Here is a 121,896-nt window from a genome sequence, read left to right on the forward strand (position 1 = left end):
ACCTACTAAGCTATACCCAGCCCTGTTGATAAGGTTTCTTCTTCCTTTTTTCCTTTCTCTTTATATTATTATTATTATCATTATTATTATTATAATATTTATTTGTTGTTTGTTTACTTTTCGAGACAGGGTTTCTTGGTACAGCCCTGGTTGTCCTAGAACTCAAAATGTAGACCAGGCTAGTCTCAAATTCAGAGACCCACCTGCCTCTGCCTCCTGGATGTTAAGATTAAAGGTGTGCACCACCTTTAATAATTTATTTTACTTGAGGTAAGATCTTACCATGTAGCTCAGGCTGGCTGGAACTCACTGTGTAGACTAAGCTGAGAGTGATAGAACCTAGTGGGGAAATCCCCACTCAATTCCCGATCTGGCGTGCACCCAAGAATCACGAACAGAACAGAACAGAACGCCTTGATGTAATTATATGAGGTCGTTTAATGATGGAGCTCCAGACCGACATGCATCCCACACAGGAGATAACAGATGTCGGCCACGAGGCTCGAAAGCTAGGGGTTTTTATGGGGTAAGGGGCTTAGGGGTATGGAATTCAGCATAGCAACACACTATTGGCTTATTCAAACATCAGCAGAAAAATTACATGTATGTGCAGGGTGTCAGAGTTCTGTGAGTTGTTGACTCAGTTCAGATAGCCCTGCTATGTCTTCACATTCCTGTTTATCTTTAAGGTTAAGCTGTTCCCAGGAATGTTTTAACTACGGGGCATACCCAGGTTTGTTTTTCTTTATTCTCAGCCCCAGGCAGCCTCTAGGCTCACAAACAACCAGCAATTTCTGAGTAGTTTATATGACTTACAGGTCTTGAAATTTCATCTTTCTTTCAAGAGGAATCAAAATGAGGGTGGTGCTGATCTGTCTTGCAGAGTCAGCCTGCCTCTTCCTCCAGCCTCTAGCCACTCCTGAACTCCTCTGCTCTCCCATCACCTCTGGCTTCCAGGCAGAGCCTCTGGCTCCAGTCATCGTTCTTTCGGACCTATGTCCTGTATCTCACAGAGATCTGCCTGCCTCTGCCTCCCCAGTGCTGAGATTAGAGGCATTTGTCACCATACCCAAAGGGTTTCTAAGAAACTATCTCTCTCCCTCCCTCCCTTCCTCTGTCCTTCCCTCTCCCATCTCTTGCCCTATCTCCCTCTCCCTCTCCCTCCCCCCTCCCTCTCTCCCTTCCTCCTTTTAGTAAATGAGATCCCAGGTGATTTCAGAGTTGTGCTGAACAGAAACACAAGCTGATAAAATCAAACCACAGGACATAAGAACTAAAGGACTGCTTAGTGCACTAGTTCCAAGGGAGTGAAGCTGTGTGTTTTGACTGTAAACAAAGTTCATAATTTCATTTGCAAAAGTCTCAGAAAGCTACAGGCTTGCAACTGAGAAAGGAGTGAAGTTATCTCAAAGATCAAACACGCTTTCACCTAAGTGTGGTTCACTGCCATTCAAGATACTTATTTGAAATATCTCTACATGGAGGGATATTGTTTCTCTGGGCAATTTTCATACCAAATTTTGTCAATGGTGATAAATTCTTGAGTCTCAGAGGGCAAGAGTCACAGGTGAAGAGCGCCTTTTCCTTCCATGTTCTCTTTGGTTTTTGTCTGGCTAGAGGTCTGTCTGCTTCCTCTGAGACTTCCTAGCCTTTGCCCTCTGGTGCTGGGTGTCACGCCTAAAAGGGAGCTCTGACACAGGACGGACAGGAGCTGGATGCTCTGCTTGGAAGCTGGAGGTGGTAGGAGAACTGAGGAATTCAGGAGTGGCTAGGGAATGGAGAAGGAGGCAGGGTTGAATCTTCGAGACAGATCAACATCACTTCTACCTTGACTTTCCAGAGAAACAACTTGGGCAGCATGTGCTGTGGTAAGCCACTGTGCTATTGCAAAAATCAGAGGAAGTCAGACGCCCTGAGTCAGCCTTGGCTGTGAGAGGAGAGCGTCATGAGCATGAAGTCAGAGCAAGAAAACTCACCCACCTTCCATTCCAGTAGAAGCCCGGCTAGCCAATGGGGAAGCAGGCTGCGATTCCAACAAGGTCAGAAGCGCTCCAGTCTCTAGACCAGATGGTGACCTGTGCAGAGGCCATGTTATGAGCTTTCGCCATCCAGATTGGCAAAAAATGGGATCTCTCTGCAGAGTCCATCCCAAGAACCACAAAAGACATCAGGGATAAGCCAGGGGCGGTGGGGTGGTGACAGAAAGGTTCAAACATGTCTTTATTGTGTGTATGCATGACAGGTGCATGAGTGTCATAGCGTGTATGTGGAGATCAGAGGACAATATTCAGGACAATATCAGAGGACAATCACCATGGGGTCTGTGGATGGAACTCAGGTTGTCAGGCTTATGCGGTAATAGCTTTTACTGCTGAGCCATCTTACCAGGCCTAAGGAGTGTGTGTGTGTGTGTGTGTGTGTGTGTGTGTGCGCGCGCGTGTGCGTGTGCGCGCGCACATTTGTGCGTGGATGTGCACTTTCATATATATACATGTTTGTACATGCAAGTATTCATGAGCATACATGTGGAGGCTGGAGCTCGAAGCCTGGTGTTTTTCTCAATGTCTCTCATCTTGCTTCTGAAGGAGGCTACATAACTACTTGTCTCACAGAGGCAATAAATTACCGATGAAATCAACGAGTCAAGGGTTGATTTTTGCTCAGTTCCAGGAGGTGCTATCCATCATGCCAGGGATGGTTTGGTGGCCGGAGCGGAGGGGGCTGATCACATGCCATCCACAGAGAGGAAGGAAGAACACAATGAATGCTAGGCTGGGTGTGTGCTCACTTTTCTGTTTCATTTGGTCCAGCAGTTAGGGTGGATTTCCCCATCTGCTGGAAGTTACATCTTGGGATCCAAGGACCCAGTCGATGCCACAATACATGGGCAAAGTGAGAGCAAGATGACAAGTTAGCTTTTAGGATTAACAGGGTGCACTGCTTTGTTCGGGTCTCAAGCACAAACAGGACATGTGCTAGATTTCTATCCTTGAGGATACTGTGTCTTTTCCCCACTGGCTGGGGTCTGACTTCACAGTGTTTGGAGGTTGAGTAATTTTTAAAAATTGGTGCTAAGAAAATGAGAGAACTGGGGAAAAGGGTCCCCTGTCCGGGCCTATCAAGTTTTTAGAATGCCACAAAACTTATGTGTAAACAAGGTTTTACAAGGAGGAGGAGTCACATTGCGAAGCTTCCATTCCTAAGATCAGTCCTTTGATAGAAAAGACTTGGATTCCTTCCAGTTATTTCCCTAACTACCTCAATAAACCCAACCTAGAAAATTCCTCATAGCAGCCTAGAGACTATCACAAAGGTTACTTGACATCCTGCCAAGTTGACAGTATTAGCTAGCTATCGAAACCTGAGCTCAAGAGTTCATTTAGACTGACCAGGCAGCAACTCCCAGGGTTCCTCCTGTCTCTGCCTCCTGTGCACTGGGTACAGGTGTGTGCCTCTTTGTCCAGTGTTTTTATGAGGGCTCTGGGGGTAGATTTCAGGTCCTCTTACTCTAGCAGTAAGCACTTTACTGACTGGGCCATCACACAGCCCAGAGACTTCTTAAGCCTGAACTATATATGTTCCAGGCTCTGTGTGAACTGTTGTGTATACAGCAGTAAAGCAAAAAGCAAACAAAAGACTAAAACTTACATCTCCCGAGGTCCACTTCTGGCAGACCAACATGAGGACCACTGTGGATCTAGAGAACCAGAGCCAACAAACACGCCTTTAAAGTTTTAGGGAACTATTATCATCATGAACAGAAAAATGAAGACCACATGACATTCCAACCAGATCAACTCATGGTATTTTTAAAATATCTTAAGAAAAGCATGGAACCCACCTAAATTACCTTAAACATTCACATTAGTGGACAGCTGGGCAGGATTCTCTAACTCACACCATCACTCTTTTGTAATGGGGTGATTCTGTTGAGATACAAACAACAAAGCACACTGTGTGGGGTGGACAGTCACCTTCCTGACTGTGGGCTGACTGGGAGCAGCTCCCAGAGGTCTTTGGACAGCAAGTCTCTTGCCCAGAAAGAACCCAAAGCCCAAACTCAAAGTGCAGTTTCTACTGGAAAGATGTCTTCATAGTGTAAAGTTGAAAAAGCCATGAAAATCATTCTAAGTCCAGAACTGTCTGCACTCGAGGGGCTGCGGATGTGCTCAACAATAGGGCTCTGGCCTAGCATGTATGGAGTGAGGAGAGGAAGGGGAGAGGGAGGAGGAGGAGCCAAGTATGGGCCTCAGGCACTCTTCCTTCAGAGAAGGCAGGTTTATCTGACTCATTTGTAGAGTAGCTTATGACTCAGAGAATTCTAGAAATGGCAGTTAGTGGGGGCTTAACAGCTGCATGTAGTCAGGGAAAGAGACAGGGAACCCTGCCAAAATCACCTCCATCCGGGGCCTCCGTGGGTCTACCCAAAGCTGTGCCTGCCGAGGAATGAATAATCCACTTAGTAAATAGATATGAAAACAATAATAATGAGTTCTGCAGGAGGCACAGTAAGCCTAGCATTCTTGTTCCTGACTAAAATGTTCTGAAGCACAAAACCCGAAACAACAGGAAAGCACAAGCCAAACACAGATGGCGGAAAGTGTCCATGATGTGGAGCTAATAATGCTGGGCTTTCCAGGGACAGAGCTTCAAGCAGCCACGGTCCTGTGCATGTCGCCAGAACGAAAGGGTTGTTTAACAAAGCATAAAGAAGTAGAGGTGCATTTGAAGATGGCATCATGTCACGTGGAGAACATCAGGAAATGGGAAATACTAAATAAAAGAACCAAGTAGAGATGAAAGAGAAAGTACAATTAAAATTTAAAAACTTGGCTTGGACGGGTTGTGAGTAGGCTTGGATGAGCAGAAGGGAGAGTGTGTGAGTCTAAGCACAGAGGGTCAGAAGCAGTGATGCAGACAGAGAGACAGACAGAGTCAGAGACCGACAGAGAGACACATTCAGAGAGAACACAAGCTAAGTAAAGAACAGACAGAACGAATGAGCAGAAATGCAAACAGCTTCAGCCAAACATGAGCACCCTTTAAGGTGTCACCTCTCATCCCATCCCTAATTAGCTTATCAGATGAAAGGGTGGAGAAAGAAGAAAGGGAAGTAATCAATAAGTAATGACAGCAAATGAACTGGAGAAACAGCAACCTCTATACCCAGGATGACAACAAAGTCTGAGACCAATGCAAACCACAAAGAGAGGTGGTGCCCAAAATGCTGAAAGTCAGAGGCTGTGAGGAAATCTTCAAGGCAGCAAGAGAGAGAAAGAGACCTTACGTACAGGGAGCCCAGTAAGACTCACCCCTGACTGTCAGCACAAATCCCAGAGGACAGAAAGATGGCACTTGTAAGTGCTCAGCGGGGTGGGGGACGGCTGAGAACCCTACATCTAGCACAACTGTCTTTCCAAAAAGAAGGTGAAATAAAGATGTTCCCAGATAAACAACAACCAAAACTGTGAACGTGTTGCTAGCACAGCTGCCCTGCGGGGAACTTTGGAGAAGCCAGTGGCACTGGACAGCAGCAAGCTTAACTCAGGTAGACAGACACAGAGAGAGTTAGAGGAACAGCTAAAAGACATTGGTACGGGTAATTATAAAAGGTGGTCGGTGTGGTGGTTTGAATGAGAATGGCCCTCATAGGCACATATATTTGTATGCTTGGTTCCCAGTTGATATTTGGGAAGGTGTGGCTTTATTGGAAGCGAGTCACTGCGGAGTGGGCTTTGAGGTTTCAAAAGACTAAAACTATTCCCAGTCTCCCCCCACCCCCGCCCCTCACCCCTCTCCAACTTGTGGATCAAAATATGAGCCTGCCACCATTACTTTGCTTGGCCATCATGGATTCTAACCCTCTAAAACCAGAAACCCAAATTAAATGCTTTCTTTTATAAGTTATCTTGGTTATGGTGTTTTATCACAGCAACAGAAAAATAACTAATACAGAAATAAATTTTTCTCCTGTCCTTTACTAAGTGACACACGGTAAATTAAACATTTGCCACATCACATATATGCACACATATATGGTAGGGCTTTAAACATATGGAAGCCTAATATATTTGTCAATCTCAGCACCAAGGAGGTAGGTAGGAGGAAGTCCACAAAGAGCTAAAGCAATACAGTGAGGTAAGCTACATAGCATTGTAGCTGTGGTTGTGACATTAGTAGAAATAACAATACACACAAAACCCACACAAAGGAAAGGGGGTGTTATTAAATACTAATATTTCTAGGCATCACTTGTTACAAAGAAACAAATCAGAAGGAGGAGATGTATCTCTGTGCGTTTGAGGCCAGCCTGGTCTACACAGTGAGTTCCAGAGCAACCATGGATGCAGAGTGAAACCTTGTTAAAAAAAAAAAATCTGAAAGGAGAGACCAGTGAGATGGCCCAACAGGTTAAGGTGCCTTGCTGCCAAGCCTGACAACATGAGACCCACGTGGTAAAAGGAGAAATTCAACTTGTCTTCTGAGGTGTGTGTGTGTGTGTGTATGTGTGTGTGACTTATGTATGTGTCTGTATGTGAATGTGTATGTGTGTGTGTCTGTATGAATTAAAATCTTATACTGTTTACACTAGTCAAAAGGAAGCCATAAAGAATAGTGGAGGGCTGGAGAGATGGCTCAGCTGTTAAAGGCTAGGCTCACAACCAAAAATATAAGAATAGTGGAGAGGCAAACCTTGAGCCATCTTGGAGACTGAATAAAGTTAGAGACACAGTTCAGCTATATCAAATGTCTGAGTGGTTGCCAGTGCAGGCTTGTCTGGAACACATGATCCTCCTGTGTTATAGCTCATACTATAGATAAACTTGAGGGAGGACTAGGCATAAATTAAGATGGGGAACTCCATAATGGGGAGGGTTTTCCCCCGTGGGGTTTACTCTCCACTTCTATTCTTACATGGGGTTTTCCAGGTGCTTCATGGGTAAGATGTGTGTTGGGAGTAGGGGTTTTTGGTTTCTTTATTCTGTGATCTTTTGGAGACAGGGTTTCAAATAGCCTAGGCTGACCTTGAACCTGCTGTATAGCTAAGATTGGCCTTGAACTTCTGGTCCCCATACAAGCCTGGGATTACAGGCTTGTACCATGACGCCTGTCTCTTTTGTTTAGTGTTTGTTGAGACACTCTGTAGTCTCAGGCAGCCCTTGAGCTCATAGCGATGATGATCCTCTTGCTTCAGCCTCCTGAGCGCTTACCACAGGGTGTGGTGAGGGTGGGCAAGAGATTTTGCAAGGGTAAAGGCAGGGAAGGTATTAAAACGAGGCAAAGGACAGTCAGCCGCCAGAGGCCATGTGCGCCTGAGCCAGCTCTGTGGTTACATCACCGTGTGCTCCCTTTCTGTCTGTGGACTTGTCTAGCCAAGCTCATGTGTCACGGGGGCTTTGTTTCATGGTTCCAGTAAGGAAGCTAGCTGGTAGCTCTGGCCCCATTCTTCTGCCTCTCCGTGGTGGTCATGGGGAGCAGGGTGGGTCAGGGGGAGGCTACTAGAAGGGAAGGAAATAATTGCTTTTTAAGTTGCCTGGCAAACAGAGGACAGTTTTAGGGCTCTCTTGTGCAGGTATACAGGTGTTTGGGGCCTCCTCATGGTCATGTGTCCTTTTAATATATTCTGGGAAGGGCATTTTGTGACATCACAGGGCCACTGACTAGACCAGCAGGCTTCTGCATATATTCATTCTCAATAAGCTGGTGCCAAACTGTCCTGATACTGGGGCATTTTCTGATGCCTAAGTTAAGCAGTTTGTCTTTAAGAGACTGACACACAGGCCCTAGTCAACTTCATGAGGACCCAGATCATCTCAGCTGTAGGAGACAAACTTAAACCTACTGTGTCATGAAAAGGTGGTAACCTGAGGTTTCAGGGCAAAAACCCTGGACTGCAGGCAGCCTCAACAAATCAGGCTTGGTTGCCTGGTCCTAACACAACAATGGGGAACCAGAGTGAAAAGTAGAGACTTCACTGTGGTCACATTTAAAGAGGAGATAAAGAGTCCAGTGGCCTTGTCTGGTTTCAGGAGGCTAAACAGAGGAAGCATCGGGGCAGGAAACAAAACCCGTGCTTACTCATGCAGTCCTGGCAAGGTGCACTTTGGCTGCTCATCAGCTCTGCCCTGGCTCTGCCAAGTAGTCCAAGAAGTCTTTATCGTTCAAAGGGATGGTGGGTAGCTGCCCTCCCCTTGGGTCCTACGGACTTATGATTGCTGGGGGCAGATTCATTCCGTAGTGTGAGGACACTCATTAACCAGTCCAGATGTTCAAGGAATCCAAGATGGCTGTGAGGAAGAGGCTCAGGAGGGATTGAGAGACGGCAGGCAACAGAGCTCAGGGATGATGAGTGGAGCTGGGCCTATAGCTACTTCTCATCCTTGCCAGCTCCTGATGGCCCATCCCCCTTCCTACGCTGTGCAAATCAAAGTGTTCTATGGTATCTCTGAGAGTTGAGCCGTGTTCACCCTCCCGTGAAGAGCCAATGCTCAGCCCACGAACTGCCTTAGCCAAGTGCAGTCGGCAGCCTGGGCTCCCCGCCTTCAACACCCAACTTCTGCTGGGGAAGCATTCTCCACATCAGATTGGGGTGGGTGGGTGCCAAGCCCCAGCTATTTTGTTCTGAGGCTAGAAAGCCTCGGCTGACAGTGAAGCAGAAAGAGGGAGCTTAACTTCCTGCCACCATGAGTCTGTGGCTGGTGGGCAAGGGCAGGGAGCAAAGGCAGTGGTCCTGAGGGGGCCTGGATGGGTCACTTGGGCCTCAAGAGCAGACCATCAGTCCATGCTGTCCCCCTTCTTTGATCTCCCCTCAACTGTTCTTTTTTTTTTTTTCTAATGTGCCTTGTGTGTGCACGTGCACGTGTGTGGTAGGTGGCTCACCAGTGCCCTCTGATCCCATTTGTGGCTTTCCAGTTGTCACCTACAGCTATGTTGTCAGACACAGAAATGTATACAGGGGCCATGTGAAAAATAGCCTGTTCAACAAGTGGCGCTGTCAAAACTAGATATCTACCTTCAGAACCAAATCAGATCCATATATTCCACCCCACACAAGAACAATTTAAACTGGATCAGAGACCTTGATTTAAAACCGGAAACACTGAAACGTCTGAGGAAAACTTCAAGGTCTACATATAAGTAAGAACTGGATGAGGGACAGGGCAGTATGACACAAACCTTTAATCCCAGCACTCGGGAGGCAGAGGCAGGCAGATTTCTGAGTTTGAGGCCAGCCTGGTCTACAGAGTGAGTTCCAGGACAGCCAGGGCTACACAGAAAAACCCTGTTTCAGAAAACAAACAAATGGACAAGTGCTGGCAAGGGTGACTCCTGCCAGGTGCAGGGGCCCATGGTGAGTAACTGCCTTCCTTTTCGAGGAGGTCTGCCCTAACTGGATTCTGGTTGCCAGGGGCAGTGGTGGGGTGGGGTAGTTCTCAGCCCTTGCCAAAAGGATGTTTGTTAGCCCGTTCTATCATACGAAGAACTGCAAAAATTAAACACTATAAAACTCCAAACTGACAATCAACAAATGGGCTCATGCGTTGAAGACATTCTCAAAAGGAGACACATAAGTAGCCAGTAAATATTTTTTAAAAATTAAATAAAGGCAGGTGGATCTCTGAGCTTGAGGCTAACCTGGTCTAGAGAGAGAGAGGGAAGGAGGGATGGATGGATGGAGGGAGAGAGAGAGAGAGAGAGAGAGAGAGAGAGAGAGAGAGAGAGTCAGAGTCCCAGGACATCCTGGGCTACACAAAGAAATCTTGTCTCAAAAAAGAACTAAAAAATAAAACAATAAATAAAATATTTTAGTCAGGCATATTAGCATACACCTCGAATCCCAGCACTTGGGAGACAGAGGCAAGGTGGATCTCTGTGAGTTGGAGACCAGCCTGGTCTGCAGAGTAAGTCCCAGGACAGCCAGGGCTACACAGAGAAGCCCCGTGTGTAGAAAAGAACAAATTAAAAAATTGTTCAACGCCCATGGCCATCAGAGAAATGGATCCAAAGACTTCTTTGCTGTCTTACTTCACCCCGTTCAGAGTGATCATCACCAAGAAACCTGACCGAAAATGCTGGCACCCATGTGGGGAGAGGGGACTCCTTATTCACTGCTGGTGGGGGTATGAACTGGTGCTGCCACCAAAGAAACCAGGATGGTGGTTTCAAAGCTGAGATTATTTCAAAGCTGCACCGTATGATGCAGCTACATCACTCCAGGGCACGTCCCAAAGGACTGTAGCCTACCACAGAGATATCATACAGCCATGCCCATTGCTGCTTTAACACAATGGCTGGGAAACAGAAATCAGTCTAGATGTCCATCAAAATGATGCCCAGGTCATGACCATGTGGTACATACGTACGTACGTACCTGGTGGAAGTCTGCTCATCTTCAAAGAAAACTGAAAATTTCAGGGAAACAGAAGGTGCTAGAAAGTATGACATTAAATGAGGTGTCCCAAGCTTGGAAAGAAAAGGCTTCATGTTTTTTCTCATATGTGGATTGTAGTTTGTAAAATATACATGTACCAAATGAGGGGAAATGTAGGCAAAGCCTAAAACACTAGAAAGGAAACCGAGAGAGAGTAAAAAGAGGTTCTGAGGAAGAGAGGGGGTGGATGAGTGCAAAGGTCACAATGACATGAATCAGGAAGGAGGGGTTGGAGGAGAGGGAGGGGTGGAAATAAAGGGGAGGAGAATTATTTATAATGCACTTCATTCAGCAATGTCACTCCGATATACCTAGCTGTTCATATTCTGATTTATAAAAATTAATTACATTTTAGACAGGAATGTTCTTTTAAAATATAAAAGCATGGCTAGGTAAAACGGAACATAGCTTTAATTCCAACACTCTGGAGGAGGCAGAAGCAGGTGGATGGATCTCTGTGAGACCAGCCTGGTCTATACAGTGAGTTCTAAGACAGTCAGGGACACAGAGAAATGCCTTTAAAAATCTCTCTCTCTCTCTCTCTCTCTCTCACACACACACACACACACACATACACACACACACGCGTGCGTGTATATATGCATGTACATATACACATATAGTTCTCTCTCTTGAGATTTGTTTGTGTTTATGAATGTTTTTTTAAAAGTCATTTTTTAAAAATTTTTTTGTTTTTGTTTTTTTCAAGACAGGGTTTCTCTGTATAGCTCTGGCTGTCCTGGAACTCACTCTGTAGACCAGGCTGGCCTCAAACTCAGAAATCCGCCTGTCTCTGCCTCCCAAGTGCTGGGATTAAAGGCGTGCGCCACCACCGCCTAGCCATTTATGAATGTTTTGACGGCATGTGCACATACATGTGTTTTTGGTGCTCACAGGAGCCAAAAGAGAGTGACAGAGCTTCTAGAGCTGGAGTTTACAGATGTCTGCGAGCCACTATGTAGGGGCTGGGAATCAAAGCCTCTGGAAGAGTAGCCTGTGCTCTTACCCACTGAGCCCCATCCTCTAGAAAACCACCGTCTTGAAAAAAAAAAAAAAATCTGCCAGGCAGTGGTGGCGCACACCTTTAATCCCAGCACTTGGGAGGCAGAGGCAGGAGGATTTTTGAGTTCGAGGCCAGCCTGGTCTACAAAGTGAGTTCCAGGACAGCCAGAGCTACACAGAGAAAACCCTGTCTCGAAAAACTAACTAACTAACTAAATAAATAATAAAAAATAATTTAGAAATAAAACTAAAAATAAGTAAATAAATGAAATAAAATAAAATAAAAATCTGGCTTCATCTGGATCCATCTGGTACCCATCCCACAGCCTGGGTTCTTTAGCTGTCCCTGTGTGTTTGGAGAATACTGGCTCTCTGTGGTTCCATGTGGTTGCAAATGTATAGCTGTGTTTCTCCGTGTTGTGCTTTACCCCCTAGTACTCACCAGACTGCTGTCTGCATCAGTGTCACAGCCTTCCCTTAACAATCGCAGAGCTGTAATGCCTTCAGACCACAAGCTACAGAAAGCTCAGGTGGTACTCGATGTTTAAAGCACAACAGGGGCCTTATTAGTGAGGTTTTCATAGGTGAATAGGAGCTTCCTGGGCAAGTAGGAAAAGGTGGTGTGCCCACCACAATGGCTCTCCAGCCTGGAGTTTGCTTGTAGTGGAATACCCAAAAGGGTACATGAGGGAGCTGTGTGGAGCAGGTGAGAGGAGACGGTTGGAAGTGTCTTGAACGTAGGCTGGAATTTGGGTTTGAGGTGGTGGGTGCTTAGGAATCTCGCTACAGGTATCAGCAGTTGTCCTGCTTAGTTGTTTTGTTTGTTTGTTTTTTTGTTTGTTTGGTTTTTTGTTGTTGTTGTTGTTTTCAACTTGACACAAGCCAGAGGCAGCTTGAGTTGAGAATTGGCTTGTGGACAAGTCTGTGGGGACGTTTTCCTGACTAATGACTGGTGTGGATGAGTCTGGTTCTCTGTGGGAAGTTCCACCCCTGGGCAGATGCTCTGGGTGTATAAGAAAGTTGGCTGAGCAAGCCATGGGAAGCAAGCCAGTAAGCAGTGTCCCTCCGTGGTCTCTGCTTCAGTTCCTGCCTCCAGGTTCTTGCCTTGGCTTTCCTGATAGACTATAATCTAAGCCAAATAAACCTTTTCCTCCCAAGTCACTTTTGGTTTTGGTGTTTTTCACAGCAATAGAAACTCCATTTAAAACAGATAAGAAATGTGAAGGCTGAGAGACAGAGGCCAAGCACGAGACAGCTCTGCATCGTCCTAATGGGGACTCCCCCACAGCCAAAGTGGGTTTATGAGCACACCCTCTCTGAGCTATGACAAGGGTGACATGTCTTTGCTTCCTGTTTCTCCCCCATCAAGGGCAGTTTCCGGCTGCAGCTTCAAAAGAACAAATACTCAAAACAAAGGAAGTGGTCCTCTCCTGCAGGAAGCAGGAAGCTGTAGCTGCTGGGTCCTCGGCTGAAGCCCAGGGACAGTGGGATGGAGTCCGTGGCCCTGTACAGCTTCCAGGCTACCGAGAGTGACGAGCTGGCCTTCAACAAGGGGGACACGCTTAAGGTACAGAAGGCTGGAGCTGGGCTGAGTGGGCCAACAGGGTTGGTAGGGTTAGAACCAGCACCTCAGAGAGTCCTGGGAGTCTGGGCTGTGAGGGACAGGCTCAGGTTAGCTGCCTCTACCCTCTTCAGTTTCCTCATTTAGGAAAGTGGAATAGTATTTATTACTGATCCTTCCTTTGGGGTCATTTGAGAGTCTGAGGCCACAGAGTCTGGTGGGAGTTGCCTAAATCCCACTGTTTTCTAGGGTTTTGTTTGTTTGTTTTTAAAGAAAAGTTTAATAGACAAATTTTGAGATCAGTAACACAGAGAGAAACAGAGAGACACAGAGGTAGAAATCGTGTGTGTGTGTAAGAGTGTGTGTATGTGTGTGTGTGTGTGTGTGAGAGAGAGAGAGAGAGAGAGAGAGAGACAGAGAGAGACAGAGAGACAGAGAGAGAGTCTAAAATAAGCAGACATTCTAACTTAATTGGGCTAAAATAGCTGAGATTAAGCTGTATTGATGGGAAAGGAGAAATAGAACGCTATACTTCATTTGTTCTCACCTGAGCCACTTTCACTCACAGTGGTTGTCTTCCAAGTCATTAGACACACGAGTGTGTGAAATCTCTACCGGGGATGCCCTTACTTAGAAGTTTGCATATGACAGGAGAGCTGAGGGGGCACAGGAGAGTGGCCATGCTGAACCATGGACACTGGAATGCTAGTGGCCCATCCTGTGCCCTCCACTGCCCCTATTGTGACCCCCTGGAGCAACAGACACAGGGCTAGATGGCTACCACCCTGAGCCCTGGCTCGAAGATTCAAGCACGGAGACAGACTCTTTAGAGCTATCCTGTACATGGGTCCCAGGCTCAGTGTGGATCTCCTGGCTGTGGAAGACCATGGCTTGGCTGCAGTGAGCGAGGCTCAGCAAGGTGTCTGTACGTGTGTAGTGTAGTGTAGTGTAGTGTAGTGTAGTGTAGTGTAGTGTAGTGTAGTGTAGTGTAGTGTAGTGTAGTGTGAGCCAATCTCCATTGCTTTAATTCTTGAGCCTTTCTTTGTTCGGTCCCCTGGGTGTCTAAAGCTCTAAGCTGGGGTCCTAAAGCAACCACATACCTTTGTGCACCCCCTTCTTCAAGCTAAGGTGCTGGTGTATCTACCTAAGTTGTTGGCTCTGGGTCCTATGCACACTCAACCAGTTTGGCCTCAGAAAGACCTGGGGTGGGAGACTGTCCAGATCCAAGTTCAGTTCAGAGGCCTCAGCTACTCTGGAAACCAGCATGGGCCATATCTTTCACACACACTTGAGGCTGGAGGGTAGCTGGCCTATTAAAAAGTAGGAATGCTGTGTAGAAGATTCTGGCCTGGGCTCAGAGGGACCAGTACAGTCCCTGGGGCACCTACTGTGCAGAGTGATAGCCTCCTCCTTCACAGCCTTCCAACAAGCCGGGCATCACTTTGCTAAGAGTCTACTGAGAAAGAGGAGGGGGTATGCATCATAAGTCATGAGAATTTGGGGGACCTGAAGGCACAAGGCGGGAGCAGTGTGCACAGTCGGCTTTCAGTGAGGGAGCGGAAGGAAAGCACAAGAGGCTATGGGTAGTTGGCAGGCCTTGGGGTGCAGCTTCCCCCTTCACTCATTTGACAAGCACCAGGCTTAGCCAAGCTTCATGCAAGGGCATGGGGAGTGAGGCTGGAGGCTAAGGGTTGGGAGGGCTGCCTGTAGGTGAAGAAATTGGAGCAAGAGAGTGAAGAATTGTCCTCAAAAGAGGTGTGGAAATCTGGAGACTGAAAGAGCTGCCTGTGCAAAGAGCCTTGGGAAAGACAGAGCACCCAACCCAGAGCCTGGGGGAGAGGGAGCACTCAGCCCAGAGCCTGGGGGAGAGGGAGCACCCAGCCCAGAGCCTGGGGGAGAGGGAGCACCCAGCCCAGAGCCTGGGGGAGAGGGGGTACCCAGCCCAGAGCCTGGGTGACAGGGGGTATCCAGCCCAGAGCTTGGGAAAGAGGGAGCAATCAGCCCAGAGCCTGGGAGAGAGGGAGCACCCAGTCCAGAGCCTGGGAAAGAGGGAGCACTGAGTCCAGAAACAGCTCTCCGGAAGGCTCCTCAAAGCAGGGCCTTGATCTGTTTGAAGAGTTTGACTGAAGTGTAAGAGGGAAGAGAGGACTCTGGGCCTGTTGGGCAAGCAGAAGAGACACAGAAGTAGCTCAGACTAAGAAAAACTTCCTAACCTAAATGACAATAATATATAAAGAACTCTTTTGTCTTGTTTGGTTTGGTCTGGTCTGATTTTTCTACATAGGTTTCCTCCATGTAGCCCTGGCTGTCCTGGAACTCACTCTGCAGCCCTGGCTGGCCTCTGCCTCTCCCTCCCCCTCCCCGCTCCTGCTGTAACCGACTGTGTTCACCACTATGTCCAGCACCACTTTGCTTTAAAAACAACTTGCTTTTGAAAACAACAGTGAAACCTCCAAGGTTGCAGAGAGCATGGAGAGGTCTGTGTCTTCCCGTTGGGGTGGCAGACAATGAAGTGACATAATGATCTAGGGCAGTGGTTCTCAACTTTCCCAGTACTGCGACCCTTTAATACAGTTCCTCATGTTGTGGTGACCTCCAACCATGGAATTATTTTTGTTGCTACTCCATACCTCCAATTTTGCTACTGTTGTGAATTGTAATGTAAATATCTGTGTTTTTCAATGGTCTTAGTTGACCCTGTAAAAGGGTTGTTTGACTCATAAATGGGCTGTAGCCTACAAGTTGAGAACCACTGATCTAGATGAATTTAAAAAGCTTAAAATTTTTGCACTAGGAGTCAGGTGGTAGTGGTGCATGCCTTTAATCCCAGCACTTGGGAGGCAGGGGCAGGCAGATCTCTGTGAGTTTGAGGTCAGCCTGATCTAAAAAACAATTTTTTTTTTTTTTTTTTTTGCGGTAGTCCAGATGGCACTCTTGATGTTGTTGAAGCGATTGCCTGGACAGAATTGGAAATCCTATCTCAAAATGAATAAATGAAAAATAATCTGTTGCATGGCCCAGAAACTCCCTTTATAGCCAGATAGGGCTCTGAAGCATCTAGCAGCAGGTCCTAGGTCTAGGTCTAGACTCCAGCTAATCATGAGAAAGCAAACAGCCAGGCAGACAGGATGGGCTCCTCCAGGCAGCTGTCCTTCTGGGGGGTGCACAGAGTATGAATTAGATACAGAAGTGAACCTGAATGGGCGTGGTGGAACAGCCACGATCTGAGCACTGGAGAGGCTGTAGCCCTACCCCTCCGAGGGAGGGCTGGGTGGAGGTGGGGCCGAAGCCCATGAGGACTTGCTAAGGCTGTCCAAGTGCAAAATCACATTCTCTTTGTTTATTTGCATGTTCTTTGTGTGTGTGTGTGTGTGTGTGTGTGTGTGTGTGTGTGTGTGTGTGTAAAATTAGACTTATTAGTGTGTGTGTGTGTCCCAGGGATCAAACCCAGGCCATCAAGTGCTTTTATCTACTGAGCCATCTCCCTGGCCCTCTTTCTTGTTTTTGAGACAAGGTCTCCTTGTGAAGTCCAGGCTGGCCTTGAATTCACTACGTAGCCCAGACCTGCAAACCTGCAGTGATCCTCCCGCCTCACCTCCTTGGTGCTAGAATAGAGGTGCATGCACTGAAGCCCTGCCCTTTTTTCTTGCAGTGTTAGGAATGAACTCAGGACCTTGTGCATCTTGGGCAAATACTTTCCCTCTAGGTCTCACTTCACGGTCCTTGCACTGGCTGCTCCTGTAAACCTTTCTGTGTTGACTGTAACTGGCTTTAGACCTGTTTCAGACTGGCAGAAAAACTGCACAGATAAAAGGGGACATCCTCACTGTTGCAGCCAGCAGCCAGCTGCTAGCCATGGTCCCGGTGAACTGGTTTGATATATTAGTACTGATCACCACCCATCCACACTTCCTATGCATTTCAATTTGTTAACATATTGTGTTAAATATTACTCAGTATCTTCATTCTGAGACTTTTTTTTTTTTTAGCATCGTTTTGAATTTGACCCCAGAGTGCTTCTCTACCTCACTACAGTCTCTCCCTGCTGTCGGTAGCTTAGAAACGTTAGAGCCCTGTGTATGGGCTCCTTCCTCTCTGGCCAGGGCTACACTGTGTGCTGGTGTCCAGTCCCTCCCCTGGTGGGCTCTGGTGGGTGTAACTATGTCACACCAAGTGATGCCAGTTTGCAGGTGGCACACAACTTCCTCTCTAGGTGCTGCTCAGAAAACATAGGTGGAAACCCCCTAGGCCATAGGCTTTCTCAGGACATGTGGCCCTGAGTGACTCTTAACAGGGATGAAGGCCCTCTTTGGCAGGCAGGTCCTTCTAGGTAGACAGAAGCCACTGTTAGCTAGAGAATAAGCATGCTCTCTCTCTCTCCCTCTCTCTCTCTCTCTCTCTCTCACACACACACACACACACACACACACGCATACACACAGCTCTCTCTCTCTCACACACACACACACACACACACACACACACGCATACACACACACACACAGCTCTCTCTCACACACACACACATGGCTCTCTCTCTCTCTCTCTCTCTCTCTCTCTCTCTCTCTCTCTCTCTCTCTCTCTCTCTCTCTCTCTCTCTCCATGATTAGCTTGCCCCGGGGACTCAGACTGATATCTCCCTGGGAAGCTGATGGTACCATGCACCCTAGCCGCCTGCCCCTGAAACCTTCCAGCTCTGGACTCCTGTCTGGAATCTGAGCATCTCTCCCTGCCCTGCCCTTCCCCTATGGCCATGTAGCTAGTGCACTTCTCCTCAGACCCGTGGCCTCTTTTCAAGGAGCCAAAGTTGGGCTTCTGCCCTGGCTGTCCCCCTATTCCCTCTACCTTGGAAACTGTCCCCCTATCTTTTCATCATTGAATTCCTTTTCTTTTCCTTTTGCCGGTGAAGGATGGAGAACCACAAACAAGTCTAACCATGTAGTCCAAACAGACCTGGAACTCAAAAATCCTCCTGCTCCAGCTTTCTAAGGGCTGGGGAGACAGGCATGGGCCACCAAACTAGCTGGTCCTTTCTTATAAATCGGGGCATCTCCCACATATGTGTGTGTGCGCGCACATGCTTTTCTTGAGCACTCTGTGTGCCCCTCTGGCAGCTCCTTGTCCAGGCAGTGGCTCCCTGACACTCTTTGCTGCATGAAGCTGCTGTTTGTCTCTCACCTTCTTTAAGGCATCCCTGGGGACAGGCTCCTAGCATTCATAGCACCTTCAGGACTCCTTTTGTTGTCTGTACCCAGTAGGTGCTCAAGCAAGCTGTCAGTGACTGCCTCTGGGGGCAGTAGAAAAGCCAGCAGCAGTCAGGGCCAGTGGTGGGACAGACAGGCTCTGAGCTTGACCTAGGATTCAGTACTAACCTGAAGGGTGTTCTCTGGGGAAGGAGGTCCCACAGCTCCAAAGGTCCAGGGCTCCATCAGCAATAAGAATTCAGCAAGGTAAGCATAGAAGCATCCTTGGTCTGCACAAAGAGATGGATGGATGCAGAACAGTACATGGCTGGAGTTAAGGGTACAGTGGCCACATAGGAATTATAGCATGAGAAACTGTGTGGTTGGTCACAGCTATGCCCATTAACAGATAAGCTAATGTCTGGAGCAAGTGCAGGGCTCCAGCTAGTGCTGGAGCCAAATCCCTAGAGACAACAGAAGTAGCCAGAGCTCAAAAGCACTGGCTAGAATTTCCTTCTCAAGCTGTGGCCACATTGGGGAAATTGTTTCATTTAGAGTGAAAGTGGTTCTGAGCCAGCTACCCGCTTCCATCTGTTCAACTACCCGCTTCTGTCTGCCCAGCACTGCTGACCTTCTTCAGGCCAGGAAGGAAGGAAGGGCTCAGCCAGGCTTCAGTTCCTCCCCCAGGGTGGGGGCTCAGGACTGGACTGAGGCACAAGCCTTTTAGCTGCTTTTCACTTGCAGATCAGACATGCAGATATATCAATTTCCCTGTTTCTATTGCCCTGGTGCAGAGGGGAGCCAGCTCTGCAGCCTGCTCCTAAGTAGAGAAGGGCCTCAGGCTTGGTGCCAGGGACAAGGCAGGAGTTCAGTGGGGTGAGAGCCAGTGGGCCATGGCCCCTAAGGCCAGCATTGCCAATGCTCTATACCAACTATAGGGGCTGTGTATGCTGTGCTGCCCTGGCCAGGTTCACTCCTTCTCTAAGCCTGGCTGGGAAACAGCACTTGGTGATGGCAGTTTCTTCAGCTTGTTTGAGAACTGAGGTGACACAGCGCAAACGTACCCATGACATGGAGGGTGCTGTCCCCTCCTGCTTTCCACCCTTCAGTGGTTCACCCAGTGACTCTCAACCTAGTTCCAGCTAGTTCACCTGGGGTGACAGGGCCACAGACTTGGAGGGTATCTGTGGGGCCTAAGTATCTGGGAACTGGGACTCTCAGAACTGGCCTCATCAGAACATAGGATCTTTTGTTTGTCCCCCTATTCTAATCCTCACTGTCATCCCAAACACCAAATATATGTGACCCATTGGAGCTCTCTGACTCATCTGGGGGCCTTCATGTCATATCTCAGTGGTCATTGATTGGCTACTCTGTGTTCCTGCAAACATAGCTCAGTCAGAAACCAAGGAACACAAGTCTACTTCCTTTCCCCGAGGCCCCTGGGGGTCTGGATGGAAGGTGTAGATGTCCACCTGCCAGTATGCAGGCTTGGCCTGTGAGATGCCATAGGTCCCCATCCAGGGCTCTGTCCTCTGGGACAGCGGCCTGGCAGCTTCTGCAGACAGCAGGGCCTCAGCAGGTGGCTGAGTAGACAAGACATATTGTTCCTTCCTACAGATCCTGAACATGGAAGATGACCAGAACTGGTACAAAGCTGAGCTCCGAGGAGCGGAGGGTTTTGTTCCCAAGAACTACATCCGTGTAAAGCCACACCCGTGAGTAGTCACCACTGCCACCATCCACCTGGAGGCGATGCGACCCCACCTTGCCTTGCCAGAGCCAAGCTGCTTGGGGTACAATACACCCCAAGAAGATGGGCACTGGCTGACTGGTCTGGGACTTGGATAGGCTAGAAGTCTAGTTTGGCCCAGATATCTTAGGTCTGGGACGTAGGTCAGGCTCTTTACAGATGGCATCCAGTATTGCTCTCAGAATGTCTGGACAGCTAAACGATCCTTGAACACCAACTGGATATTCTTTAAATGGCATCTGGGTCATTGATCTGGTTTCAGGGAGCCAGACACAGGGACAGGGGATCAGAATAGTGGGATACACAAGGCACAGAAAGTATATGTAGAAAGGCAGGCAGCATCAGGGTGCCTCTCAGAAAAGGTGGCAATGAGTGAGATGCTGAGGGATCCATGGGAGTTGGCTGTATAGACAAGGGCAATGACTTTTGGAATTTTCGGGGGAAAGTGGAAAAAGGGAGGAAGCCAGAACGAGGCAAGGAAAGCAATGACCCCTGGCCCTTTAGTACAGAGGACAGGCACTGAGACAAGGGAGCAGAAAGCCATGGGGGTGCTGGGCCAGGGTGGAGCTCAGTCAGCAGGTGGAAGTTGTGCTGTGTGGCTGGGTGAAAAGGAAGGAGGTACAGGGGGAGCCCAAAGGGTATTTCCTCTTTGGTTTTTTTTTTTTTTTTTTTTTTTTTTTTTTTTTTTTTTTCTGCTTGTTTCCAAAGCTGCTGCCACCTCCAGCTTCCTCTGTTGTGCTGGAGGTGGCAACACCTGTTCCGGGTCCCCATCCCTAACCACTCTGCTGGCTTTCCTGCCTGGCACACCCCCAACCAGAGACAGGAGGAAGACACAGGGGAAGAGAGAAAAGCATATCGTGATGCCTGGGTGCTAGCCAAGCGAGGGCTGGGGCATGCAGGAGCGAGGACTGAGGTCGCCTGGGTGGCCACAGGAAGGGCTTAAGGCAGAGGTTGGAAGGCTGTAGAGTCTGAACTGCTGAACAGACCTGACCTAGGGCCAGGAGAGGGATTGCAAGGGCTGCAGTCGTCAATCAGGCTGTCATGGAGGCCAGGGCAAAGGAGGGTTCATCAGGATACTCCAGAGTCAAGGACCCCAAGCCCCTGGTGCCTGGAAGGCACAACCACCTGCCTATGCTTGGATCAAGCAGGGTCATGATCAGGTTCTCAACAGATCCTAGGGGACATGCTGACTAGCTGGCCCAGCTTGAACATCTTAGGCCCTACCCTGGCCCAAAACAGCTGTGAGGGTCACCCTCTCTTAGGTGTGAAGGCTCTGAATGTGGTGGTGGGGAGAGAGAGGGGTGTAGCCCTAGAAGGCTTCTACCTATGGCAGCTCCACTCTTTCTCTGAGTCCCAGGATGATCTCTGTCCCTGGATCTGGAGATGCAGGTCCTCTATTCTCAGGGAAGTTGGAGGGCAGGGAGGTGATTGTAGGGGCAGGGAGGGCTCCTCAGCAACAGGAAAAGCCCCTGAGCCTGCAGGTTCAAACAGAAGTTTGCCAGGGATGTCAGAAACAGGCCCAGGGATGTGTGGGAGGTGGGGTATGCATCATGTTACGAAAGTGGGAGGTAGAAACACCTTCAGCTGTTACTATAGCTGCCCACTGCCTGCCTAGGTGGGAACTATTAACATCATCTTATAGGCTGGGCGGCGGTGGCACACACCTTTAATCCCAACCCTTGGTAGGTAGAGGCAGATGGATGTCTTGAGTTTGAGGCCAGCCCAGTTTACAGAGCAAATTCTAGGACAGCCAAGGCTACACAGAGAAATCCTGTCTCAGAAACAAACGAACGAACGAACAAACAAACAATGACAAACCCATCCATCACCTTATAGACCAGCAGAGACACAGAGAGACTGGGTGCCTTGTCCAGGATCACTTAGCCTGCAAGAAGTAGACTGGGATTGCAGCTGGTGGTGGAGGCCCTTCATGAGCCACCAGAGAGGGACAGAAAGTCCATGAGAGCAGCTGTGTGGGGGTGAACCTCAGACTCCCTAAGCAGCTTCTCGGGAGACCTCGGTCCTCCCTGGGTTTCAGTTTCCACCCCAGTACAAGAAGCAACATAGTAGAGTCAAAGATGGAGTGGTGAGAACTGAGATTTAGAACTTCCTTCAACTGCCCTTCAAGCAGGTGAACCCTTCCTCCGTAACTCACGGCCTATTAGACCAATCCCCCCATGACCCTGTCACCCAGTGTTCCCACTTCTCGCCTCTGCTGTAGAGACTGTATTAGGGTTCTCTCTCACACTCTCTCTCATTTCTCTCTCCTCTCTCGCTCTCCCTCTCCATCTCTTCCAGTTAATCTAACAATGGCTGGCTATGACCAGAAAGTCCAAGAATCCAGTAGTTGCTCAGTCCACAAAGCTGGATGTCTCAGCTGATTCAGGACACACTGGAATCCTGCAGAAGCAGGCTCTGATGCCAATCAATGAAGGAATGGACTTGCTAGCAAGTCAATGGCAAGCAGGCAGAGAGCCAAGCCATCTTCCTCCATATCTTTATATAGGCTTTCCGTAGGTGTGGCCCAGATTAGAGGTCGGGTTACCCTAGTTCCAAAGACCTGGATTAAAAGTCTTCCTGCCTCAGAGATTCAGATCAGAAGTAGATCTTTCCACTTTGGATTAAGCAAAGCTCTCTCACAAGTATGCCCTCTACTTGGGGGCTTTAGTTAATTCCAGATGTAGTCAAGTTGACAACCAAAAATAGCCACCACTGAGACCAAGTTCCAATGTAGATTTTGGAGCTATGTCCAGGCATGGCAGGCAGCCTCCCGTTCCTGGGGACCCCACCACCACCACCTCCCAAAGAATCCTTCTAGGCCCAGCGCTCTAGCCTAGGACTCAATACAATGCCCTGGGGTCAGTAAGCGAGCGGCTGGCTGGAAAGGGCCTTGAGGCCTCGCTGCAGAAGCTGGCTAGCCCAGCAGACAGGAAGGACCCCAGGAGAGGCTGCTCTGGCCTTGCAAGAGTCCCAAGACCTAGCGGGTGCAGTTCTGTTCCAAGTCTGCTCCTACTCGGGAGGGACACAAGGCAGGGAGGGAGGCCACTATTATTGATGTCACCCATACTTATTTGTGGTGCCGAGGACGAACGTGGAGTGTCGCACTCGCTAGGCTAGCACTCCACTGACTCACATCCTAGCACAATTTTACGCTTTTTTAACTTTTAAAAATCTGTACTGGGCTAGTGAGACGGCTCAGTGATTAAAGGCACTTCTCACCAAGCCCAGTGACTTGATTTCAGTGCCCAGGATGTGAATGGTGGAAGGGGAGAACTGACTGGTTATCCTCTGGTCTACATATATGTAGTATGTACATTCCTGAACATGTATGCGCCCACACAGAAATAAATAGTTTTGAGAGTGCATACTGCTCTTGCAGGGGATCCATGTCTGGTTCCTAGCACCTACATCTGGCAGCTCACAACCACCTGTAACTCCCTCTCTGGGAGACCTGACACCCTCTTCTGGACTCACATACACATACCCCACCCCTTATATATAATACATATAATTTAAAACAATAATGAAAATGAATATTAAAAAAGAAAGATAATCTCCATCTACAAGCCAGACAGGCGTGCCGGCTGGTGAAGCACCTGACTCTGGTTTTTCTGTCTTGGGTGTGGGTTTGCCTGGCCTGGTACGGACAGCAGGGACAGATTGCCTCAACTCTGATTTGCCTCTCCTATGTGACCTTGATTTTTTTTTCCCTATTTCTCAATTTCCTCGAGTGTAAAATGGTCACAGTGATACCTTTGAAGAGGGAATGAGGGCCAGCCCTGCCATCGACCTTACGGATACCTCCAGACACGGTCCCCCTCTCCCCACAGGTGGTACTCGGGCAGGATCTCTCGACAGCTGGCTGAAGAGACTCTGATGAAACGCAACCACCTAGGAGCCTTCCTGATCAGGGAGAGTGAGAGTTCCCCTGGCGAGTTCTCCGTCTCTGTGAAGTGAGCTCCAGGGCGGAGTGGGTGGGAGCAGGGGGGTGGGGCAGGCCTGGCAGAGCCACTGGCTGGGTAAAGGGCTCAGCAAGCAAGTGTGGAGGTTTCTTGGTTAGAGAGTAGGGGAGGATGCCCAATGAGGCCCTAGGCTGGTGACCAGAAAGTTCTGCCAACAGGGTCCCACTTGATGACAATGTTGTCTGTGTTGAGAGCACAGACTCTGAGGCCAGGTACTTCTAATTCTGATGTTGTCACTTTGTGGCTGTGTGGCACAGGACCAGTTACTTAACCCTGCTGAGCCTGTTTCCACACAGATAAAATAGGTCATTGGAAGAATGAGTCAGTCGACCTAAAGCAGAAGGCTGTATTAACTTCATAAGGAGAAACTCACACCTTATAAGATAGCGCCTGGCAACAAGAGCCAAAGCAGGGGTGCTGGACTGGGGACTGTGCGGTGGCTTACTAGGATGAACACGGTGGCTCCTCAGTCTGGCAAAGCAGAAGGGGCTGAGGGCAGCAGAGTCACACTCAGAGAGAGGGGGACCATAGGGCAGAGGACTGGTACACAGCTTGGGCTTTCTCTCAGAGCAGCAGGAAGTCACGAGGGGTATGAGGGGTACGGAAGGGGATGATGAAGTTCCATCCATAGCAGCCCCCCCCTGCTGGCTGTGAGGAGGAGGAGGGACTTTTGGGGGGAGGTAACACGAAGCAGGAGGAAGAGAGTGGGGTCAGGGCCTGGTGGCATGGCTTAGGACTCTGTCTCCTGATTGTGTCTGGAGTAGTGGAATTCGACATGCTACTGTGCTAAAGGGACAGAGGAAGGTGTGGCCTGCCTATGGCTCTTCAAGAATGCTTGCTCCCAGGCCACACTTGACCTTTGGTCAGTGGCTTTCCACAACAGCATACTGAGGATCAGGGCAATGTGTGAAGACCCTGCAGCTCCTGTGGACTGCCGTCCTTCCTCTCCGTTCTGATTGCCCGTGGAGCTATAAGACCCACACCAGGCTGGGGCTACTGCTCTAAGGCCACAGCCCGATGCATCATCATGTGTTCTGTCTCCTGCAGCTGCTTAGCAGCCACCGTAACCATGCAGCAGCCATTGGCTACTCCACGAGGGTCCCCCACACCTTCTCCAGCTTCCTTGCCTATCTGGTACCATATGTACAGGAAGGTTCTCTACCCGAGTCTGGCCTGGACATCCCTTAACTCCCTACAGGTCACAGCAGAAAGTGACTCCTAGGGATGACACCACCAGGAGGATAGCCCAGCCTTAGTAACTCCTGGAAGCTTCCCAAAGACCCAAGGTCACCTAGCCAAACAGGGGCACCCGGCACAGATCAGGCCCAGAGTAGGAGCAGAGAGGAACCTGTCCCGTCCCACTCCTCTTGAGCTCCCCACAGACCCAGGCTGCCTTGGCAGCCCTTAGAGGGTGGTCCTGGCTAGCCACCCTGGGACAGGGGCAGAAGGGCAGAAGTATGGGATACACATAGACCCAGAAGTTCCACCATGAGCAGGTGCGGAAGGAAGTCCACAGAGGACACACTCCGAGACGAGACGGGGCAGCAGAGTCCAGCCTTAAGCATGTGTGGGAGCTCTGCTGGGGTCTGAGGGGTGCCAGGCACGGGAAACAGTGTGCGTCAAGATCTGATCAGAGGTCGTACAGTGAGGTCTGTTTGGATGTTAACAAGCCTGACCAGAAGGGGAGATGGCAGTGTGCTGGAATAGGTTTTCAGTAGGCAAGCTCAGCCAACGCACGATGCGTAAAGAAACCCTGGCACACACCCACCAGTCCCTTCTCAAGAAGTCCTAGAGCACCCACCCACATTAGGCCTGGCTGGCCAGAGCTTCCCCAGCTCAGCCCTGCGATTGCACTTAGGGCCACCAGGTGGCCATCTCCACCCTTGCTTCCTCCTAGGCTGGGCCAGAGATCTTGAAACTGACTCCCAAAATGGGAGTCCCAGCTCCCACCCCCCCTAGCCTTGAAATCCAGGCACGTTATCCTGGGAACCTCAGCTTCTCTATCCATGAAGTAGGCATTGATACGAACTGAGCTGTGATCTGGATGCACACTGCGGCCCAAGGTGGACCTGAAGGGGAGCCCCCTGTTCAGAGGCCACTTCTGGCCCCATTGCTCTTGCCTAGGGCTCTCTGGAAGACATATTGGTTGGGGACATATTGGTAGTCTCCTCCTGTCTTTGCTTGGGACTAATGTATGACTTCAGTCAGGTTCTGGTCCTGTCTTGGTGGTCATCCCTCACCTGTGATGATGAGGTCAACCTGACAACCCTCCACCCTCCCTGGCATGAGTCTCCCACAAGTTCATGCCAAGAACCACAAAGTTGTCACAGGTAGTTTTATGCACCTTGGGTGCTGAACAGTGCCAGTAGCCACAGCCAGTTCATTGAGCAGCTTTCAGAGAGGTGACCCCCTTGAGCCCATTGGCTGGTACCTGTCTGCCTAACTTTCCCTTCATATTTCTATCCAGGCCCCTGAGACCCTTCTCTCATGGCTGATGGGAGATAGATCTCAATTAAAGTGTCTTGCTTCCTTTCTGGCCATGAGTGCCTTGGAGTTATAGCACACACTTGTCTATACCACCAAACTGGTACTTTGGAGCTAGCACACACTTGTCTATACCATCAGAACGGTGCCACACGGAGCACCCACTGTGACCCAGGTCCTGTCCCTGGGAGCACCACAGAATAGGACAAAGGTCCTTGTTCCCTGTGTGCTGCTCCAGTGATGAAAAGCACAGGTTTAGCAAATAATGGGGGCTGGGGAATATGAGCAGGGCTGGGCTGCCAGATCCCAGTGTGCAGGTAAGGAAACCAACACTCTGAGTGGCGAGAAATTTGCTAGTGAGCTCAAGTGTCCTAGTGAACCATTTTCTGAGAGGCAGAAACCTGGCAGGGAACTATCTCCCCATCGCCCAGGGCCTTCCGAGGTCATCCCTGTTCTCCCTGTGTGCTGCAGGGCCAACTTTGCTCTCCTTTTGTTCCCCAGTGGACAGAGCGGTGAGCGCCTAGATCTGGCCCATGTAAGCCTCAGCTGGGAAAATGGGAGCATGGGCTCCTGCCCACCCAACCTTGGCTCCCCTCTCAGATGCTGCTGCTGCCACTAGGCAGGAAAAACTTGCTGAGCGAGACTGGCCTGACTAAGACCTTGAGTTTTCTGATGCAGGGACCAGGCATAGCACAGTGGGGGTTGGGGTCGGGGTCACAAAGTACTGCCCAGCAAGGGATATTCGCCATAGAGATGGGAATAGGTAAAAAGACACATACTAGGACATACTGCAGACACCAGGAGTCCAGTCCATGCTGCCTCTTTTCCAGAATTCAGCTCTTGGGTTTAGGGACAGGGTGGAGTACTGATGAGCAGTGTGGGATGGTGACATAGAGGCCCCTTCCCAGACAGCCTAGCCTTCCTTAGCTGGGAAACAGGGGCAGCTATGGGCAAGTGGCAGAAAGGACAAGACAAGCCACATACAGCCATGACTATTACACTGCCCAGCCTGAAGATTTCCCAGCTGACAGGTTGGAAAGTTCTAGAACTCCTGGCCCCATGCCCTGTCCCCCAGTTCTCCCATGGGATCCAAGAACATTCCCCTGCAAAACTCTCCAAGCCCCAGGCTCTGAGCTGCTTATGGAGAAACAAGAATTTAGGAGTCCGGAGCCGGCCCTGCCCCACCCCATCCTGCCTTTCGCTGAACTCTTAGCCACACTCACCCTGCTGCTCATAATGACCCCTCCCCGCACAGCTACACCTGAGGGCAGAGAGGTGGACAGACTGTTCCTTGCCCACCCTCGGCACCTACAGCTTAGTCACTGCAAACACCATGCTGTCAGCTCATAAGCAGTTTTGTGACTCTCAGGGTTTGTGGCACCTCTGGCAGAACTTTCCTTTTGGGGGAAACAGGCTCTTCCAAAGGAGCATAGCAGGGCCGTAGCTGCTGGTAGGGCTGGCTCAAGGCCAGGTCACCTGGTGGTTACAACCCCCATGGAAAAGCCCTCAGCAAAGTCCGTGGTGAGGGACCCTCAGGGAGGCTCTGTGATAAAGGCTGAAGGCACAGAGAGCTGTTCGGACCCTGGGGGAAGCTCTGTCTCCTCATTCTGGTGCCTGTATGCAAAGCCTTTGTGAATTATGTGAGCAATAAGGCTAGATAAGGATGCAGGGACCCAAGTTGAACCCTGACCCCGACGAGGGTAGTAATATTGGCTCTCCAGAGGCGGGCAGTTTACCAGGGACTTGAACATGAGTAGGAACGCATGAATTCTTTCCGACTGGAAGGCCGAGTGAGATGCTTGCTTACGCAGTCCAGGCTAGCCTCAAAGTGGATTCTGGGGTTACAAACCCTGCTGGGGCTACAGGTGTGAGCTGACGCTCTCTCCAGACTTTAGACTGGGCTGGGCAGGGAGCGTCCTCAGATTCATCCTAAATCTCCACTCTGAACCATGGGAAGCAGCCCGGCCCTGGGGCTGGGGAGAGACTGAGCTGTGGAGGGCCTCCAGGTGGGGCTACAGAACTCAGGACGGGGTTGGTCTCTCTGGAGGGCGCAGCCCTGGGAGCAGGCCTCATTTGGCATATCTGGGACATATTGTCCCAAAGGGAGTGACAACTGCCATTGTCACTGTCAGTAATCAATTGGAAAGCTCCCCTGAGCATTTTTGACGAGAGGCAGCCCCACCCAGCCTTCCTGTGGATTTCTGAACAGGTTGCATCTGGACTCGGGCCTCAGTTTCCCTACTGTGCATTAGGCCAGGAGGCAGCACCTGTCACCCTGTGACAGAAAGGGGATCCCAGAACTTGTAGCTGCTGCCATTCTGCACACGCATGCTGGCAGGCTGTCCTGGTGTGCAACAGGTTGTCAGTGAGGCCCAGGTAGGTCCCTAACAGGATGGTCTGGATTACAGGGGCTGGGACTTGGTACAGTTTGGTGGCATTGGTTGGAAAGGTTGAGCAAAGAAGGGAAAAGGAAGGGACCATGGTGACAGAGAGGCCAGCAAAGACAAGAAGCCAGATCTTGAATCTGAAGAGCTGGGTTTTTCATGAAGGCAATGGCAGCCGTGGAAGTCTCCTGAGGACATGGAATGTTCGGAATATCTGAGTGTCTCTCATAGGTACAGAGTTTGATGGGAGTCAGGATGGTCTTGGGGCTCAGCCCCCAGAGTACTGTGAGGACTGAGGCGGGAGGGTGATGGGAGGCAGGGGAAGAGGGAGAATGTCAAAACTCCGAGGGGACACTGAAGAGGTGTGAGAGAGGGAGGGCTCAGAGGTGCCCAGGGACGATGCCGGCCAATGTTTTTCAGCTTTCTTATCTGAATGAATGTTATCTCTATAGGAAAGCAGAGGTTCGGAGAAGGTAAATAAGTTGTTGGAAGTCACACAGTGAGAAAGTGGCCTTGTCTAGCACCCATACCCTGAATCCCATATTCTGCTGCCAGGATGGCTCCCAGTCCTTCCAACTCCAGATTTCCCTCAGATCAGGGTCTGGCTCCAAAGGTGGGGGCAGGTCTGAGGTATTGGGTTTTTCCCCCCAGTTATGGTGACCAGGTGCAGCACTTCAAAGTGCTTCGAGAGGCCTCAGGGAAGTACTTCCTGTGGGAGGAGAAGTTCAACTCCCTCAACGAGCTGGTCGACTTCTACCGCACCACCACCATCGCCAAGAGGCGGCAGATCTTCCTGTGTGACGAGCAACCACTGATCAAGGTAAAGCCAGGACTGGAAGGCCTGAGTCTGAGGGGCACCTTGCATTCCCCTGCAGCCCAGGTCACCAAAGTGACATGAGTGTGGTTCCTACAGGAGTTAAGGACAGGACAGGGCAAGGGGGAAAAACAGCATAGAAGGTGGGGGCAGTTCAGAAACTCCACTTTGCCAACACAAAAATACTCTGGGGTATACAGTAGGTGCTCAATAAGTGCTTGTTAAAGAATGTATGTCTGGGTGCCTGCTGAGTCCCACACCTGAGCTGCTCTATACACTCTGACTTGGGTTTTGGTTTCAGTTTTGTTTTTAGGCAGGGTCTTTCTGTGTGTCTCTCCCTGGTCTGAAATGCACTGTGTAGTACAGATGGGCCTTGAAGTCTCACAGGGATCCCCTTACCTCAGCCTCCCAATGGCTGGGGTGAGCCCGCTACCCTGCAGTATGAGCACCTCGCTGTTCCCGTTATACAGATGAGGAAACTAAGGCTGAGAGCGAGCCAGTTCATGAGAACTCCTGGTCGCTGCTCCCCAGGGAGGCACTGAACCTGTATAGGTTGTGGGCAGTGTGACCCTCAGGGATAAGGCCGGGCTGGGCCCAGCATGCAGAGAGATCCATCCACCTCTACTCTTCACAATAACAGCAATTTGCCAGCAGCCTGCCCTTTCATCAGGGAGCCAGGGGCAGCTCTCACTCTCATTAGGATGACGACACCAGCCGACTGGGTTATTAGCGCAGCACGGTGTTTTGCTTAGAGGCTGGGACAAATCAAGATCTGGACATATTCGAACTTGAGTGCTGTGGAGAGGGAGGGAAGTGTGACTCCAGCCGAGGCTTGGGGAGGAGGTTCTCTGACTTCCCACAATCAGGCTTTGTGTTTTTCTCCTCTTTCTTGATAGTCTGCTATGTAGCCTGGGGGAGGGGTCATTTCAACCCTTAGCTGGGCCTCAGTTTCCCTTCCATTCAATGGGTTTGCTTAACCAGGAGAGATACTCTGTGGTTTCAGACCCCAAAAGTGCTCACCTGGCTCCAGTGCCCAGCCTGGTGAGCTAAGGTCAGCTGGAAGCTCCTGGTTTCTGAGACCCCATCTCCCAAACCCCTGTACTGGCTCTGCCAGAGCCCTGGGGTCACCCATTGGCAGGGGGGCAGGGTGAGAGCTTCTTCCTTCCTGAGCTGAGCCCAATAATCCTATCATGTTTTGAAGTTCTGCAGGCTCAGCAGAGGCCAAGAAGAGCCCTGTGCTGGGCACTGCAGATGCCTAGCAAGGGCTGTAGGGAAGACACTGGAACCAAAGAGGTAGAGATGAGCCGATGCCACGGCCAGACCCGAGAGCAGAGAGCAGGAGCAGGGTTTCCACTCTGGAAAGCCTGAGGGGGCTGTGGCAGAAACTTCTAAGCCATGAAGCACTTCCCTGCCTGGCATCAGTTACCGTGTGTATGTGGGCCCAGAGGGAGGGAATAGGTCTCAGAGAGAATCAGGCACCTAACCCAGGACTGAGGTTCCACACACTACCGGAGCAGCAGAGGGTCCTTGGCCCCCCTCCCCCTCCCCACCCCCACCCCCCGGCCCCGCAGGAGCTCACTTCTCCCACCGGGCTCCTGGGGACAGGGCTCCTGGGGACAGGCAGCTTGCTGCCTCCAAAGGCCACTGACTATTCTGCCCCCTATTTCTCCATAGCCATCCCGGGCTTGCTTTGCCCAGGCCCAGTTTGACTTCTCGGCACAGGATCCATCTCAGCTCAGCCTCCGCCGAGGTGACATCGTGGAAGTTGTGGAGCGTGAGGATCCACACTGGTGGCGGGGCCGGGCAGGCGGGCGCCTGGGCTTCTTCCCACGGAGCTACGTGCAACCGGTACACTTGTGACCACACAAGACCAGAGGAGCGATGCTCTGGGCTCAGCTTCTTCACACTAACCAGGACCAATATCGGTCACCACCAGGCTGGGAGCGGAAGCCCCCGCCCGCAGGCCTGACTGCTTTCCATTGGTCTCTATGTGTGACATCACCCGCCATTGACCAGGCCCATCCTCTCCAGACTTGAGGACCAACTGCTAATGGCTGGGGCCCAGCTCAGAAAGCGCTTCCCTTGAGCAGTTTATCTTCCAAACGCCTTTCAGGTTGTGCAAGTTACCGGGAACTGGCTTAGCCCTGGGCAACCTCAACGTCCATAAGAGTGCAAAGTTCCTCCCACTCCAACAGCTTGGGGCCTCCTGGCTTTACCCCACCAGCACTGGAATGAGGTTATATAGAGGTGAATCCCGTTGGAAGAGGCCTGATAGGGACAGAGGCAATGTAGTGGGTCCCGTCCTGTTAGCTACAGGCAGAGCCCAGCTTGGAGGCCTTGGCTATGCAGGTTCAGGAGGAACAGCCAGGCTATGGCCAGCACTGAGTGAATGTACAGTGCATGGGGGTGGTGCCTGGCTATGGGGGAATCCTGAGCTGCTGCTACCCAGAGTCAGAGCATCTGCAGATTGGGGAAACTGAGTCAGACTTGGCAAGGCCTGGCATGGTAATGGGCTTTGATGTGGGGGTGGGAGAGAGAGAGAGAGAGAGAGAGAGAGAGAGAGAGAGAGAGAGAAGCAGAGACCAAGAGATAACAGAGACAGAGAGACAGAGAGAGAACCTCTGTGGCTGTCTTTAAGTCCCTCGAAGAGCCCAGGTTGCAGGAACTCGGGGTTCTCCCTGAGCCCAGGGCTGTCCCAAGACCCTCTAAGCTGTGAGCCTGGCATACCCTATGCTCCTAACCTGTACCTGCGTATTCAAAATAAAACATTAACCAGTGGACGTCAATCTTTCTCCCCATATCTGACTTTGTTTAAAGTGCTATTTTTGAAATGATTCTCCACTATATTTTCAGAGCACCGTGTCTGCTGGCTCAGCCAGACACTTGGTATTGACCACTGTTTATCTGTGGGCACATTCTATTCCTTAGGCCTTCATGTCCAACCCAGGAAGGAAGGTGGTCCTGAGAACTTGAAGCGCCTGTCTTCCCACTGGTGTGGTGGCAGCATCAGGCAAAATAGGCATAGAAGAAAATGTTGACACACATGAGGAAGATGGCGTTGACATTACACACGCGGGCCCAGAAAGCACGTTTCTGGGGTGTTTGGCCATCACCTAGAGGAGGGTGAAATAGGCCAGTGAGGGATGAAGGCTATACTTTCAGTCCCCATACCTCCAGCCCCAGCCTGAGGAAGGATGAGGAGCGATTGCTGGGTTACCCACTTACCTGTTTTAGTTCCTAAGGACCAGTTTGGAGCCAGAGTCCACCAGGTGAGGTTTTCAATCTGCAGAGAAAGGGCGTGAGAGGTGTAGAGAGCAGCCCCGGAGAAGATGCGGGTCAGTTAAAGAAGGAAGCTTAGTTCAAACAAAGATGAAGGTCTGGGCCAGCAAGGTTTAGGAGTCAACCGTGGGGGTACCTGGCATCATAAAGGGGCAGAGATCTGGATGTGAACAGAGTCAGGAATCCGTCAGAGACAGGTCAGGAATGGGGCCTGTGGTAACTGGGGTCAGGAGATGTGACTGCCTCACCTGTCTTTGCTGAGGGGGCGGGCTCAGTAGGCTCCCAGCGGCCATCACAGCACAGGTGAGGAGGAAGAGGGCAATGGCAAAGTGCAAGTAATGTAGGCTGCGGAGGGGGGCTGGCCGGGTATCGATTTGGCCGCACGGGGGCTCCGGGTACAGGAATTCCAGGACCAGCCTCAGAGCACCCACCACCAGCCCAGCCATCAGGCCCCAGAAGGCCCCCTGGGGAAAGGAGAGACAGAGGAAGATCTCAAAGGACTTGCGGAGTACCCTTAAGGGAATCCCATCGGATCTGTCTGTGCCACCCACCTGTTCATTGGCCCTCCTCCAGAAGATGCCCAGGATGAAGATGGCGGTGACAGGGGGCGCCAGCGAGCTGGTCACTGACTGCATGTAGATGAAAAGCTGACCACTGTTAGAGCCCTGCAGGACCGGGATCCAGGCTACACTCACACCGATGAGCACCACGATGACCAGCCTGCAGGTGGCAGAGGCCAGCCCTGCCTCAGTTCTTCACTGCCCCCCCCCCCAAAAAAAAACTGCCTCTGGACCCCTTTGCACATTTCAGCACAGGCCACTAAGAACCACGAGCTCTTGCTCCTTTTCCTAACATGATTCCCTGCCAGCCATTCAGCTTTGTTCAGGCTTGCGCATGCTTGGGTCCGGCAGTGTTTTCCTGAGCTGGCCAGGCATTTGGGGACGGTGAATGACACAGTGGCCCTCATATCTGAGCCAGCCTGGTGGGACTTAGAACACTCACGGACCTTCTGACTTCTTGGCAGAAACCGCACCATCCCAGCTAGCATATCCTTGGCTCTCTGCCCTCAGTCCTTCCTTGGTGGGTGACCCCAATCTACCCAATAGGGGCCCTGCGCGGGCCCTTCCCTCCTCCAAAGGCCTTGTGGGAGGCTCCTGGAGTTGACTTTGCAAACAGCAACCTACCCCTCCTGCCGGTCCCATGCCTGAGGAAACCCGGGGTTGGGGGTGGGGGGGGGAGTGTGGGTCTGGAGGCCTTGAATGAACCCTAAGGCCTTGAAGGTTGCACCACCCTGCTAGTGCTGGAATCCCACCTAGCTGAATTCTCTCCCCCTTCACCCATAAGTACGGTGGTGGTGGGCGAAGCCCGTGGCCCGGCACCGTGCAGGACTGAGGAATTGTGTGCTGGTAGGCGGGTGGGGTTCCCCCCCAACACACACACCCTCTGCCTTCCCACTTTGCATCTGGCTAGGCTGGGGGGCAGAGAGTGGCAGAAGGAGGAGGTGCTGCTTTGATTGAGGCTAATTAACCCTTAGACCGGCGCACAGCTGGGCGCGGCATCTTCAAAGCCAGGCGGCCCCCACTGACACTCCCTCCACCCTCCAGCCCGAGGGCTGCGCAGTTCCTGGGCCTTGTGTTGTCACTGCAGTCCATCCTTCAAACCAAGCCCCTGGATGAGGAGGCGGCTGCCACTTCCTAAAGCAGCCTCCAGGGGCGCGTTCACATCCAATCTCTCCTAGGTGGCTGGCGCAATGTGTGTTGGAGAGGGGTGGGGGGAGGGGCTCTGAGTCTTCCATATTGTCCAGCTGGACATAGAACTAAGAAAAGAGACAGGATGGAGCAGCAGGGAGGGAAGGAAAGAAGAGGGGCACCACTGTCCGTTCACAACACCTCAACTCGGTTACCCCTGACAGCTCTCCTACTTATAGTAAGAGCTATGAAGAGCCAGCCTCTGAGAGACCAGGGAGACAGGAGGCATGAGGGCCACAGGCCAGGTTGTAAGGACTACTACAGTCCCAGGCCAGAGAATGGAGGACCCACTGTGGGACAGGACAGGGAGATTTTCAGATTCAAGGCCTAAGAGATGGGAATCTCAAGGGATTTCTTTCAAGGAAAAAGTTGTCTCAGAAGGACTAGCCTCTGGACACACAGCAGCTGCAGAGAAGCCGGAGCAAACAGGTGGTCAGAAGTCATGGGACCAGATCTGGTAGATAAGAACCTGAACGGCTATAAAAGCCAGAGGCTCCCTGCCTGCAGATGAGCTCATGACACCCTGGCTCCCAGGCATGCCCCAACAGGGCTCTTCTCACTGAAGCTGGCTGCTTTGCATCACAGGGCAACTACTGGGAGAGCCCCTGCCCCAGGCCTGGCAGCCAGGCTTCAGGAGGAAGTCTTCATTAGTGGGAAAGGAGCTGGCACACTAGGTGCCCACTCTCCATTGCCCTGGCCTGTCCTACCACACATGGGCCAAGCACAGGGGTAGGGCGGAAGTGTCTTGCAGGAGTCCATTTGGACATATTGGAGGGATTTATCTGGTGGTGGTGGAGCACAGTGGGACAGGACTCGTAGCAGAGGCCATAGGTGGGCTGAGTAAATTAAAACTGAGTGGCAGGAGGAAATGGCAGGTCCTCAGAGCCTGAGACAGGGACACCCTTGTGGCCTGGGTGTGACCAGTTTGAGGATTAGCTCTGGGTTCCATATAAGGTACTTGAGCAAACCAGAAGGCTCAGAAAGATCCCTGGTGTAGTTGGGGGAAGCTGACTCCTATGCATCCTTCAAAACCCAAGTCTGGTGAGGACCCCCACAGGCAGATAGTGGTCCTGGGGGAGCCCCTTCCTGCCTCACCCATACCGTCCCACCAGCAGCAACTCTCGCTCCCCCGCGCTGGGCCGAAGCTGCCTCCAGATGTCCATGGTGAAAAGCGTGCTGCTGCTGTTGAAGATGGAGGTCAGGGATGACAGGAGAGCAGCCATCATTACTGCGATCATCAGCCCTCGAAGACCTGAGGGCAGAACAGAGCCCCCCAATGTGACCCTGCGCTGCAGGGAGAGAGGCAAGCTGAGGAGACTGGAAGTGATCAGGACTCAAGGGGCAGCCAGTGGCAGGGCTGTGGGAGACTTCTGAAAGGGCGGTGGAGCCGGGAGCCTGGAAGTAATTACCCAGTGCTTGGGCTGCTCTCAGTTCTGGTGTCTACCTCCTGCAGATCCTGAGCTGACAAACCACTTTTCTTGCCCCAGCTTCCCTGGAGGGAGCATCCAACCTGCCTGAGAGTGGGGAGCCTAAGGGACAGCTTCAGGGTCAGGGAAAGCAAGCATGGGGCCCTATGCTAGAGGCCACACCTGAACAGACAGTTACCACTTCCTGTACACAGCAAGTTCCAGCAGGCATGGCGGATTACTTCTTGTCTCTGGGAAAGAGCCTTGGTTGAGGGAAGGCATAAGAAACCCACCCTACTATTTCCTGTGAGTGAGAGGTCCCTAGCCAGGCAAGACAGCATTTTGGGATTTACGGGCTCCAAAGGGCTCAGAACACTCAGTGCTGTGGTGCTCAGTCTGGTCACCTCCTATGTGTTCCCTCCTTTTTAGCAGACAGACTCTTTGCCTCTACCTTCCACTCCTAGAAAGGGGTGGTAACCCAGCTTGAGTTCAGTTCTGCAGTGTGGCTTCCAGGCATCCTCAGGCTGACTAGGATGGGGCCCAAAGGAAAGTAAGTTAAGCCATGGTTCCCCCAACATTTTCCTATCCTGACTCCTTAGTGTATAGGGACTGGTTTGACTTGGTGTTTATTACACCCATTTCTCAGACAGGCCTAGAAAGGGTTTAGAGACCCAACAAGTGTATGTCAGTGCTAGGCTCAGTCCTTGGCTCAGTATGGAAGGGGAAGCAGGAAGCCTGAGTTGGGATGGTTGGGCCCCATGCCAGGCAGTTTCCTTGTGTCATTAGGCTTAATCCTGGCAATAACCCTTAAGGTGGGTAGACTCATTATCCCCAATTTATACATGAGGACGTCAGGCTGCAAGCAGAGAAGTGGCCTGCTCTACATAACTCCACTGGCACACAGCAAGAACCAAGGTCTATTCCCTGGTGTGTGTATCCACATCTGGGGTTGGCCCTGTGGAAAGGAAGGAGGGAGGAAGGGAGTGAAGGAGGGAGGGAGGGAGGGAGGGAAGGAGGGAGGGAGGGAGGGAGGGAGGGAGGGAGGGAGGGAGGAATCTTAGCATCCAGATGAGTCAAGACTGCAGGGCTCAAAGATCTGCGCTTAGGGTGAGACTTCCCCCAGCCCTAGACTGTTGCTTCTGCTTGCACATCTCCTTGGCTGGGGAACTCACTACCCAAAACGTGATTAGCATGGTTACCACAAGGAACCATGGGGAAAAGCCAAAACCTGCCCATGGCTCTTCTTACTAGCAACTGTAATCTTTGGGGAGCTCACTCTTGTAAATATGGGTGCTGAGGGTCCTGGACTCCTGATCTCAAAGGAGTAAGCAGTGGACTTCACTTTGTATGTCATCCTGGGCCTCAGCTTCCTCATGAGGAGTTCATAAAGAGATCACGACAAGGCAGTAGGTAGCCTTTCTGCAGAGGTGACACACATGCCTGTGACCTTGGTAGGTCACTTCACATCTCTAGCCCTTCCTGTTCTCAGATTAGTTTCTGGGCTGGTGAGATGGCTCAGCGGTGAAGAGCACTGACTGCTCTTCTGGAGGTTATGAGTTCAAATCCCAGCAACCACATGGTGCCAATCAACCATCCATAATGACAAACAAACAAACAAACAAAACTATGAGCTGGAGCAAGCGGGGCAGAGGCGAGGAGCAGGGCCAGAGCAAGAGGGAGAAGGGAAGAAGGGTAAAAAACAAAGATTGGTTTCTTTTATGTGTATGTATACTTTCTTGCATGGGTTTATGTGTTATCTGCATGTGCAGGAGCTCCTGGAGGCCAGCAGAGAAGGTCTGGTCCACTGGAGCTGGAGCTACAGAGAAGTCTCCATATGAATGTTGGAAACCAAACCTGATCCTAATGCACGAGAATCTTCTCAACCACCAAGCCATCCCTCCATCCCCAAGTTCCCCATCTTTAAATGAAGAAGAGCCCAGCCAAGCAGTCTGAGGAAGGAGAAAGAGCTGACGTGGGAAGTCTGGGCCTTTACTTCTGGGCACTTCTGTCTGTGCCGAGTGGATGGCACAGGGACTCGTGCAGGATGCAGGGTGGACCCCACAGCTCCAACCCTTACTCACCAGGACCTTTCATCTGTCCATGAGATAGTCACTCACCTATGGGCATCAGCTCCATGACCAGCTTCGGGTAGGCAATGTTGGAGCAGCCAATCTCAGCCCCACAGGCTCGCAGACACTCGGATGGTACCACACAGCCCACATCGTCTGTGAGAAATAATACTTGTGTGTCACGCGCACACATGCGCGCGCGCATACGCACACACACATGCACACACGCACACCAGGCTAGCCTGAGCTGGCTTAGTGGCCCTCAGTCTCTGCCTCAGTTTCCCAGAGCTAGTCCCTGGGGCTCGGACCCCTGGATATCCTCCATTGCTGGCCCTCTTCTTGCTTCCTCTTCCCAGCCCCAAACCAGGGGTTCCTGGTGCTGTGCCTTAGCTGTGACCCTGTGCTGGTGCTTGGTGCCTCTACACCCTCCTTAAAGTGGAAGCAGAGGCAGGAGAGGGAACACCTGCACATCATGGGGCAGCACATCACCCATTGCCTCTGTCTAGCACCCCAGCTCCCAGGACCATCTTACCTGCTTGTGCTTTTTAGTACACACCCTGTACTTGAATGCCTTCGTATCTCTGCAGTCACAGGCTTTCCCCCCTGCATGCCACTGACCCATTAACGCCCATGGCCACCTTTGTTTATCTCCTGCTCCTCCTCTGACTGCTCCCACCTGTCCACTTGCCTAGAGCTCCTGAGGCCCAAGATCAGTTCCTCTTGTTTGTTTACTACGCCTCCTTCCTCACCAGTGCTGGGGCACCCCAGGGCAGACACCAGTTTTGAATCATCTCAAGTTCCAGGCATCGCCCAGCCCAGGGCTGGGCCCAGAGGAGATAGTCTGAACTTTTGCTGAATGAAAGCATGAGCAAGTGAGAGGAGGGAGGGGGAGGAGGGAGAAGAGAGGAGGGAGGAGGGACGATGGAGGAGGGAGGAGGGAGGACAGACTAAGGAGGAAAAGGGAGAAAGGTTCTCAGGATAAGCCCCACACAGTTCAGGTACTCTCACCCACCTCCTCACTGGGGTGCTTTATAACACTGAAGAAGAAACAGTTGCCTGAGACACACAGATGGTCCCAGAAGAGAGCTTGGGACCCTGTGGAAGGCTCCTGAGGCCTCATGGGCCTGGGACTCATAGATTTGCATACTGGCCCAGCCCTGCTGGTTCTGCCACTGGAGAACCCAACCCTCCTGGGAGGAAGAAACAGCATCCCAGCACATAATGACTCTTAAAGCCAGGTAAGGGGATCCCCCAAGTTCCCTGTGCCTGATTCAGACTCCTCCCTCAGAGTTCTTCCTATGGATGCCTGGGCTGGACAGCAGCAGAGGCTGATAGATTCCCAGAGTGCCACCTCTAGGGCAGTTGGAGCCAGCAAGGGTTCTGGCTTCTGCAGCCAGGGGATTCTTGCAAACTTTACCAGGTCATCTGTCCATCCTGCAGGGGGCCATACCAGAGCTGGGAACCCCCTCCCCGTATCCTCCTTCCCTGTGGCCAGTGTCAAGTCCAGCTTGGTTCCTGGGGACAGGATGTCATCTCTTCACTGCTCCATCTACCTACCAGTCTGCCCAAAACTTGTTCTGAGCATCATCTTGGGAGGTTTCCCTGTAAGCTTTAATTTTTCTCAACCCTAATTTTAATAATGGTTCATAAACATTTTAACCTCCCCAACACCCACCAGAGGTAGTGGGAAAGAAAGGTTATTAGGATACAGGGGAAGTGGACCTGTTTAGAAATTGTTCTTTGGAGCAAATCCCATCTGCATTGCCAGGAAATCGGCAGTTCAGTTCCCTGGAGTCAGCAGTGGCAGCTCGATCCACTCGCAAACGCTATACAAATACACCAGCAGTCCAGATTGGTAGTGTCGGGACAGCAAACACCAATTAGCAGTGGCAGCACAACCTAGCAGAGACAGCCAGGCCTCAGCAGAATCAGCAGGAGACAGTGAGGAACCAGGACCACCAGGGATACCAGAAGTTCTTTACTGTGTCTCTCTCTCAATGAAGCGCAGATCAGCGAAGAATGGAGACCAAGAAGTGTTGCAAAGCTAGCTATGCGAGCAAGCCAAGGCCCTCGTCATTGTCCGTTGGGTCCTATTTATACTCCCTCCAAACACTGCGTATCTAACCTCCATGGGTTTTGCCTCAGCATGTAAGTCTGTCTTAGCAAATCCGTGAGTCTTTATCAGCTTACATTACTCTGCCAATCGGCCCGAGTCCTCAGAAGCAGCAAGAAGCGACCAGCACACCACTGGAAGTGTTTTGGTGTGTTTCTCTCTATGAAGTCCCAACAAACAATGACCAATAAGCAATAGTAAGGCATACCAATACCATCCAGTGTCATCCACTGTCTCTTGTGTACCTTCCCATCAGACATCATGTGTCCTTTCATATGTTTGCTTTAACAAAAACATCCTTTCACCTGTGTCCTCTTCACAAAAACACCCTTTCACATGTCTGCCCCAGCAAAACACCACCCAACACAACTGACTTTCCAAAGAAACCACAAGTTCCCACTTCGTTTCCCCATACTCCACAGAGGGTCACAAGGGTGGGATTGTGCCAAACCCTTGACTACCTTCATTCCTCAACAGCAGGCAGCACCCAAGCTCTTAGGGACATCTCTGAGCCTCTGCATCTGCTGTTCCCATTCCTTGGATCACCCTTCCCTCCTCATAAGCCTAAAGAATTTAAGCTCATTCCTCTGAACTCACAGATGTTTGGTTTCTCCAGGTCTAGTAGCAATATCAGCACCAATAACCATAAAACTTCTGTCAGCCTTGTTTCCCATCACACTAAGGCTATGAGGTCCCTGAGAGAATCCTGGGTTTCACACAGGCCTAGCATAGCCAACACATGGCAAATGCTGCCCAAGTGTGTTGACCAGCTAGCTGAATGACCCTCTCAAGGTAATCAAGATGCTCGCTACATTCCACCTAGTACAGCCTGGCCCATCTCGAGGAGCCTGCCCAGATGCTGTTTGGCTCGTAGGTTCTGGGAAAAGGCACATGGGTTCCACCAGGACACTGGTTTTCCCAGACCCTTGCTGTACAGTACTGAGTAATTCTTTAATGTCTTCAAGGCCGTTTCTTCCTGGATATGACAAAAACCTAACCTCAAAGATCAAACTTTCTGTAAACTCAGCTCAAAATGTATCACAGATTGGAATACTAACAACAGATCAAACTCTTGGGGCTAGATCAAAAGTTCTTTGACACTACACCAAAAACATGATGTGTGACAGGTAACACGGGTGAAGTGACACCCTTTGTTCAGTGCCATGAGAGGTGCTGCAGACTGGGAGAGACCATACTCCCCCCCCCCCCCCACACACACACCAAACAAAGACTCTGTATCTACAATACACAAAGAGTGCTAGAGGCTCAGGAAAGGAAGCCATCAAGAAACGAGCCAAGCTACAAACAGACCCTCAATGAAGAGGACATTCGGAAGGCAGGCAGACACCTGAGATGCTAGCTAGAGTCAGGCGAGAGAGAAAGGAGGGAACCTTAACTGAGAAAATGTCTCCATAAGATCAAGCTGTAGATAAGCCTGCAGGACATTTTTTAAAATAGTGATTGATGGGGGGGGGGGGCGCCCAGCCCATTGCGGGTGGGGCCACCCCTGGGCTGGTGGTCTTGGGTTCTCTAAGTGAGTAGACCGAGAAAGCCATGTGAAGTAAGCCAGTAAGTAGAACCCCCATGGCCTCTGCTTCAATTCCAGCTTCTGGGTTCTTGCCTTGAGTTCCTACCTTGCCTTTCCTAGAGGAGGGACTGTTACCTGGAAGTATAAGGAAAATAAACCCTTTCATTTTCAAGTTGCTATTGGCCATGGTGTTTCATCACAATAGAAACCCTAACAAGGACAACAAAAGCCATCAGGATTCATAGCACAATAAGACTACTGGAGCATAGAGTGCTTATTTACCATATGAAAGGCTAGGCCTCATCCCTCGAACTGCAAAATAAATAAGTAACCACAATAATATCCTATACAAATATGCAAATGGATAATGAGCATGTGTTGGCCACATGAAAGACATTCACATTGTTGGTGGGGCTAGAAGACAGCCCAGAATTCTAGACCGCACTCTGGAAATTTGCTAATGATGCTGCCATTTCCACGGGATTAGGAGATAGAAAATGGCTGTCAAGGTTGGGGTGGGGACCTGGCTGCTTAGTTCTAATAAGTAAGGGCTCTGCAGTGTCACAATCCTGCTAGCTTTGGTTGGCCTCCAGCCTGCAATTCTGTAATCCTGCCACGCATTCCAAGTCCTGGGATTAGAGGTGTGCATATCTTGATGGTAATGGTTGTTAAACCTATACATAATGACAAGGCTGTATACCCCACTCCCCAGCGCTCACGCGCACGCACACACACACACACACACACACACACACACACACACAAGATCTGATGCAGCTCTGTGGATGGCCCAAAGGATTTTCTGGCCAAGACAGTCATATCAGATGAAACTGGAGAAAATGAATAGCCTCTCCATTCACTCTTTACAGCTTCTTGTGACTTGAGTGGAGCAGATGAGCCTTCCAGCCAGAGGGCCAGGTTCCTTAATGAAGCCGGGAACTCCACAGTGGTAAGAACAAGAGAATAAACTGAGGGTCAGCACATCTTTGTTGAGGGTACAAGACTCACACTCATCACTGCCCCTCTCTGCTCCTTGGGAATGGGAGGTAAGGAGGTGACTCAGGTGCCCGAGGTGGGCAAGAGTGCCAAGCAAGAGCAGGTATGAACCACAGTGTTCACCCAGTGTAAGGCCTGATGAGGACTTTGAGGCTAGAGGTGAAGGGTTTGAGTCTGGGGATCAGTGGTGAGGACTCCAAGGATGCTAACTAGGCTTTGAAGCTTTGAAAGCAGTGAATGCAGGGCAAGGAGGCCTTACTGGAAAATGAACAGTGAGGACATGTCTGGAGGGTACAATGTTGCCATTAGCTTGTCCTCATTAGGTTAAGGCCAGGGTCCACTGGGACTCAAACCAGCTCTATCCTGACCCAGAGATGGTAAGTAGGCTAGAAAGACAGGGCAGTATTGGCCTGGTGTCCTGAAACAAGAAGCTTCAGGAAGGAGCCCTTTGCCAAACTGCACCTGACATCCTGCCCTCAGATAAGGACCTAATGGTCTCCATCACTGGGGAACAGCCAAGAGCTGCGTTTGAGCACAGCTTGGTTCTCTCTACCCTTTTCTGGCGCAGGGTTCAGGCATGTGAGGTGCACCAGGTTCTGCTAGGTGGGATCCCAGCAAGCAGTTGGGCTCAGGACTAATCTGTATCTGGTCTGTGCACATGGAGAGCAAGAGTGTGGAAGCAGTTGGAGCTGGAGCTGGGCCTCGGCCCACGACCCAACCTTCAGTCTACAACTGGACAGCTGAGCATCCCACCCGCAAGACAGAACCGGGCCAGAGATGGACCAGGATCGCCAGCGGGACTGGGGGGCAGAGGAAGACTTCCACGAGGCTTAGAGGCAGCAAATTGTCCAGCCTTGCGCCGTCTGAGGAGATGAATCAGCTTCCGGCTCCGCCCCCGGGGCCGCACGTGACCCCAGGTGAGGGTGGCAGGGTGGGCGGGACCGCCCTTAGTCACCGGCGGTCCAGCCCGGTGCCACCACCAACGCCTGTGGTTCCTCGGGTCGTCCGGTCTGCACGGCGCCACCTGCTTGGTAAGCAAGTCCCTCCTCCGGGTTTGCGAGCCTCACTTGGGCTGGCGTCCCGGCTCTTACTCCGGACTGGGGCGAGGGTCCCCGTCAGCCCCAGCTTATTCCCAGGATTCCGAGAACCTCAGGCGGATCCCAAGACAGAGGCAGAGGACAACCGCGGCCCTGGACGGCTCTGGCTAACCTCGCCACGCCTCGCTCCGCCCACACACTACCCGCCACGCCCCTTCCTTCGCCACGCCCCCGCCCGCCCTCTGACCCCGACCGCGGTCTTTTGCTGATTCCCTCAGGTGCGGTTCTCAGAGGCGCCGAGGCCCCGGAGCCTGAGAGCGCGGTGCCCGTCGGGCCGCGTTCCCACAGCGAGGGCCACCATGGCCTTCTCCCAGGTGCAGTGTCTGGACGACAACCACGTGAACTGGCGATCCAGCGAGTCGAAGCCCGAGTTCTTCTACAGCGAGGAGCAGAGGCTGGCCCTGGAGGCCCTGGTGGCCCGGGGTCGCGACGCCTTCTACGAGGTGCTGAAGCGCGAGAACATCCGCGACTTTCTTTCGGAGCTGGAGCTTTCGCGTATCGTGGAGGCCATCGAGGTGTACGACCCGGGCTCTGAGGACCCGCGGGTCTCGGGCCGCCGCCCCGAACCCCAGGACAACGGAGGCGCGGATGCCAGCGAGGAGACCAGTGCGGCGGGCGGGCCCCCAGCCACGGAGACGCTGCCCTCGCTGGAGTATTGGCCCCAGAAGTCGGACCGCTCCATCCCGCAGCTGGACCTGGGCTGGCCTGACACCATTGCCTACCGAGGTGTGACCCGGGCCAGCGTCTACATGCAGCCACCCATCGACGGGCAGCCGCACATCAAGGAAGTGGTGCGCAAGATGGTCAGCCAGGCGCAGAAGGTGAGGCGCCACGGCGAGACCCCCATTCACCCAGCACGCATGGGCACCGAGACAGCCCCTGGACCTCTGACTGGCCTCTCGGTTGCCTCCTCCGGTGATCAGAAGCTGAATGTCCACTCCCTCTAGCAGGTGGCACTGGGCTTCCAGGCTGAGTGGGCTTCTGTGCCCTCCTGGAGTGTTTCTGAGTTCCCCAAATGCAAACCATGAGCTGTGTGGGAGGAATGCGGCCTTTCTCTCACCCACTCTCCCTTATCTCGTCTCAGACCCAGGAGCAGATAGAAGCTTGCACACATACATGAGCTTGCTGGCAGGGGTCTCGGGAGAGACGTGGAGGCTGGTCTGGAGCCCTGAGGAAATCTGCCTGCTTCCTAGCTGTGCTGTGTGGCTGGTGGTGGTTCTCCAAGCTTTTCTCTGAGTGCTACAGTAGCAGCAGCTGTCCAGGCCAGAGCAGGTGGTACCTATTGAAGGTTTTCACCAGTGGAAGAGGTGAGGGTATTTACTTAGGTTGTGGTTTGCCATCAAGAGGCTCTTCAGGCCTTGTGTGGATTCCCTTAGCTGACAGCCGTTGACTGGGCTGCACAGTGCCCGGCTTTGGGTGACTGCTCCATACTGACACACACACATCTTGAGAAGCTGTGTACAATGCTTGTACAGACAGTCAAACCATAGCTGGGTGGCCATGAATGAGCAGAGGTGTGCCTGATTTGACAGGCAAGGTAGCCCAGCAAGTTGCGATATATCTAGAGCAGGTCTGTCTTCAGGTGGTAGTGAGAGTGTTCCTACCTGGGTCTGACCCCTTCACTGTCCGGGTCCAGAATGAGGCAGTCAGTGTACAAGGCCAGGTGTCTACCCTGGGGACTGATCTGGCTGACAGGGCCTGGGGAGCTCTTGGGCAGAGACCAAAAGTGGGTCAGTAGCTGAGGTGGCTCAGCTTTCCCCCAGAGTCGAGGCTCTGTCCATGGGGCCACTAACTGAGGGTTTCTAGTCTGTAGGTACACTTTGCATCTCTAGCCATTGTGATGGTAGGGTATTGGGTGGCAGGAAGGAGGAAGGACTGAATAATACTCTGGACACCTGAGAATAGTTGGGAGTCTGTTGCCCCTAAAAAGGGCCAGGGGTGACTCCCACTGTGGCAGAGCCCAGTCCCTTGAGAGGAGGGAGAAAGACTGAATGGGGCCCAACCTGCTGTGCCAGTGCTCTTACAGCAGGAAGGAGGCCACGTCCACTTTCCAGCTTGGCCTGGGAACAGCTACAGGCTCTAATCTTCTGCAGACAGAATGACATAGGGCCAGTCAATGATAAGGACAGATAGGGGTGCCTGGGGCCAAGTTGTACCCTTAGGGCTTCCTGTCTACATCATTGTGCCCACAGCTGTGATGTAGCCACTCCTTGCAGACCCATAGCTTCGTTTGCACCCAATTCCACTCCCCCAGGTTTGTTATTGATGGCACCTGTCTACAGTGACAGAAAGACATTGATCTTAGTGTGAGCCCCATCTGTGTGTGTGGCACCAGAGTGGGTGACTTCTGACTGCCTATCGTGTAGAGGCATTGCCCTCTGCTACCTACACCTGGCGCCTGTACCCCACAGCAGGGAGTCCCATAGGAACCTCAATTGACAGAGGGCATGTCCATTTACAGAGATCAAGAGTTTGTTTACACCCCCACCATGCTGTCTTGGGCCAAGCCCCTCCCCTGTGGACCTGTGTGAGTCCCTGTTCCCCGATCTTTGTCTTATGGCCCACACAGTACGTGGGAAGGCTGTAATAATAGCTTTGGTGGAGTATGAACACTTTATAATCTCAGGTAGTGTTATCTGCCTCTTTTTTTCACATGGAGAAACTGAGACCAGACTCATTAGTTGTCCCTGCCCAAGGTCACTTAGACCTGTTGCACTCTGGGATCTACCCAGGCGTTGTGGTACCTGGTAGCAGTGACAAGCAGGACCTGGGAGGAGCAGCTGACCTAGGTGGCTTGAGTCTTTACTCCTCGCTACTGCTTCCCAGCCTCCTGGGGCAGGCCCAGACGCCGGTGGATGCTGACAGAGCGATTTGCCCGCCCTCTCCTTGCTCCTCCCTGTAGGAGCTCTTCTGTCTTCTCTCTCACCATGAGTCACCTCTTGCCCTTCTCGCCCACCTCCCCTTTTTACCCCATGTCAGTGTTAGGGGAACCCCAGCCTCCAAGGGTTGGGGTGGGGGTTTTGCTGACTAGCCCTTTTCCATGGGGGCTTCTGCAGCATGTCTGCTGGCATTGAGTCACTCTCCCAGTAGTCAGCACAACTGACAGACCCTGGGGCAAGGAAATGACACAGCACACACTCAGCTCACGCCACCTCAGCCACCCCTGGTGGCCGTGTTCCTGTCAGGATTATTCTGCTGCGTCCTCCCTTCCCAGAAGACTGGAAGGGTCTGACTAGAAAGAGACAGGAGTGTGAGAATAGGCCCTGGTGCTGCCTCCACTGTAGGATTGGATCGGACCTGGCTCTTCCCTAGACCCTGGCCGTTCTGTCTGTGAAATGGGTACAGGCGTTGAAGTCTGGGAAGGGTCCCCTGGGTCCTGCCCCCTGCTGTCTAGATCCTAGATTCACCTGGACAGGGAACAGTGGGGTCCCATCATACTCTCTTGGTTGTGTGATGCTGAGCTTATGCTCCCTGTACTGCTGGCCAATCTTAGCTCCCCTCTGAGGCAGCCCCTGTCTGCCCTCTCCCAACCCTCCCCCAACCTTAGGCTGGGAGGAGCCTCCCCTGGGCTCCAGCTGCATACCAGAGGCCTGTAGCATCACGCCTGGGAGGGATGAGAGCAAGTGTGGCCTCCAGAGGGTGAGGCTGGGTGGGGTTGGGCCTCAGTCAGAGGATCTTCCAGCAGATCCTCGTGCCCACCCTGACAAGGACTAACCCCTGACAAGTCCCAGGGGCATCATGTATCATACCTTCCCAAGTTACTATTGGAGGACACAGAGGAAGCTGAGGTGTCAGGTGCTGGCCCTGAACTAGGTCTACATTTATGTCTTCCAGCCAGGGCTTACAAATGGAGACCCAGAGAAGTTATGTTTCTTGCCCAGGGCCACACAGCAAGAAGAAAGAGGAGCCAAGTTTCATGATGCCCGATTGACCCCACATCTTTCTTGTCAGATCCCTGCCTTCACACTCTGGAGTCCGGGCCTACCACTTGGCTCCTGGAGAATAAAGGCAGCTTAATGAGGCATTTATTAAATACCAACTATATGCCAAGCGCTGAACAGGCACTTTACCTGCTCTGTGTAATCCTTGCTACAGCTCCATAAAGTAGGTGTGGCCTCCATTGTCCGCAGAAGGAATCCAAGGTTTGGTGGGGCTCGGAGAGGGTGAGCAACTTGCCCAAAGCCTCGGAACCGAGAACTAGAGGATCTGGGCTGCAGGCTCTAACTGCATCCCATAGTGGACCCACTAGGTCTCGCTCCCTGCTTGCTTCGCTCAGGCAGTGAAAGCATGCTCACAGGCTTCTGGACCCCTAGATATTGGGCTGCCAGAGTTGAGTGAGGGAAAGCTGGTCATGCGGGGGGGGGGGGGTCTGGAATGGGACAGCTATACCCGGTCCCTCTGGGGACCATGTCCCTCACACTGCAGGCTAGCCACAGTGTGAAGGTTCAGTCATTACTAGCCCGCATGCCTTCTACAGTATCGTAAAGGCGTGTATGCTATCTAGTGGTGGTGTTGTGTCCAAGTCCATGAGCACAATGACGTCTGCAGACAACAGTTAGCAGTATATGCCTCAGCGTGTGTCCTTTTTATTTGGAGGCACATGACTACACCAAAATAGCCCCCAACACAAGCTCCTGTGGGCCAGGAGCTGCCTTCTGCCTGCTGGGGCAGCTCCTGCCTTGGGCCAGGCCGCACCTGTTGGGGTGGGAGCCATCAGATAGCATAATCCCAGGTGTTGGCTCCAGACTTCTCCAAGGCTCCCCACCCCATGGCAAGTGCCTGCATCTTAATGGCCATGTGCCCTGCCTGGAAGGAGCTCTTTTGCTATTCCGGGAGAGGACCCTGCCATCTGCTCATATCATAGATGAGACCAAAGTATAGATTAGGATGGAGCTTTGGGTCTTTGGTGTGGCAGGGCCTGGACTACATTCTGTGGAGCTGTTGGTCATGGTAGTTTGGAAAGTTACCCTGAAGCCAAAGGTCATCCTTTGGGCTGAGAGAAGTCCTACATTGCCAGCCACTTGACTGCTACTAGGGTTCGTGGCTGACACCCACTGGACAGGCCCCCAGACAGGCTGGTAACTTCCAGGGTATACTCCATGTGGGCTGTGGGAAGGACCAGCTTTAGTGTCAGGCAGACTCAGGTCCAAACCCAGTTCTGACTTATCTCTGGCAACCTGAGAATTCCTCACTACTATACTGGGCTGTTCTCAGTAAGATACAACATGCTTGTCAAAGTCCAGGTGAGGTTTAAATGACCATAAGAGAGCATGAGTTATCCCTCAGCGTGTTATGTGGTCTTGTGGTATGTGGTGCCAAGCTGCGTCCAGTGAATGCCAGGTCTCTTCCCTCACTCTCTCCATCTTTATAGTCACCAAGAGCCACACAGGGCAGTCCTGTCACTGTCACCAACACTCTCCATGACTACACTATTTTTAGCTTCACTAAGCCCTAGGGAGGGAGAGAAGGCTTGTCCTCCAGGGGTGCGGGGAGTCTCAGAACAGCACTCACACCCCTGGGCTCTGTTCTGGGTCTGTGGAGTGACCAGCATGGCTTCTTGTCTGTGACTTGCTGACTGAAGCCATCCTCTAATTGGCTTTAATGAGGCTTCCTTCTTATAGGTAGCATGGTCCCAAGCAGTAGCTGGGTTTCAGGCTGGAAAAAGAAGTACCTATCTTCATACCACCATAGCAAGTAGAGAAACTGAGTCTTGGAGTGAGAAAGTGACCCAGGAAGGCAGGGCAGGGTTGGACAGGCTAAGGCCAGTCTGTTTCAGGATAAAGTGGGCTCTGGAAGATGGTGGCATGGAGTCAGTGGTAGGACGGATACATGATCCTGACAATGGGAGAAGTGTGTTGCCCTGGACTGTGACTATGTCTTTGGGAAGTGTGACTCTCTGGTTTCCTATGTGTGAATGCTGGTGGCCTGCTATTCTTTCTGTGGTTCAGATCAGACCCCTTCATCCCAAGAAGTAAGATTCCCTGCCCTACTACGAGATTACAAGATAGGCAGGACAGTCATTCGGTCTCCATTTTATACCTTGGCTGAGAGAGGGAAGCATTGGGCCCCCACCATGGAGTTGCCTAGCCTCAGCTTCTTCACATACACAAGGGGTGACTGACTGCTGCTGCGCACAGCCTGTCAGGAATGGATTCTTTCATCTTTGGTTTTGAAAGTTATTTTCCCTCACCACCTACTTCTAGGTGAACAGTTTGTTTTCCCGTAGTGCTTGAAAGATATTGCTCACTGTCTCTTCTCTCACTGACTGTGGTGAGATGTCAGTTTGACTCCGTTCCTCCATATGCAGTTTTTTTCTTTCCAGCTATTCTTGTTTTGTTTTGTTTTTTTGAGACAGGGTTTCTCTGTGTAGCCCTGGCTGTCCTGGAACTCAAATCTGCCAGCCTCTGCCTCCCAAGTCCTGGGATTAAAGGCGTGCAGATCCTCATGCCCACCACCGCCCGGCTTCCAGCTATTCGTAGAGTCTGATTTGCTGGGTTTTGAGTGATTTGGTTCTAAGTGCTTTACCTTCCCATCTCTTCTGTGTGTGTCATTGAGTCTGTGGATTTCCGTTCTTATCAAGTGAAGAAGTAAAATTTAGTTGTTAATTTAGTCACGTATGTTTCTAATCTCTCTCTCTGAGACAACAGCTTCCCTCTGTTAGACTTCTTGAAGCTTACCTGGGGTGCTTATGGCTTGCTGTGTTTCTTCAGTCTCCTTCTATGTGACGTTTGGATACTTGGTACTGCCGGGACTTCAATTCACTATTCTTCCTTGTTATCTAACCTACTATTAATGCATCCAGGATATATTTTCATTTCATGTTAGATTTTTTTCTTCCATACTTTTACTTACTTCTTTAAGCAGGGTCACGCTGTAGACCAGGCTGTCCTCAGACTCATAGAGTGCTGCCTGCCTCTGCCTCTTGAGTGCTTAAATTGAAGGTATGCGCCACCTTGCCCTGCCCCTTCAGTGAGTCTCATTTTCCCATTTCTTTGTACAGTAATTCTCAATTAAGTATAGAAATGGTGGCTTTGTGTTGTAGGCTGCTGCTGTATATTTGTTCTTTTAAATATTTTAGAGCTCTGTTGTAGAATGCAGTGAAATTTCTTGGAAACAAACATTTTTGGGAGGTGGGTATAGGCTGTGCATGGAACCCAGGTCCTCAGCATGCCAGACAAGCCCCCTCTCTGTCACTGCTGTACCAAGCCCAGCTGAACACAGTAAGTCTTGCTCTTAACCCTTGTTGGGAAGGAGCAGAATAGGCTGTAGGGTAGGAGCCACACTGGCCACACCAACCCTCCACCCCCAGCTTCACCACTTCTGGAATACAGACACATTCCCTGCCATCATGCCACTGCCTGCCACACGGACAGATCCAAGCATTTGGGATATGGAGCCTAGGCTATTGCAGAAGTTTGCCTAAACTCGGTTCAGGCTTCCTTACCCAGTACCTAGGCAGTGTCCTTCTGCAGATTGTCTACAGGCCTCATGTGTCAGGATGGCTTCTGTCCTAGCTAAGAACACATGAGCCTCCCATAGAGAACCACATATAGCTTTAGCTGTCCCTTTGGGGGCTTGTCCCAGCCTTACATGTTTCTTTCCATTAGTGAGCTATGCAGTGACAGCTGATTGCTGGAGGGGCCCTGAACAGCTCTCCGAAGATGGGCAGAATCAGCAGTGACCTTGGAGACAGCCTGGATGGAAGGCTTAAGGCAGGATGTTGTGAGAGAAAGGAACCATTGGGGTCAGAATTCTCAGGAGAGGTGCGTCAGAGGCTGGGCCACTACCCCAGTAGTTTTCAACTCTCTTCAGATCAGTTGGCTGTCTCACCCATCCCTCCTCTCTGCACTTGTGGGTAAACCTGTCCATCCACTGTCCCATGAGGACGCTTTGCCCTAAGTGAAGTTTGGAGGCACAAGGGGCCTAGAAGAAGCTACTGTGGGTGTTGGAAACTGTGGGCTGGTATCAGTACCTGGCAAGGCTGAAGACTACAGCCTCTTGAGGAACAGCTACCAAATTGTCCTTTCATAGACTCTATAGACATAGCAGGATGCTCCAGCCAGCTTATACAGGCTCCACTGGACTGTGAGCAGAGCTCTAGGGTGCATAATAGCAGGTGCTTCAGCAAGGGCATCAGAAAGGACAGGTTTTGATAACTTATCCACCACCCCATTTCATAGATGTGGAAAGTGAGGGGCCTAAGATGGGAGGTGGCTAGTACCAGGCCTTGAACACTGCAGGAGTTTCAGGGCCACAGCTCCTGTCTCCCAGGTAGATGAAATTCCCTGAGAATTGTGAAATCACAACACTCCTTGTTGAGCTCTCAGGGTCACAGATGAACCAGGCCATCCAAACGGAATTAATTAGTTGGTTGTGAGGCATGGTGCTTCTGGGTCCTCTCTTGTGCTGATTGCAGCATTTGTGAGGATATAGGGGTAATGGCACTGATGTTAGGAATTGTGAACCGTAGACATCCCAGGCCGGGGAGAGTCTGTTTCAGCCTCTGTCAACTGACTGCCTCTACATTCCTGTCTACAAAGCCAATATAACCTAAGGTCTCAGGAGCTCTCAAGGAACCTTTGTGACCTGACCATGGATAGGCCGAGATGTGAGGTGCTGGGCAATGGTGGGAAATCTCCCAGCATTACCGCACATACCAAAGCACTGTGCACACCACCATTTCCAATGTCATCTCAGACTCTAGGAGCACCAGGCGGCTCTCCTCTCCAATATTAGCTGATAGCTGTTTAGTCTTTCTTTCACCATCCTAGGGACAGCATCCAACGCCAGAGTCAGCCATGGGACCCTGTCAGGGATCCACCTTGGGGCATGGGCCCTAACAAGTCCACCTTGGCAGCCTGTGACTTCTGGGCCAGGTCCCTGTCCTGCTGGGGCACATCTCAATCTGCCATGGTGCCCACAGCTTGGAACCAGCCGTGACGGATCTGGGGTGCAATGGGCTGGAGAGCCTCCAGGGATCCGTGTGCCAGCCAGGTCAGGCTTCTTTCCAGCACAGTGCATGAAGCTGTTTGCCTGCCTAGGAGTGGCCTAACCAAGGGGATGTTATGGGATCCCAGGCAAGGAGATCCCTGGAACACCCCCCCCCCCCAGTTTTCCTCCCCCACACTACCACCCAGAGTCTGTCAGTCCGCCAAGGTCATCAGGAGCCCACCTGCCCGCACACAGTCTTTGCCAGCAGTCTCTGGCTTGCTGAGCATATGCAGTGTAGGACACTCTTAGGTCCTCCTCCACTGCGCCTCCCCTCTCCCCCTCTGCTGCAGTGAACAGCACTTCCTCATCTAGTGCTGACACTGCTCTGATACCCCTGCCGATGTCAGTCCCGCCCAGTCTACCATCCTAGCCCCCAAGAGATGGTAAGTAGCTGTCCTCTGAAGACGAGGATCCCTAGGGCTCAGCCTCCTTATCCCCTTAATTCTGAACAGATTAGCACTACCAAGCCTTGAAGACCATAGGGCCAAAGGAGGGCCAAACAACAGCCCCACACAGCTGAGAGTAGGGAGTATTCACTGTGCTTCAACTCATGACTTCATTGGCCTCAGTTTGTCCAGCTATGCCGGGATCTCACCTTGTTGTTTGTGAGAGGTCAGAGTCAGGCATCCAAGGCAAGACTGCCTGGGAAGAAGGTAGCACGTGGGGATCCCTGAGGACCCCCTTGGATTAGGTCCTTGATGTGCATTACCCCGAGTATGCTTGTCCTCATGAATGGAGTCTTGTTTTACCAATGAGAAAACAAGAGCCTAGAGTTATTTAAGAGTTTAACTTAGGTTCACACAGCAAGTTCACTGCAGCACAGGCCTAGAGCCTCCTGCTTAGGAGTTTGGACTTTTGTGCCAGATGAGCAGCAGGCATCAGCAGGGGCCAGAAGCTTGGGAAGAGCCCAGATGGGCCTGTAGGGGCTAGCCTAGTGAGCTCACCGCGGGCGTGTAGACATGTCCCCAGAAGGCTCTTGGGTAGCAGGTCTCACTGAAGGAAGATGCTGAGCTACACTTATGAGCTCAGCTCTGTGGCAGGCCACTGTCACAGCTCTGCAGGGACTTGTGGAACCTCTCTATAAAGCTCCTTAACACTGTCTGCTAGTGAGGGAAGGGGTAGTGTAGAGACTGTCCCCTGAGTTGGGAACATCCCTGGTCTGTGGCTATGTTCTATTGGGGGCCAGGTCCACACTGTGAGTCCTACCCCGTCCTCTGGTTGGTGGGGAACTAAGACAGTTGGTTCTCTGGGCTAGGTGTGGATAGATATACTTTGACCTCTGGAGCCCCATCCTTAGGTTCAGAAGAGTGGAAGTTACCTGTAGTGGGCATAGGTGTTGGCAAGTGACAAGCAGGGCACATGCTGATGTGGGTGCTGTCTGGTCCAGAATGGAATCCTGCTGTAGTCTACAGCAGCCCAGGACTAACATAAGGTATCAAGTTGGTGGCCATGCCATCTGCTGGCCTCTTCCTACTGTGGTCACATCTGGTTTGTCTCAACATCTCCAGGAGTCAGGAAGGGCCACATGTGTAGCTGTTCTTGAATCTGACCCAGGAGGGTACCAATGCAGGTCCCTGGGCTGAGCCCCTGGTTGTGCTCAGGGCCACACTGGACCTTCCTGGTGGTAGTACCGGTCTGTGATTCTTAACCTGGTTGAGGAAGGAGGCCCTGAGGACCAGCTGGACATGTGGAACTGTGACATAGACCTTGCCCCTGATCTTGGATCACCTTCTGCACCCTCCTGGCACGTCTGCATTCCTCCCCACACCTTCTGCCTTGAGGACGACTGGAGCTAGGTTTTTCATAGGCTTGTGGCTTGGGAGGAGCAAGGGTGCTGTCCTCATTGCTGTGCTGGTAAACCACCCAGTCTTTTCCTGTTCCCAGGTGATAGCTGTGGTCATGGACATGTTCACTGACGTGGACATCTTCAAGGACCTGCTGGATGCTGGCTTCAAGAGGAAGGTGGCTGTGTACATCATTGTGGATGAGAGTAATGTCAAGTATTTCCTGCACATGTGTGAGCGGGCCCGCATGCACCTGGGGCACCTCAAGGTGAGCTGTCGTCCCCTGCTTGGGCAGCTGCAGGGCAGGTAGTCATTTAGTCAGTCAACAAACATTGCCTTGCAGACAGTGCCTTATACCAAACAGAGTTAAATCATCCTGGAGCTCTCTGCCAGGTGGTCACACAACTTGGATGCCCTGAGGGATAAGATATTTACTACCTTCAACCGGCAGATAAGATAAACACGGTTCTAATGCCTTCAACCAGGTCCCTGAGCGCCTGCCAGGTACTGTGTTACCCATGCCACATAGGTTTCCTGTCTGCCTGCATACCTCTGGTGACAGGTGTGCGCTCACTGCCTCCACAAGCAGCTTATACCGTGTCACCTGCAGAGCTCTGACTCTCAGGGAGTCTTTCTTTGGCTGGGCTTAGCCCCAGTTTATCTCATCAGTTCTGCTGGCTGGCTCTAGGATCTGGCTCAGACGCAGGAAACACCCTCATGCCAAGGTCAGTGTCGAGATGGACTTGAGATCCCTCGGCAGAGGAAGGGAGATCTTCAGAGCAAGAAGGCACAGTGGAGCTGAGGTGGAGGAGAGAGCCAATGCCTGCTTCCTCTGCTTGGCTTTGCTGTGGCTGAAATCTTGTTGCCTACCACTCTGGGCTCCAAGATTTCATTGGTCCGATGGCTAGGTAAATCCACCGGTGTGGCTAGGCTCTTCCACTAAGTTCCCCTAGCAGCTATGTACAGCACATGTCCCTGAGTATAGAGGAGTCTGCAGAACCAGCTGGTGTCTCACAGCATGTGACTACTCAAGCCATTTTCCAGAGTTTAAACTCCTGACAACCAGAATGGCACGGATCTGTCATTCCCATTTTGCAGATGAAACAGTAGAAGCAGGTGCCAGTGTCACTGCCAATAAACCAGAGATGAGGGCCAAGTGCCCCAGGCTGGAGGCCTGTGATTGGAACACAGATTTCCTGATGGTCAGCACACAGGGCTGGTGACAGTGGCAGGGCTTAGAACCTATAATTTGTCAGCATTTGTCAAGGCCCCCTGCGGAGCCTTTCAAGTGGGTGTGCGATCTCTGCTGTGCTACCAGTCTCTAATTTCAGGGACTTCTTCATGTGGTCTCCAGGTAGGTTGACCCTAAGCCTCACACCTGCCTGGCATGTAATTAGCACCTGGAAATGGCTCTGGGGTGGCAGACAGCTCATGCCAGAAAGAGCCATTGTGTACAAGTTCAAAAAAGATGACTTGGACTTGGCTGCTCCAGGGACCAGTGGCATCTCTGGGAGCTCCAGTAAGGTCCCCGCTCCATACATTTGCCACGCACTGGTGGGGCTTAATGCGTATGTCACTCGACACTCTTAAGAGAGGCCAAGGGTTATCCTCACCCAGGTTGGCTGCTTGGAGGCCCTGGTCCCAGAGTGTCTGAGGGCCCTTTTCAGTAGAAACTTCTTAGTCTCCTCAGTCTTGGGCTGTCTGAACCTTAGGACGTAGGAAGCAGTGGGACTTGGCTCTGTGATTATAAGTCTCTCTGCCCGTGGCTTATGGGGGTATCCGAGCCAAGACACTTGTAGCTGTTCAGACCAGGCTCTCACAGAAAGATGTGTAAGAAATTGGCGTGATAAGGAGGGCACAGACCTATCTTTCAGAATTCTCTGGTGCTGCCCACATGGGCTCACTGCCCACTGCCCACTGTGGGACTTGGCTTCTAGAGTTGCTTGTGGGTGAAAATTCAGGCTAGCAAGGCTGAGGAGGTGTGCAGCTGACAGCCTGGTGTTAAGACAGGAGCTATGGGAGGCTTGCCCCACTCCACTATTAGCCTTCAACTGTCTCAGGACCATGGGACAGGAGGGCAGCTCGCTGGATTCAGTAGCCTGTTCAGTCCCACCTTGTGGCCTTCCTTTCTGGGAAGGTGACCATGTCTAAAAGATATGATACTAGGAACTAGATACCTTCATGGTCAAGAAGTGACCCCAGCTTCTTAATTCTCAGCCTCACCATAGTCCTAGGCAAGTGGTCAGAGGCTCTTGTGAGCACAGCCTTGCCAGGTGTCACTGTGGAGAGCCTGTCCTGGCCAGCTTCCCTGCCGTGGGCTGGCTGGGTCTGGACCTGTTTCAGTGTTTCAGGATTACTTCCTGTGCTGGTAAACCATGGGCTGCTCTCAGCCACCCACTGCCCTGTCCCAACCCTGTTCCAACCTGCCCCAGAGCCTGTAGGCCCAAGATACGGATAGCTGTGGCAGGGTCACATTTGTGACAATGGGGTATCAGGCACCAGACATCAAGTGCCCTGTCATCACACCACAGGTAGTTATTGGCTCTGGGCTCCATTGTTCATGTGGGAAATGGGCCCATCTCCATGCCTTCCCTCTGGCAGGGCTATTTTTTTTTTAATCTACTTATTTTTATTTTATGCACATTGGTGTTTTGCCAGTGAGTGTATCTGTGTGAGGGTATTAGGTCCCCTGGAACTGGAGTTACAGATAGTATGAGCCACCGTGTGGTTGCTGGGAATTGAACTCAGGACCTCTGGAAGAGCAGTCAATGCTCTTAACTGCTGAGCCATCTCTCCAGCCCCTGGCAGGGCTATGTGCAGAACATAGGAGACTGCGGTGGGCATGAGGGATTCAGAGGCTCCTTTGACCCTATGTGGTTAGAGACAATGCTTCTAACACACCCCGGCTCTCATCTGAGTGCCAGGTGGCTTCCGGATTTTTCAAAACAGTGGTCTGGTAGAAGCCATCCCTTCTTGCCAGCAGTTATGTTAGTACCAGGACTGACCCTGCTCCCTGTCCCCACATGAAGGGGACTGACATACATTGCCTCTTCCAATATGTGGGCCCCAGCTGCTTTGGGGACCACCGTCTACTGGCCTTGAAGGCAGTAAGGACATGAATCCCCCACATTACAAATGGGCAATAGTCCTTGAAAAGAGTAGCTATCCTTTTGACCTTATCCCTTCTCAGGGTCATAGGGCCAGGGCAGTGACAAGGTCTTATATTGGGGTGATCCTAACACTAAGAGGTACCCATGAAGCCAGTCGTGGGGACTCATGCCTTTAATCCCAGCACTCAGGAGGCAGAGGCAGGCGGATTTCTGAGTTCGAGGCCAGCCTGGTCTACAAAGTGAGTTCCAGGACAGCCAGGGCTACACAGAGAAACCCTGTCTCGAAAAACCAAAAAAAAAAAAAAAAAAAAAAAAAAAAAGAGGTACCCATGAGCCAGTGGGAGCCGGGCCACAACTGTGAAAGACCTATCAATGTGAAAAGCTCCTTGGCCCATGTAAGCAAACTGGAAAAACCAGCAGCCACCTGAGCTGACTACATGGCCAGCAAGCAAGGAGACACCAGCCATCCGACAGCCGTGGGAAGACACACAGTGGGGATACCTTACTGGGCCCAAAGACCAAAGCTGTGTTCTGCCAGGCTGTAGCTGGGGTTGTTGGGGGAGGGGCGCTAGACCCCAAGCCCATGTCCATTCCTGAGTAAACTCATGTCCTACCTTCTATGGTTAGGCTAGGGCCACTGATGGGTAAGGATATATGCCAGGGTCTTATATCTGGAGGCAAAGAGGCTCACCTCATTGGGCCGTCATGAATCAGGGTACTATTGGCATCGAGTAGGTAGAGACAGGGCTGTTATTAAGCATCATAGTGTCAGTACAGCCTGACCTAGCCCACCATGTCAGTCATCCTAGGGAAAGGGCCTGGAGTACTAACACCAAGGCTTAGAGCTGGGTAAGTCCCAGCTCACAAGGGACTTCCCACTGGCTATCATGTCTGTTCATGAGTCAGGGTGACAGGGTGACAGGTGCAGGGTGAGCTACTGCTCTGCCTCCCACCTCAGCTCATCTCCTTGCACTTCCTGTGGTTCAGGCATGGCTGACTGATACTTTTACCCTGCTAAGGTCAGGAGTGTCCTCTGCTACATCACATTGAGAGACAAAAACTCAGCACCTCCTTTGCTGGCCACCAGGTGTGGCTAGCAGTTCTGCTTTCCCTGAACAGTCCAGGCTACAAAGTTTGTATCCTGGTGTGTCCCCAGTGAGAACTAACCCCTTCTAGGTGTCCCAGGTAGACTGGTACATGCTGCAGTGAGGAAGCTGAGGTGTGGAGAGGCTCAGCCAGTATATGGTACCATGTCTGATTCGCCAGGATGCCCAGGTTAGCCTGATGGAGACCAGCACCGAGTACCCCAGCCCTGTGTCCACCACAAGCACTTTGGGCCAGAGCAGCCTGACTCACTTCCACTTTCTGCCTTGCCCTACCCAACTCCACTGTGCCTTACGGAGGTCTGAAAGAGTCTAAGGACCCTCCACCCGCCTGCCCATCCCTAACTAGGGGCACCCCAGGACCTGAGACAATGCAGCTTTGTGGGATCCTCCACCTCTGCTCACGCGAGCCCAGACACCTGAGACATTACCTCATCTGGGCCAGGCCCATGGGGCGAGGCTACCAGGAACTAGGAGGCAGAGGGTGGGGGGCCTGATGCAAGCCCCTGCCTGCTGCCCAGCCCCAGTGGTGGATGAGCTGATGGGTTCAGTGCCAATCCCTATTTTGCAGACAGGGTAACTAAAGCCTAGAGGGGGCTAGGGTCTTGTTTAGTATCACACAGTAGGTCACAGGCCTGCCTCTCACACGGCTGAGTTACTCTGAGATGAAAGTTAGGGCTTTCTGAGCCCTCATAACAACACAAGTTTAGGGTAAGTAGACAGCAGTGAAAGAAGTGTCCAGGCTGGTTGCCTAGTTGCAGTGCATACATGGCCCCAGTACACAGTATTGGATGGTGAGACCACAGGACACCACAGAACTGGGCTGTGGTTGGCACAGGTGACAGGGAAAGCCTCTAAGATCTTTGTTCCAACCTCTGGTCCCTGAGCATACAGCGTGTTAGGTACAAAGTCACGAGTGCTAATTGTCCTGGGTCCTGGCCAGCTTCCTGCTGAGCTGGCTGTGGGCAGGCCTGTGGACAGGCGGAGCCAGAGTGAGCTTGGCCCTGGAAACAGCTTATCTGCCTTCTAGGATGGGCCCAACAACAAGACAATTAATTGTTCACCCCACAGCTGGGTGGACATCGTGTGGGGACCCACCCAGAGCCACCCCTGTCAGCTTCTGTGGATAGTACTCGGGGCCACCAGTGGAGTCTGGATAGGAGACTGCAGTGGGTGGTATACTCACTCGGGCCACCTCTCTGTATGCACCACTTCCCTGTTTTCTGCCCCCCCCCCCCCGGATGCCCATTCATGTATGCAGCCTCCCCACATGTGGGCACTGCTTTTGACATACAGGTCTAGCGTGTACTCTCTCGAGCCCCCCATGGCTTCTGCTGCCCACAGACAAAGAAGTGGGGCCTCTTTCATTAGTCAGGCCCAGCAGTGCAGACAGCCTGCTCTTCCGCTGCCCGGCTTCTGCATCCCTCCCTTGAGGCGCTTGCCCTCCTACCTTGCCCCATGTCATCCTTTCCTGGGAGCCTCCCAGCCTCTACCTTCATTCACTCCTCTGCTTCTGGGCATTCCAGGCTGTTGTTTTGACTCACTGCCACCTCCACAGTAGCACCTTGTCACTGCCATCTTTGTCTGCCTCTGGGGGCCTCAGTAGGGGTCAGTGAACAAACAAGCATGTGGGCAGTTAGTAACCTGGAACCACTGAGTGGGAGAGAGAGCAGACGGGCAAGTCACGGCTCAGTCTGACAAAGACTTTGTCACCAACCTGTGTTTGAATCCAGAGCTCCCACCATGTGAGCTTCATGTAAGTAGACCAGTCAGGAAGCTCTGCTGAGCCTTAAGCCAGATGGACCCTAGGTCCCTACCTACTGTTCTTTGGGAGCCTCAGCAGTCCCTTTCTGCTTAGATTCACTCAGACTCCCTTTGCCCCTGCGTTCCCTGTGCTCAGCAATGGGTCCTCAAGCACCCAGGCTCTGGATGGTTCTAGAGGCACTGCACTGAAGAGAAAGGCCAGCAGTTTGTGGCCCCACTTTCTCTCTAAACCTCTGCAAGCTCTTCTGGGCTCTGAGGGCTTTCCCCTGCTGGCTCTAAGTCAGGCTGTGTGGTAGAAGCTGAAGTTGACTATGAGATTGTCCCAGACCATGCCCCATCTCCAGAGGAAGAGTTTTCTGAGTACTTTCAAGGGAGCCTGCTTAGCAGTTCAGTGACATGGGATGCAAGACTGGGGTGAGGCCTGTGATCAGTCATCCTGGAAGACCCTGGATGTGTTAAAGTGTAAGACCCAGGTTCCATCCTCCTTGCATGGCCCCACAGTCCAGATACACTACCACTACCCTTCTCCACCTTGCACCTCACTCCCGGTCCTCAATGCCTACACACTGCCTGTGGGCTCTGGACAGTCTGATGTCCCTGCCTGTGAAGTCAGTGTCTGTAGTTGTCTAATTCTGCCTCCCTGTCTCCCAACACAGAATCTCAGGGTACGCAGCAGCGGGGGAACCGAGTTCTTCACACGATCAGCCACCAAGTTCAAGGGTGTCCTGGCCCAGAAGTTCATGTTTGTGGATGGAGATCGGGCCGTGTGTGGCTCCTACAGGTGATTCTCCTCTGCAGCTTGGGGAGGAGTTGCCTCTGGTTTGCAGCTGGTTTCTGCCCTTAATCCCTGCATGTGACACGCTGGTTATTCCAGTTCATTGCTCCCAAAACTGCTGAGCTGTGTGCAGGACTGGGTCCACCCACCATCTGTGGAGGCAGGCAGGGAAGCCTTTTGTCCAATCAGGCTGTTGTTCTATCCCACACAATCACTGGCCCAGGGGTAGGGTGGGCTAGGTCACGGTGAATTTGCTCAAGACCTCTACAAAGTCACTCTAAGAGCCGTCTCCAGGGCCAGAGCCAGCTTTGCACCATTGCAAGGCAGGGCAGGTTTGCCACAGTCACTCTTGGATTGAAGACAGCAAAGACACCAGTGACAGCCACTGTGTTGGGTGGTTCCTGGTGCCCAAGGCTACAGTGGGCATTCCCATGCTGCCTTCATGAGTCCAGAAGATCCCCAGGGGTTTGCTGGGAAAAAGCTAGACATGGGCTTCCAGACTCAGGTTTGACCCCTGTCCCACCCCATGCCACCTAGTCTGATAAACCCCAGGTAGTGCACTGTTGATGCCCCCTATCTCAGGCCAGGGGGAGTATGCACTGTTGATGCCCACTGCCTCGGGCCAGGGGCACTCACTGAATCAGGGAGCCACATGTGCCCTGTACCTGACCACCTATCCTGCCTTTATATTGTAGCTTCACATGGTCAGCTGCAAGGACCGATCGGAATGTGATCTCTGTGCTGTCTGGTCAGGTAGTAGAGATGTTTGATCGACAGTTCCAGGAGCTGTACCTTATGTCTCAGAGTGTCAGCCTCAAGGACATCCCCATGGAGAAGGAGCCAGAGCCAGAGCCCATTGTGCTACCATCTGTGGTACCCCTGGTACCCACAGGCACCATGGCCAAGAAGCTTGTCAACCCCAAGTATGCACTTGTCAAGGCCAAGAGTGTGGATGAGATTGCCAAGAGTTCCTCTGACAAACAGGAGGTTACGAGACCCCCTGGGCTGCGGGGCCCTGCAGTGGCTGAGCGCCCCGGGGATCTTTCTGAGCTGCTACCACCTGTCCACCCAGGGCTGCTCAACCTGGAGAGGGCCAATATGTTTGAGTACTTGCCCACATGGGTGGAGCCAGATCCAGAGCCTGGCAGTGACATCCTGGGCTACATCAACATCATTGATCCCAACATCTGGAACCCCCAGCCCAACCAGATGAACCGCATCAAGATCCGTGACACAGCCCATGCCAGTGCCCAGCACCAGCTGTGGAAGCAGAGCCAGGGGGCCCGACCCTGCCCAGCACCCTGCCCTCCCCCAGCACCCAGGGACTCCCAGGGTGTGGTCCCAGCTGAGAATGGCTTCCCCCAGGGGAACCCTGAACCACAGGCTCCTGTACCTAAGCCCCGGACAGTCCCTGTGGCAAGTGTACTTGCCCGGGATGGTAGTGATATTGGCTGGGCCCTGGATACCCCAGAAAAGGAGACACCCCAAAATGGGATAGACCCCAGGCTACCAAGCACAGCCAGCGAAAGCGAGGTCCCACAACAGCAGCACTCATCTATGACGCAGGATGACCCTGATGGCCTGGAGAGAGGACTCCCCAATGGGCTGGATGAGGATGAGGATGACGACGATGACTACGTGACCCTCAGTGACCAGGACAGCCTCTCAGGCAGTTCTGGCCCTGGCCCTGGCCACCGGCGACCCTCAGTGGCTTCATCCATGTCAGACGAGTACTTTGAGGTGAGGGAACGATCAGTACCTCTCCAGAGGCGCCACTCAGAGCAGATGGCCAATGGGCCAGGCCACCCACCCCGACGACAGCTCAGTGCCCCTCATGTAACCAGAGGAACCTTTGGTGGCCCCCTGAGTAGCCCCCTGTGGGCCCAGGGTCGGAGCAGAGAAGATGTAGATGCATCAAGGATACAGGGACAACGCCCCATGGACAGGCAGGCTCAGGTGGGTCTGCTCCCTTCATCCCAAAGTGTTCTACAGTTACCCCAAGAGCCCAAATGCCCATGTCCTGGGACATTGTGTCCTTGGCTCCAGTGACACCTTTTGTAACAGACAGAGGTGATGAATGGAGAAGAGTGTCACTACACAGGGCCATGTGGCTGGCCATTAGTAGGCTGGGGACTCACAGTCCTAAAGTCTCCAAAACGACCTTAAAAACACACATTTCCACATATTCCCAGCTCCCACATACCCAGAGTTACAGGGCCTGATACATCCCATCAGGTAGAGGGTACAGACCCTAGTTTGCAGACAAGGCTTACTGGCTGATCACAGAGATGGGAGTCTTCCTTGTCTGACTTTATGCTAAGCTACCTCCCTGTAGATTTCTTTGTGTTCCTAAGGGACACAAAGAATACCTTTCTCTACCATGTTGGGCAAGAGCAAATCCCTCCTTTGTCATGGTGGCTTTTGCAGACTAAATCCTTAAAGCCTTGGGTGTCCTGCCACTGCAGGCATGGCCACAGAGCCCATCTTACCTGGGAACAGTACTCGGCTGATCATGCCTGGCATGATCATCAGGCCCATGGGAAGCATCTTCAGGTAGCTGGCTAGAATGGAGCCTGCCTTGGCATGGTTCAAGTTCCGGGCAGACAGGGACCGCTGCACAATAACCTGGGCACAGGAGAAAAGAGATGAAGACTGTCGGCTTGGGGATACCAGTATCAACCTCCTTCATGGGCCTCATGAAGTGACACAAGGTAGATGGAGTGTTGTTATCCCTATACCACCTAAGATGACCAGCACGCACAGCTGACATCCCATGGCGCTCTCCCTTCTGCTACACTTACCCCAAGGAAGCAGTCTCCTACTCCATGCATCAGACAAGCATGGATTCCCTGGGGTGTGTCAGAGCCAAGGGGGGCCTGGGTGTTGTTAGACTCCCCACCCCCCACCTCCTGAACCCTCCTAAACACAGACATTCCCATAAATCCTGTGAGCAGAAGTTATGCTGATTGTATGATTGGCAGAACCCTAAACCCTAGGCTTCTGATACTTCAGTAGTAGTGAGGGTTGCTACTGAGAGCGCTGTCTCCTCTGAGGACCTTAGATTGTAGATCCTGATGGCCTCCGTTTCCAGATCTGCAGGATAGGAATGGGTACATGAATAGGACATTTGAGTCCCCCTTTCAGATCTGATATTTGATTCTGCTGCTAGTTTGAACTTTCCTCCTGTTTTTGAGACAGGGTCTTACTCTGTAAAGTCTGGGATCGCTTGGAGCTTAACTCTATGGTCTATGCTGGCCTTGAACTCACAACAATCCCTCTGCCTCAGTCTCTCAAATGGGATTTAAGGTATAGGTCACATTTGGATTTGATTCTGGAGAAAGTGGGAGGTTGGGGTGTATCTGTGATATACCTTGCTTCACAGAGGCTCCTAGTAGCCCTGTGGGGCCAGCACTTGCAGACTCTCTGGGACACTGGTTAGAGCAGATGCTCTGGTGGCATAGCTTCTTCACTGGGTTATACAAGTGTAACTCTGAAATGTGTTTTTCCTGCGCTGTTCTGTTCACTGTCAACACCTGACTCACAGGTAGGAAGTAACTGTTCTGTCTACTTCCTTCACATGTGGCTGTTAACACTGACCCTGAGCAGCTGGCCCTGTGACAGATGCTGTTGTCCCAGGTGTCTCAGAGTGAAATGAGAACAGTACAGGGCAACCCCCACTCCCCAGCTTGCTCATCCCATGTATTCTCCCAACCCTGGCTTGGCCATTTCACCTTTCAGGCCTGCATCCCCTGATCTGAACGTGGGTCACCATCACCCAACCAAGTATGGCTAGCAGCTTTGGTGTGGGAGCTGCTGGGCCTGGCTCCTCAGGGCCCTGGGTTGCCATGTACTTGTCAAAGTTCTTAGCTGTTTTTGTAGTCATGGCTGTGTTGGAAGATGCTGCTGGCCAAGAGGAAGACAGTTCATCTCTTGTCATACATATCAGCTGGGCACAGAAATCAGGAGCCTCCCATGCTTCCGGGATCCCAGGAGGCCTACTATGTGTCTTTCTATGCTTCCAGGATCCCAGGAGGCCTACTGTGTGCCCTTCTGCCCCTTCTGCTTTATACCCAGGGGCAGTGAGGCCTGGGAGAGGTGACAGAGCCCCACCAAGGCTTCATTTCCTATTATCCTCTCCCCCCTCCCCCGCTTTCTTTTTCTTTTTTAAAGACAGGTTCTCACTATGTTACCCTGGTTGACCTGGAACTCTGTGTAGACCAGACTAGCCTTGAACACACAGAGATCTACCTGCCTCAGTCTCCCAAGTGTTGGGGATTAAAGGTGTGTCCCACCATGCCCAGCCTGCTATTGGCTTTCTGATGACAAAATGGTCAGCACTGTGGGTTAACCTGTAGCTAGGGAAAGGCATGTAGTTCAGCGTGCAGGGGAGAGTTCAGTCAGACCCTCTGGTGCCAGTGAGTCATCTGGAGCCCAGGGTCTGTGTTTTAATACCAAGACCTGGCATCCTGTAGTAAACTCTGCCCAAGGTGAGGCTAGGGAGTCATGGCTGGTGCTGTAGCCATCTAGGGTCAGCGGGGACCATCCTCTGTATTCCTAGTTGACCTCTTCTAACCTCTTTCCTCCTTATCTGCACTCATTCAGCCAAGAGGGCAGGATAGATGCTGACTCATTGGCTTTCACGGGAAATGCTTCCGAATGGCATTCTACCCAGAGATGTGGGGCTAGGCCAGACCTGCCCGGTGGGAGGAAGCAAGAGGAGGCAGGGATTAGGGGCTCATTTAATCTAGCAGGCCCTCCAGACTGCCTTTCACCCTCCTGGGTTGGCCCACAGTCCTCAAAGGAAAAGGGTTGAGCCTGCTACAAGGTACCTGAAAGGCCTGGGCAGGGAGGGGGTAAAGGCCAGATGGGAGCCTCAGGCATCTGGGGTCCCAAAGGAGAGCAGCAAGTTACTAACTGGGAATGAAGGTTCAGCCTCCCGGTGCCTCTGTCACCTCCCAGCCCGTATAGATTCCTACTTTTGGAAATCCATGTGAAATGTTTTTCCATTTGGTACCCATCAGGTCTGTTTCTGGACTTTGATGTTCAGCCTGTGAGTGCAGCTGACTCTGCTAGATTCACAGGGAGGCAGGTGTGTGTGTGCACAAGGCGCTCTATAAACTGTCACAGTCCTCACTAGCTGCTGGCCATCACCTGGTGGGCTCAATGTGACTAGGGCTCTAGTCACCAGTGATCAGCAGTGAACCTATGCCCACCACAGGGCCCGTCCCTGCTCCACTTCTCCAGGGCTGCCCACCGGCTGGGCAGGCATTGATCCCTTGTGCCCAGAGAAGGGAAGTGGGTGTCTGAGGTCAGCTGGAGGTTCATGAGGAGAGGTCAGAATGACCTCAGTGCTCATTGGACATCCAGGCTCAGATGGAGACACTGCCACCAACAACCAGCTCTGGTCCCCCATTCATGTCTAACCCTGTTTGCAGAGGGATGGAATGGGGCACAAACCACACAGGGAAGAACCAGTCCATATTACAGATGAGGAGACTGAGGCACTGACTGAGTGGTTAAACCTTCTGTCTGGTTATGCAGCAGGAGTCCTGTTAGCCCTCCCACTACACCATCCAGGAACTCACTCTCCTTTTTCTCTCCAGGGCCAGCATTTCCACCGACATGGAAGTACTACCTCAAGGACCCCAGGGCCTCCCCGTTTCCGGCCTGCTGCTGATGGTACCCAGAGCTCTTCCAAGAAAGCAAGCCCAGCCGCAGCAGGCCCCCACCACTGGCAGCCCAAGGGGAGCCCAACACCCAGAATGCTACCAGATCCTGGGAGCCCAAGGCCAACCCGAAACACTCGCCTCCGAGCAGAGCTCAGGGCCACTGAGGAACATGCCAGTCCCTTCGGAATCCCATACTCCAAATTGTCTCAATCGAAGCACCTAAAGGCCAGGGCAGGTGGCAGCCAGTGGGCCCCTTCGGACTCTAAGCGCAGGGCCCGAGACCACAAGGAACCCTAGCAGCCTAGATGGACCCAACCCCGCCCCAGAGGGCAGCAGGTGGGGGTGGGCAATGTTGGCGCTCACCTGGTCAGTGCACCAGTACCAGGTGGCCATGATGGTCAGACCAAAGGTCATCCCAGTCCACGGGAGGTCTCCTGTGGAAGGGTCCCGGAACATATGCATGGCGTCTGCTCGCGGCAGGTGGCAGGTGGTGTTGGGGATGGTCCTGGAGGGGATGGCCTGGGCATACGCCGCCTCCAGCTGCTCATAACCACCGATCTGGTTGAAAGCTGGAGGGTGGGGCAGAGTGGGTTGGTTCTGGGTGGTCCTGACTCCCAGGATCCTCCTACCCTCATCTCACAGATAACTTCATGCATCAAACTGGAACCCCTACCTCATATTTCCTGCTCCAGGAAGGTTGAGGTTGAAAAAAAAGAAAAAGAGTGAAATAGAGTATTTTATTTGTATTTAAAATAACTATTAAATGAGCATTTTGCACATGGGCCCACAGTGTCCTGTTGGCCAGCGGGGTTCACGGCTAGTGTCTGGAAGCCTGCTGGCCTCGGGTATGGGCTTCTCTGCCAGTCTCTGGACTGGCCCTTCAAGGAGGTGGAAGTGGTTTTCTCTGTGTTTGAGTCATTGAGTATTGAAGCCATGACCTGGACTTCTGAAGGCTGTGACTTCACTAGAGCTAAGACACTGCTGGCATTGTGGCCCCATCCTTCCAAGACACAGGGAAGGAAGGCAGAGGCTCCTCAGGGCCTTATGGTAGGCCTAGCAGGTAGAGCTCAGGCCAGGGGTCTTTCCTCTGAGTCGGGAACATGTCCATTCTACCTCAGGGTTGGGTGGTGCGAGGCCAAGCCAGGCCTGGCTGTGTCTGTAGTCATTTGCCCTCTCATTCGGCCTATATCTGACCATTAGGTCCCTCCCCTTCAGTAGGTCCTGGAGACATAGGGGCTGCTACCAGGGGAGGAACACACCTGGGTGTGGGGCAGCTTCTGGCATCTTCCCAGGCCCCCTTTCCCAGCCGGGTGTGGAGCTAGGTAGGCTAGGGTCTGTTTCACCAGGAATCTCTCCTGAGGCCCAGTGGCAGCCTCTGTCACAGGGTCCCAGAGCCTGAGCTGAGGCGTCACCCTTAAAGCCACCCACCTTGAGACCTATCCTTGCTCCCTCCTTCCCTCCTGTTTCCCTCCCAGGGCATGAGTAGAACTCCCTTGTCTGTTTCTAAACTCGTGTTACCAGTCCAGTGTACCTCCCTCCCTGCAGGCTTTTGTCTGGCAGGAGACAGCAACACCTCCTAGGACTCTGTACTTGATTTTAAGCACTGGAGGAAACACCTCAGCAGTTTTGTGGTCTGCTAATTGTGTGCTGCACACACAGCTGCCTGCTCTAGGGCCTGCCCAGCCCTGAGGGAGGCTAGTCAGCGCCTCCCTACTGCGCCCCTGTAGGCAGGAGGAAGCAGCCCATCAGCCTAGGAAGCCAACAGCAGGGCAGGTCAACTGTAGCTTAACCTTTAGAGCTCTTCAAGGTGCAGGGACTGCCTGCCCAGGCCCCAGCCCCAGACCTCACCTTTGACTGCCAAAATGACAGCACCCACCACCATGATGATTGTCTGCAGGGCATCTGTGTATATCACAGTGGCCAGGCCCCCTGCAAGAAACAAGGCTGCTGGAGTAAGTGTCCCAGGAGAGTCTGACCTCATCACCAGAGCTGCTGGTGGGGCCTCATTCCTTGCAGCAGATGGGTGAGCTGCACCAAAGTACCTGAGCAGTTAGGCCCCAGGTCCCCACCTGACCACCTGTGAACTGGCCATCATCAGGCTCCCAGTTTCTCCTGTACAAATCCCTGGCTCCTCGTGGGTCCTCGGGACCCGTACCATACCTGCAATGGTGTACAGGGCCGTAATGGCGAGCGTGAGGATGGTGGACAGGTAGAAGTTCCAGCCCAGGCAGATGTGGACAAACAGGGCTCCTGCGTACAGGTCAATCTAGGGAAAGCAGAGTTGGGCAGAAGTCAGACATTACGGTGAGATTCAGGGCTCAGAGTGGGGGTGCTGTACTCACTGGCTTTGTGACCTGGCCTGGGGGGGGTTCCAGGTAAGAGAAACAGAGACCCCTACCCCAGCTGTTTACTACCTGGTGGGCTGGTTGAGGATGGGAGAGAGTTGGCTGTGTGCCATGTTCAGATGTATGGTGGATGTTACTGTCACAATAAAGTTCAAAGTGGCCAGTGCCCATCAGAGAGCAGTGTTGTCATTGAACTTGGCCTCTACCTGGGGGTATATGAAAGAGCTCTGTGCCCTCAGTTTCATTAGGCACCATGACAAGGACTCATCCAAGAGAAACTCCAGAGACTCAGAGAGACTCCATGCCCATCTCCCCTCACACCTCTCCCTGCTGGCTCCTTCCTTCGTGTAAGAGACCTAACCAACTGGGAATTCTAACCTGGTCGTTGGCTTTCATTTGGGCCCCTGACTTTGTGTGTGTGTGTGTGTGTGTGTGTAGTAGGGAGCAGAGTGGTATGGGTAAAGGTGGGAGAGGTCAGCCTTCAGCTTGAGCGGAAATGTTGAGGAGCAAGGACTCGTCAAGACCCTATGTAGTATGACTGAAGAGTTTGAGGTTCTTGGAAGTCAAAACCAGGTATCTACACTTGGCCAGGAGAAAGGGTGGATATAGCAGACCGCTGGAGAGCCAGCTATTCCAAAAGTCCCCTTCCTGACCATTTCCCAGCCACTCACTTCCAGTGCTGTGCCACCTCTAGCCCTCAGCTCCTAGTCCCCTGGTCCTCAAGCTGTCTGCTCTCTGCTACTCATATCCCGTGCTCCCTGTTGTGACCCACAACATCATGTGCCATCCTCCCTGCCTTCCATGGGAACAGCTAAAAGGGATTCACACAGAAGCATGGAGTAGGGCTCCTCATCCAGGAAAAACTCTACTTTCCCAAGGGAGACCCAGGGCACTGGTAAGGCCTGCCTGAACACCCACTGCCTACTAAATTCAACCTTGTACTAATAGTTATGGGGACCTAGGTCTGTCCTATGTGGCCCCTTCTTGTATCTTTAAAGTAGGTCACCTCCCTCCTGGGCCATCATGGTGCTTATCTGTTAAGCAGTGGATATAAGCTAGGATAAGTGGAACAAACTTGCTTCCAGCAGCCAGCCAGAAGCACTCAGCCTTTCATCCCTGCAGCCCCCACCCCCAACCTGTCACCCATTAGCTTGGCATTAAAGGTCCAGAAGATGAGGGCCTTCCCTGGGACTTACTGTCTTTTGTGCCAACTTTCCTTAGTTGTCTGGGGGAAGCCACAAAGTCTAACCTAATTCCCTAAAATATAGGTAGAGAGATGGAGGCTAAGAGAGTGATGGAACTTGCCCATCACAGCAAAACTCAGAGACACAGCCCAAAGGATAGATAGTACTGGACAGTCTGTGTCCTGAAGAAAGGGCCATTCTCAGGGCTGAGGTAAGTCAGACTTCTGCTTCTGCTGCAGTGGGTTCTGACTGGCCCACACTCACCCAATCACAACCCTCTTTTCCAGCAACACTGCTGTGCCCTGCCAAACTCAGTCTTGTACCCACCTGGTTCTCAAAGCCCAGTTGTCCCCAGGAAGCTCTTCCCATATTGCCTGCCTTGATAGTGGAGATGTGTTTGTGTGCCAGGCACCGTCCTGAGTATTGCATACTCAGGGGCTCCTCTAATGCTCACAGCCTCTAGCAGATGATTGTCAACATGGGACAGCAATTGCCTTGCTTAAGGTCCCATGGTCCCAGGAGGCAGATGAGGCCGTCTTTTCCTGCTGTGGGACCCTGGACCTTCAAGCTGCTGGGGGAGGAACCCAGTGGCTGGAGTGACCCCAAAGAGCTCAGTGTTGAAATCAGCCCCACTCTGCACTCACTGGACAGGAGTGGTGTGAAAGAGGAAGGGGGCCCCCATGTGTGTGTGTTGGGGGGGGTAGCTCCACGTCTCAGAGCTCTGAGCTGAAACACTAATGCTGCCACAGGAAACACCGCATCTCCACCTGATGGAAATGGCCCTTCATGCTGTGTCACAGGAGGTGAAGGAGGCTGGGGCATCTCAGGCCCAGGCCCTGGTCTGTACCCTCTTCTTGCCATCCTATTCCTTTTCTCTCTTGTGCTCCTCTGTGGAACTGCACAGAGTTTCTGTGACTCCTCCAGTGGTCACCCGTGTTCCCTATCCAAGCCTTTGTCCATTTTACGGGTGCCATCCCAGGCGGAAGTATGGCAGTGCAGAGGAGGACCTGCTCGTCTTTGCCATACTCTGCCTCTCACCAGCTCCTGCCACTGAGGACTCTTTCCAAATACCCATCTGGTTTTCCCTTCCTGTCCCCTGCAATCCCTGCACCCCTGCCTGTGCAAGGAAAAAAAGAGGGTGCCTGCACCTACTGTGCAGAAGGCTAGGGTTCCATCCAGGCCCAGGCTGATGGGCGCTTCTGTTTCTATTGCTCCCTCTATGCTTGCTTCCTCACTGGGATCCTGTCTGTGTGCAGGGTCTGTCTGGAAAGTGCATTCAGGGCTGGCCTGGTCACCCACACCCAAGCACATGGTAGGCACACGGCAAGTGGCATGTTTCCCTAGATTAGAGAATGGAGATGAAGCCTGTAGGCCATCCCATCCCATCCCATCCCATCCCATCCCATCCCATCCCATCCCATCCCACCCCATCCCATGGCACTACTGGCTGTGGTTGGCAGGACTGAGTCAGGACAGAGGCTGTGGTACTCAGTGCTGAAGTAATTTACTCTCTAGACCTCCACAGGGGAAAACAAAGGAGGGCTTGAAGGTGGGAGCCCATGCCTGGCTGTTATCTCCTTCCATCTTAAGGGCAGGATAGGTGCACAGTAGCACTGGGAATATAAACAGAGAGAATATAAATAGGATGGGCAGACAGTGTATCCTTTCTGCTTGACTTATTGAGATAGGGTCTTAGTCTGTAACCCAGGCTGGCCTTGAACTCATAGCAATCCTCCTGCCTCAGTCTCTCAGATGCTGGGATTGTAGAGATGAGTCACTAAACTCACCTATGACTTTCTAAGCCAACTTTCATAGTCCCAGGAAATGTCAATGGAAAGAAGGAAGAGGGAGAGAAAGTAAGGGGGTAAATAAGTAAGTAAGACCTGTGGAGAAAGGGGCAGCAGGAGAGATTTGAGAATCCAGAGAGGCGGAGGTAGAGCATGCATCCCCAGAGAAGAGCGACTGAAGGAGCCAAATGCAGAGTCCTGAGATGCTGGTGTTTATGGAAGTGCATGGAGGCCAAGTTGGCTGATGTGCAGTGTGCAACTCTAGGGGAGAGGGAGAGATGAGGCCAGTGAGGTAGCAGGAGCAGTGTGATGGATCACCTTGTGGGCTGCAGCTCGCCTATACTAAGGGGCAGGTAGTGTCATGCCTCACTTCCCTACTTTCCAGAGGTTAAATGACTGGCCCAGAGCCCCACGGTGATGGAGCCGCATTCAGACTCTTGGCTTTGAGCTGGGACTGTGATTTTCCACACCTGCCGTGTAAATCTGCATGCTGGTGCTCCAGTTTGAATAACAGCAGCAGGAGGGCCCTGTGACCTCTGCCTGGACAGGCTGTACAGACAGGCAGGGCGTTCCTGGGCTCTGTGTCTGGGCCTAGTGTGGCCCACGCACTTCAAATAGCTCCACTCCGAAGCCAAGACCCAGGGCGGGCCCAGCCTCTCCCAAACCAAGCGCAGCAATTAGTGTGCCTCCTCCCGCTTCCCCTCAGTCTCAGCAGGCAGCCGCCTGGTGCTGAGGCAGGACCTTGACTGACTGCTCCCCATTTACAGCTGCTAACTCGGAGTCACCCATAAGGCAGAGTCTGAAGCCACATCCTGGTTATTGTGGTTCTGACAGAGATCTTAGCTGACCTTGGCCTGGCCACCATAACCTTGGTGAAGGACTCAGCAGTTGGCAGATGAGCTGCCTCAAGGCCCCTCCTATGCACTGAGCGTCCCTCTGCCCTCTGAAGTCCTGCCCAGTGGCCCACTTGAAGCCTCCCAGTGTAAGGTCGTAGATGGGAAAGGAACCACCCACTCGGCCCATGTCCTTGTTCCTTCATCCCCAGCTCAGCTGAGAGATTCTGCAAAGTTGGCCCTGGCTACCCCCAGCTGATAACCCGACAGTTCTGGGGCTCTCTGACCTCTCATAGCCTAAGGCTGCAGTCTCCTGTCCCACCACTGCCCTGCAGAGCAGTTTCTCTGTCCCAGAGGCAGATGTGGCTGATTTTGTGAATGGCAGAACATGTTTACAAGTGTGCCCCAGTCCCCACCACTTCTTGTGGCTGACCTCAGAGATTACCGTCCTGAAAATGTCCTTAGCAATGGTCCCCAGACACCTCTTATGAGGCCCACTCTCTCTCCTTGGCACTCCCCTGACCATCACATCCTTTTCTCTACTGAAGCCCAGTCCCATCTCTTCCTCATTCAAGACCTGGCTCGCCTGTGTTGTGTATCCATCCACCTCCCACTGGAGAATGGGTCCTAGACAGGCCAGAAGCAGGCGTTTTCCACTCTGCCTGGCTTCCGGGAGGTAGGATTGGTGGGAAGGGGGTGTGGGTAAAAGGATGAACAGGAGAGGGACAGTCAACTCAAGTCCAGGCCCCTCCAGACTAGAGAGGAATCCCTACAGAAGGGAAACTATCATGCTCTCTGGGAACATCTAGGAAAGGCTGTGGTATGCTGTTGCTGATGCTGTAGGAAACAGGCAGCGTCCACCTCCCCAGGTCCTGACCTCCACAGGAAGCAGAGGACCAGGCTGGGCAGCCTCCCTCAGTGTGTGTCTGACTCAGGCTCCAGCTCCTCTCAGGAGCCTGCTGCTGATGGAGGTTAGGCATCCCCTACTGGGCCTGCTACAACTATGGGGCCTCCCCCAAAGCCCACTGACCTTCCCCCACAGCCCCAGGTTCCCTATCTGTAAAACCAGGTGCTTGGACCAGACAGGCCCTGAGCTCCTACTTTAAGATTGGAAGTGAGCTTCCTGCTTCTGACACTTCAGGGTCAGGTCCTAAGAGAAAGCTGTAGGCAGGTAGAAGGCCCAGTTAGACTTAGAGCGCAGGACTGGCAGGCATCATGAGGCCTTTGGCTCCCTCTAGTGGTAAGATGTGGCTCACTTTGAATAGCTCAGATCTCCTCCCCCTACCTTCCCTGCATCAGCATCAGGAGATTCTGCCCAGGTTACTATCTCTCCCTGGTTTCTCTAGCTGGTGCACTCACAAGTTGCCAGATGAGCTAGTCTCTAAGGCCCCTCCCATGCTGTGCTCCCGCAGCTCCCGACAGTTTCCACGCAGGCGCAGGCTGGGGGGCAACTCACCGATATCTTGGTGAAGACAGACAGCATCAGGGACAGGACAGATAAGTACGTGCGGATGCGCTGGCCACCAAAGCGCTTCTGAATGTATTCAGGCAAGGTGACGATCTGGGGAGGCAAAAGAGAAGAGGAACAAGGTGAGTATCGGGAGGGCCAGCCCCATCCAGAGGTCCTGTCCCTCCGGACTTGGTGAGGGTCAAGCCTCTGCCATGGCCCCAGGAAGAGACTCACCTCTGAAGATATGTAGATGGGTACAAACACCCATGCCAGAGCCAAAAGCACATATGTGGCCTGTGAGGACAGAGGCATGGGAGGGTTGTGGGCTCAGCACTCAATAGCCCTGCCCTGGCACACAGCCAGATGTGGCAGAGAGGAGTAGTGCTGAGGCTACCCCCCCCCCACACACACACGCCCCTCCTGCTTTGCTGTGAGAAGCTAGGAGCTTCTTACGGATGTCTCTGGACTGCCGGGCTGCCCAGCCTTCTGTATCTACAGACCAGCTGTCTGTGGCATACTGCGTGCCACAGTCTGGCAGGCCCTGACTGATACACACTGCTGGGAGCCCCCTCATCCAGGGACCAGTGAGTGTGGCTTCACCCTCTACCTCAGCCCTCCCACGGGCTGTGCCCATTCTCCAAGGCTCACATTCCACTCAAAGCCAGCCACAGCCAGGCCTCCGGCAGCACCCGAGCCGGCCAATCCTACGAAGAGGCCAGAGCCCTCGCTGCTTGCAAAGAGTGAGGCTCCGATCTGCAGGGGGGAAGAAAAAGTGATCACTGTGAGCCCATTACATCAGCTCCACCTAGACCAGAAACACCTCCTCCAACCTGGCAGGTCTAAAAGGAGAACATACCCTGTTCACATATAAGGATCCCAGGCTCAGGTGTACAAGTTGGGGTACCCATAGGTAAGCCACAAGGCCAAAATAAAAACCAAAAACGCACAAACAAACAAAAAACAAACAAACAAAAAACCCCAGAGTTTTTCAGACTCCAAAGCCCTTTACAGAACTTATAGCAGTTTGTCCCTACACAGGCAACTTGGGGGTCTCTTCCAGCCCAGGCTTATCCCATTGGGCTGGTGGTATTAGACAGGGACCTTGATTGAAGCACATAAAGAGACCTTGGGGGGACATAAAGAGTCCTCAGGGATACAGATCCTGATGAAGTCAGCCTGTGGACAAAGGAGAGGCTAGAAGGTGGGTGAACTCACCGGCCACCAAGCCATGTCCCGGCCCGCCAGGAAGTAGCCGCTCACTGTGTTCTTGTTGGCTCGACAAGCCGACTGCAGAAAAAGAAAAAGGCAGGAAGTGCATTGAATGGAAGATGCTTCTGCCTCTGGCAAATGCCTGACAGTCCCTGTGTACTCTGAGCATTGCAATGCATGTGACCCGCAAAGAGAAAACATGAACACACACACACACACACACACACACACACACACACACACACACACAGAGAGAGAGAGAGAGAGAGAGAATATTCACAAATAGCATTTTCCAAAATAGCCCAAAGTAGTAACAACTCAAAGTCCAGCAACTGATGAAGAAACAAAACAGGCATATCCACACAATGGAATATTATTCAGCCAGGAAAATATACAGTTAACCTGCCTCCAGTTTATTTCCTGTTTCAGAGTTGGGCTGTATTGCTTTCCTAAGGCAGAATTCCTATTGGTCAAGCAAGAGGGGTTGGTTTTACAGATGGCTAAAAACAAAAACAAACAACAACAACAACAACAACAGCAACAAAAAAGGCAACAAAACCTCTAAGTTGTCAACTCCAGGGTGACTGTCCTTTCAAGGCAGGGCAGGAGCAGGAACCTTGGGATCCTTTACGTTTTTGGTGCAAGGGACAAAGCAGGGGAAACTGTATCTACCATTCAGATGGAAACTGGCCTATTTCACAGGCAGCAGAGCCTCTTCCTTCTGATACTTTGGAGCGTCATGGAAGAAGCTGTTTTCACACTGGGGAAGTGGAACGTCAGTGTGACTGTCTCCACTTTGCTTTTTAGAATTGCTATTGTTATTTTATGTGTGTAGGTGTTTTTTGCCTGTATGTGTGTCTTGCACCATGTTCCTGTCTGGGGCCATCAGAACCCAGAAGATGGTGTCAGGTCCTCTGGAACTGGAGCTGTAGACGGTTGTCATCCACCATGTGGCTGGGAGTTGAACCCAGGTCTCATGGAAGAGCAGCCAGTGCTCTTACCCACTGGGCCTTCTTTCTAGCCCTATGATTGACACCATTTTGACTCAGCCTGGCCTGATAGGACCGAGTGTACTCTAAAACAGTCCTCTTTGTCCCTTGTTTCTTTAACAGGTCCACCTTGCATCAATCCTTCAGCATCAGAATCCCGTACAGTTATCATTACTTGGAACATGTAGTCCAAACTCACCATTCAGATCTGCTGCTGCATCTTCCTGGTCACATGCCTCTCATTTTTTTAATGTGTGTGTGTGTGTGTGTGTGTGTGTGTGTGTGTGTGTGTGTGTGCATGTGCGTGTGTGTAGGTCAGAGGACAAGGCCTGGTGTCAGTTCTCATCTCCCACTTTGTCTGAGACAGGATCTCTTGCTGTTCAGCATTGCACACACCAGTAACTGGCAGGCCTGTGGACTTCTGGAATTCTCCTACTTGCCTCCCATTTCCTTGCCATGGAAGCACTGGTCTCATGGGTACATGGGTTGAACAGGTTCTGTTTTTTGTTGTTTGTTTGTTTTGTTTTGTTTTTGACTCAGAGTTTCTCTGGGTAGCCCTGGATGTCCTGGAACTCACTCTGTAGACCAAGCTGGCCTTGAACTCAAGAGATCTGCCTGCCTCTGTTTCCAGAGTGCTGATCTCAAAGGTGTGCACCACCACTGCCAGGCCGGGTTCTGGGTGTTTGAACCCAGGTCCTCATGTTCTTTACCTACCAAGCTATCTTCCAGCCTGTCCCTAGAAGGCTGCTGAGGGCAACTGCTAGGGGCTGCAGGAGGCTCTGCAGGAGGTGGGCTTTGCTGGCTCAAGGCAAGGCTGGATGAGTTTGATCTCGCCAGAAAGAGACTGCTTTCCCTGCATGCCTCAGCTCACTAGAGTCACATCGACTCTCAGTCAGGAGCAGTTCCTTGTGTCTATAGTTTTCCCCACGGAGCTTAATCATTTCTAGCCTTTGATTCGGAGCAAGAAATTGGCAGCTCTTGTGTTCTCTGGAACACTAACAGGCCATGGTGGGCTACTAATCAGCCTCATTTCAGCCCTGTGTCTCAGGAAATAGGGAGGCCTGACAGGAGGAGAGGCACCAGGAACGTCCCTGCAGTGGACAGAGGGAACACAAGCTCCCTGTCATATATGGACATGGCCTGTCCATATAATTTAGTATATTGATAATATAGAAGGTTACAGATAGTATATTATTGATAAGAAAATTAGAAGTATTATGAGAATTAGTAAAATGTGACAGAGGGTTATAGCATGTGGTTGGTAAATGCCATCAAAGACAGGGCTGTTAAATATCACTTTGTAAAATACACACACACACACACACACAAACACACACACACACACACACACACACACACAGCACTCCACATATACCACATACTACACCACACACACCACTCCACACATACCACACACAAACACACTCATGTACCACACACACTGCACGCACATGCATTCACACCACACACACACACGCGCACACGCACACACCATGGGGTTCAGTGGTTAAGAGCATTGACTGCTCGATCCAAAGATCTGGATTCAATCCCTAGCATCTATGTATTGGCTCACGAGCATCTATAACACCAGTTCCGGAGGATCTGACACTCTTCTGGCCTCTTTGGACATCAAGCAGGTATGCACATGGTGCACAGACATACACGCAGACGCAAGCAACATCCACTCATATGAAAATTAAAATAAAACCAAACCAAAAAAAAAAAAAAAAAGGAGCAGAGCTGGGGTAAGAGGAGAACCTAGCTCTGATGATGGCCATAAGTCGTTTATCTGCCACCACCACCACCACCACTACCACCACCAGCAGCAGCAACAGCAGCAGCATCAACACTATGTCCATATCACTAGCCACTACAGTCCTACTGGTACGACCATTTCTATAGATCCAACGGTGGCAGCAGGGTCCTGTCTTCACCAGGTCTCTTTGGTAGACCTCACCCTGTGAAGTAGGTGCCGTCCCTACCCTACAATACTGAGTGAACATGTCTGCTCTCCCATTCCCCAGGCTCTTGTCTTGGAACAGGACTTATAGGAGGAAAGAAAGGGATAGCGGGTCTCCTACGGAGAACGTCAGGCTTCCAAGGCCGAGGCAGGGAACTGTCCTAAACATGGCCCCGTGAGGTGGATGAGGCTGGATTGCTGCACTGCCTCCCACTTAGGAGCACCCAAAAGATTGGCATTGAAATGACAGCAAGGGGGGCACATTTCCAGTCTGTGGACCCCTGGGTAAGTCCCCTTGGTAATGCAAGCCTGGCCTTCCCAGAGGTTGGGTGTGGGGTAGATGGGACACAGGGGAGGGCCTGACAACTACACAGCAGGTGTCTGCTGTCAGTGGATCTTCTGCTGGCTCGAATAGCCCGTCTGTGTTCTCCAGAGAGAAGCTGAGTTCAGCAGTTACTGAGCAGGGCAGGACGATCAGCAGCTTCCAAGCCCTGAACACCCCCCTCCCCCTTTCTGGATTCTGGGCACAGCTAGGGAATCACCATAATTCTAGTGTTCAGGCAGCAGACCACCAAATAAGACCCATACAGATACCCAGGAATGTGCTGGCCCCAGTTATGCCCGAGAGCCCAGTGGGCCACTGCAGGTTCTTACCCATATGCCCACGGCCACATTCAAGGCAAAATAGACAGAGATGACAATAATGTCCGTGACACTCAGCTGGGATCCTGGAACATGGGCATCCCCAGTGGAATTGCCAGCCATCCTGCAGCAAGCGCCGTGCCGAGCCCAGGGACTGAGGAGAAGTGAGGTGATGAAGGGCTTTCTGAACGGAATTAATTGATCATTAAACCAAGTGAGAAATGACATCTGCAGCCCACAGTGTGGCCTCGTGCCTGGGGAATGCTTCAAAGCACAGATAGGTCTCCTTTTGCTCTGCAGGGGTAGGTGAATCCCAGAGGGCAGGGACTCGGGTACTCTGGGAGGAGTGCAGGCAGAGGAAAGGAACCTTCTTAAACTCTGAGTGGGTTGGAAAAGGAAGGGCACAGCTCTGAGTGAGATGCCAATGCCCCATTTAGCGTCACCTAGACTTCGTTTACTTGAGCGTGGAGCAGTAGAATGGCTGCCTTACCTCTAAAGACATCTCCCTGAGGGACAGGCTTGCTTCTGGAGTCAGCAGGCTGATCTAAACTCAAGATGGTGGCTCCTGGCAATGCCAGGAGAGTCCCTATGCCAGGCCCTAAGTCCTGTCGCCATTATCTCTACTGTTCTAGAAAGCAAGACAGACCTGACCCTACCACTCGGCCATCCATTTACCCAGCCTGGGTCAGTACCTGTCAAATACCAAGGACTTCTTCCCATCCTGTAGCTACTCCTATGTCACAAGCAAACTCACCACACAGTGTAGGTGATATCTTAGTCTAGTCAAGGAACAGAGGCTGAAGGCTAAGTTGTCTGTCCCCACCCATTCAAGGGTAGAGCTAAGTCCTCTGTAGATGTAGACCTGGCTCTCAGTATGATGGCAGTGGTGGCTCTGGTTTCACTGAAATTCCACCAAGGCCTGCCACCCAGGCACCAGGGACATTAGTGCTCAGCAGCTGCATCATGCTCTGCTCAGTAGCTTGGCTCGTGCTCTGTGGAGTGTTTGGAGTTTAACTTTACACGAAACCCTTCCAAAAGTGTTAATGAGTGAGCATCTGCTCACACGGCATTCAGTCTCACCTAGCCTGCTACTTAGCAACTAAACTACTGAGCAGAGACTAAAGGTCAACTCTTCTGTGTAGGACAAGATCAAGACAGGAAATCTGAGTTTCCACTGAACACAGGATTCAGCAGGCTTAAATGGCTCTGTCTCCACTCTACTGCAAGCTGACCTCAGTGCAAGCGATTGCCTGCAGTATCTGTGACCCAAATACCTACTTTCCCCAATCTGAAAGATCCATAGGGTAACATACAGATTTATTGAGTGTGGTGGTTTGAATAAGAATGCCCCCCCATAGGCTCATATATCCGAATGTTCAGTCACTAAGGAATGGAATTATTTGAAAAGATTAAAAGGATTAGGTGTGGTCTTATCAGGGGAAATATATCGCTGAGATTTCAAAAGCCCATGCTAGGCCCAGTCTCTTCTCCTTCTCCTTTTGGATCAGGATGTAGCTCTCAATTGCTGCTCCAGTGCCATGCTTGCTGCCTTATTCCCTGACATGATGATAATGGTTCTGACCCTCTGAAACTGTAGCAAGCCCCGGTTAAATGTCTTCCTGTAGAAGAGTTGCTTTGGTCAAACAGGGACTAAATCACTGAGTCTGTCTCATCACTATGAGTGGCTGAACCAATAACCATTGGCACCCCTCCTCGGCAGGATGGAAGGTACTGGCAGACAGCCTTGCCTGTCTCTAATCAAAGACAATTTTCAAAAGAAAATGGATTTGCTTGTTCTTCACTGAAGAATTCAAGCACAGGAGAAATGACACCTCTGCCCCTGTGCCCAGCCATACCCACATTTACACACATGAAAAAGGACACAGCCCTTCTGGTCAACTCAGCCCAAGAAAGATGAGGACTTCCCTTCCTTGTTGAGGAGCTATCTGCCTCTCAGTCCATTTTCTGTCACGATAACTGAATACCACAGATGAGGAAGTTTGTGAAGAATAAAGATGCTGCATTGCTCTGGGAACTGGTCAGAGGGACACATATAGAGTGGGCAACCCTAAGACTCCAGAAGCAGGGAAGAGAGGCACGCATCCAAGAGATTATAGCCAGCCTTTGAAAACAGACCCCCCCCTTGAGCTATACAAGCTGTTGACCAGGTAATCTTACCCTAATCACTTCTTAACGTCTCCACCTGACTCTGTAGTTTTAGTTCCCAATAAATGAGGTTTGGGGATGTGTTCAAACTATAGAACCATCCATCCATCCATCCATCCATCCATCCATCCATCCATCCATCCAAAGAGAAATTCCCCTTACTCATGAGAACCACTTTCTGGATGAGTCAGTCATCTGTGTGGGGGTTGGGACCCGAGCAAGACAAATGTGTAACTGGCACAGAGGACTGGTACCCACCAAGCGTGAAATTGACAAACATAACCAGGTCAAAGGCTGTGGCAGGCCAGGAGTGACTTCTGGAACGCACCGCAGAGGGGAGCATATTCACGTGGGAGGGAGGTGACAAGGAAGAGCAGCTCCATTAGAGAGTCCAGACCAGAGAGCAGCTTCTTCTGAGTCATCTCAGAGAGGGGCTGGGAATTTTGACCTTGTTAACCAGGCTCCTTCTCAACAGGGCCTCACCTAACGTGAATGAGGAGGGTGTCCTAGTCAGTTTCCTCCAAGCTGGAAGCAGCTACAGCTTTTGTTAGGGAGACCTCTGAAGGATTTTTCTCTCTTAAGTGTCCTGGGTCTGTGGCACGGGTCTAACTAGTACATGGTGTAGATGAACAAGAAAGAGCTGGATGCCTGGTACTCATGAGTCTCATATGCTCTGAGCGGGGGTAAGCTAAGCACAAGGCCAGACTGTGCTTCATCTGTGGATGTGTTGTTTGTTCCTGCTACTGTTGACTGCCTCTCTGTACCTACAGGGAACAGTCACAGAGCTGAGCAAGACAGAGTGGAGCAGGACTCTAGAAATACCCTCCACGGCCTTCTAGGCAAGGGGATGTGGGCATAATGAGGCCTCCAGGCTGGGGATGTCACATCCAGGGAAAAGGGCAGGTGGCTTCATGCAGTGGAATGGAAGACAGTGGCTGCAGGCTAAAAAGTGAATGGCAGAGCTAGTTAATAAAGGGCAGACAGACAGACAGACAGATAGACAATAGATAGAGGCTTAGGTTAAAGGGGGACACTGAGGTGGACTATCTTTTTGAGTAAGAGATTTTTGTTGTTGTTGTTGTTTTTGTTTTATGAGGCAAGGTTACTCTGTATAGCCCTGGCTGTCCTGGAACTCACTCTGTAGACCAGGCTGGCCTCGAACTCAGAAATCTGCCTGCCTCTGCCTCCCGAGTGCTGGGACTAAAGGCTTGCGCCACCATGCCCGGCTTGAATAAGAGATTTATCAGAAGCATTGCTAATAGCACATTAACACAGGCCAATGGCAGGTGCATGGCAGGAGCTCTGAGGACAGTTCAGACTCACAAGACAGAGCACAGGCTGCTCCTTGGAGGTCTCAGAGGAAGAGGGAGGTTTCATGGAGTCAGGGTGTTTCTGATTCTCTTGTGGGTGGCAGAGGAGAGGAGAGAGGTAGGTATCGAATTGCCAAGAGGGAATGTGTAACTGTGCAGAAACTGAGGAAGAGGGGCACATCTAGTTGAGGTGTGCCCATTGTAGTGAGAGGGATGTGCTGCCTCGTGTAGCTCTTGATGTCCCAAAGCCTGGCAAGCTGAGGTCCGTACACTTCCTTAGGGAAGTGAGACCGGCGGCACCTGTTCTCCTGACATCGCAGCACCTGAGGTATCTGTTAGGGAGTTAGAGCCACAAACAGGCTCTGAAGATAGAGATTGACATTTCCAGAGCAAAAAGGCTGCTGCAGGTGAGCTTGGCCCCAGCAGAAGTCTGGTATGGATTCTAACAGACAGACAAACAAGTGATGTTAGATGGCTAGATAGATGATACATAGACAGATAGATGATGGGTTGTTGATGATAGATAGATAGATAGATAGATAGATAGATAGATAGATAGATAGATGATATATGGGTAGATTAGTAATTAATAGGTTATAGATAGGGAGATGATAGATAATGGATGGAGGGATGACAGACAGACAGATGATAGATGATGGATAGATAGTGGATGGTAGATGGAGAGATTAATAACAGATCATTTATAGATATGTAGATGATAGATGATAGAAGACAACAGATGGTAGAAAGATCCTCTCATTACACACAAACCACATATCTGAACTGCTGGAATGTTTAGGACTCAAAGCAGGCTTGCACAGAGGGGAGAGGACGAAGGGTAAGACAACCATCACCTTTCGTGCTCCGACATGGCGTGAGCGTTCTGTAAGACTGCAGCCTTTGCCTTGGCTCAGATGAGCAGCCCTCAATCATGCTGGAGCTCCTCTGGGCTGATTCAGGCTGGATCTAACTTCTGCTTAAAAAAGCCCAGGGAGAATCTTGTGGGGACTTGATGGACACTTCCTAAGTCACTGCCCACCTGTGTGCAGCACCTGCATTTGCTGGGCAGTGACCTCCTGGTGGCCCTTCCTGCCTGGCTTCCCTTCTGATTGCTGATCCAGTGGCTGAGGTTTTGGGTGCTGAAGCCCAGGTGGCCACAATCCAGCCCTTATCATCTCTGCCTCTTCTCCAAAGCTTCAAGGACTCAGCAGGAACCCTGGAGGCCAGCTCAGGTCCCCAGTCATCCCGATCACCATCACTAATACTTACTGAGTGTTCACTGTGCATCCAGGCACTGTCTACCCAACACTCCCAACTCTCTGGTTAAGGTCATTGTAACCAAATACCTGACGAGAAGCAACATAGAGAAAGAGTTTATTTCAGTTTAGACTGAAATACAGGAGGCATGGTGCCTGTATCTTTGGCATGGCAGCTTGAGGCTGATCTCATTATAGTGCTAGATGTAAAGTTAGATGGAGTGCCCTCTAAGCCTCCCACTTTGTCCACCAGCCAGGTTTCAGCTTTTCTGCAACCTCCCAAGATGGCACAACCAGCTAACACATGAGCCCTATGAGGCAGATTTCACATTCAAACCATAGCATTAATTACCCAAGGCATAGAGACACTAAGAAACGCAATGAGGGTCACACAGTAACTGAGAGAAGGATCCAACTGTCTACCCACCCAGGTTTCCCCTACTGTCTGCTGTGGACCATCACAGGCTTTCAGTGAAGGTGTGAACAAAGGGTCCTGTTGTAATGTTAGGTCCTGGACTGTCCCAAGGAGTCTCATGCTGAGTGAAGGAAAGGCTGAAGCCTGGTACCAAATAGAAGATGGGAGACACCACACCATTCTGACAACTCATCGTAGCCCAGTCAATGGGTCAGCAGTGGACATGACCACACCTTGGGCAGGATTATTTAGTTACACATATCACTTGGTTTCTCTTTAAACCTAAACCTGTCAGGCCCTCTGGAAGATGGACTTGGGCCAGGAAGTATCACAGGTCCTTTTGTTTTTCCTCCCAGTGTGGCCACAGCAAGTACATTTTCTCTACTTTGTCTTAATAGGCCCACTGAAGATAAGCGTCCAAGCCTAGCTTGCTAGGTCTGTCCAGATTCAAAAGTGTCAACACAGCTCACATCATGTACCCATGGTGGTGCCTGCCTTGAATCTCAGCCCTTGTGAGTTGGGAGGAGGAGGCAGGAGGGTCTGTGTGAATTCGAGGCTAGCTGGTCTACAAAGCGAGCTCCAGGCCAGCAAGGGAACCCTGTGAGGATGGCCTGGTGACAACACTCCCTTTTATTCATGGAGATGTTTCAAATTAAGAATGCAACAACCTCGTTAAGTGCCATGTGGACTGCACACAGCGCTAAGTGAATTTCCCAGGAAAGCAGAAAAAGGCAGACTCGTGTTTATTAGGATCCATTGGTCTGGCTGAGGGGCTGTGTGCTGGAGAGGAGCTGAAGTAAGTCATCTATAGCAGCTGAGGGGCTGTTAGTCATCTCTCGGGCCGTTTGTGTGGGGCCTATGGCTGAGTGGATAAGCCAGTCTTGTTAGTTAGAATTTTGTTGTGCATATATGATGGGAGGGGTGGGCATGTTACAGTACACACATGGAGATCAGAGGACAACTTGTGGAGTTGATTCTGTTTTGCCAGCTTCACATAAGTTCTGCAGATCAAGTTCAGGTGTTGGGCTTGCATGACAAGTGTCTTATCCACTGAGCCATCTCACCAGCCCTCACTGCTTCTGTTAATGCTTTCTTTTAGATTATTGAGTTACTAGCGTCTACTGATGTGGGTTTTGTTGTTGTTGTTTCATACAAGTTGCCTCAGTTTTGTACTGCCCTGAAAACACCCGTGACACACATCCTCCAACAAGGCCATTCCTAAAAAGTTCCACTAACTGGGGACTAAGCATTTAGACCCATGAATCTATGGGGTCGTTTTCATTCACAGGACCACGCATGTATGGCAGTTAGTCATTTCCATCTCCATTGCCCTCTTCCCCTGAAGCTCTTCCCGAGAAACCTCCCTCCAACGTTCAAGTCTTTCTCGTGTGCCCCACTAAACTTAGCTAGGACGCTGGCAGGAGTGTGGGTGGGCAGGTTATTCACTGACGCATGGGTAACTCAGTGGGAACATCACTGAGAATGACACACCTGACACACCTCCCGGAACATTCCCTCATCTTCCTCAGCGGCACCTTCTGGTACTAAAGCAAGCTGGCAGGGAAGGAGCTTGGTTCCAACTTGATTTCTGTGTTCTGTAACCATGGGCTTGGTGACTTCAGCAGCAGTATCTTCCTATCACATCCAGGTGGGCAACCAAGAGCTTGTATTGTTTGGGAGCCTCTGGGATTTCCCTGACCAATATGGCACCCCATTACCTATCAGACTATTGAGACAATGAGCCCCAAGAAACTGGAATTTCCCCCAAGGATCTCATCCTGGAGTTGTCCTCCAAAGAGATGTACCATTTGTGAGATCTCCTTGGGGGAAAGACTAGCACTGAGACAAAGTGAGACCCTTGATCATGACTGCTGAGCTAAGCATGCTCACTAACTCTAAACCTCCAATGTTGGACCCTGAAGATGGACTGGGGTGTGTGGTGGGAGCTCTTCCCAAAGCAGCCATGTTGAATACATCTTCTTTTGCTTTTCTAATTGTCCTACTGCAGGTGGGGGTACAGACTAAATTGCTGGGGCTGCCAGAATCCTGCTCTGGCCCTAAGGGCCTCAGTACCACTTTCATGCACATGCAGGCACCATGGATGTTTGGTTAATACTTGCTGTCAAAGTCCTTCACTTCTCTGAGCTAGCTTCCTTGTACTTCACACACAGAGCAGTGGTAAAGCTGCTTCACCACTGTTGGGACAACCCTTGGCGTACAGTGCGCTCAATTAAGGGCAGTAATTTTCATTACAGTTGTCACAGAACTTGCCAATCTTTTTTTTTTAACTTTTAAATGTAAATATTAATTACCACCCAAAGGTTAGATAGGCAGCCAGCCACTCAACAAAGTTCAGATTCAGATCAAAGCAGACAAGCAGGTAAAATGAGGCTATGAGGGACTGCTGGGTTATGCCCCAGCTCTGTTGACTGCATGGTCAAAGCAGGCAGATCCGTGGTGTGCTCATCTTGGGGACCTAGAGTGTTAGATAATTAACATTCAGAGCCGGTGGCATTTTACAGATGCCAGATAGAGACTGAGGTCCTTTAGAAGAAACTTATATTCGCTCATGTATTTATGTATGTAGTGTATATGCATGCTCATGCACCTTCCATGTGTGTGCCATGGCACGTATGCAGAGCTTAAAGGAAATTAGTTCTGTCATGTGGGGGCCAGGGATCAAACTCAGGTCATTAGCACCTGCACCCACCAGCCATCTTGCTGCCCAGGACTGGTCATCTTTAAGCACACAGTGGACCAACCCAGTAAGGAAACCACTTGCCTGTGTAAGGCTCTCTTAGGCCAGCGTAGTCCATTCAAGGGTGGGTTCCATTTGTCTGTCAACCACCATGAGACCCACCCTTAGTGCCTAAGGACAGCTTAACTACTACCTCATTTCTCCTCCAGACTCCTTAACTGCCATTAGGGCAGCAGGGATGGCTGGGGGTGATAGAAAGGCAGCTGGGAAGACCCGCTAGGCCCTAGAGACTAGGGGATTACACTTGGGGTCCACATAGAATTTGGGATGTATTACCAGTGAGTTCCTTTTATAAAACAATCTGGAGCAAATTTGTTCAAACTGAGAAAGTTAAAGTGAACTGTCAGGTTGCTCAGTGTGAAACAGGAGTAATAGAACAGTAGTCAGCCAGAACCTAGGAGAGGGAGGAGCCTAGGAGAGGGAGGAGCTGTGAGAAATCCAGCCAGAGGCTTTTTCCTGGTCAAACTTGGGCCTGTAGCTGTAACTACTGAACGAAGAGTTGACAGGAAGTCATTATCCTATTTTTAGGAAAGGAGAAGTCTCAGTACTGGAAGGAGCCGGAAGGAGCCAGCAGGTCACAGAAGACAGAGTGAGCCAACTAGAAAATCCACAGGCTAAAAATCAACCTCAAACCACATGTCAAAACCCCAGGCTGAAGAGGTAAAGTCTGAGATAAAGCAGATAAATAAGCAGGTTGGGAACCAAAGTCACAACTGCACACCCTACTCAGGCCACACCATTATCCACCCCAACAGCTAGCTGTATAGCTCCATGAGCGTTCTAGAGGGCCCAGGGAGAGAGCAGGGCACCACTGGCAGACAGGCACGCTGGGAAGAGGCTGCAGCCACCTCTCTCTTGACAGGGCTGAGAGAGTCCGTGAGGCTCTTTAAGAATGATGAATTGGAGAGCTAAGGTGTTGATGACCAATGGTCACTAAAGCCACCTGAGACAGTGGCTGGGTCTTATACCCAAAAGTAAGGGAATTCAGATGTGTAAGCAGATTAAATGTAAGAAAGCCAGAGTGGGAGATGCTTCGGGGATGGAGCCCAGAGGCCTTGCTGGGTCTAATGGTGGGACCTGGATGAACATTAAAATCTACACGGAAATTGGAAGCTAGTGAGAAGTCAACATACATTATGCTCTTGCCTGGCCCAAACAGCCCAGCACCTCCCCTCCCCTCTCCCCTCACTCTCTTCTTGGATCACAAAGGTAAAGATGTATTTTCAAACTGGGTTTGAAAAATCAGGATTGAATACCTGTTTTTTCCTTAGTAAAATGAGGTTATTAAGAGTGTAGGCCATGTTGGCACGAATACTCTGGGTTTAGGCCTGCTCCATTATACAAGGATGGACAGAATTGTAGACTTCTGGGGCTGGAAAGATGGCTCAGTGATTAAATGCACCCACTGCTCTTGCAGAGAACCTGGGTTCAGTTCCTAGCACTTACATGGTGGCTCACAAACAGCTGTAACTCCAGTTTTGGAAGATCCAATGCCCTCTTCTGAACTCTGCTTAAAAACGGAAATCTAAACTTGAAACTTTAAGTCAGACAAGTTTTAGTATTACTGATCCTCTATGATGCCGCTGAGCCACCCACTCCACAGTCTCCCATGCCTACCCCCACCCCAACCTCCTCACTCAGCAAGACTTACTGCATCTTGGCCTGAGCATTGGCTGTACTTTGAAGAGAACAGAAGGAACTGCTGAGCCTCTGAGGCCGTGAACCTTACTTCTATTTCAACTAAGTAACTCTGCATCAAGAACTTGCAGGGCTTCTGAGGACCTATAAGAACAACAACTGCCTCACCAGATGAAGCACTGCACACACAGGTCAGATGCTGAAACGAAAAAGCAGCCAAGTAACTCAGGTTTTCAGTGGCTGTCTAGTCTAGCTACAGAACAACTATCCACATACAGAGGTTTAAAAAACAAACACAAGGTTTTATTCTTTTTTTAGTTGCAGAAAATAAATACAGCCACATACTCTATATGCCCATTTATAAAAGCGTTCCTAAAAAGGTCATGTGTTGGAACCAACAGTAGCTTTTTGATTCTAGGTAGTAGACAGCAGATCATTTTATTTAATTCTTTTGAACAGTTGGATCAAGCAACTTTAAAAAAAGGCTGAGCTTAAAAATCTCACAAGTGTATTATTTAAAATGGTTACACTAAAAACAATCAGGTTTTAACTTCTTTCATTTCAGAGGAGGTCTTTCTGTTATAAAAATTACCCCTAAAACTCACAAAAACCTAAACCAACATTAAAAAGCTGGTCCTTGTACCTTCACAGGAATGAATGAGGAAGATGTGGGAAAGGGAGGGTCACGTGTGTCTGGCCGGGCATGGGCCCTCCCAGCGTACACGCTGGGCTCCCACTTGACCTGTGGGAGTTCTACCATAGGAGAACTGTTCAGTCATCTAAGCCTATGTTTCTGAAAAGGTAGGACATGGACTCCCCGTTGTGAATTCGGCGGATGGCTTCTGAGAGGATCATGCTGATGTCCACAGTCTTGATCTTGGGGCACTGCAGCTTCTGGATCTCGTGTGGGATCGTGTTAGTGACCACCACCTGTGCAGCACAAGAAATGAAAGCGTCAGGTCCCGAGCAGCCTCAGGACTGGGGTAGGACTCATGGCAGAGTGTACGGCTGGTGTGTGAATGTCTAGGTTTAGGGCCAGTACTACAAACAAAGCAAATAGAATAGAACAGAGCAAAGCCAAATCTGGAAAACAGAAAGAAAAAAAAAAAAAAAAAAAAGCTAGCCAGTGTCATGGCTTTGTTTGAAAAACGTACTGCAGCCTTGAGTCTCTGAGGCTCACCCTATGGGAGGCCTGCTGTCTCTCACAGCTTCTGTTTCCATTAGGAAAAGCTGCTCTAGCTTTAAGATCTGATAACCTCACTCATTAGAGCAGTTACAGCTGAAAAGACACTACAAATGCTGGGGAAGCCCTGGAGAAACTGCAACCCGTTACTGCTGGTGGGGCTGGAGTTGGGTCTCTTCTTCATAGCTTCAGAGAAACCTAACTCCTGAAAATTGTCCTCTGACCTCTATACGAGAACTTATATTCATATATACACATAACACACACAAAATAATAGATAAAAATAAGTTTTAAAATATGTGAACACCTCAAGTTTCCATCAACTTAGGAAGAGTCAACATGTTGAAGCACATTTCATTACAGACCACATATTATATGTGACATGAGCACATGAACAAATCCAAAGAGAAAGCAAGCAAGGAGGGACTAGAAGGGAGTGTGTAGTTACAGCTCACAGAGGATGTGTCCTCTTAAATCAGCTGGGTGCCCAGCATACAACTGGAGCATTCTAACCATCACTGTACCACACACTGGAGGTGGGAGACAAATACGGTATACAAGCCAGAACTGAATCCAGCCATACCTCACTCAAATGGGAAAGCTACAGTGAATTAAAATCAAACACAAGCATTTTTCATCCATTCCTTTTGTTTGTTTGTTTTAATTTTTTGAGACATGGTCTTACTCCATAGCCCAGACTAATGTTGAACTAATGACAAGATTCCTGTCTCAGCCTTTTCAGTGCTGAGACTAAAGTCATGGGCTACCCTATTGGCTTGCATCTTTATTCTTAACTAAAATGGCTTATACTCATTCCTGCTCTGCTGTTAAGGACTCAGAAAGCCCACCCTGACCGCCAGCCCTACTACCTCATCAATGGCAGACTCTTCAATCAGCCGGGGAGCATCAGAGGATAACAAGCCGTGAGTGGCCATCACAAAGATCTTGTATGCACCTCTTTCCTTCAGGGTCTCTGCTGCAGCAAGAAAGCTATCCACATCATCAATAATGTCATCCTGTCAAATCAAAGACCATACAAAAGGACATCAACACTTGTCTTATGTTGTTCAGGGTGTCCTGAATACCTGAGCAAGTGATTCCCCCCTCCTTAGTCTCCTGAGTAGCTGGGAATACACACCACCCCATACCACTCTGCTTAAGAAATGTCTTTGGAGGGGCTGGAGAGATGGCTCAGTGGTTAAGAGCACTGACTGCCCTTCCGAAGGTCCTGAGTTCAATTCCCAGCAACCACATGGTGGCTCATAACCATCTGTAATGGGGATCTAATGCCCTCTTCTGCTGGGTCTGAAGAGAGTGACAGTGTACTCACATACATTAAATAAATAAAATTTAAAAAATATAATGAAAGCTGAGCATGATGGTGCACACCTTTAATCCCAGAACTCAGAGGAAGAGGCAGGCAGATCAAAACTCTATGTTCAAGGTCAGCCTGCTTTACAGTGTTGCAGGCTAGCCAGGACTATGTAGAGAGACCCTGTCTTTAGATTAAAAAAAAAAAAGTATAATGGACATCAGTCAGTTTGGCAATTCTTTTCTATTGCATTTTTTTTGTTTATTTTTTATTATGTGTGTACTGTTTGTGTGTGGGTGGGTATGCCATAGCATGCATGTATTACTACTATACCAAAGTTTTAGCAAAAGTTCTTAGTGAAGGTTTCTATGACACTGGTGAAACACCATGACCAAAAGCAACTTGGAAAGGAAAGGGTTTACTTCAGTTTCCAGTTCTACAACAAAGTCCATCACTGAGGGACTCGGGCAGAAACCTGCAAGCAGGAGCTGAGGCAGAGGTCACAGAGAAGAGCTGCTTACCAGCTTGCTCCTTACGGCATGCTCAGCCTGCTTTATTATAGAACCCAGGACCACCTGCCCCAGGATGGCACCACTAACAATGGACTGGGCCCTCTCACATGAAGTCACTAATTAAGAAAATGCACCACAGGCTTGCACATAGGATGTGGTTTCCTCTTCCAAAATGCTGCCAGCCTGTGTCAAGCTAACATAAAAACGAGGCAGCATGCAGTGGAACCATGGTCAAGAGCCTGCAGGACCTCCTGCACAGTATCTCATACTTCTTGTAAACCTAAACTACTCCAAAATAAAATGTTGGTTTTTACACTTTGGGTTTGTGTATATGTGCGTGTGTCTGAGTACAGGTGGCCTCTGTGCAGTGACAAGCTCGGGTATCATTCCTCATGGTCCACCTTGTATGAGTCAGGGTCTCTAAATGTCTGATGCTGCATGTGCTGACTCATGGCTTCTGGGACTCTGCTCTGCCGGCTATCTCATCACAGGGGAACTGAGATTACAGCTGCACTACCCAACTTTATGAGGGATTCAAGTTCAGGTGCTCATGTTGTGAAATAAGCACTTTGAGCCATCTCTCTAGCCCCTTAAAACCGTATTTACTGCTAGTGTGCACATGTGCACGTGTGCAAGCGTGGGCACATATGCCCTAAGTGTATGTGGAGGTCAGGTCTCTTCTTCGATTGTTCCAGAGATGCAGGTGATCAGGCTTGGTGACAAGCACCTTTACTTGCTGAACCATCTCGGTGATCTTTGTTTTTTAAGAATATCTAAGCAGATTCTAACACTACAGATGTGTAATCTCAGCTACTGAAGAGGCAGGAGCAGGAAGATTGTGAGCTGAAGTTCTGACTGACGTGAAGAAATAGTTTAAGACCAGCCTCAGAAACTGTCTCAAAATAAAGAGGGCTGGAGATGTGGCTCAATGATAGATACTTGCCTAGCACACACAGAGTTCATGGGTTCAACCCTTAGTATTAGAGGAAAAGAAAGCACAGCTCCACATGGAGAAGAAAGCCTGCAGTCACTGTGCTGAATCTGCACCTCCTGCCACTACCCTGTGTCCATGGAATAAACTAGCATGCAGCTTAACGCTGTGGGATGACACGGGAGATCCCTGAAAAGGATACAAACAAAATCACCAGACAAGTTAAAAACACAAGGTACCTATGATGGGGTGTGGGAGCCTGTTACAACACTTTCAAACCCAGTGACTCCAGCTATCCTTTAGAAACTCTGGTGCATGTGACACACCAGAAAACAGTTATAAGGATGGTCAAAGCAGTGTTATTGGGAATTAAGAAAAATCAGAAATGGTCCAATATGAAGAACAGATGCATCAGCTGTACGGTATCCTAACATACTACCTCGTAGTGAAGACCAAAGCACAGCCTCCACTGCACTCCAAGAACACATGGCACCACTAGGCGGATCAGCCACAACATGGACCAAAAGTCACTGTGTGCACAGACACACTCTTCATACAAACATTCAAGTCTTTATTTTTTATAGATGTGTATGAGTGTTTTGCCTGTGTAAAATGGATTCCTTAGAAGTAGAGTTACAGGGCTGGAGAGATGGCTCAGCGGGTAAGAGCACTGACTGCTCTTCCAAAGGTCCTGAGTTCAAATCCCAGCAACCACATGATGGCTCACAAGCATCTGTAATGAGATCACATGCCCTTTTCTGGAGTGTCTGAAGACAGCTACAGTGCATTTACATATGATAAATAAATAAATCTTTAAAAAGAAGAAGGGGCTGGTGAGATGGCTCAGCGGATAAGAGCACCCGACTGCTCTTCCGAAGGTCAGGAGTTCAAATCCCAGCAACCACATGGTGGCTCACAACCTCCCTCTTCTGGAGTGTCTGAAGACAGCTACAGTGTACTTACATATAAAAAGAAGAAGAAGAAGAAGAAGAAGAGGAAGAAGAGGAGGAGGAGGAGGAGAAGGGGTTGTTGTTGTTGTTGTTGTTGTTACAGGCAGTTTTAAAACTATGTGGGTGTTGGGAACCAAATTTGGGTCCTCTGCAGGAATAGCAAATGCTTTTAATCACTGAGCAACCTCTCCAACCCCAAAGGCCAAATGTCTTTTACATTTAAAAGCAGCACTCTTGGTAGACAGTAAAGTTCAGTAATGTCATGAATGGAAGACTCTTAGGCTAAGACAGTCTCTGGTGGGCTTGGCCCTGGCTCTCTCCCCAGGGGAGCAGTGAGCTGCAGCTGCCTGATCCATTCTTCAGTGTTTCATTTAGTATACATGTATGAAATGATGTGAGTTTTGGGTTTTGTGGTGTTAGGGACCAAATCCAAGGCCTTATTGAACTACAACCTTAACTGTCAATTTGTTTAAAACTATAATCAACTTTGTCCTTCACTTTAACCATAAAAAACAACTTCCCAGAATATGAAAACCAACAGTTGTACCATATTCTTGTAATTATATAGAAATGACTTTTTTTCTTAAACCATTAATTTTTCTGTTTAGGGCCAAAGTTAACATCTAGCATAAGGCACCAACCAACTGCCATGATACTTAGCCCGGCCACACGACCCCCGTAGTCTTCATGCACACAGTTACAGGAAAGTCAACAGAGCAACAGTGGTAACAATAAAGAACTACATACCACAATGATGGCGATTCTTCCTCCAACATCACCAACAACTGTGATTGGGGGCTTCTCTTTAGGAATCAGCACTGGTCAGAATGAAACACACACCTCAGTGCCTATGCTCACAGGTGGAACAAAGACTTACAAGGCTTAAGTAATTAATGTGTCCAGTCATGGTGGCACGTGCCTTTAATTCCAGCGCTCAGGAGGCAGACACAAATGTTATCTCTGGGTTTGAGGTCAGACTGGTCTAGGTAGTGAGTTCCAGGACAGCCAGGGCTACACAGAGAAACCCTGTTTCAAAACAAATACAAACAAAACACCCCCAAAACAAACAAACAAACAAAACCTAAAAAGAACCCAAAACAACAACAAGAATTTAATGTTTTATTAAAAACAAAACAAAATAAAACAAAACCTCCCAGTACTTAAAAGAGGAAGGAACTTCCTTAATTATGATGGATAACTATAAAATTATCAGGTGACATGATGCCCCACAGTGTTGCCTAGAAAGAGGAACCAGTCAAGGACATCCCATGGACCACTCTGCCCCAATGGCACTGGGTAATATGAGTCAAGAAAAGAACAGAAGGCATCAGGATCAGAAGGGGAGCCAAGCAGACCACTTTGCAGGACAGAAAGACAGACAGGTGTGTATTCTGACTTTATTTATTGGCATTCTACGTTTTCTTTTTTGTTTTATTTTGTTTTGTTTTCAAGACAGGGTTTCTCTGTATAGCCCTGGGTGTCCTGGAACTCACTCTGTTTTGTTTTGTTTTTTTTATTTTATTTTGTTTTGTTTTTCAAGACAGGGTTTCTCTGTGTAGCCCTGGCTATCCTGGAACTCACTCTGTAGACAAGGCTGGCCTCGAACTCAGAAATCCGCCTGCCTCTGCCTCCCTCCCAAGTGCTGGGATTAAAGGCGTGCGCCACCACTGCCCGGCCACGTTTTCTTTTGTTGTAAGCAGTTTTGAGTATTTAGAGAGCAACAGTTAGCCATGCAGAAATGCACCTAAAAGAATAAAATACTTAGAAATACATTTAACATTGGTTAGGCCTTACCCTATGCTAAATACATAAAACCTGTCCAGCACTTTGCATTCCATATAACATAACGCTGACCAGCTTTGTGCATAAATAAACTTCCTGCTTATGCCAGCAAGCTCTGGGATACATGCACTGAACAGATGCATGCAGCTTCCAGAGGTATTGCAACTGAATCCAAATAGATGACCATTTTCCTAGTCTTTGGGCCCTATGACTCAAAGGCTAACAGCTATTTTAATTCAACCAGGAAGGGAATTATCAGTGTTTGCCAACTCAAAAAGTTAAGAAAGGATAGATAGGAAGATGGTTACACATGGGTAAAATAGCAAATGAGGACCAAGTTTGGGTTCTCAGTACCTAGGTTAAAAAAAAACAAAACAAAACAAAACAAAACAACCTGGGTGTAGTTCTGTGTGTTTATAACCCCAGGCTAGAGAGATTCCCAGTACTTGCTGCACATCCAGTCTGGATAACAGATGAGCTGCAGGCCAGTGAGAGACCATGTCTCAAAACAAAGGAAAAGACAAAAAGACTGAGAAAAATACCTAACACGGACCTTGGACCTCTGACATGCATGTGCGTCTGAAAACATGCATGGTGTGTATGTGAACACACACACACCAAAGAGAATCCATGGGCTGCAGAGGTGGCTCTGTGGTTAAGAGCACTTGCTACTCTTCCAAAGGACCTGAGTTTGGTTCCTAGTACCAATATCAGATGGCTCACAATATCCCGGGATTCCAGCTCTAGGGGATCTGACATCATCTTCTGTCATCTGTGAGTATTTGCACACATGTGGCATACACATAAAAACAAAATATAATTAATTCAAGCAGCTCAGAGAACAGTGGCAAAGAGGTACTTGTGGCTACTTACTCGGGATCTCCAGGCTGGGATGGATGGCAGCTACACTCCTGACCATTGGTGGGGAGTGCCGGCCATCCACCAAGTCAGACTCAGCATCCTGTGCTTCTCCATGGATCACTGCGATTCCCAGACGTAGACGCTCTGCAAAAGATTGTGCCCTGAAAAGAACATTAGAAACAAATCAAAACCGGGAGGCAGCCTGCCAATGTTTGGGCAAGATACGAAAGAACAAAAGCAAGATGTTTCTCCCAAAGGAGTAATTACAAAAGACAATGACCACCTAGTGGTGGTGGTACGCACCTTTAATCACAGCACTTCAGAGGCAGGTGGATCTTGAGGCCAGCCTGGTCTACAGATTGAGTTCTAGGATAGCCAGGGTTACACAGAAAAACAAACCAACAAAAAAACCTTAAACTACCAAATAACCAAACTAACAAACTAAAACCCCAAACAAAGCAAAAAACCAACAAAACCAAGAACAAAAGAGAATGCCCACTTCAGATTCAGGAAGACTGAGTATGGAGCCCACAGATGAGCATCTACCTCTCTTCAGCCAATCAGAACCCAAGTTCTGATTAAGGAATCTTCTTGCAGCCTCAAGTTCCCTTTTTTGCAGTTGCTAATACTATCTTTGAGACTTCTCTGGGAATCAACCATGTGAAACAACGACCATTAAAGACTCATTAAAGTATTATATATTAACTTTTTAAAGCTTTATGAAGGCATAATGGGACTCCAAGCACACAACTTCACAACCTGAGAGATCTTTATACATTCATCAGATTCATGCTCTCCAAATAATTTCTTCTAATGTGGCAAATACATGTCCATACTGGCATCAAATCACTGATGACAATAAACTGTTCTACTAGCATCAAGTAAAATCTTTGGCCCTTTACAACTTCTCCTTTTGGCTCTGGCAGCTGCCCATCACCTTTCTGGCAAGATTAATGTCCTCCATGCATGCTGATTACAGTATGCCTTTAGTGTCCCCTTTTTTTTTTTTTCACTCAATGTGTTGTGGCGATTCAGCCAAGTTATAGTCTACCAGTATATGAATATATTGCTGTTTATCTCTTTACTTATTGATGAGAAACCAAATTATTTCCATTTCTTCCTTTTTAATTACTAAGAATTTTATTTTTAATTATATGTTCAGATGTATCTGTTGTGGGTATATGAACATTTGTGCAGTTGCCCAAGAGGGAGTCAGATCCTGGAACTGTCCTCTGTGAGTATCTGGTTGTGACAACTAACATTGGTGCTGGATGTGAGACAGGGACTCGCTATGTAGACTAGGCTGTCCTGAAACTCATAGAAATCCTTCTGCTTCCCAAGTGCTGAGATTAGAGGTGTCCATCCAGCATGTATGGATCTTTTATTTACAAGGTTACTGAAGTGAATACACCCTATATAAGTGATCAAGCCGTCCTTGCATCACACCCACTCTTAGCAGTTCTTAGCTGAGCCATCTAGAACCTCAGTGCTGTCTGGATCCGAGGAAAAGGTCAGATGCTGCCATCTTGTTCTAGAGCTGGGGGACAGCATCAGTTTTCACCACTGGGAAGTCAGATCTGTTGTTTACAGATCTTCGTCTGATTAAAAAGTTCCCTTCTATTCCTGGTTTTACTTAAGCTAGATTGTTAAATCTCTGAGTCACATAATCATGTGGCTTCTCTTTCTTGTTCCTCAACATGGTGATTGACATTCATAGACCTTTAAAGCTGCTGCACCAACCTCAGGTTCCAGTGATAAGCCCGAAGGGCACTGTGGTCATCTTTTATGCACCGTTCATTCAGTTTGCTAACAAGTTCCTTTAGAACTTTACAATTGTTCACTGGGATATCAGCTATCGGGTAAAGAAGGCCTCAGGAAAGGGGAATGTATCTGCTGATGCTTTATAAGGCTAGCATTTGCTCTCTCATGGTGTGACAGGATTCACCATTACAATCTAGACCTAGCTGGATGTGGTAGCTCATGTACACCATCGCAGTACTGGGAGGCTGAAGCAAGAGGAATGTTTTAAGTTCAAGGACAGTGTAGGATACAGAGAAGGGCCCTGCCCCTCACCCCCAATAAAGAATGGATACAGTTTATATGACTTAAACCATTAACACAGTTTTCCTTTTGCCTGCATGTATGTCTATGCACCTCCAGTGCAGTCAGACATCAGATTCCCTGGAATTGCAGTTAGGGATGATTCTTACACACCTCTTCTGTACTTTATTTTATTTAATATTTACTTATTTAATTTTATGTGCAGGACGAGTGTTTTGTCTACAGTATGTATGTGCTTGCTGCTCACAGAGGCCAGCAGAGGATTTTTATGAGCTGACATGTGGGTGCTGGGAATAAAACCCAGGTCTTCTAGAAAAGCAGCCAGTGGCTGCTTAATTGCTCTTAATTGCTGAGCCACCTTTCCAGGTCCAACTTACATCATTTTAAACTCAAGACTTGCTTTACAGCACAGAATGTCCATTGTACAGCCTGGAGGCCGGCTGACCTGGTGCTTAGTGGCCTTCCTGATGCTGTCTGTTTTGCTGACAGAGGAGGAATGAGACTACTGACCATCCCTGAGGCTAGCCTTTCTCCTTACAGCTACTAGTTCATAATGATTATAGTCACTGCACACTCTGAAGAAGTGATCTTTTCTCATCATGAAAAAAACCTTCTTTATTCTTTGGAATGTTCACTGAACCAGTTTGTCAGATATAAACCCAGCCCCTTCAGTTTTCTTTTAAAGAATCAGTTTCTCATGCTATGTTACTGTCCTAATTTGCTTTCTGTTGTTACGATAAAGACCAAGACCAAAACCAAGTTGGGGAGGAAAAGCTTTATGTAGCTTACATTTCCTGACAACAGACCAGCAGTAGGAGAAGCCAAGACAGGAACTCAAGCAGAGACATCAGAGGAATGCTGCTTATGGGTCTGCTCCCCATACCTTTCTCATGCTGATACATACGTGTGTGTGTGTGTGTGTGTGTGTGTGTGTATTTATTTATTTATTTACTTATTTACTGCTTACTGGTCTGCTCCCCATACCCTGCTCATGCTGATATATACATATGTATGTGTGTGTGTATTTATTTATATATATTTATTGGTTTTTAGAGACAGGGTTTCTCTGTGTAGCCCTGGCTGTCCTGGAACTCACTCTGTAGACCAGGCTGGCCTCGAACTCAGAAATCTGCCTGTCTCTGCCTCCCAAGTGCTGGGATTAAAGGCGTGCACCACCACTGCCTGGCTTACCTTTACTGTCCGGCATGGTAGCACACACCCTTACTCTTAACACTCCAGAGGCAGAGGCAGGTGGGGCTCTGTGAGTTTGAGGCCAGGCAAGTCTACAAATTGAGTTCCAGAACAGCCAGGGCCACACACAAAGAAACCCCGTCTTAGAAAACAACAACAAAACCCAAAACTACTTATTTATTTAACATAGGGTGGAGGAGTATGGAGGTCAGGGAACAACTAATGGGAGTTGGTTCTCTTTCTATCATATGGGTCTCAGGGATTAAACTCAGGTCAAGCTTGGCAGCAAATGCCTTTACTCTCAGAGATACCTTTCTTTAAGTAGGACTTTACTGACAGGTCTGGACTAACAGTGGATACACTAGGTCAGTCTTCCTTGGATGGGATGACTCTGGTTGGTTAAGAAACATGACTGGGGCTGGACAGCACAGCAGTTAAGAGTACACTGACTGGGGGCTGGAGAGATGGCTCAGTGGTTAAAAGCACTTCCAGAGGCCCTGAGTTTAATTCCCAGCAACCACTTGGTGGCTTACAACCAGGGATCTGATGCCCTCTTCTGGCATGCAGGTGTATATGCAGACTGAGCACTTATGCATAACATAAAGAAAAGAAGAAAGAAATATGACTGGCATTGGAGAAACTGAGATTGGAGAAAAATGAACAAACTAAAATATCTTTCTAACATTAGAGGTGACAGGATAATACTAAGTTAGTCCACGGAAGAAAAGTGAGGGGCATCAGGGGAACCATTGCAGCCCAATCTATACATTCGGGACACAGTCCCACCTACCTCTTGGCTGAGGCTGGAGACTTGGCCACGATGACTGCATTCCTATAATCTGGGATCTGTGACAAACAAAAGGCCTGGGATTACTACTTTATCTCTAAGAGACTATTTCATCAACCAACACACATGAATGTTCTAACACATTAAAAATTATCATTTGACTTAAAGTTTCAGCAAAAAAAAAGTTAAGGTCTGGAGAGACGGCTCAGCAGTTAAGAGCACTGACTGCTCTTCCAGAGGTCCTGCGATCAATTCCCAGCAACCACATGGTGGCTCACAACCATCTGTAATGGGATCTGATGCCCTCTTCTGGTATGTCTGAAGACAGTGACAGTGTACTTATATAAATCAATCAATCAATCAATCAATCAATCAATCTTGTAAAAAAAGTTCAAAGCAAAATCTTCCTTTGGAAAATAAAGATGAAAATGTTCTCAACATGAATATTTTTACCTATATAGAAAAACCCAGTAATGTAGAACAAGTGCTCTTCTAAAAAGTTAGCAGAGAGAATGGAGATGTGGCTCAGTCACTAAGCTGATGGCTGGAGAAGTGTGATGAGCTGAGCATGCTCACCCCTCACCCACATAAAAGCTGAGTATGGCAGCCTGTGTTTGTAACCCCAACACTGGGAGTGGCGCTGGGGGGTGGGGGTGGGGGTGGGGGTGGGGGGTGATTATAAAAGGTAGAGTCAGGCAGATCCCTAAAGCACACTGGCCAGGCAATCTAGCGAATCAATGAACTCCATGTTCAGTGAGAGACCTCAAAAAGCAAGGAACAAAAAAATTAACAGAAGCAAACCAGGTGTGATGTGTATGCCTTGTAATCCCAATTGTCTAGGAGGCTAGTGTGACTTTGTTTCAATAAATAAAGACTTTTCATGAATCCCACATCAAATGTAATTTCACAATAGAAAGATATCCATTGAGTCTGAATCCAAGTTAATGTCATATTCTAAAATTCTGTGGTTCAAACATGTGACAAATACACTGCAGTTACTCCATGCTGAGGAAAGCCATTTGTGAAAGGAAAGTTAGCTTACTGCTCTTAATAAAAGGGCTTAAGAGCCCTTTAAACAAACAAAGTGACAGCTGTGTTTTTCCTACATGTATGTCTATGTACCAGCTTATGCCTGGTACTGCAGAGGTCAGAAGGCACCAGGTCCCCAGAACTGGAGTTACAGACTGTTGTGAGCCACCCTGTGGATGCTGGGAAGACGATGCAGTGCTCTTACCTGTGAACTCTCTCTAGTCCCAACACTGAATCTTAACACAGTGGTTGTAAGCATCCAAAGGCCCGCTGGGTAACAAGTGCTCAGTAAAGGAACAAAATGATCACCATCCCTTCTCTCTCTAAGTAGAAGGGGAGGGAGTAATGTCAGGTGGGATTTGTAATGGGAAGACTGGGAAGAGAGCAGGGCGGGCTGATTGGGATGTAAGGTGAATTTTAAAAAATTACACACAGCTGGGCGTGGTGGCACACACCATTAATCCCAGCACTTGGGAGGCAGAAGCAGGTGAATTCCTGAGTTCAAGGCCAGCCTGGTCTACAGAGTGAGTTCCAGGACAGCCAGGGCTATACAGAGAAACCCTGTCTCGGAAAACCAAACAAACAAATAAAAATTACACACACAGATATGCTGATTGGACTTTCAGGTAGAGAAAAGACACACCTGCCCAGTGTTCTCAGGCAAAAGAGAGAGAAGAGAGAGAAGAGAGAGAGGAGAGAGAGAAAACACGAAATCATTTAGGCACCTTGTTTTAGCCAGAAGTTTTTCTGAACTATTTCATGCACTTCTTTCTTTGCCTCATCAAATAACATCACACCCTGCCAAGAGACAGCATAGCAGCCAACAAAGCCCTTAATAAAACCAAAGGACTCTAGTAAAAACAGGCTCATTGTGTCTTCAGAGGATAAAACAGGAAATCTTATAAACAGATCAAGGTTTGATGTGAAAGAACCACATAACTAGGAGGAAGCTATCAGTCCAAACAAGCAGCTCAGTCGCTGGTCAACAGGAGAAATGAGCTCCTGAGAAGTCTGGGAGGAGAGAGCCAATTTGCCCAGGACACCATTATGCAAGGAGCCAAGTGCTTAGACCAAGACAAGAGCCAAGTGCAGTAACTCCAAACTGGCCTGCACAGTAAGTGCCAATCTCACAAAAATAAGAAGTTACAGCCAGGTACAATGTGAACACTCAGGAGGTTGAGGCAGGAGGATTACTTGATTCCCAGAGTTCAGCCTGGGTAACAAACAGAAGGTCATCTCAAAATAAATCAGTAAATAAAAATTGAATGAATATCTATCAATCTATCTATCTTCTATAGTTTTGTTTTCTTGTTTGTTTGTTTGTTTTGCAACAAGGTTTCTCTGTGTAGCCTTGGCTGTCCTAGAACTTGCTCTGTATACCAGGCTGTCCTCAAAATCACAGATGTCAACCTGCTTCTGTCTCCCAAGTGCTGGGATAAAAGATATGCATCATCACAGCCCAGCATATTATTTTTAATTACTGGTTTTAATGTGTCTTATAAAACATGCAGATATTCTATACACCTTTTTTTTCTTTTCTTCCTCCCCCCCCCCACCCCCTTTTGTTTTTTCCAAGTCAGGGTTTCTCTGTGTAGCCCTGGCTGTCCTAGAACTCACTCTGTAGACCAGGCTGGCCTCGAACTCAAAAACCCACCTGCCTCTGCTTCCCAAGTGCTAGAATTAAAGGTGTGCGCCATCACTGCTCAGCTTCTATACATCTTTCTTTTCAAATATACTTCTAAATCACTTCACTATGGATGGTTGTCCTGGCTATCTTGACTGTAAACCTAAGTGGATTTAGACTAAGTGGATTTAGAACCATCAGACCTTTGTGTCTTATCTCCAAGAGTGTTTTCAGAAAGGTTTGCCTAAGGAGGGAAGAGGAGAAGACGGCTGGGCAGCAGCACTCACATCTGGGCTTCCTGACTGGGTGCTGTGTAAGCAGCTGCCTCATGCTGCAGTCAAGCCTGCCTTCCCCACTCTGACAGCGCTCTGACCCTGCTGGTCAGCAGAGACCCTTCCTGTCAGCTGCTTTTGTCAGACCCTTCTGTACTAGTGCTCAACAAGAAAAGCAGCTAATGTCATGCCTGCCAAACCCTGCCAAAGAAAGATGACAGCCAACCAGACAGAACCACCGCAGACAAAGAACCAAAGACCAGGCCTATGAGGAAGGCCTGGACTGTCAACCAGGAAACACGCTTTAGAAATGTAGAAAGTGCTGCCCTTAAATACACCACCAAGAAATGACGCTCTCTGGAAAAGTTACTACAGAGAAACACTCCATGTGCTAACAACAGCTCCTAAAAGCAAAACACCAAAGTGTGGCACAAACCAAACATGCAAAAGACTTCTAAATCAGCAGACCACAAATACTCATAAAACTAACAAATTCTGGAAACTTTTGAGTAAGATCATGGAATAGAATCTGCCTCTGCATGGTCCAACAAAGGGTCAGCTTAAGTAAAAACAGATCTTATTTTACAGAGACAGTCTTCCTTCAGAAATTAACAAAAGAGGGCTGATGAAATGAGACACCAGGGGGAAAGGCCAGCAAAATGGATGAAAAAGTCAGCGATGAGGAACTCATATAAGGCAATAAATATAAGGAGAGAGGTGAAGAGGCAAGGGCTCAGCAACTAGCATCCTTCCAGGGACATGGATGCAATTCCCAGCACCACCTGGAGGGGCTCACAACTCCATTTCTAGGGGAACTGATGTACACGTCTGGCCTCTAAGGGCACCAGGCACACACATGGTGCACATACCTACATGCAAACAAAACAACTACACACATAAGCAAAATTTGGGGAAAAAAGAGCTGAGTGAAAAAAAACCTACAGATACGAAATTTTAGAGACTTGTACTTATGAAGTATAACAGAATACATAAAGTTTTGGCCTTTTAGGAAAAACTAAAAGAAACAGAAACTATATCATCCCAGAATATTAACATAAAAAGTTAGAGCTAGCTTACCTCTTCTTGAATATATTGTAACAGGAATGGGGAGGCTCTTAAATTATCCACTGGAATATTGAAGAAGCCCTGGATTTCCTTCTGGTGTAAATCCATAGTGATGAGATGAGTCAGACCTTCAAACATAAGCAAGTTAAACATGTCACGGTACCACAGGACTCTAAGACACCTAGATAACAATGACCAAGCACATACTGTCCTATCATGAAAACCTGGCACCTCTGCTTATAATTTTGGTAATATTAGACGTATGATTTTCACTTCCATTTGAAGATCAGAAGTAGGGGCAGAAAGATAGCTCAGCAAATAACTTGCAGAGGATTAAGTCTGGTTACATGTTAGGAGGCTTACAACCACCTGTAATTCCAGTTCCAAAGGCCAAGACCCTCTTTTGTCCTCTAGAAACCAACATACATGTGCACATACCCATGCACACACACATACACATAAATAAAAATAAGACCTTTGGCCAGGTAGTGGTGGCACACGCCTTTAATCCCAGTACTCAGGAAGACAGAGGCAGGTGAATCTCTGAGTTAGAGGCCAGCCTGATCTACAGAGTGAATTCCAGGAGAGCCAGGGCTACACAGAGAAACCCTGTCTTGAAAAAAACAAACAAACGAATAAGCAAATCAACAACAAGCCCTTAAAGTACAGAAACAGCAGAAAATCTTAACAAAGAAATATTTCTACAAGTGTTTTTACAGCTGATTGTCTCTCCTACAATTTTCCTTAGCAGGGATGACAAAACCCAACATAAGATACCAAGACCTCTTCACCCACACTGTGACATCTGAAATGATTAACAGAAAAAGGTACGAGAACATTTTAGAAGTAGTGTTGTCCAAAAGAGTAAGGAGCTGAACCTGTGTGGTCCATCCAAGCCTATAAGAGAAAGGAGAAAGCGTCCAGAAGACTCAGTGAGCTAGCCTGTTTCCTCTGTCAAAGCTTGTTAGTGTTTCAAAGGGGTTCAGTGGTTAATAAGTCAACTAGATAGGATTTACAGTCACCTAGAGGTGAGTCTGGGAGACACATGTGAGTGATCAGTGTCTGGCATGACTATGAGGGTTATTTTGATTACACTGAAGCAAGAAGATTCATTGGGCCGGGCGTGGTGGTGCACGCCTTTAACCCCAGCACTCGGGAGGCGGAGGCAGAGGCAGGCGGACTTCTGAGTTCGAGGCCAGCCTGGTCTACAAAGTGAGTTCCAGGACGTCAGAGCTATACAGAGAAATCCTTGTCTCGAAAAACCAAAAAAAAAAAAAAAAAAAAAAGATGATTCATTGGGTGACATCACACCTGGGCTGATGTCTGTGTGAATAAGGAGGAAACTAGCTGAGCCCAGTATCTGTCCTTCCTCCCTTCCTGACTGAAAGTGCAGTATGGAAGGCCCAGCTACCTTACCTTCTACGTGATGGATTGTACCTCAAACTGGGAGTCAGAATAAACGTTCTCTCCCTCCAGGTGTGTTTGTCAGGTGTTCTGTCACATCAATAACATAAATAACTACTATGGTTCCCCAGGACTGAAGTTGCTAGGGTTTATATTTTTTAAAGCCGTGTTTTGTTTCTGCCTTCTTTTTAAAGCTACTTTGGAAATGTATTTTCTATAGTGAGTATCTGTAAGAAGTGGTGACCTGGGGAAGTTTCAGTCCTTTGTCTGCACAAACTTCTGTGATGTATGCCTCCCTTAATCATGTACACTCACATACAAGCACACACAACACAGACATCTGTTAAAGTATGTACAAACACATATAAAATTCTTAGGCTGTGGAATGAACATCCAGCCTACAGAACAGGAGAAAACCTTTGCTAGCTACATGTTAGATAGGGAAGGTGTTATTTAGAATATAAAGAAATGCACAAATTAAACAGCAGAAAAATGAAAAAAACAAAAAAACAAAAAAACCAACCCCCCCAGAAAACAAGACCCTCAAATTGCCAAGCATTCCACAGGTGAGCAGACTGAACAGACAGTTCTCAAAAGAAGTCATACAAATGAGCAACAACTATACCCGTGTGTTTGACATCTTGAGCCATCAGGGAAACATTAAAACTACTTTGAGCCGAATGTGGTGAGATGCATTCCTTTAAGCTTTTCAACTGCTGTTTAAGGCTGACATGGTCACTTAGTGAGACCCTGTCTTAGAAAAAGTAAACAAACAGAAGACTGCCAGCCTTTGAGATTTCACCTCCCCCTAGCTAGAACAGCAACCACCAAGAAAACAAATAACAAGAATTGCTGTCAAAGACACGGCTAAAGAGAAACACTGTTGCTAGTGAGGTATAAACTTATGTAGTCACCATGAAAATCAATGTGCAGGCTTCTCACAAAATTAAAGAGAGAGAGAGCTACCAGGGGCTGAAGGGACTTAGGGGTTAAAGGCAATAGTTGCTCCTCCACAGGACTTGGGCTCAGTTCCAGCACCCATCGGGCAACTGACAGCTGGAACTCTAGTTCCAGAGGATCTAATGCCCTCTTCTGGCCTGAGGGTACTACAAACATGTGGTACACAGAAATAATTCAGCCAAAATAGAGATATACAATAAAAAAAGAACTACCACCTATCCCAGTTGAACCACTGCTTGGCAGACATGAAGAGGTCTCTACGCTCTGCCACACAAACACTTGCATATCCACATATACTGCTGCTGTACTCACAAACACAAGAAAACGGAATCAACCTGATGTCCATCAACAGATGAACAGATAATGATATTGTAGCACATGTACACAATGGAATTTTATCCAGCTATAAAGAAAAATTACGTTTGTAAAAAAATTAATCTTAAAATTATATTGAACAATAATTTAGGCTCAGAAAGACAAATATGCACGTCTTCTTTCATATGTGGATCCTACCCTTTAATACTTGCATGTATTAATATGGAGGTATGGGCTGTGAGACTAGAAACGGTACCAGGGAAAAGGAAAGAGGTACTGAGAAACAGGAAGCAGAAGTAAAGCTGCCTTGCCCACACGGAGAGCTCCAGGCCAATGAGAGATCCTGTCTCAAAAAAAAGGTGGATGTCACCTGAGAACAATGCCCAAATTTGCCCCTTGACCCACACACATAATAACCTGTACACGAATTAAAAAACATAAAAATGGTTTTTACAATACTTAGGCTGTTACCTAAAAATGTTTAACAGAAAAGAACATGTGGTTTATAAAAATATAACTATTTGTAAAATCAAAATGGTTCCTGTATTAAAGTCTAAAAGACTGAAAATTATTTTTCTCCTCTTGAAACTTGAATATTACTGAAAAAATATGACATATCAACATGAATGTTACAAGTAATTCAGGAAAAAACATAACAAAAGTTGTTATTATTTGTATCTTAGTGAATTGGAAGCAGAATTCCAATTCGAATAATTAGAATTCCAATAATTAGCAAATTACAGTTTTCTAATTAAACTAGACTCCAGCTTACCTGTGGTATACTTCTCATAATTTCAGATATCCATGATCCAAAACCACTTAATGACAAGTTCCAGAAAGAAATAATTGGCAAATTTAAACCTCATGTCACCAGGAATAATGTCACCAAATCTTGTGATGTCCTTCTCTTCCCCTAGGACAGTGTACTGGTGCTGTATCTGCCACTTAGTGGTGTGTGAAACATACCACTGTGATACTGTGGGGCTGGCACACCAGGGTTTCAGGCAGCTAGCTGCTGAGTGACCAGCACATCTTTCCACTGTATAAACTGTCTGTTTCACTACTTGTACTTTCTTTAGAACTCTAGTCAAGATAATGCTTTGAAATTTCTAAGGCCAAAAACAAATCTGCCATGGTGGCGCAAAACTTTAGCCTCCTCCTTGGGAGGCAGAAAGAGGCAAATCTCTATATATTTGAGGCCAGCCTGGTTTATGTAGTGAGTTTCAAGACAGCCAGGACTACATAGACAGACCCTGTCACAAACAAACAAACAAACAAACAAACAATCTGTCATTCTTACCAGCTTTGCACATCATAGAAGCCAGCAATTTTGAGACAATGGAGCCCCTTTTTCTCATTTTGCATTGCTTGCTATAAGGAAAGTAGGGGATCACTCCGATGATGCTCTTGGCACATGAGGTCTTACATGCATATACCATGATCAGCAGCTCCATGATGGTGGTGTTCACGTCCCTGAAACCCGTGGACAATGTCAGACACTTAGTATGTTACTTATGACTATGATACACTTAAAGCATTAGACATAAAAAAGACAAATATCAGCCGGGCGTGGTGGCGCACGCCTTTAACCCCAGCACTTGGGAGGCAGAGGCAGAGGCAGGGGGATTTCTGAATTCGAGGCGAGCCTGGTCTACAAAGTGAGTTCCAGGACAGCCAGGGCTATACAGAGAAACCCTGTCTCAAAAAACCAAAGACTAATTCGTCTTCTTCCAAACCGCCTGCAGCCCCTGACCAGATGACTTCTGCTTTCTCACTAAAGAGAGGATCAGAAGACAGCTTTCGGCACCACATGCACTCAGCCACTGGGCAGCAGAGGGGAACTTTTCGCAATCCTCTAAAGTTACACTCTAGTCGCCATCCCCTCACCATGCTCTGTGGAGGACCAGTGTTGCCATCATTCCTCAGTCTCCTGCCTCTCATCCTTAACAACTTGTGACCCTCATCATCCCAGTTCTTTGCGTGTCTTTGAAGGACACCTCAGGAGAGAAATCTATAGTCCCACTCTCCTTTTTCTCCTATGTACACTTCAAAGAAGCTTTGGTCTCCAAAACAACTCCCCAACTTTCATCAACAGCCTCCAACAATGGATTGGTTAAAAATAGTCTTTCCTTTGCCTTTCTGCTTCTAAGGCAGCTTCTCAGCTGTGCTTACATTAGGTGCACAATGTCCTTCTGCCTCCTTCTGCTTCCTTTGATTCCTTTCTTGGTTCACTACCTGCCAAAGAAACATTCAATTGTCGTCTCCTCTTGTCACCCTTCACCTCTCAGGCTCTGTAAATGCTGGCCACTCTTACAGTCCTATCACTAGCCCAAGATCCCCTTCAGAAAGTAATATAACTAGCTGTTGCTAGGCGCTTCCATTTGAATGTTAAAATCTAACTAAAGGAACTGTTCTTCCTTGCAAATGCCTACATCATCAGAAAACTTGTGACCACTACTTTGCTGGCCACACTGTTCCTCAGGCTACTCTGCACGAGCTGAGAGGTGGCTCGACTCCTCTCTTCATATGCCTCTGAATCTCTATTACCCCCCCCCACCCCCCCACCCCGCCACTGGGCCTCCCACCAGTGCCCTCAGTTTATACTCCAAACAGAGCAGCTTGTTCTTTAAAGTGGAAGTCAGTGCAAAGGCCCAAGGGCCTGAACTGGTTCCTATTCTCACCCATAGCAGGAACCAGCACTCAGGCTGTACCACTCAGGGCCGCCCAGGCCCCTCTATGATCTGCTTTCACACTCCTGACCTCGACATCTGCTCCACAAGCCTTCCTAGACACTCATTGCCCTCTTCACTGAGGCCTACCTTGTCTGCCCTCTTACTACCATAACCCCAACTCTCTCCCATCATTTTTGTTTGTTTGTTTGGTGTTTTGTTTTGTTTTGTTTTGCGAGACAGGGTTTCTCTGTATAGCCCTGGCTGTCCTGGAACTCACTCTGTAGACCAGGCTGGCCTCAAACTCAGAAATCCGACTGCCTCTGCCTCCCAAGTGCTGGGGTTAAAGGTGTGCGCCACCACTACCCGAAAACTTTTGACAATGTTGAGGATTGAGTTTAGAGGCTCTTGAATGTAAGACAACCAACCCTTCTACCAGTGATTTACAGCCATAGCACTCCTCATTTTGTGTTATATGTCACACAGCACTGATTACTTTTTGGTGTACCTGGTATCTATCAAACTCTCTGGGTTTTTGTTTTGTTTTCTCTGAAGAAGGTCTCACTATGCTGGGAGTGCCAACCTTTTGGCACTGTGACATGATACTGATGTCTATAAATGTGTTGGGCCACAGATGCACACAACCAGAAGGCTACAGAGCTAATATACCTTATAAATGATACTAATTTGGAACTAATAATCCTCTTGCCTTAGCCTCTGAGTGCTGAGATTGGAGGCATGTATCACTTTTTCTGGTTTATCATGTTCTCTGCGTATAATCCCTTACCAGATCATCAACTGTTCCAAGCATGAAAGCATCTCACACTGAAACAAGACCCCAATTATTGAAAATATTCAACAAATATTGTTAATAATTGAATGCCAACGTTTGGATGAGAAGGTTCTATCACTATTGAACTAGCCTGATCCCAGATTAATTAAAGTAACTTCAGAAAAGCATTCTGTGAGGAAGGATAAGCAGGGGAACCTGCAATGCGTAGAAAGTCATCCTGAGGCTAACAAACCAGCTTACTACCACTAACTCATGAGCAAATGGATGACAAGAAAATGCCAGTTAATGGGCAGAGATTGTCTTCATTTAAAATCTGTCTTAGGTTTCACTAGCTTAAACTGGTCATGACTAAAATAAAGTAAGGAGTAGCAGTACTACTCAGTGGTACAATGCTTGCCCACCAATAGGACCTGGGTCTGATACTTACTACTGCTATTAATTCATCACCAAGTCAATCAACCAATACAATGAGGCAGCAGCTGAATGTGACAGCATCACATCCTCAGTCTATTTCTTCGCATCTCAGAAAGAAGATCCTGACATGCACGCACACTTTCTGCAACCTGGCTAAGACAGAGCTCAGTGTTCTGTGTGGAGCCAAAAGACAGGCTCAGCTGACAACAGTTCTGCCACAGAAACTAATCGCCAACACGATTCTTGATGGCTAGGAAAACTTAATAGACTCTATCACTAAGAGCGTGCACTGCCTGCCACTTCCCTATCAAGACAGGAGAGGGAGCTGGAGAGTTGGCTCAGAGGTTAGGAGGACTTGTTACTCTTGCAGAAGATCTGGGTTCAGTTCCTAGCACCCATGTGACACTGCACAGCTATCTGTTACTCTGGTTCTAGGGGACCTAACATTCTTGTCTGGCCTCTGTAAGTATGCACACACGTGGTACATGTACATACATACAGGCAAAATATTCATAAAGGTAAAACTAAATTAATAAACCTTAAAAAAAGAGAGAGAGAGATGGCCAAGAACAGTCCCTAATTCCAGTTCCAAAGGACTTAATACCCTCATTTGGTCTCCATAGGTACCAGAAATGCATGCAGTACATTTATATACATGTATGCAAAATGCTCATACACATAGAATAAAAACAAATACATCTAAGAAAACAAAACAAAACAATACAGAAAAGGAGATGCAGTTCAGCTGGTAGAGTGCTTCGCTAGCACGCACAAAGCCCTGGGTTAAATCCTCAGCACTGAGCATAGGGACGCACGCCTGTAGTCTCAGAACTCAAGTGGAGACAGGAGAACAGCAATTTGTTATTATTGGCACCACAGCAAGTTTGAAGCCAGAGATACACAAGGTCCTGCCAAAACAACCAACAATAAACACCCAAACTAATCTAGAAAAGGGCAGGCACAGTGATATCTGCCTAGGAAGGCTGAGGCAGAGATGTCTCTTGACACTAGGAATCTAGGGATGGACTAGAAGCACAGCAGAGTTTATCTCTTTAAAAACAAAACAAAGTATGGCTAAAGGGAGAGAGGAACAAAGAGTCAGCATTTTCACTAGAAAAGCTAGCACAGGGGGCTGCAGAGACAGCTCAGTGGTGAAGAGCAGTGGTTCTCCTAGTGTCCATGAATTCACAGTGCTGCTCTCTGGCTCAGATTCCACTGTATCTAGAGGCCACCATCTCACCCACCCATGAGAATGGTGGGATTCAGTTGTCCTCATTTCTCAAATAAAAAGCACACCAATCTTAAAACTATCTTCTCCTGTGTGACCTAGTCTTCAGACTCTAATAGGCATACTCAAGAGGCAGCGAGAAAGCACTTACTTTGAGATGGTTTGGATGATAAATACATCTTTTCCTCTCACAGACTCCTGGATTTGAACTCTTGTTTCTAAAGGGAAAAGGAGGGAAGATATAGTTCAAAATGTTAAAACATGCACCAAGTCTGCATTAATTTCCAAACTTATAGAATACAGAAACCAGGACTCCTACCAAACAGCAGAATGCACTGACATGAAGCGTGTCACCATTAATCATACTTTAGAATCAAATTTAGGCTTCTCCCCTCACATTTAAGTAGTGTCTGCTATGACACAGAGTACAGCCTAGAAATGATGTATTCAGTCATGCAACCAGCACCAACTAAGAACAGAGGCATAAATGTAGTATGTTGTTGGATAAAAGAAGACTGGTGACTATCCCTGCTCTTAAACATTTGTAACTAGCAACAAGGGACAAATCCAGGATTGAACACTCCACGGGGTAGGTCTGCAACATCAACGGAGAGGAAAATGGCAGGGTTGGGTATGGTTCTACATCAAAAGAGAAACCATGTCACCTTCTGGCCATTGTGATGCTTGTCTAGAATTATAATAAGAAGCTGAGACAGGAGGATAGAATAGTAGAAGCTAGCCTGGGCTACAAAGTAATACTCTGATTCATAAAACAGCAAACAAAAGCAAATCAAAAAAAATTTTTAAAAAAAATTTTAAAAAAACCAAAAAACCAATCACTTGAGGTTAGGAATCATATAAAACTAGCAAAACAGCAAAAAGCCTTCAAAAGTCATAAATACAGCTAATTTCTTGAAATGTGAGTAAAGTATTCTTATTTATGTGCAAGAACTGGTCAGAGATGTGACCAGGTATCTAGGGATTGTGTATGGATGTCTACACCTCACTTTCTTTTTTTTTTTTTTTTTTTGGTTTTTCGAGACAGGGTTTCTCTGTGTAGCCCTGGCTGTCCTGGAACTCACTTTGTAGACCAGGCTGGACTCGAACTCAGAAATCCACCTGCCTCTGCCTCCCGAGTGCTGGGATTAAAGGCGTGTGCCACCACTGCCCGGCTTACACCTCACTTTCAAATGCAACATTTAGACAAAAAAAACCCACCAAACCTATATAGTAGATACCAATACAGCCGTCATGGCACTATTCTTTCAATTAGTTCATATGTTTGAAAGTTTTCATTAAAAACGTTTGCAAGCCAGAGATGTACTCAGTGGCAGAATGCTTTAGTGGGCTCTGTGCTCTGTGGTGATGGCTAAGGCAAGAGGATTTCAAGTTTGAGGCGAACATGGGCTGCATTCTGAGTTCAAGGCCAGTGCTAGAGCAATTGCTCAGTGGTTAAGAACACCTACTGCACTTCTAAAGGTCCAGAGTTCAAACCCCAGCAACCACTTCATGGCTTACAGCCATTAAAGCTGAGTTCAAGGCCAGCTTGCGCTATGTAGTAAGGCATTGATTCTAAACAAACAAAGTCATTAGAAAAAAAATAGTGTGCTTACAAAGGAATGGGATGTGATGTTACAAATGAGTTTTAGAGACAAGAGGTCTGGATTTAAATCCTGGTACTGATACTCATGGGGCCTTGTATCTATCCCTGACCCAGGATTTCAGTATCTACAAACAGTAAGGAATATAGAAGTTTAGTTCCTCTGCAATAAACCAATGATTTTCCATCCATACTTTTGAGCCTGGGAGTGAAGGAGCTTGCCCATAGCCCCACTCTTCCCACAGCTCTCCCTCATCCAGTCTCCCTGAAAAGAACCTCCCCAGATCTCAATCACACGTTGCCCAGTAGCAACCATTTTAGGAAAACTAGGAGAAACAGTTTTTTAAGGTTGAACCACTAGACAAATTCCTGTAGTGAGAGGTCAGAATGAATGAGTGTTTACTGAGCACCTACTATGTGTCAAAAGATGTCAAGTACAGAGATTATCCCATTTATTACTGCCCAAGAATAAAGAGTAAGATTCTCATGTCCATATAAGCTGCAACTACCCCTGCTAGAAAAATTTCACTAAGAATACTCACCACTCTAAAGAAATACCAAGATTAAATAACATTTTCTTACAACTATTTCCTAGCAATATTTTAAGGAATTAACCTGTGGCCTTAGAGGAAATAAAGAATAACAAGCTAGGGTTAGAGGTACAGCTCAGTAGGGAGGCATGCATGAAGTCCTGGGCACAATAACGCAGCACATGCGAGCTTGGGTGTGTATGTAGTACTGGGCATGCCCACATACCTACAGACTAAAAGTGTAGGCACGCAGGACTCATGTTACCGACAGCAAAGTGATCTCAACCAACAGTAAGCTGAGGAGCTAGCTAAACTTACGCAGTGCTTCCTGAATGAGACTCAAGAACCATCACCAAACCTCCATACATGTGACTTGCACCAGGGATACTTCTATTTGGTATTAGTAAGGACTGAAAACCACACTCCTCCACCTTGCCTGCCTGACTTCCTGCTTTCTGAACTGAGTAGATGACTGAATCCGTCTGACAGTCAAGGACAACTTGATGACCCATTACACCACATTCTGCAAGAAGATCCACAATACATATTTCCAAGGAAGCTCACCTCTGTTAGGTTCCTGGTAAACCTGCACTTTGCCCATCTCCACCCCCAGCCGCCTAGAGAAGAGAAAGGGGGAAAAGCTGAGAAGGCAACAGAATAGACCCAACATCTTTACTATTAAAGATGACTTATAAGTTGACAAAGATAAAAGTCATTCTAATTATGAAATAAAGTAAATATTACATCATACCTGTTTGTTGCCTACCCTGGACCTCCACCCCACGACCACCCAAGGCCTATGCAATCTGTCTCTCCTGCTTCACGGGCATCTTTCTAGTACTCCGTGCTCTACTGCCCACATTCCCTACTGCATGTAACAGGCCTTGGTTTAAAGGTGCCTGAGCTCCTAAGCCAGAACAGACCACTCTACCCATCCTTATGTACTCATGCCTCCTTCGTGCGTCTGTTACCACCGAAAACCACTTAGCTGCTTATCTTAGCTTGCATGAGAAGAAAAGCTTTTGACTGGCCTGCTCACCATTAACTCACAATAATCATATCAAGGTTTTATGCACTGCAGGGATTTGGTATGTGTTTAATCAGTTTCTTAAAATTACACTAAACTATCCTCATATACTACACATCCCTGTTTGTTAAACTCCAATAATTTATCTACAGTTGTGCCTACCACACTCCTGAGAGGTGTGGTCACAGACACATTGTAGCGCTGAGTATATCAGATGACATGCAGGTTAGCTATACTTGATAATCACTGCTAGTCTGATTATCATACTTAAAATTATCACACATAATTGGCTATGAATTTGAATGGTAAAACTGGAACTCACTCAGCAATTTTCTTTGAAAGCTCCATACATGATGAATTGGAATTTGCTGAAAACAACACGAGGCCTCCTTTGGTTATGTTCATCTTGGTTTCTAATTCAGGAGGCGCCACACAAAACATCAAAACCTTCTTGGCTTTCCAATTCTCAGAGCCTAGAAGAAAAAAAGTATACATAAAGGACCAACATATATAAAATATACCCAAGCAGATTTTGTTTTTAAACAGAGAATGGCATCAGCATAAGAAAAATAGTTGCCACCATAATGGTGGCTCTGATCTTAAGGGAGATATAGTATGGGCAAGTACAACCCTTGGATTTTAAGATTGCAAATGGCACCACACAACTCCATTACTTTTCATACTCACTGGGAATAAATAATAAACTTACAAGAAAGGCGGAGCTGAAGAGCTCAGTGTTTTACTGTTTGCTGCTTAAAGTCAATTATGGACAACCTCCTGTTATTCTCTGACAACAAAATTCCTCCTGGATTAACACAGAAAAATGGCAGAGCCATTAGCAAGGACATGGACTAACTGATCCTTAAACAAAGAATAAATGACCCAGATCCTTCTATGACACCTGCTCCCACACCCCACCCTGCAGCTGCTCTGGGCCACATCTAAAATGCATCTTGTCAGTGCTGGAAGTGGCTCTGTGCTTTAGAGCACCTGGTCAAGGCACACCTTTAATCCTAGTACTCAGGAGGCAGAGGCAGGAGGATCTCTATGAGTTCAAGGCCAGCCTGATGTACACAGTGAGTTCCAGGACAGCCAGAACTATAGTAGAGACCCTGTCTCAAAAACAAAACAAAACAAAAACATAAATAAAAATTTCAAGTTGTCATATTTCTCCCCCTCAAATGGGACACGGCTGACTAGATAATAACCTTGGAGGAAGTGGTCCTCAAGGGACAGACAAGAGTAGGGCCTGGCCTCTCTCACAGGGAGAGTGCTAGATTGGGTAGAAGATGTGACTCTCCAAGAACACACATTCTTTGGTCTTCTCTGTGTTTACTCAGCTTGGCTAGCTCTCGGGAGACTCATTTGGCTGTGTTTTGTTTTGCTTTAGTGTTTTTATTTTATTATGAAAACTAAAATATTTGTTATGCCCCAAATACATCTTCCAGTTAAAACCTGAAACATGACTGATAAGGCTGAATTTGCCAGCCCCACCCTGACTCTTCCAGAGCTCCTCCTCTGGCAATTAGGGTTCTTTCACTTTACAAACATACTGCTTCAGGCCTTTCCCACACATTCAGACACTGAACTCTATACATTCAATGTTTCTAGCTCAAAAGAGTGTATCACTGTGACTATCCGTAAGTGGCTTGTTCAAACAACTTGAGTTATAGGACAAGCTATTCTATTCTTCCTAAGTGCTGCCTCAACTTCCACAGTGTGGCTATGTTGTGGTCAGTGGATCATCATCTAAGACAGGCTTCATGCACACATACAGTGGGATCACCAGGCTAGGAGAGCACATGTGTAGCAGAGCAGCCTTTAAGGGATATTCTAAATGGAAAGTCCAGGGTTCCAACACAAGCTACAGTTCAATTTCTCTGAAGTTATTATGTCACAAATGTCTGCACAGCCAACCAACTAATGTTGGTAAGGAGTCCACTGGTGCACACTGTGAAAAGTGGCTGTGGACCAGGAGTCCACAGATACTACTCAGTCAAGCCCAGTCCTTCAAAAGCCTGAACCATTTCAATATCATTTCTAGATGTACTGAGCACAGCCACAAAGCCTGAAAACTTACTCTGCTCCTTCTGTAACACATATTTCAATCCTGGCTTTCAGAGAATGGGGCTTAGCTTAAAAAATGGGGTAGTGGAAAAGAACCACTGTATCAGCAGGGCTGGAGTGAGGGGGTGAGGGCTATGAGCACCTGCAGTTCTCGCAGAGGACCCAGCTTAGGCTTGCAGCAACCACACAGTAGTTCATAACAGTCTTGGTTATCTACTAAATTAATAATCAGTAAAATGCCTGGGGTGGCCATTACGCCCCTAAACTTCAAATAAGAAGTTCCTAAATAACAATACAAGAGACCCTGAGAGGATCCGAGGCAGCATAAAGTATTAAGGGGTAGGAAGGGCTCTTATATATACTTCGGCCTCTCTCTTCTAGGTCTACAGGATTCCAGTCCCTAGGATTGGAGCCCTCATCTGAGGCCCATCACCCCAATTTCTACCTTAGAACCAGTCTTCCTCTCCTTGCAGCCTGTGGTTCTTTCCTTGAGGATTTAAAGGAAACATTCTACTCTCACACACACAACAGCCCAGCCTCTCTTTACCCTGTACTCCTCCAGGACATCTCTTGAAGACTTTCCTTTTGTGGCTCAAATGAACAGAGCAGTCTGCCTGGTCTCCAAAACTGAACCCAGAGCAACAGCTTGTAAACTCTGACATAAGGGTTGAAGTGTAGCTTAACAGTGGAAGGCTTGCCTAGCACGAGGCATGCCTTGGGTTCCATGCCAAATCCTAATGTATGCCCACCCTTGAACAGCAGGGGCAGGCAGGGCATGAACCTAGAAAGGGCATCAGAACAATCACTATGACTGCCCAACTCACAAGCTGTTCACCTCTAAGAGCTGCCTCCAGTTCCACTTTCCCTCCCACTTAGAAATTCCAACAGTGTTTTGGTTTTTTTGGGACAGGGACTCTCTATGTAGCCCTGGCTAGCCTGGAACTCATTATGGAGTCAAGGCTGGCTTCAGATTCAAAGATATCCACCTGCCTCCCAAATACTGAGATTAAAGGCATGCATGTGCTACCAAGACCAGCCTCCTACTTCAATGTGCTATTTATCAGGCTAAGAATCACTAGTCGGCAGTGTTCATTAGCACAAAGTTTCCCTGTGACATGGAGAGTACAGAGACTGTTTCCACTCTCCCATCATGTGTTGTAATTGCTTTTGTGTTACCCTAAACTTACTCGAGAATATGAAATTTATGCAGGGATAAAAACAAATCTTTTCCAGAGACTTTCAAGACTGAAAGAACAAATCATATTCATCTCTCTGAATGAGACAACCTGTCAGACTTCATGAGTGAAGAGGTCCTCACACTGAAGATCACTTGTTTTAGATGGATTTACCACCACTGTATTTCAACATTCATACTAGAGATGATGAAGCCGCACCATTTGTGCTGTTTCCTCCCTAAAGCAGCCACTGTCTAACCAATCCTTCTAAGATGGCTAAAGGAAGACAGCTGTGGGCTTACACCACAGCAGGCCTGAGCCACAGCCTAGACCTGCATACCTCCCAGACAATGAAGATAGAGGCTTGGAAAAGCTTCTCCACCAAAATGGAAGGTCCAGGCAGCAGAGGCTCAACCAGTGTGTGCTGAACATAGCCTCACTTCAGGCACAACAGTTCGAAAACAGAATTGAAAATCATTTGTTGGGGCTGGAGAGATGGCTCAGCGGTTAAGAGCACTGACTGCTCTTCTGAAGGTCCTGAGTTCAAATCCCAGCAACCACATGGTGGCTCACAACCATCCGTAATGAGATCTGACTCCCTCTTCTGGTGTGTCTGAAGACAGCTACAGTGTACTTATATATAATAATAAATCTTAAAAAAAAAAAAAAAAAGAAAAGAAAAAAAGAAAATCATTCCTTAGCAAAGAGGATCCAGGAGTTACTTTCATTAACTCACTCCTGGAAAATCTGCTTCAATGGTAGGTAGAGCATTTGCCCATCATGCACAGGGCCTGGGTTCCAACCCCAGCATGGGAAAAAAAGCCGGACTTGCAGAAATGGATTAGAAGTGTACTTTAGTGGAAAATTAGGTGCTTTGTGCTGCAGGCCTGGGTTTAATCACCAACACAATAAAAAGCACAGGCAGGTGGTGTCGGCACCTTTAATCCTACCACTTGGGAGGCAGAGGCAGGTAGATTTCTAAGTTGGAGGCCAGCCAGTTCTACAGAGCAAATTCCAGGACAGCCAGGTTTACGTAGAGAAACCCTGTCTTGAGAAACCAATAAATATACAAATAATTAGTTAATTAATTAAGAATAAATAGATAAAAAGGAGAAAATAAAAGTTGAGGCCTGGCCATGGTGGCATACACCTTTAATCCCAGAGGTTGGGAGGCAGAGGTAGGCAAATCTCTGAATTTGAGGCCAGCCTGGTCTACAAAGAGTTCCAAGATAGCCAGGGCTGTTACACAGAGAAACCTCCGTCTCCAAAATAAAATAAAGTAAAATAATTGAGAAACTGCAGGGCAGAGATAAAACCACATTACTCTTCCATATTCTGTGGTTACTGGCATTTTGCTTTCTTATGGCTAATGCTGTTCTGAGAGTTTTGATTTTTTGTTTTGTTTTTGTGACAACTTGGGAGAAGCAGGAAATAAATCTAAAACTATTTTAAATTTGGAGAAGTAACTTTTATTCATTTAATGTGTATGGGTGTTTTCTCTGCACACCGCGTGTGCCTGGTACTCTTGGAGACCAGCAGAGGGTGTCAGATTGGGTGGGTCTAGCATTAGAGGTGGTTGTAGGCTGTCACGTGGGTGGGTGCTGGAACTGACTCAGTCTTGAACAACTAGTATTCTTAACCAGCCAGTTCTCCAGCCCCCACACCTGGGGAAGCAGTTTTAATAGGAAAACAGGTTTGACATTACTTCCCAGACTTTAACGAAGTCATACGAGGTAACCTCTTCCTCATAACAGTGGCCCCTGAAGGACAGAGTGGGGTAGCAGTCTGATATGCAATACAGTTCCCTGCATACAACAATAGGTTGCGACTCTCAGTCATACAGAGCATGACTTGGCAACCTGATGAACTACAGGCAATAGAATCAAATACCCAGATTTTGAAATGTCTATTGCAAACATACCTTATCAGAAAAAAAGATACATACTAAATGCCAAAGAAAGAGCACAGAACTATGTTTTGGTGTTGTCAATTCTTGGAGCTTATCCCAAGTATAGAGCTATATTGTCAATGATAGAAAGTACAATTTAAAAACAAAACAAAACAAACAAACAAACAAACAAACAAAAAACCCCCAACAACTTTGTAGCCCTGTTTGCCAGGAACTCGCTCTGTGGACCATGAGCCCTCAAGATCCTTTCACCAGTCTCTGAGATTAAGGGGTGTGCCATCAAGCCCCACAAACTGCAAGATTATTTAAGAACAGAAACACTGGTTCTATGTTAAACCACAGAGTAGCTAATGAATATAATGTGCATATCTCTGCAAAAATTGGATAATAATGATACAAACTACAGCAGTTAAAAGACAAGAAAGGTTTCCTATAGTGGGGCTTAGGGGCACGCACCTATTTTATTTTTATTTGTGCATTTAAATTGTTAAGCACTAGGGCATGAGATGGGTCAATGGCAGGCCGCTTGCATTGCTTCACCTTGCATTCGACTCCAGAACCGCAAGAAAAAAAAAAAAAAAGAAAAAAAAAAAACATAAAACATTAGAACTCACACTTCCTCAGGCCTCAAAGCTCGGTTCAGTATTTTCGTATCCCTCACAAAAGCTAAACACCCAAACTCTGCCAATATCGATATAAGAAAAATAAATCCTTATCAATAATGTAACAGATTGAGGAAGAGATTTTTCTGCAGAGTATCTTATGCCGCTCCTCCTACGTCTGATTGGAGCCCAATCATCCACTAAGGCTGGTGGAGCCGAACACGGGGCCCCGGGCTCGCCCCGGAGCAACAAGGGCCATGGCTCCCGCCCGGCACCGCGCGAGCTCGCGGGGCCCGCCGTCCGCCCGCCGAGGCTCCCGCCCGCCTACCTGGTCCCGACCCCAGCCCGGCCCGCCGCAGCCTCGGCTGCCGAAGGAAGAGAGCACAGAGCTCCGCACGGCGTCTTACAGCAAAATGGCGACTCTAAGCGCGAGAAAGTCTTTCGAGACTGCGAGGCCAGGGGCGGGGCCTGAGGGCAACTGACTAGAGTGGGCGAGGCCGTCGAGGGGCGTGGTCTGGAGGAAGAGGGGCGGGGCAGAAAGTGGGGTAGAAGGCAATGCATTTGATGCTGTGGGCGTGGCCGCCAGAGTGGGCGGGAGGATGTTGTGTGGGCGTGGTCAGACTCGAGGAAAGTGGGGGAGAATTAGAGTGGGCGTGGTTGGAAGTGTGGTTAAAATTCATAGGTTCTGACTGGG

The 121,896-nt window shown here is 49.3% G+C and overlaps 4 protein-coding genes across 21 annotated transcripts; 2 read left to right on the forward strand and 2 right to left on the reverse strand.

Moving 5' to 3' along the window:
* The first annotated feature begins 12,897 nt into the window (after positions 1–12,897).
* Positions 12,898–32,354, forward strand: Grap (GRB2-related adaptor protein). Its single transcript, NM_027817.3, has 5 exons — positions 12,898–13,001; positions 19,799–19,896; positions 23,762–23,884; positions 29,413–29,581; positions 31,250–32,354. The coding sequence occupies exons 1-5, from the start codon at positions 12,924–12,926 to the stop codon at positions 31,433–31,435; spliced, it is 654 nt and encodes a 217-aa protein (NP_082093.1). The 5' UTR covers positions 12,898–12,923; the 3' UTR covers positions 31,436–32,354.
* A 4-nt stretch (positions 32,355–32,358) lies between these two features.
* Positions 32,359–80,394, reverse strand: Slc5a10 (solute carrier family 5 (sodium/glucose cotransporter), member 10). Of its 6 annotated transcripts, none has more exons than NM_001033227.2 (16): positions 80,161–80,376; positions 79,419–79,560; positions 75,822–75,893; positions 75,255–75,359; positions 74,841–74,900; positions 74,613–74,717; positions 69,168–69,273; positions 68,856–68,936; positions 67,371–67,576; positions 63,828–63,963; positions 38,126–38,233; positions 35,704–35,854; positions 33,406–33,574; positions 33,103–33,318; positions 32,801–32,858; positions 32,359–32,688 (listed from the first exon to the last, which is right to left on the reverse strand). In NM_001033227.2, exons 2-16 carry the CDS (start codon positions 79,527–79,529, stop codon positions 32,582–32,584), a joined length of 1,791 nt encoding a protein of 596 aa, NP_001028399.1. In that variant the 5' UTR covers positions 79,530–79,560; positions 80,161–80,376; the 3' UTR covers positions 32,359–32,581. The 6 variants fall into 6 exon arrangements, with proteins under 6 accessions (NP_001028399.1, NP_001369197.1, XP_006532043.1 ...); XM_006531980.4 differs by having other exon boundaries at positions 32,422–32,688; positions 79,419–79,590; positions 80,161–80,394; NM_001382268.1 differs by lacking the exon at positions 80,161–80,376 and having other exon boundaries at positions 32,364–32,688; positions 79,419–79,562.
* On the forward strand, positions 43,635–69,527 carry Fam83g (family with sequence similarity 83, member G). Of its 3 annotated transcripts, none has more exons than XM_006534119.4 (6): positions 43,635–43,745; positions 44,030–44,632; positions 54,687–54,854; positions 61,220–61,344; positions 62,034–63,294; positions 66,942–69,527. In XM_006534119.4, exons 2-6 carry the CDS (start codon positions 44,111–44,113, stop codon positions 67,302–67,304), a joined length of 2,439 nt encoding a protein of 812 aa, XP_006534182.1. In that variant the 5' UTR covers positions 43,635–43,745; positions 44,030–44,110; the 3' UTR covers positions 67,305–69,527. The 3 variants fall into 3 exon arrangements, with proteins under 3 accessions (XP_006534182.1, XP_006534183.1, NP_848733.2); XM_006534120.4 differs by having other exon boundaries at positions 62,034–63,078; NM_178618.3 differs by lacking the exon at positions 43,635–43,745 and having other exon boundaries at positions 43,987–44,632.
* An 8,832-nt stretch (positions 80,395–89,226) lies between the features above and the next one.
* Prpsap2 (phosphoribosyl pyrophosphate synthetase-associated protein 2) lies at positions 89,227–121,675 on the reverse strand. Of its 11 annotated transcripts, XM_030245756.1 has the most exons (14): positions 121,531–121,660; positions 121,057–121,151; positions 116,159–116,254; positions 115,772–115,922; positions 114,987–115,039; positions 112,444–112,510; positions 109,361–109,423; positions 108,489–108,661; positions 104,522–104,637; positions 100,523–100,578; positions 96,493–96,641; positions 94,585–94,655; positions 91,002–91,148; positions 89,295–89,879 (listed from the first exon to the last, which is right to left on the reverse strand). In XM_030245756.1, coding segments are annotated over exons 7-14 (873 nt in total). In that variant the 5' UTR covers positions 109,363–109,423; positions 112,444–112,510; positions 114,987–115,039; positions 115,772–115,922; positions 116,159–116,254; positions 121,057–121,151; positions 121,531–121,660; the 3' UTR covers positions 89,295–89,720. The 11 variants fall into 11 exon arrangements, with proteins under 11 accessions (NP_001351015.1, NP_659055.1, NP_001351016.1 ...); NM_001364086.1 differs by lacking the exon at positions 109,361–109,423 and having other exon boundaries at positions 89,227–89,879; positions 121,531–121,665; NM_144806.2 differs by lacking the exons at positions 109,361–109,423; positions 121,057–121,151 and having other exon boundaries at positions 89,227–89,879; positions 121,531–121,665.
* Between the last annotated feature and the right edge of the window lie 221 nt (positions 121,676–121,896).

The sequence above is a fragment of the Mus musculus genome, chromosome 11 (assembly GCF_000001635.26).
Source record: "Mus musculus strain C57BL/6J chromosome 11, GRCm38.p6 C57BL/6J".
NCBI classification, from domain to species: Eukaryota; Metazoa; Chordata; class Mammalia; order Rodentia; family Muridae; genus Mus; species Mus musculus.

What these genes read in the sequence shown, in the direction of transcription:
- Grap (NM_027817.3), top strand. Translation starts at nt 12,924, where the DNA reads ATGGAGTCCGTGGCCCTGTACAGCTTCCAGGCTACCGAGAGTGACGAG. An exon ending in ACAAGGGGGACACGCTTAAG is followed by an intron (nt 13,002 to 19,798) that starts GTACAGAAGGCT and finishes TCCTTCCTACAG; the next exon opens with ATCCTGAACATGGAAGATGA. An exon ending in GAGTTCTCCGTCTCTGTGAA is followed by an intron (nt 23,885 to 29,412) that starts GTGAGCTCCAGG and finishes TTTTCCCCCCAG; the next exon opens with TTATGGTGACCAGGTGCAGC.
- Prpsap2 (NM_001164242.1), bottom strand. Translation starts at nt 115,890, where the DNA reads ATGTTTTGTGTGGCGCCTCCTGAATTAGAAACCAAGATGAACATAACC. An exon ending in TCCCAGCCTGGAGATCCCGA is followed by an intron (nt 94,656 to 96,492) that starts GTAAGTAGCCAC and finishes CATTCTGACCAG; the next exon opens with TGCTGATTCCTAAAGAGAAG. An exon ending in GAAGAATCGCCATCATTGTG is followed by an intron (nt 91,149 to 94,584) that starts GTATGTAGTTCT and finishes TTGATTTGACAG; the next exon opens with GATGACATTATTGATGATGT.
- Fam83g (XM_006534119.4), top strand. Translation starts at nt 44,111, where the DNA reads ATGGCCTTCTCCCAGGTGCAGTGTCTGGACGACAACCACGTGAACTGG. An exon ending in TGGTCAGCCAGGCGCAGAAG is followed by an intron (nt 44,633 to 54,686) that starts GTGAGGCGCCAC and finishes TCCTGTTCCCAG; the next exon opens with GTGATAGCTGTGGTCATGGA. An exon ending in CCATGGACAGGCAGGCTCAG is followed by an intron (nt 63,295 to 66,941) that starts GTGGGTCTGCTC and finishes TTTTCTCTCCAG; the next exon opens with GGCCAGCATTTCCACCGACA.
- Slc5a10 (XM_006531978.4), bottom strand. Translation starts at nt 79,634, where the DNA reads ATGTCATTTCTCACTTGGTTTAATGATCAATTAATTCCGTTCAGAAAG. An exon ending in GGGACATGGCTTGGTGGCCG is followed by an intron (nt 75,360 to 75,821) that starts GTGAGTTCACCC and finishes TCCCCCCTGCAG; the next exon opens with ATCGGAGCCTCACTCTTTGC. An exon ending in GGCCCTGTACACCATTGCAG is followed by an intron (nt 68,937 to 69,167) that starts GTATGGTACGGG and finishes TGTTTCTTGCAG; the next exon opens with GGGGCCTGGCCACTGTGATA.